This window comes from Equus caballus, chromosome 3, assembly GCF_041296265.1.
Source record: "Equus caballus isolate H_3958 breed thoroughbred chromosome 3, TB-T2T, whole genome shotgun sequence".
NCBI lineage: Eukaryota > Metazoa > Chordata > Mammalia > Perissodactyla > Equidae > Equus > Equus caballus.
The window spans coordinates 32,105,353-32,245,196 of record NC_091686.1 but is presented as its reverse complement, the minus strand read 5'-3'; the positions used below and the strand labels follow the sequence as shown (position 1 = coordinate 32,245,196).

Here is a 139,844-nt window from a genome sequence, read left to right as displayed (position 1 = left end):
TCTCCAGCCCTCTGCACAAGCTGTTTCCACTGCCCGGAACACTGCTTTCCTGCCACCCCAACCCCCTTCCTCCTGGCTCTTACTCATCTTTCCATTTTCAGCTGAAATGTCTCCTCCTCCAGGAAGGCCTCCTGATTGTTCCAAGAGTGGGCTGGGTGCCCTCATTAAGGACTCTCGCAGCCTCCAGAGCTGCTTGTATAGTTTGTATATTTTTTTTACTCTGTACCATAAATACTTGTTTCATTGCTCTCCTGTCTTCTCCAGGGTTGGCCTGTGGTCTCTACTCCAGGGCCACCACCTGTCTCTGCCACCATCACCTCTGCTTGAATGATTCCCATCGACGCCTCCCTACTCTCTCCACCTCCTCTCATGCTCTCCTATCACCTGCCGAGTGTCTTCCTAAAATGTGGGCCAGATCGTGATGCTCCTCAGCTTAAGCCCTTGAAATGACTTCCCCATTGCTCTTAGAACAAGTCCAAGTCCTGGCCGCAGTCCAGGGGACTCCTGTGATCAAGCCTCACCCCCCCACCTCCTCTCGTCCCTCTCTCCTTCTTGCTTCCTCCATTTAATCCCTGCCAGCTTCCTTTCAGATCCCAGAACCCACCAAGCTGTTCCTGCCCCAGGGCCTTTGCACATGCCATTCCTGTTGCCTTGAGAATTCTTCCCACTTCCCACTCCTCACAAGACTGCACCGTCTCCTCCTGCCCTGAACAGGTTGAAGGAGCCCCTCCTCTGACACAGGTCAATCTTGGACTCAAGGGCCCCGGTGCCTAGCTAGCTTCCTTTATAGATCCACCCCCACTGTAATGATGTGTAGTGACTTACTCGGTTTTGTTTTCTTCCTAACGTTCTGCTGGAATGAAGGAGGCAGGGACACGCTGTCTTGCACACTGTTATAATCCAGATACCTGGCACGCGCCTCAACCCCTAGAAGAACTCGGTCACTATTTGTGAAATGAATAAACCACTGAAGGGATGCAGGGAGCATCCCTGGCCAGGCCTCTGTGACGCCTCAGGGCTTCTCTGCTGCTCTGGGCTCCAAGGAGACCAGGGACCCACCCCACCCAGCCACCCGGCCTCCCCCTGTGAGGCTTTCATTTGAGAAGAGTTGACACTTTTAAACAAAGCAAACGTCATACAGTAGCCTGGTGTGGCTGGGGTTTGAGCAGGTGGCTGTTGGACGGAGCTACAGACAGGCGGATGGACGGACGGATGGATGGACAGAGGGCCAGGCAACGAGGGGCTGCTGGCTCCCAGCCTGCAGGGGCTGGGGGGGTCTGTGGCTGCGGCTGGAATCTCCTTCTGCAGAGGTCTGGGGAGCCCCTTTGCACCAGTGTCCACCCCGGAAGCGAGCGCCTGTGACCCGTGAGCATCAGGAAAGCTCTGGACCTGTGGCTGGAGGCTGCGGGCCATTTCTCTCTTTTTAATGGCCTCCAGGGAAGAGGATGCAACACATGGTGGGGGGCGGCAAGAGCAAAGCCAGCCCCCTACCCGTGATCCTTAAGCAGGAAGACCAGGTTTGTCTGAATGAAGCTTACTGGTCCAGGCTCTTCCTCCTGTCCAGCCTCAGAGGTGAATCTTAAGGATGCGCTCCTCAAGGGGGAAGACCGAGAAGCTGTGGGAAGGGGAGGAGAGAAAAGGAAGGAGGGAGGAAGGGAGGGGAGGGGGGAGAGGAATGAGGAGGAGAGCCAGGGGAGAGGAGACGAGAGAAGAGGGGAGGGGAGGGGAGGGGGGAGAAGAGAGGAGAGGAGGCGAGGGAAAGAAAGGAGAGGGGAGGGGAGGAGAGAGGAGGAGAAAGAAAGTGGGGAAGGAGAGAAGGAAGACGAAAGAGAAAGAAAGGAAGGAAGGACGGGGAGAATTAACACGCTCAGCCCCTAATGAGACAAGCCAGCGCCCCCCCCATCACGTGCCCCCCTCCCGTCCCAGAACGACCCTCAAAGCCCCTCTGGGACTTGGCAGGCGCGCGTACAGGGGGACCCCGCCCTGGGCGCAGCGTCCCCCGCCGGCCGGCTGGTGACACAGCCCCCGCGGCCGCGGGCCAGGAGCGCCGACACAGGGCCCGCGCGGGCGGAGAGGAGGAGGCGCCCCCGGCCCGGCTGTCGCCGCCCCCGCCCCCACCGGCCCGGCCGGGCGTCAGCCCCTCGGCCCGCGGCGCGGCCAGACTGGCCCAGAGTGTTCCCAGATGTGCGCTGCGGGTCATAAAGCGCGCGCTGGTTCCTGTCAGCAGCAGGAAGCTCCGGGAGGGCGACCCCCAGCAGCTGGCGGGCCGGCAGATGTTTGCAACGTGCGCTCCGGTGGCGGCGCGGGGGGGGGGCCGAGCACCAGGACCCCACCGGGGTCACGCCCCTCCTCCGCGGACGCATGGCCCCCTGCTTGCCCGCTCACCTGGCGCCCCCCACCGCGGACTCCCCTTGGGTGCGTGCGGCCCCCTGGCCCCGGGGTTGCCCTGCACCCCACCCCCTGCCCCAGGGAGACAGCATCCTTGATCTTGGGGAAGGCACTGCTCCCCTCCCCGCGAGGATCCGGGGGCAGGTGCCAATCACAGTATTTTGCCCTCGCCCCTTGGCAACAGGAGAGCATGAGACCCAGTCTTGGCCAATCACAGTTGCCCCTTCTCCGAGCCACTGTGATTGGTGCAGGGATGGGCATGTGACCTCACCAGGGCCAATCAGAGTCCTTCCTTGAGATTTTTTTTTTTTTTTCCTGGGTGGACGGAGGCGGAGGAAGGTACCACCCTGAGTGTCAGACCTGGTGAGAAGCGTTGCGGGAAGGATGTTGGTGCGGCCTGGACCACCCCACAGAGAGGGAGGCTGCGGCCCGGAGCCAGCACAGCAAGTGGCAGCAGTGCTTGCTGTCCAGGCAGAGGGGCTCCTGCCAGGTCTCACTGTGCTGCTCTGGTCAGGGGGCCTGGGTCCCACCTGTCCGCGGGCCCCTTAGCCAGGCGCGGGGAGGGGAGGGGAGGCCTGCACCCGGTGACCGGGTGACCTTGAGCACCGTGAAATCGGAGCAGCTGGAAGGGGGCACGGGCAGCTGCCGCGTGCGCAGGGGTGAGGGCAGGACTGTCTGCAGGGTCCCGCAGGGGGAGGCCTATTTTTGCTTTAAAATGCAGGTTGAGGCCATTAAACCAGCCCGGCCAGCTCAGGCCCCGGCAAAGCGGCCGAGGGGACCCGGGGCAGGGGAGGGGTTAAATGATGGCCGGCCTGGGACAGGAAGTGGGGCCAACCCGAGGCCAGGCCCTGGAGGAAACGAAGGATTCTTTCCCTCAACCCTCCAACTGACCCTTTGGGATGGCCTGAACCTTCCTCCTTTTTTTCTAGGATGTATGAGCACGAAGAAGCACTTTGATTTCATCGTGAGCGCTTGTCTACTGCTCACAACCGCCCCACGAGGTACGGACTGTTTTGCTCACTTTCCAGATGAGGAAACTGAGGGTCAGAGTGGTGATGCATTGGCCCAGGAACACGACCGCTCATACCAGGCGGGATGAGGCCGGGGTCCCGCTCTCCTGACCCCCAGGCTGGGGCTCTTTCCTCTGGCGCAGAGCAGCTCCACTCATAGAGCTTTGCTGGGGGGGTGGGGGGCAGGGGAGAGGCACACCCCTGGGCCCTGGGGACCCCCACCCCGAGGAGCCGCCCCTTCTCTCCCTTCGCCCATCACTCCTTAACTCCTAAGCCCGCGTCTGGCTTGACTGTGGTCCCCGCCTCCATCTCCTCCCTTCTCCTCCCGCCCTCTGCCTCCATCTCCTCTCTGACCCCCGTGCTGCGAGGAGACATCTGCCCACCAGGCGTGGGTGGTGACAATCACACACACGCATGCGCACACGCCCCCCCGGGGACCGTCCCGGAGGACCTGCAGAAGCAGGCAAGGCAACGCTTCTGGCCTCCCGGTCGGAACAGCTTTGGGCAAAGTCCGCTGGGCCGTCTGGCCGGTTCTCGGCTTTTCGTGGGATGTGACGGCAGCCAGGGGTGGGTGCGTGGGGCGGGGGTGGGGACCGTCCTCCCCGAGGCCCACGAGGCCGGCGAGAAGCTCACACGCAGCCTGAGCCAGCGGGCTGAGCGGCGCCTTCGCATGGCCGGGTGGGGCAGTGGTTAGACGCTCCCATTTGGAGGAGGGTGTGCCCGGGCTCAAACCTTGCCCGCCCCCCCCCCCCCCAGCTTCTCGGAGCCTCAGTTTCCTCCTCTGTGAAGGGAAGATCCACACGGCTGACCTAGGACAGCTGAGCAGGGCTTGGGTGAGGCACCCCCCGCAACCCCCACCCGCCCCCCCCCCCCTGGCAGCCCCACAGTCGCTGCCAGTCTCAAAACCTGCCCCCCACCCAGGGTGACAGCCAGGGCCAGAGCAGCGCCCACCCCGCTGTCGCCTCCTTGTTCCATCACCTCCTTGGGGCCGAGCCCTCCAGCCCCTGGAAGGCGGGGGCCGGGATGGGGGGCGGGGGGACAGGCAGAGAGCCGAGCAGCCGCCAGCATGGTGGGGGCGACAGGAAAGGTGTGGCCGGAACCCCGGAGTCGGCAGCTGGAAGGAAGGAGTCGCCAGGTGGGCCCGCCCTGGGCAGCAGCGCCGGCGGGCAGAGGGCCAGCGCACTTGGCCGGACCGTCCCAGCCACCGGAGCCCCTGGATGTCCTTTGGGACCGAGGGCCAAGCATTGTCCCTGATTGCAAGAGGGTCCGGCCGGTGGCTTTCACACGGTTCATTGTGTGCAGGGGGGCCTGTGGGAACTGGCTCCTGTTCCCTTGGGCCAGAGGGGTTTCCGATTGTGGCCCCCCATCTGCCACCAGCCCTGAGCTCAGCGGGATGCAGACAAGAAGGGTGAGGGGAGCAGGCGGTGGACATAGCTCTCATTCATACAATCGTTCATTCAGTCTGCATTAATGCGCTCCCACTGTGTGCCAGGCTCTCTGCTGGCTCTAGAGAGACGGCTACACACTGCGTACAATCACCGCATCCTCTGTTCCTCCTGTTCCTTCCTTTCTGACCCCTCAGTGCTCTTTGTCATTAGTGGTTAGAAGCTGAGGTGGGGCCAGTCACAAGCCAGTTAAGCCATGGGATGAGACTGGGTGGTTTCCAGGCTCTGGAAAGGCAGCCTTGAGTTCAAATCTGCTTACTCATCAGGCCTGCTGTGTTCAGTTGTTTAGGTTGCACACTGCACAAGTTGCCACGTCCGAGGGGATGCTGTTCATGCCATGGACATCTTTATTGTTTAGAAAACATTTCTGTATTTTTATGGTGATGGATGCCAAACATGGGCTAGTTGCACATCGATTATATCAATTTTGTGTCCGATGGCAACAAAGGGACTTGATCTAACAAAATCGGTGCAATGCAATTGCCTTAATTACTCCCGATGCTTGTTATTGACATTTTGAAATCCCCATTCTTTTGTGCTCAATAGTTTATCTAGGAGGCCTTTATGTTCGGTATACTGTTGTTGAGAAATTAATAATAGTATAACAAATATATGTATTGGAAAAAGAGTCAGCTCTCTCTAAGGAGCCTGGACCAGACCGTTTGTCTCTCTGAGCCTCAGTTTCCACATCTGTCTGTGGGCCTGATGGCCGGTCACTTGCAGGCTGTGCTGAGGATGCAGGATCGTATTGGAAGCTTGTTGTATACAGCCGGTGCTCAGAAGTGCTGCTTGTGCCTCTCCTCGGACATGCGGCTCTCCTGGAGACCTGCTGTGCCAAGTGGAGGCGCCTCAGTGCTTCAGTTTCCCCACGCGGGAGGCAGAGGCAGCTCTCTCGAAGGCCGCAGAGGGGAAAGGATGCTGCGTCTCTGCTGAGAGGCCCGCTCCGCCCGGGCTGAGATTCTTGCCCCTGAGTTTCTCCAAATTTGGTCCTGCCCAGACTCTTGACCCCGCTTCCTGGCCCCCGCCCCCGCCGCCGCCCTCCCGTGCTGGCCGCCAGCGGGCCGCCATGGCGGGCCCTCCCCGGAGCCCCGAGGAGCTGCCCACAGAGGAAATCCTCTTCCTCCGCTTGCAGGCTGGACGCTGGAGCACGCTTCTCGGGGAATTTTTTGGCTTCCACGTTGCAGAATGTTCTTGCCCCGTTGGCCACAGGCCGCCCTGCCCCCCCGGCCGGCGGCTGCCCAGCCAAGGACGTGCCCGGACCGCAGCCCCCGGGGCCCCCGCCGCGCCTCCTGGCTTTGCTGCGGGCGGAGCCGAACCTGCCAGGGCCCAGCAGGACCCGCGGATCTCGCCCAATGCGCCTCCAGCCGCTCGGGGCGGACCCGGGGCCGCGGCAGCAGGAACGTGCAGTGCGGCCCAACGTGACCGGGGCGGGCGACGGGGGGACTCCCGAGGGCCAGGTCGGGTCCCCCCTCGGCCTTCAGAAAGACAGGTCCAGCTCTCTGCTCCTGTACCTCCCGCCCCTCCGCTCGTGGCCGCGGGATGAGTAAATATTCCCGCATTTCCCTGCGCCCGGGCCGGGGCTCGAGCTGGCCGCGGCGGGAGGGAGGCCAGCGCTCAGCGCGACCCGGACGCCCCTCCACCTGCGTGTGCTGGACGCACGTGGTTAGGGCTGCGTGTGTGGACGGCGAGGCTGGGGGCTTTTCCTTCCGTTTGCGAGTGGTCACGACCCTGACGGGGCGCCTCCACAGGGGCCTGCAGCCCTGGACAAGCGGCCGATCCCTCTGACCTCAGGGTCCCATCTGGGAAATGGGGACAATGAGAGAAGCCCCAGCAGGGTTGTTGCGAGGACTCCCCGTGTCTGGGCAGCCAGAGGCCTGGGTTCAAATCCTGCCTCCGCCGCTCCCTGGGTGACCTCAGGCTGCAGCTTAGTGTCTCTGCGTCTCAGCTTCCCCACCTGGAAGGTAGGTTTGAGGGTGGCCGCCTCGGGGGCCTGGCCGAGGGTTAAAAGTGTTTGTAATTGGTTAAACAGCATGTACATGTTTACGCAGTTTTCTGTACTCGTGTTACACTTCATAACACAAAGATTGTGTGTGGGGGGGAAGAGGCGTGCACACAAAATCCCTTAGCACAGTTGGGGCTCACAGTGGATAGTCAGGAAATGCGAGTACCCTTATTATTATTATTTGTACCCTGTAGGTCAGTGGGAGCCATAGAGAGTCTCAGAGTGAGGGGTCACGCTTAGCAACGATCTGTTTTAAGCATGTTAGAAGTAAAGGAGCCAGGACCACGAGCCCATGCAGTGCCTTTCTGTGTGTGAGAACAGATGCCCCAGCTGGGCAATGGAGCCCCGTGCCAGGGCACCTGGCTTGTTGTATGGAACCAGGTAGTCTTGCAGAGTGAACAACCTGCCCAACAGCACCTGGCAGCCCTGGCCCAGAGGAAAGGCTGGAATGGTTAGGGTCTCCCCCTCTGAATGTCTCTGCCTCTCTGGCTCGGCCCCGACGCCCCTCCACCGAGCCGCAGCCCTGGGACTGGAGCCCCACAGCAGATGGAAAGTCTCCCCAGCTGGTGTGTGTGTGGGTGGGGGGGTCGCGGTTTCCCCAGTCCCAGCGCGCTCGCTCCTGCTCTCTGACCACGTTTTTCCACCTCGCTCTCTTCCTTCCAGTGCACTCGCACATCTGCCATGGGGACTGTTCTGTAAATGGAATGTAACTCGAGCGCTGGAGGGCAGGTCCCCCGGAGGCCGACGAGAACGTGCCCCTCTCGGTGTGAAAGGCGGCCGCGGCCTCGCGGGCTCCCCGGTGGCCGGGGCAGCCGGTGGGACGGACAGGGCCAGGTGGGGAAGGTCACGGCGCCAGGCGGGGCGGCAGAGGCCAGGACTCCCGCCCCGCGCCCCCCACCGCGGTGATGCGGCTGCACGGTGGGACCACCCAGGGAGAAGGGACCTCCGGGACGGGGCACCCGGGCTGCGGCCTCCTCTGCGACGGGTCTGGGGGCGTCCAGGGGCCCATCCTGCCGTCTCGGCCCAGCCCCAGCACTGAGTTGCGCTCATTCATTCATTCATTCATTCAAAACACATTAATTGCATGGTTACCGTGTGCCAGGAGCTGCCCTAGGCACGGGGCACTCTGGGAACGGGAGGCTGAGACCCTGCCGGATGGCAGGGTGGGGGTGGGGGTGGGGGGACCTGCACAGGCTGCTGGATGGCACAGGGACCCCGGGGCTCTGTCCACCGCCGAAGACACTGTTATACCGCTTAACCCTTCTGTGGCTCCCGAGGTTATTCTTACGGGCTGCTTTACAGACGAGGAAGTTGAGGCCCGGGGAGGCTCAACAGCTCGCACGAGAACAGGGCCGGCAGGGTTGGAGCCAGTCCTGCCAACCCCTGGCCCAAGTGTCTGACCACTGCGCTTCCCAAAGCTAAGGCCCAGCGGCAGGCAGGCCTCGGGCGCCTGGGCTCCCTGGGTGTGGGGAGCCCTGGGGCGGTGGAGAACCCCCGGCCCTTCCAGGGGTCAGGTCGGGCCTGTTTCTCAGAAAGGCCAGGTTCCTGTCAGAGGTGCATCCCTTCTCAATGCGTAAATTTAGGAGAGTCATGATGCTTCCCGAGGCTCCTGCCTTCATAAACTGAGGATAATAACTGTCACCAAAGGGTGAGGAGAGGATGATACAGAGTTCAGTGTAGGTGAAGCACTCGGTACGGTTTCCGGCACATAGTAAATGTTCAATAAAGGCTACTTGCACAGTGAATGACCTGCCCAACAGTACCTGGCAGTACCCTCTCTGTTCCCTTTCATTAAAAGGCTATACATTTAAGGTAAGGGGGTCTTGCAAGGGCTGGCTTTGAAGGGCAGAAAGATTTGATGGCATTTAGACCTCCGGAGGTGGCCGCGTCAGACTTCCCTGCTACGTCTAACATGCCCATCTTTCTTGAGCACTTACTGTGCTTGAAATGTACCAGCACCTTCCCTGGACAGCCCAGGCCACAGAAAGAACCCCCAGGGAGAAGATCTGGAAGGCGGGGCCGTGGTTACTCGCTTTGAAAGCCTGGAAAGTTTAAAAAGAGGACTGCTGTATACCCTTCCCAGGGCTCATGAGCGGGGAGCTCCTGGAGAGACTGGGGGCTCCTGTTTCCCTGCCCTCCTCTCAGGATTTTTTTTAAATATCAAAATATAATTCACACACTATAAAATTCACAATTTTTGTGGTTTTTCTTGTCAAGGAGCGTCAGCCCTGAGCTGACACCTGCACCCATCTTCCTCCACTTTATATGTGGGTCGCAGCCACAGCATGGCTGACAGGTGGTGTAGGTCCGCGCCCAGGATCTGAACCCCTAACCTAGGCCACCAGAGTGGAGTGCGCCAAGCTTAACCGCTACACCACACGGCCTGCCCCCAAATTCCCCATTTTAAAGTGTACAATTCAGCAGTTTTAATAGATTCACAAGGGTGTGTGACCGTCACTGCCATGTAACTCCAGAGCATCTTCCTCCCCAAATGGATGGGTGGACAGGGGTGACATCCCCGTGTCCTTCACTGTCTCCCCAATCTTTCCTCCCCCAGCTCCCGGCAACCACTCATCTACATTCTGCCTCTGTGGATTTGCCTGTTCTGGACACTTCATGTGAATGCCATCACAGGCTACGTGTCTTTTGTGTCCGGCTTCTTTTGCTGAGCATGGTGTGTGCGAGCTTCATCCACGTTGTGGCCTGTGTCAGAGCTTCATCCCTTGTGACAGCTGGATGACATCCCCTGTATGGATGGGCCACCTCCTGTGTGTCCCTTCATCTGTTGGTGTACGTTTGGGCGTTTTCCCCCCTTTTTTTTTTTTTTTTGAGGAAGATTAGCCCTGAGCTAACTGCTGCCAGTCCTCCTCTTTTTACTGAGGAAGACTGGCCCTGAGCTAACATCCGTGCCCATCTTCCTCTATTTTATATGTGGGACGCCTACCACAGCATGGCTTGCTAAGTGGTGCCACGTCCACACCCGGGATCCGAACTGGCGAACCCCGGGCCGCCGAAGCAGAACGTGTAAACTTAACCGCTGCACCACCGGGCGGGCCCCCTGGGCGTTTCCCCTTTTGAGGAGCTGCCAGGCTTTCTTCCACAGCAGCCGCCCCAGCTTCCACTCCTCCAGCCATGCGTGTGGCATCTGATGGCCCCACGTCCTCGCCAACACTTGTTATTGTCCGTCTTTTTGATTCCAGCCCCCCTGGTTGGGGGCAACGTGGCTTCTGTCTGCTCTGAACTCCCTCTTCCCCCAGATCTTCTGAACGTAGTCCCCCCACCCACTGCAATGGCGGTCTCCCGTTTAACTGGGGACGCCCCCCCAACAGAGACTCCAGGACGACAGGGCGCGCACCTGTCTCGTCCCCCGGTGTCCCCCAGGGCCCAGCCCAGAGCAGCTGCTCAGTAAAAATCCTGTTGAATGAGTGAGTGGCTTTACGATGACCCCAAAGCATCAACACGTTGACACCGATCCTGACTGCATACGGCTTTGAGTCCTGAAGACTTTTTATTCTCCGGAATCTAAGGCACCGTCCCAGCATTGGCCCGCCGTGGAACTTTCCAGGTTCCCATCTAGTCCTCCTCCCACAAGCTGTCGTCACTTCCGGCCCCGCTGGGGTGGCCGTCATCCTCAGAGTGACCGCCCTGGAGGAATTGATCCCCATCTGGAGGGGGCCGGGGGGACGGTGGGGGCCCCGGGCTGCCGTCTTCCTCCTGGACGGGCCCCCGCCTGGCTGCGGCCCCTCCCCTGCCTGGGTCCCCCGCTGGTCATCTCGGCCAGCTGTGGCGGCTGCCAGGTCACCCGGCGGACATGCCGGTGCCGCCCCAGGAGAGAGGAAACTCAGCACTCGGCGCTGATTGTCTGAAGGACAAGGCTCTGCCAGCCGCGCCGACGCGGAGCTGTCCCCGTGCAGGCAGGGGCCCTACGGGGGGCCACCCTTTGTTCCCTCGGACGGCAGCAGGGACGGTAGCCGGGGAACCAGGGTTTATCTTGGGTGCCTTCCTGCTTTCCCGGCTCCAACCCCCGTCCTCCCCTCTCTGCCAGAAAGCTCCTCTCCCCACCAGGCTGGTCTCCTGCCCCATGACATAAATGGCTTACGGGGCTCTGACTGTGCTCCAGGCCGTCACAGCGCTGCGTGCTGGGGCCCTCCCCACGCGAGGAAGGGGGCTCTTACAGTCCCCATTTTCCAGACGAGGCACCTGAGGCTGGAGCAGGTCTGAACCGGGCCAGTCGCCCGGCCGGGAGGTCGGGGCTGGGATTAGAACCCTTGGCCGTCCCGCAAGGTGGGCGGGGTCGGCGAGCCCCCAGGCCAGGTGTCCCAGGGGCTCCAGCAGAGGAGCAGGAGGCCCCGCAAGTTGGGAAAGTGTCACTGAGGGGCAGCTGCCCTCTCTCTCAGGTCTTTTTTTTTTTTGGTGTCACAGCGTTCGTTCTTGGAATAAATGCTGCAATAGGGAGACCTCAGTTTGGGGGGCTTTTAAAACATGTTTCTGATTGGGCCAAACAGAAGCTGTGGAGGCTGCGCTGGTCTCCCCCCGATGGTTATTTTTCAGTTTTCCTGATTCAGGACGCAGCTCGGAGGGAAGGCACTGGCTTTGCCGCCCAGCTCTGACCTCCTTGGACACAGAATGCAAACCGCTCCATGCCTCAGTTTCCTCATTTGGAGAGCCGGGATAAAGGTGCCCACGTCCCCCGTCCCAGGGGGCCACAGCCCTGAGCAGTGCTTTCCCTTCCCGTCGCTGACCTCGGCGGCCCCCCTGTCCTCAGACGATCCCGCCCTCCCCCTCAAGGCCTGGGGCTCTGGGACTCGGGGACAGGCCGGTCAGTAAGAAACTTGAGCTGCAAGTTAGAAAGCAGGGGGGTCGGGGCTGCAGCCCGTGGCTGTTTCCGTGCCCTGTCGTCGCGTGAGACCCACCAGATGGTGATTCCCAGCTTTTAGACATCATAGGTTAGTTTTTCCTTTTTTTCCCTCAGTTTTGGGGACCAACACGGGGTGGCCAACTTTTTCTTTTGCCAAGTAAGGCCATCTTTAAAACGACCACTCACAACCACTGCCATTTTGCCCCAAACTGGAGACACGTGAGCGCCAAAAGCACAGGGAGTCAGCAGTCGGGGAAACGTTCCAAAAAATGGGACCAGCCCCTCTTTGTGAGCATGTTTTTGCGTTTCTTATGTTCTTCCCCATCCAGGGACTGAGGAAGTGCCAACCAGGCCCGCTTCGGCGTGTGGCCGGCATTCAGGGGCCACCGTGGTGGCGTCTGCCCCTTGGTCCATGGCTGGAGACGCCTGGGACCACCTGCATGGGTTTCCCTCTGGCTGGGGGAAGCCCTGACGACTCCAGGCTTCTGAGAAAATGGGCCCCGATCTGATGGGCTGAGTCCTGGTAGAGATCTCGCCGCGTCCTCAGGGGGCCCTGCGCTCCCAGGAGGCTGGCTGCGTGGCTTCACACGGTCAGGAATTTACCTTCGCCCACTGGCTGTTGGTTCCTCGCGTCTCCGTGTGTGTCCCACCGGAATGTCTGCTTGGCAAACGCAGGGCGATTTGTTCCCAGACGTGGCCCAGGTGCCTGAGATGGCCGGGCACAGAGTAGGCGCTCGATAAATATCTGTTCAGTAATTGACACGCTCTCGTGGAATATTATACAGCCATTAAAATGAGGTTCATGACTGCGCCAAACACTGACGATATTTGAAAATAGGTGGTTCATGTGCAAAGTATATTGTCCTGTTTTTTCCTGTTGTTCTTCATTTTTTAAATGTTTTAAAATAAAAAGGTGGGAAAAAATAAAAATTATACCAATGCAAAGTTTATGAGATACAACACGGGGAGGCTTGGGATATTAGAAATTATGAAATCATATAAATTATTTACCAAAGCGATTGTAGAGAAATGGACCCAAGTGTTACTAACAGATATCTCTCAGTGTGGATTGTGGGCTTTTTCCTCCAGACTTTTTACCTGTGTTTCTGGATTTTCTATAATTAGGAAAAGAAATGCTTTGTGAAACACATGAATAAGTGCATCGTAGGGTTTTAGTTCCCAGCTCCTCCCCTTTCTCTCTCCTCCCGGGGGCTGCTGATCACTCCTGCATTGTCTTCCCTCTGCCTAATGGGCAGCAAGGCTCTCCTGTTCTGGAATTGTCTGTGCTGCCCGGAGTCCAGCAGACGAGAGAAGAGAGAGGACAGTGGCCCTTCCGTGGAACCGGGGCTGGCTCCCGGGGCCGGGGGGTCCGGCGTCAGTGGTGAGCTGGGAGCAGAGGCCTCTCTGCTCTCAGAAAGCCGCACGGCTCAGAGTGCAGGGGCGTCTGGGATGTGAGAGAGATGCCCAGGGCGGCAGGGACGGGACACCCTTGCTCCCACCCTCTCGTTATACAGATAAGAACAGGAGACTCAGAGAGGAGAAGTGATCTGCCCAAGGTCACACAGCATGGCAGTGGTCAAGGCAGGACTTGACCCCACGACCCCTGAGGCCTCCCCCCAGGGTCCCCCTCCCGGTTCTCCAGGGCCCGCACCCCACGGTGCTCCTGGAGTTTTCCCCCTGTCTGGTGGACCCAGATAGCAGCTGCTCCACCCCCTCCTCAACTCCGGGCACCACCAGGCTGTGAAATCACCCCAGGGTTTTCCAGGGAAAGCATGATTTGGGTTTTCTGTCTTTTCTTCTGCTCAGCTGAAGAAACCTGAGGGCCTTTCCTAAGTGTTGGGTCAAGACTGCAGGCAGACAGCGATGCAAACACCATCTCGAGCCTGGGGAGGCAAGGCCGCCACTGGCCTGGAGAAGGACGGAACACCAGGCCTGTCACTGCTGCCTGGCCAGCACACGAGCCCCAAATTCCAGGGAACACGGGGGGCCTGGCGAGGTCCTCAGATCCCTGACACTGGGCCCCATCAGGAGGGGCTGGGGGGGTCAACATCCAGTCCTCTGAGGCTGGGGCTTTCGTGGGTTTGAACCCCAACTGAGCCGATGGGGAGTTGGCAGACGTGGGGCCTGCAGCCTAGACTACATTTCCCAGCCTCCCTTGCAGCTAGGTGTGGCCATGTGACCAAGTTCTGACCAACGGGATGTAAGTGCAAAGTGATGTGGACAACTTACGTAAAGAAAGGGGATGCCCTTCCTTGCCCCTCCCTTCTTCTTGATGACTAGATGGTGGATGTGATGGCTGGAGTGCCAGTAGCCATTTTGGACCATGAAGTGACTCTGGGAACAGAAGCCAAGAGAAGAACAAAATAGGAGAAATCTAGACCCTGACCTCATGGATCCCCCCACAAGTGAGAAGCAAATTTCTATCTTCTTAAAGCCAGGATTATTTGGGGTTTCCTCTGACTTGTGACCAACGCTTTCCTAAGTAATGGGAAAGAATGGGAAGAACCGGAACAAAGAGCAGGAGGAAAGCACCAGGGGCCCCGTGCCCAGGAGTGGGGCCTTGAGAAAGGCCGACGAGGGTGGTGGGGCCTCCACGGTCAGTGTCCCCGGGACACCACCCCCAGGAGTCCTCTGGTCCCCGGGTTGCATGACTCCCGTGTCCTCCATGGCCAGCCCCAGAGAGGGGGTGAAAAGCCAGGCTTTGAGTTAAAAAGGAGTTTCCTGTGGCTGCTGCAGCCAACGACCACGAACTTAGTGGCTTCAAACAACACACATTTACTCGCTCATGTTCTGGAGGTCAGCAGGCAGAGCAGGAGGCAGAGTCTGGGGTAGGGGGACGGGCAGGACAAGACCCCTCGCCTTCCAGAGGCTGCCCATCGTGTGGAACCTGGAAGTCCTGCTTGGTTCTTTACTTGCTCTTTGCCACGTCAGGGCCGGGTGGTCGGGGAAGCGCTTCCCCATTGCCCCTCTCCGGCCGTACCCCTCCCCAGGCTCGCCTGATGCCCCCAGTGCTGGCCGATCTAGGATGGAGCCACATCCCTGGGCCGGGACCACCCAGCTGCTTTCTCCAACTGGGACCCAGCCGGGGACTCCACTCAACCCCATCCCCGCTGGGCCTCTCAGCACGTCCCCAGGGCCGGACTCAGAATCGGAAGAAATGCCGGCAGGGCTGCCAAGTGGCTGCCGATTGTGGGGTCCGCAGCAGCCGCGAACGGAGCCCCCTTCCCGAGTTCCCGTCCCAGCCCGCCGGCTCTGTGCGGTCTGTGACGGGTCAGCGCAGGGTGACGTGGCTGCTAAAAGAAGGCGAATTCAGTCTTTGCTGCACTAATAATGTCCAGAGCTTGGATGCCAGGAGGGAGGAGCCCCCCAGCCTGATGTGGGCAGACCCCACGTGAGGACTGAGGACCCTCTGGGCACTGGCAGGCACCCTCCATCCTGCCCTGAGGGACTGTGGCCGGACACCGAGGGTCCCTTCCCGGCACCATCTCATTTCCTCCTGGAGGTGGCCCTACAAGGGTGGGTGATTACTGTACCCACTTCACAGACGAGGAAACCGAGGCTCAGAGGGGCTCTGGCCTGCCCTGGGGCACTATGTGGGGAGCCTGGACTCAGCCAGGGCAGAGAGCTCCAGAGGCAGGGAGCTGTGCGCATCTGCGAAGGGGACGGGGCGGAGAGCTGGAGACGGGGAGGGAAGTGAGGCGGTTGTCCCCACAGGAAGGAATCTGGGCGGGCGTCTTAAAGGGGGGCGGGACCCAGGACCCCCTCTGAGGGCTCCTGCAGCAAAATGTCTACGAACTCAAAAGGAGCAACGTTCCCCGAAGCAACTGGCCACAAAAACACCAGAATCATGCCAGCTAAAGACAGCAGGTGACCTTGGATTGGATCCTGGAGTAGGAGAAAATTGTCTGTTTGCTTATGTACTAAAGAGACATTATTGGGACAAGTGGGAAATCTGAATACAGTCTGTAGATTAGATAATAGGACATAATAAGATGTCGCGGTGCTCGTTTTCGGCTTTGCCATTTGTCCTGTGGCTGCGGAAGGGCTGGTCCTGCTCTTGGGGACATACACCGCATATTTGGGAACCCGGGCATCCGATCTGCCACCTGCTCTCAGCGGTTCAGAAGATAAAATACACGTAGCGGGGACGGGAGAGACAGGACGACGAAGGCAGTAAAACGTTAACCATGGCAGAAATGGGGTGAAGGAGTTCTTGTCTTATTTCTGTACCGCTGAAATGATTTCAAAATAAAAAGTTACAAAATAGAAAGAAAAGGCCGGGCTGCAGTTCCCAATTCAAGGAGGCTGGACAGACTCGGGCAGGAACTGCCACGCGTCCCGACTCAGCGGAGAAACCAGGATGGGCGACATTGGCGGGACAACGTGGGACAACGGGGAACGTGAACACGGAGACAGGGCGTCGGGTGCGGCGCTCCATCGCGTTAGCCTCCCCGGTGGGGGTCACTTGAGTCCTACAGGTGACCGTCCCTGCTGGCCAGAGGCGCACGCTGGCCTCTGGGAGGGTCGGGGGTCTGCGGCCTTCCCACGTGGTCCGCACAAATACATTTACAGGAGAGCGCGCGCCCATGGGCCCCAGCCGGGCGCACAGGGGCTCCAGGACTCGGCCCGGCTCCCCCTGCAGCCCAGCGGGGCGAAGGGGTCTGGGGCGGGGAGGTGGCCCGGGGGCGCGTCCTCCTCCCCCACCCCCGCCTCTCAGCCTTTCTCTCTCTGGCCACAAGATGTCCCCGTGTGGCCCTACTGGGAGGTGGCTTTCATTCTTCAAAGCTCCTTAGAGTTTCTGAGATGTGGATTAAGCCGTTGCCCCTCCCCACGGCCCGGTGCCCTTTCCCCATCCCGGGCCAAGGCCGCTTTTCTGGGGTCGGCTTCCTCCGCGCGCTTCCCGGGGTGGCCCCGCCCACCGTGCCCCCTGCTCGGAATGCCCCATTAGGGGGTCTCTGCTGCCCTCTGGTGCTCACTGCCTGCAGCACAGCCCACTCCTGCCCTGAGCGGCCCAACCCGAACCGGCTTTGCAGCCTCTCCTTGTCCTGGAAGAGCTGGGGTCACCAGAGAAACAGAACAAGTCGGATACACGAGATTTATTTGAAGCCATTGGCTGACTTGACCCTGGGGTCTGGCGAGGCCGAAATCCGTAGAGCGGGCAGGAAATTCAGGCAGGAGCTGTCTTGAGGCAGAATTTCTCCTTCTCTGGAAACTTCACTTTGGTTGAGGCCTTCACCTGATTGGGTGAGGCCCACCCTCGTTATCCAGGGTCACCTCCTTTACTTAAAGCCAACTGATTGTAGATGCTGACCACATCTACCAAACACCTTCACAGCAACACCAAGCTTAGTGTTTGATAAAATGATTGGACACTATAGGGCGAGGGAGTTGACACAGAGGACCGACTGTAGGAGCTGGTTAACTGAAAAGATTACCTTTTTAAGCGAAATTTCATGTCTCCAACTATGTTGTCCTGCTGATTTCCAAATGCTGCTTTTAAAAGAAAACCCATCCTTTGGTAAGAAAAAGTGTGTCTAACGGCTTCCGCGTGTGTGAGGAGTGAATAAGAACGCAGATGTGCAGGGCTGTCACAGGGCTGTCACAGGGCTGGCCCCAGAGGGGTTGTTGTCATTATGGTGGGAATTACCTGCCCGAGTGTGGATGAAGTTGGAGCGAGGGCGAGGGAGCGACGTCACCGGCTAGGACGCAATCAGGCCTCAGGACCATGATGGAGCTTCCTCCAAACGGGCAGGGCGAGGCAGGCCCGGTGTCAAGCAGAGACGTAAACAGGGAGGTGAGCGGAGCAGCTTGGGGGGCCCTCGGAATTCCTGGGTTCCGTTTTGAGTTTCCAGAGCGCGAGCGCGGTCTGGGGGAGGCTGTGCAGTGGGCAGCGGACATTCGCAGAGCGGCCGCGGAGGTGTGACCTGCGAGTGGTCAGGCCCTCCCCCCCGCCGTGGTGGGCTCACCAGGGGGAGCCAGGAGGAGGGAAGCCAGGGAAGCCAGGAGGGGGCGGCATCAAGACCCCCGGGGGGCGGGGGATTCTGGAAGCTCCAATTGTCCTAGACGCTGGGGGCAGGACTGGTTGGAGGTGGCCGTGGGGTGGACGCCTGAGGCAGTGGCTGGAAGGGCGGTGGGAGTGGAGGGAACAGAGGGGGACAGGCCGCTAGTTTGCGAAGTTGTAAAAAGGGAGCAGAGAGGAGGAAATGGCCGTCACTGGGGGAGAATTCCTCCTGAGGGGAGGCTGGACGGGAGGGCAGGAGGGCCAAGGAGACGCAGTGGAGCTGCTTGCTCGGCCGAGGACCCCAGGAGGAGCCAGGACGGAGCTGGAACCCCTCAGCAAGAGGGCGCCTCCTCCATCCAGGCCACTTCTAGGCAGAGGAGACCCTCAGCAGGCCTGGGGGGAGGGAAATAATCAACTGACCGACGGACGGCCGGGGTGCACGGCCCATCCTCCTCCCCGGGAGCTGGTCCTCCGGTTGGGAGGTCCGCTGCCCCTGAGCGGAGCCGGAGAGCGGGCAGCGGGTATTTGTGGTCCAAGGGTGCAGGGAAGAGGCGGCGCGGGAGCTGTGGCGTTGCAGGAGGACTCGGGGGTGAAGTCAGGGGACCCCGGGTAGCCATGTGGCCCACCAGCCCCTGCCGGGAGGGGAACAGGCGGGAGGACGTGGCAGGGCTGCCGGCAGTTCTCTCTGGACCGGGATGAGGGTCCTGGGGCCGCCTGAGCGAAATGCCCACGGCCTGGGGGTTAAAACCGCAGAGGCTCCCTCTTGCCCCGTCCTGGAGGCCGGAGTCCCAGCTCCAGGCGCAGCGGCCGCTCCCTCTAGGGCGGGGGGAGCCTTCCCGCCTCCCCCAGCTCCCGTGTGCGTGGCCTCGGCGCCCCAGTCCTGCCCCTGCGGTCACACGGCCGTCCTCCCTGTGTCTCTGCTTCTCTTCTTCTGAGGACACCGGCCCCCCCGCTCCAGCCTGACTCGCTCAGCTGACTGTCTCCACACAGACCCTGCTTCCCAATAAGGTCGCTTTCTGGGGCGCTGCGTGGACGTGCATTCGGGGGGACACTATTCAACCCACTGCAGCCCCCACCCCCAGCAGGGGCACAGGAGCCGCCTAACCCACCCTGCCTGCCATCCTGCAGGGCAGAGCCTCGTAATGACCAGTGAGCCCCGGGGGACGGGTCCGAGCCACCAGGTGGGGTGTCAGGGAGGTGGTGTGCCCCGGGTAGGAAGAGCTGAGCTAGGTGTATGCATCGCTCAGGGCCTGCAGGGAACACAGGGCACAGAGAAGTGTGGGGAAGGGGCAGGCAACCAGCACAAGATGGCGGGGTCCCCGTGACAGCCACCTGGGAGCGGTCAGCACCCTGGGCCTATGTGCAAGGAGCTGCAGCAAGGGTCTGCCCCTGCCCTGTCCCTTTGCCTCACGCCACGGACTTAACTCTCCTAACAAGGAAGCAAGGAGATATTGTCATGATCCCATTTTACAGGGAAGGAGACTGATGCCCAGAGAGGTCAAGCGACTTGCCCAAGGTCACACAGCAGGGCTTGGGTCTGGGATTCGAACTCATGGTTAGCTGACTCTAAAGTCCTTACTTCAAAAAAAAAGGCTCTTCCTTATGAAAACCTCCGGACCTGCACAGAGGGAACAGAACCGTGTCCAGTCCCGTGGGGCTCCAGGGACCAGCGTTCTGCTGCTGTGCTCCAGCTGAGCCTCCTCCACTCTCAGCCTTGTTGCTGCCGTCGCTCTCTCACCTCTTTTCTGCTGGTGCAGCATATGTGATGCGATGCACCCATCCGACGCTCGGTAGCCGCGCTGGACTGAAGTCACAGCCAGACACGCGCTGCTGCGTCGTCTTCGTTTATTTTCTTACTTTTCTAACAACGGCCAGGTGCTGTTTTTATAATAAGGGAAAAAAACAATGAAAACGCTGATGACCACGTTCAAGATGTTCCTTTGGGCTGGCGCCCTGTGCCCTCCATCCAGCAACGAGGCGTCAGGACCCCCACGTTGACTCGGTGCCTTTTCGCACCCCCATCCTGAGCACCGGATCCCCTGGGACCCTCAGCCCCGACTCTGGGGACAGCCGGGCGGCCTCCTCGTGGGAAGAGGCACCTCAGAGCGCGATGGAGCCCAGGCCCTCTGCCCTAAATCCAACCACTGCCACCTCCTGGGGACCCCCAACACGCCCGGATCCTCGGAACCCCAACTGGAAAGGGGGAGCAGGCCTCTCTGGGAGCCCCTGGGCCAACGCAAGGCTGGGTGAGGCCTCCTAAGCCCCTGGGAGGCTGCCCGGGGCAGGGGTTGCCAGGCGACCAGCCGAGGCTCCTCCCAGGGTGGCTGTGGGTGGCCAAGTTGCCTGGCAACCAGGTGGCAGCGTCCCTTGAGCCCAGACCACACAGCTGTGCCCAGCCCTGCCCGGCTTCTCCTGGGCCTGTGGGACCCCTGGGGCCCCTCGTTGCTCCCCGAGACCCGGACAGCCGGCGCCTCTCGTCACAATGAACATTGTTCTCTCCAGGTGAGTGGCCTGCGCTGGCCCGGCTGGGAGAGAGCGGGCGGTGGGGTTTGGGGGCTGATGCGCCAAGAGAGGTGGGGGCAGCCAGGACTGGCAGGGGTGGTGGTGGTGAGGGGTGCTCCCCCTCCAACTCTGCCCCACCTCAAGGTCGAGGGAAGATGGGGACCGGGACTATAGAGCCTTCTGGAATCTGACCTCTGTCTGCTTCTCCAGCATTACTGCTCACAGCTCTGAGCTGGTCAAATTCACAGGGTTCACCCCTCCTTCCCTGGCTCACCTCCACTGAGAAAACTCCTCTTTGTGCCTCAAAGCCCCAGCAGGCATCACCCCCCTCCCCCGTGGACTCATCCCCAACCCCACTGCCCCCAGCCTGATCCTGTCACTGCTCCCTTGAAGCTCGCCTGCCCCTTGATCGGTGTTCCCACACCTGCTTCCTCTGAGGGTCACAAACTCCAGGGTGCCTGCGAATCACTTGATTCGATTCCTTAACAACGCAGCCCCCTAAGCCCCGCTCACAGGGGTTCTGGCTCCCAGTGTGGGGTGGGGGCCTGGGAATCTGCATGTTTAACTTGTGCCCCAGCTGATTGTGGTTGAGGAGGTCCGAGGACCCCACCCGGAGGAATAGAGGCTGTGGTGGCTGTGTGACCTTGAGCAAGATGCTTCGCCTCTCTGGGCCTCACTTTACTCAGTTTTAAGTCGGTGACAGGAATAGTGCTTTACTTCCAAGTGGAGCACTTTGCAAACTGCGAGTTCTGCGCGAGTTAGGGTTCGCTGGGCGGAGGACAGAGGGCTGCTCCTCAGGGACTTTCCGGCTTCAGGGACGTGATGAGAGGGTTGCACGGGGGACTGTGGTCAAATGGGCTGGAGGGGGACGACCTGGGGGCGAGGGGCGAGGAGAGGGTGCGGAGGGGCGGGCGGGAGGCTGTGCCGCCTTGTCAGCACCTACGATGGGCGGGTGCCTGGCCCGCAGCACGTTGAGGTCAGTCAGCAACTCGCACCCTGAGATGCGGAGGGCGAGAGGACCAGGCAACAGGTGACATGTCAGAGGGACAGCCTCGAGGCCCCGGGCTGTGGGGAGAACGGGGGGATGAGGAGGACATGGGCACCACCCTCGATGACACTGGCACGGGGGACACGGGGCATCGGGCGCTTGTCGGGAGCCACAGAAGGCGCAGCCCTTGAGTGGACCCACGTGGAAACCGCTGAGCTAGGTGATGACAGTGTATCCGCGTTGGCTCCTCGGTCATCACCAGTGTACCCCACCCCCGCGAGACGTTAATGATGGGAAAAGCTGTGTGCTCCAGGGGGACAGTCCACTTGGGGTTTCTGTCAACCTCAAACTGGTCCAAAAATAAAAGCTTCGGGGTTCGGAGCCAGGAGAGAATTTTGACAGCTGGGCAAAGGTGGAAGGGGCATTTCCAAGGGAAGAGGAGCTGCGGCCAGGGCTGCTGGGAACAAGCAATGACAGCCAGGAGGACCAGGGCCTCTCAAGGGTCGCAGAGAGGGAAGGGCCGGCTTGGGGCCAAACCCGCGTTTGCATCCGTGCCCGGCCACTGGACAGCCCGCGACCCACTGGTCTCCCGCACCTGCCTTGATGGGCTCACGCAGCACCCTAAGCATCATGCAGGGACCGGGCGCCTGGCAGGAGGGCGATGGAGGGGGACCCCGCGTCGCCGTCCCGGCCTGGCTGGGCGTCACTGCCAGAACCGCCCTCAGGCCCCCGCCTCCCCAGGGACAGCCAGGTGCGGGGCATGGAGAACACGGTGAGCAACGCCGAGAAGTACTTCGGCCAGTTCTGCTCGCTGCTGGCCGCCTACACCCGCAAGACGGCCCGGCTGCGGGACAAGGCCGACCAGCTGGTCAGACAGCTTGTCGACTTCGCCAACACTGAGACCCCCGAGCTGCGGGCCGCCGTGAGGAGCTTCGCTGAGGACCTGGCCAAAGTGCAGGATTACCGACAGGCCGAGGTGGGTGCGGCCACCCGGGGGCTCAGCCGAGGCGGACGAGGGGTGGACAAGGCAAGGAGACCCAGGGAGGGGCCCTGCGGGCAGCGCGGTGGGCCCACCTGTCCCCGGCACAAGGCACAGCCCCAGGGTCCCCGACCTGGAGCAATGCTGGGGAGGCTGCGGCATGGTGGGGAAATAATTAAGAATAAAAATCTCCTGCCGGCCCGGAGACATCCTCTCTCCAGTCGGAGAAAAGAACAAAACAGCTTTTCTGGTGAACACGCGTTAAACCAGACTGTGACGCACGTCACAGGCGACCTGGGAAGTGATGGCAGAGACAGAGAGAGACCTCACCCCGCTGCGTTCCCAGGCGGAAAGAACCCGTCACACGCACTCGCGTTCTCAAGACGGGTGCCGCTCGCCCCTCGGGAGGGGGACGGAGGGCACCATTTGTCACCAGGGACTTCCAAATCCCACCTGGCGTGTGGGCGGCCACCTGTGCGAGCTGATGTCTTTATCCAAAGGAGCAACGACACTGCTCACGTCTCTGTGACAGCTCGGAGTGCACGGGTGCAGCTCCCCAGAGACGCTGCCTCCTTGAAGTCTGCGTCTCAAGGAGATGACCATCCTGCCGCCTTGTCCAGCCTGCCGGGCGCTTATTTAGCGTTTTAAAGGCTTACATACATCTCAGAGGGACAGAGAAAGGGTTTACCATCCTGAGTTTTCTAAAAGAAATACTGTAAGAGAGGGGAGGTGTCCCTGTTCCTTTCGTCACCTGGGAAAACCAATTTTTCTCTAGATTTGTGCTTCCCCTTCCCAGGGTCGTGGGGAGCCCAGCTGCTCTGGCCCATCTGGCAAGCCAGGGGTTCAGGGGACCCCTGTCTGCAAGGCATCAGCCTCACCTGGGAGCTTGTCGGAAATGCAGGTCCTCAGGCCACACCCGGGACGGCAGAGTCAGAACCCCTGGGGTGGTGTCCGGCAATCAGGGTTCTAAGGAGCCCCGGGGTGGGGGTGGGGGGACTCGCAGGCCTGCTGTAGGGTGACACCCACAGATTTAGAACAATGGGGGCTGCGGGGTACGTAGCCAACATTGGCTTTCGTTGTGATCGTGTTACTATTACTGATATTGTTCATTCCAGGATCTAGCGTTAGGCCTGGCGCACAGGCACTGGCTCAGGGTGGGAGGGTCCCCTCGCCCCCCGTGCTGCATCCTTGGTGGCTGCACAGTGCAGTCAGCTCCGAATCCCGAGCTAGCCTGTGTTCCCTGAGGGTCTGTCGAGCCTCCCCGGCGAGATCCTAAGGCGCGCGGGAGACCGAAACAGCGTGGGTTCCACAGAACTGTCATGGAGCCCTGGGCGGGGACAGTCACTACACCCATTTTACAGGCCAGGGAGCGAGGCTCAGCAAGATGACATGTGGCGCCCAGCCCTGCGGATCCCTGAGCCCAGGCCCGCGCTCGCAACCCCTGGGGGCAAGGGAGGGTGTCAGGGGCTCCCCTGCTCCCCAGCCACGCAGCTCCAGGTGTGCAGACGGCGCTCCACGAATGCAGGCTGGGGGCCGCGCACCCTCCAGGCCTCTGCTGGCTCGTCCGCCCTGAGTCTCTGTGCATCCGTGTTCCCAGGTCGAGAGGCTGGAGACCAAGGTCGTCACCCCCCTGAAGCTCTATGGGGCACAGATAAAGCAGACCCGGGTGAGCGGGGCGCTCCAGGGTGGCGGCGGCTGGGCTTGTCGCCAGGATGCCCCGAAAACACCCTCTGTTCCCCTTAGGCCGAGATCAAGAAATTCAAACGCGTCCGGAATAACGAGATCAAACAACTGGAAAAGCTGGAGAAACTGAGGCAGAAGTCGCCCTCGGACAGGCAAATGATCGTATCCTTCCTTGGAAGGGGGCCTGGGGCTGGGGGCGGGGTGGCTGTTTGCCATGGGCCCCCTCTGAGTGGGGCGGCCAGGGGCCACCTGAGTTCACCGGCTCCTTAGCAGCCCTCCCGCAGTCCCAGGTGAGTGTCCGCAGCTGGCTGGCGGAGGCGGACTCGCACACAGGTAACCAGCGGGCTCCCGCACGCACGGCCGGGCGAGCTTCCACCTAGGCAGGTGCGGGAGTCCCAGGTGCGGGGGAAGCAGCGGGCTGGGGGCTCTGTCCCATTGGGGACACTATTCAACCAGTCACTCCCCTCCACGGCCCTGTGACCTCATCAGAGTCACCTACTGAATGCTCCCACGAGGTGGGCACCTCCAGAGAGGGAAACTGAGGCCGAGGAAGGTGACTTGCCCAAGGTCACAAAGGGAGTTAAAGGGCAAACCCAGAACTCGGCTCTGAGGGCGTCTGACTCTAAAATCCAGGTTCCTCACGTGCGGGGTCTGGCATGGGGTCGGGTCATGTAGATGTCGATCAAAGGAACCAATGAATTGATTACCTAAAAGCATTCCACGTGCTGGAATGAATTATCAGTGAACGTGGCGTCCCTGTTATAAGAATAGCTCCATGGTGCCCACTCCTTAATTCTCACAACAATCCTGCAAGCGGGTCTTATCACTGTTCCGTTTGCAGGCAAGGAGATTGAGGCTCAGAGAGGTTAAGTGACTTGCCCGAGGTCACACAGCTAGTAAGTGGGTCTGTCCAAGCAGCGCCAGCCCCTTTAGCCACGGTCCTACTCAGCCATTCCTTCAATGACCACGTTGGCAAGAGACACCCACGACGCAGGAGAGCTGGCCCCAAAGTAGGGGGGAGACTGAGGCTGATCCATGGGGGGTGCCCCCCATGGCACTTCCTCTCTCTGGGCCAGGCAGAGACCAGGGTGCAGAGGGCCTCGGTGGACGCCAGCCGCACCACCCAGCAGCTAGAGGAAACGATCGACACCTTCCAGAAGCAGAAGCTGAAGGACCTACAGGTAGGCGTGGCCGGTCCTGTGCTGGACGTACCGTGGCCTGCCCCGTGTGTGCCCGCGTGCCTGTGTGAGTGCGTGTGTGCGCCCCTGGGGTTGTGTGTGCGTGTGTGTGTGTGAGCTGGTGCCCACTCGCTCGAGCTCAGAGCCCGGCTCCCAGGACAGTTAATCCTGGCCTGATCCTGGCCGCGGGGGTGGTGGCCGGCAGCACAAGGGCAGCTGTCCGCACAGCTGGCCGCCCGGAAGGCAGCGTTGGAGGAGGCCCTGCCCCCCAACAGGCAGCCGGCCGCCACCCCAGAAGGACGTGGCAGAGTGTCTCCCTGGCCCCTGCCTCTCCACGCCACCCCCGGGACCGCCCTGCTGTCTCCTTTCCTTCCTGAAGCTCTAAACGCAGGTTCCTCCCTCCCTCCCACCTGGACCCCATCCATCCCCACGGCAATCCTGGGCCCGCAGCCCAGCTCCCGCAGGAGGGCCACAGGGGGTCAGGGTCTCTAAGGACAAACGGATCTGAGGCCCCTGCCCCCGGCTTGATCCTCTCTAGTCCATTTTCCAAATTGCAGCCCCAGGGATCTCACGACAGGCAGCTCCACTTTGTCACTCCTGCCTTTGTCCCTCCACTTTGTCCCTCCCATGGCTTCCCTTGTTCCAAGGATAAAGGCCAAAATCCTCCCCAAGGCTCTGGAAGCCCCAGCCTAGCCCTCCAGCCTCTCCAAGCTCAAGGGCACCAAGCCCTTTTGTACCTCAGGGCCTTTGCACAGGCTGTGCCCTCTGTCAGGAAGACTCTGCCCTTACTCTGTATGGAGTTAACACCTCCTCATCCTTCAGTAAACTCTCCTGGACCCCCACACCCATCTGGTCCCTCGTTAACACAGTCTGTTATGTCCCTCTGGGGGCAGTTATCCCAGGGGGATGATTAATTATATCTTTGGTTCACTTGTTAATCTAACAAATGTTGAATACACACCTACTATGTGCCAGGCGCTGTGCCTGAGGCGGGGGCACCACAGCCAGGAGGCGAGGCCCCCATCTTCCTTGAGTTGATACCCCTGGGGGAACCCTGTTACGTGTGCTGCTCCTCAGGGAGTGCAGGGCGTGGCGGCGACCTCACTGCTCCACGTCCACCTCCCACACCACACGTCGGTGCCTCAGGGCGGACCCCCGCCTGTCGTGTCCCCTGCTGGGTCCTGGGCACCAGGTCGTGGACCTGGCACTTAGCGAGCGCTCAGTAAAGATTTGGGAAATGAATGAGGGATAAATAAACAAAGGCAACGAACGCAAGAGCTAGGGAGGCAGTGGTAATTGGTGCCCAGGCAACTGTGAAGCAGGCAGGCCCTGAAACCCCCAGCTCACCGTTATTAGGCACCTGCTGTTTACGTGGCCCGAAGGCTGGGCCCAGTGGGCGCCAGCAGGAGCTGACAAGATTCTGGCCTCCATGGTCTGGGGCAGCACATGTTTAAAATGGGCGTCCTTACACTTCTGGGGTTAAGTGTGTAAGAGACACTTGTTCAAACCACCCCCTGTGAAGCTCTCCCAATTTTGAGAGAAAAACCAGAACTTAAAATTATGATTCCCACCATATAGGTTTTAGGTCGCGACTCTAATAAAACGATCATGTTTATAACGTAGCCCACCAGCTCCTATCAGAGAATGTGGGAACGCTTTCAGCAGAAGTCACCTGCAGACGGCGATGGCTGGGCCCAGCCGGGAGCCCATTCAGTGGGCTGGGGTGGCCAGAGAATTCGCATTTCCGACCCTCCCCGCCCCTGAGGTGGGGCTGGTGCTGATGTGGGCAGCGCAGATGGAGAACGGGCAGCGCAAACCGAGAACCACCGCATTGGCTGCGTCTCTCGTAGCCTCTGAGAACTGGGGCCACCCTTGTCCCCCTGTGCAGATGAATAAGCTGAGGCTCCCAGAGGATCGGTCATTTCCTGGAGGCCACAGGCCAGGAAATGGCAGGATACAGCCCTGCCTCCTGACGCGCAGCTGTCCCCACTGCGCTGCCTCCTGAGGGGAGGAGGTGGGGGGCGGGCATTTCTGTCCCCTCCCCTTCTTCTCCTCGGCTGGTCTGGGGGCTTCCCCGGGCTGCCTCCCCGGGGGCTTCCCATGTCAGGTGAGGTGGTGCGTTTCCAAACTGCGGCTCCTCCCTCAGCACCAAGCCTCTGTCTTGCTGGGCCCTAAAGCAAAGAGAGAGACTCTGCTAGGGCCCCGCACACAGTAGGAGCTTGTGCTGGGCCCCCCACGCAGGATGACCTTGTGCTGGGCCCCCACAGGGTAGGAGCTTGTGCTGGGCCCCCCACGCAGGATGACCTTGTGCTGGGCCCCCACAGGGTAGGAGCTTGTGCTGGGCCCCCGCACAGTAGGAGCTTGTGCTGCGCCCCCACATGGCAGGAGCCCCCACTGGGCCTGGACACAGCAGGAACTCTGTCAGAGCTTGCTGAACTGGGCTGAAACATCTGACCAGGAGAAGCCGACACCTCGTTACATTCTGGCGAGCCGGCTCAGGCTGTGGGGCCTCTCGGTGGGGCCCCGTCTACCAGCAGCACCCCTCCTGCTCCTGGAAGACCGCCCCCCCCACAGCCCCTGGTGACAGCGGCTGAGGTTTTGTAGCCATCAACCTGCAGACACCTGGCCTTGGAGTGAGAGAAGCAAAGGCTGTGTGGCGAGCCCAGGTGACAGAGCTGAGGAAGGGACACCCCTCAGCAGTCCTTGCTGAGAAACGAGCCCTCCACCTTCCGGAACCATCCCTGTGCGAGGCAGCTTTTGAAGGGGAGTGCATTAGCTGTGTGATCAGAAATAAATTAAAGTGTTGACCTAGGACCCGTCCCCACAGGACAGCTAAGCCCCGGCCGCCGGTTGGTCCCAGCCGCCGGTTGGTCCACGTGCGGGCGCCCCAGGCCCCTCCCGCTGACAGTGCTGCTTGCGTGATCCCGGCTTCTCTCCCCACAGAAAATTTTCTCAGACTTCATAACCATCGAGATGGTCTTCCACGCCAAAGCGGTGGAGGTGTATTCCAGCGCCTTCCAGGCCCTGGAGAACTACGACCTGGAGAGAGACCTGGAGGTGGGTAGGGCGCCAGGCCCCGCTTCCCCTTCGGTGGCGGGTGGGGGGCCGAGTTCTATTTTGGTCCTGTCTTGATAGGAGCAGGTGTTTTTTTCCTTTGAGGAAGATTAGCCCTGAGCTAACATCTGCCACCAATCCTCCTCTTTTTGCTGAGGAAGACTGGCCCTGAGCTAATATCCGTGCCCATCTTCCTCTCCTTTATATGTGGGACGCCTGCCATAGCATGGCTTGCCAAGCAGTGCCATGTCTGCACCCGGGATCTGAATCGGTGAAGCCTGGGCCGCCGAAGCAGAACGGGCACACTTAACCGCTGCGCCACCAGGCAGGCCCCTTGATAGGAGCAGCTCTTGTTGGCAGCGTTCTGCAATGTTGATATCTTGAGGACATGTTCTGATGAACTGTTTTAAATATCCGCCCCTGGGCGCCAAACCTAGGGGTGGGAATTTTCCCAACACGATCTATCTGGAACATCAACGAGGTCACTGAAACCAAACAAACGGGGGCTGGCCTCGTGGCTTAGCAGTTAGGTTCCCACGCTCCAATTCTGCAGCCCCAGGGTTCGCAGGTTCAGATCCCGGGTGCGGACATGGCACCGCTTGGCACACCATGTTGTGGTAGGCGTCCCACATATAAAGTAGAGGAAGATGGGCACGGATGTTAGCTCAGGGCCAATCTTCCTCACCAGAAAAAAAAAAAAGAAAAAAACCCCAGACAAATGAATCACCACAACAGAAAGCGTCTCTGTGCTGGTGTTCGCCGTAGTTTGGATGCAGACGCAGGGCTTATTGTCTGTCCCCATCTGATCTGATGAATCTAGCACGAGCTGTCTGAGTTGGCCACAACCCACAGTGCCAGGCCTAGTGATGGATCCCGCAGTCGTCTGCCGTGGGACTCTTTTGCGGTTCCGGGGTTGGCGGGCGCAGCCAGGCGGTCCTCCCTGGATCTCTCATCAGCCTTCAGTCCGTCGGTAGCTGGGGCTGGAGTCACGGGCTTCCCGCTCCTGTCCGGTGGATGACAGCCGTCATCTGGGCACAGGGCCAGCCACGCGTTTTGCAGAACTCGGTGCAAAACGGAAACGCGGGCCCTCCGTTCAACAGTTGTTAGGAACGTCAAGACAATGACAGGAGAGTCCTTCTGAGCTGGGGGCCCTGTGCGCCTGCACGAGCCGCGCATCCCCAAGCCCGCCCTGTCTGGGTCCCCAGCGGGGTCTGCAGCCAGAATATCCACCCGTGGCCTCTCCACGTGGCGTGGGCTTCTTCATGGCACAGCGGCTGGGTCCCAGGGCGAGCATCCCAAGACAGAACCACGTCACCTTTATGACCCAGCCCCGGCAGTAACAGCGCCGCTGGCGCTGCATTCCACACCTTAGAGTGCGAGTTGCCAAGGCCGCGTTGAAGGGACGAGAGGGATAGTCCAGATCCTGATGGGAGACGCGTCAAAGAACTTGAGGATAAGCTTTAAGCCAGCGTTTGAGGTTGAATGCAGAGTGCCTGGGCCCTCCTGCATTCGCGCATCTCTACCATATTCCCGGGGACAAGGGTGATCGCTAACTTTCCTGTGTGTCTATGGACGCGTTACCTAGCCTCTCTGGGCCTCAGTTTTCCCGTCTGTAAAATGGGATAATAGTGCTCACTTACCGGGCTGTGGTAGATCGTACGGGATAACGAACAGGAGGCCCTCAGATGGGACCTGGTGCGGGCGGGGGTCCCGGCAGCGTGGGCTGTGCTCGCGCTTGGGTCCCACCATCTGCTCCCCGCCCTGCCCCACACCCGGTGTGTGTTTCCCAATCGGATCCAAACCCCCTGGTCTCCCCTCGGCAGGATTTTAGAGCCAAGATGCGTGGAGTCTACGGGCTGTACGACCCTCGGCCGCTCACGGACACCGCGCCCTCCCTAGCCAGCCTGGGGTCTCTCGCCGGCCAGGTGAGCTCCATGGGGGGAGTGTTACTCCTGTGACACAGTGAAGTGACCCAGAGAGGCCATCTGGGAACAGAGACTCCGAGAAGGGGGCGCTGCCTGGGCAGTGTGGGGACACCCTGAGTCTGACCCGCACCTGCCTGGAGGTGGCATCGGTAACCCGCGGGGCCACGTGTCCAGAGTGCCCCCCAGAGACACCAGGAAGCGTCCACCTGGGAAGCTGAAGGCTCGGCACCAGCCCCTCCTGCCTCCAGCCCGTGGCCCGTGGGTTTCAGAGGTCAGAATGTCTCAGATTTTAGGAAAATAACCGGGTGCCTATGCTACTTACCTTACGAGCCCAGCAAGGCCTGTAATCAGGCACATTTATATTTCCGCACGGACACCTGGCACCTTTGAGTGTTCAACCAAGTAGGCTAAATAAAGACGCTAAGAGGCCTCATGCCAATCAGGGTCAAAGGCCGTGGAGGAAGGACAGCCCTCAGCCAGACTGCCTGGGTCAAACTCACTGCTCCCAGGCTGTGTGACCTTGGGTAAGTTCCTTAACCCCTCTGTGCCTTAGAGTCGTCACCTGCAAAGTGGGGCTGATAATAGTAACCCCCTCGTAGGGTTGTCGTGACTATTAGGTGAACAAATCTACACAAAACCCTTAGAAAACAGAACTTGTGGCCGTCATTATTATTACTGATGTTTTTGTGATGATGATTATTATTCAGAGTGCTGAGAGCCCCATACGGAACCAGAGAAAAGAAGAGGAGGCGAGTGAGGATGACTCTACTGACGAGGACCCCGTGGAGGACCTCAGGGGACAGAGGCAGGGACTCCACCAATAGGACGAGAACCCCCCAGTTGGAAAAATGGGGCTGGATGCTGGGGGCGGGGGGCGGCTCCGCTGTGTGCCCTTGGGAGAGGCACGTGCCCTGTGAGCCTCAGTCTCCTCATCCGGACGACCGGGACAACACCGCTGGCCGCCCAGGTGGCTCTGGGGGTCAGCGTGCCCAGCACGGTACCTGGGGCTCAATAAACACAGGCGTGTCTTAACGGCAGCCATGCTGGGTCTCGGCTCCTGTCCTGTGACCTGGGGACCCTGGGCGTTGAGACCTGTGCCCTGTCGAGAGCGCGGTCGTCAGTCTCCCACAGCCGCAGAACGAAGTCCCACCAGTGGGGGCTTGAAACCACAGCCGCCTGCTCTCCCCCGCGCCGGGCCCTGCGGGCCAGGGTCAGGGTGCCAGTGGGGGGCCGTCCGAGGGCTGGGGGGGGGGGTCTGTCCCGGCCACCCCCTCTCCTCCGCCCCGGCACGGGTGCTGCTGGCCGTCCCTGTGTCCCTCGGCCGGTAGACATCGCTCTGGTCCCCGCCTCCGCCGTCACGTGGCTTCTCCCCGTGCGTGGCTGGTCCACATGCCCTCTCTGTACCAGGACCCCAGTCACACTGGGCGAGGGGCCACCCACCCGGGGATGACCTCATCCTGACAGATCACCTCCCAAGGACCCTCTTTCCAGATAAGCTCGTGTTCTGGGACTGGGAGTTAGGACCTCAGCATGAGTTTGGGGGGGACACAATTCCCCCATCACACACGGACGTGTTGTGCAGGATGACCCTGGGACCGGGGACACATCACAGAAGTCCAGGGGGTGGGGGGTGCAGGTGAAGGGAGGGGTGGGCTCCGTGCACTCGCTGGCCACCCGCCTGGGCGCTCCGGGGGTGCACGCTTGGGGAGCGAGTTCCCGACAGTCTTGGGGACATCGTGCTCTGCGTCATGGTCCCCAGCACACTCACGCTGCCTTCGGAGGACCGCTTCTGAGAAGGGTTGGGCCGCGGCCTCTCGAGCCAGCCTGGTGGATGCAGGCTCCGCTCTGGGGCCAGCTGGCCCTTGATCTGATTCCCCACTTGGGGCACCTCGATTTCCTCATAGGCAAAGTGGGGACACAAAACCTTCTTCGTGCGTACTGCAGGACTAACATCCTCACCCTGTGATCTTTACTACCCAAATCCAGCTCCACGGCACCTCCTCAGGGAAGCCCACCTTGATTCCACCAGGGAGGACACTCTCTCCACAAACGACTAAAACGTGCTACATTTTCTATATAATAGTTCATAAAATAGTATATCATAGACTGTACTGTATACTATGTATAGTCACTTTTATACTACGCATTTTATCTCATATTTTTATATTGTAAGCACATATATGTGCACACACACACACAAATGCACACCTTTGTTAACCTCGGCTGTGTGCTGCCCCCACCCATGGTCTGAAGGAGAATGACCGAGCTCATTCACCGCATGGCCCTGGGGCCTGGGGGCACCTGGTACACAGTAGGTGCTTGTTAAATGTAAGCTGATGGTGTGAGAGGCCTCCCCCTTGCCCTCTGGCCCCAGGGCACCCAAGAGACCCATTGTTCCTCATTCTGGGTGGACAGCTGGCCAGGAGCCTTCCCGGTCACTGTCTCCGTGGGGAGGTCACTTAGGATGTGACAACAAAATTCGGAGTGTCTCTCTCTTGGGGCCGGGAGGTGGGAGGTGGGTGGGCAGGGAAGGAAGGAGCATGATTTTGGGGTCTCCTGCTCTTTCCCTCGCAGCCGCTGAGGACAAACCCACTCCACTGCTCCCAGGGCAGCCTGTGCAGACGTCTCCTGCGGGAGGCAGGCGGGCACCCGCTGACTCCGCGACATTGAACACGACTGCGTGAGTAGCAGCCTCGTCCCAGATGCAGGAAGACGGGAGACACTCCCTTTTGGGGACCCGCGGCGCCTCTGGCGCTGTGGCAGGAGGGAGCCTGGAGTCAGGCTGCAGATGGCAGCGCTCAGCACGAATTTATGGAGAAAAAACTGTCACGCAGGATGTGCCAGAAGCCTCGTGCGGTTTTAAGCTTCGATAGGTCAGAAGGAAAAGGTTACAACTCAGCAAGAAACACCATTTCAAATCTTAAAATTGCTTACATTTCTTTTATATTAGTTTTGTGAGTTTTGAATACATCTGAAGTTTATTCCTATAAAATGTAGACACCAGGGTTTGGTCCTTTTTCTTTCTTTTCTCTTTAGTGGGCAGGAAGCTTCCTCCGGGACGCCCCCGGGGGTTTCCTCCCCGATAGGGAGCTGAGGGATGGGCTGGAGTGAGCAGGACAGCCCTGCCCTCTGCAAACACGCTCGCAGGGCCGCCCTGGGCAGGCTGCGATGGCCTTCCCGGTTTACAGATGGAGAAACCAAGGCTCAGGCAATGATTTGGCAAAAGGCACACAGTGGTCGCTGGGAGGTGGAAGGGGGCCTGCCCCGCCCTGCCCTGGCTCCTCAGGGTCTCTGCTGCCCGTCAGAGGGGTCCTCCCCCTTCCTCGGAGTGGCCCCTGAATCGAGCCCTTGGCTGCTGCTGGAGGAATCCTCCCAGCACAGGAGGAAAAGTCAGATGTGACGTCCCAGGGCTGGGGACGTCTGCCGCCCAGGCTGTCCCTCCTCATTTGGCTGGGAGGGGACAGTGTTCCTCCAGACTGAGTGGAGAGCTGGGGGCACGGAGGTCGGGCCCCACCCCACCTGGTGACAGGGAGGGTACCCTGGTCCATCTCGGCTGGAACCATCCCGTCCCGGGGCCCTTGGGGCCAAGCCTGCCGCTTCAGGGACCCAGGACCCTCCTCCCAGGCCTTTGCTGCTCCTCAGCCACCCCCCAGACCTGCTGAGGCCAGAGGCTTGGAACGTGGCTACTGACCTCTTACACTTGGACAAAGAGAAAGCCCAAACAACTCACACAGTAGGTCTGCTGACCAGGCTGGGAAGGGCCAATAGAGGCATCCTGTTTGTCAGGGAGGAGGTGTCCTCGGGTCCCACGTCCAGCCCCCTACCCCGAATACAAGAGGCGAGGCAGCCTGGGCTCAGAGGGGAAGCGAGGTTGGGATTCCAGCGGGAAGGCCCGGGGCGTCCCGGAGGCCGGGCAGAGTCCAGGGGGGCCCCACTACACATGCCCCAGGGGCAGCTCGGACAGTGGGGGCTCTGTGCCATCCGAGGAGCGCCCCCTTTTCTCGAGCTTCCCATGAGACACACACACACCTGGAGGAGACCCACACGCTCCACCTGAATGGGGAGACCGTCTATTTGACCCCAGAAAAAATGTTTTCTTCTGAAAGGCCACCAATTGTCACTGAGGAGACTGCCAACTCCACAGAAAGTCCTCACGGATATGTGAAAACAAATTAAACAGACCGACTTTTTTTTTTAAAAGATAATTTATTTCAGTTTCCACCTTCTGACAATCCGAGGTGCAATATATAGACATTTTTTTTTCTTCACAGGAAACAGCTTTGATTTCAGCACGGTTCTGAGGTCTTCAACCTTGAAACTTTCTCAGCCTTAAAATACGGTTTGTGGAACATCACCTAGCGGGACCCAAGATCACAGGACCGTGACGCGGGGGACACCGGCACCCCGATGCACCCCTGGCCGCTAACGGCCACGTCTGGATGTGGCGATGGCACCTTCAGGTCCGAGATGAACAGGTGAAAGAGAAACCAGGACGAGTGTGGGGGGCCCCGCGGGATGTCCCAGCAGAGGCCGCAGCTTCCAACAAAGGCGGCACGTGGCCCGAGCGCCAACACTTATGTTATCTAAGGGACGCGCCTGGCGGTTGCAGTGCCAGCATCTCTAGCCGTCAAATGTTCGGCTCATCTTTCTCAAGGCGCCCACCGGAAGCGAGGTTTGCTTGTGACCTCGCTGGGCTCCGGGACAGAAGAGAGGTCGGGACCCCTCCCGGATCGAGCCTCACTCCCGACGGCGAGCCCTCCTTGCCGTGGACCCCTGGGGGAGACGCACCCACTGCACATTTCTCCCTGCTCTTCTCACGACACATCGTCCGGGGCCAGGAGGGGACAGGCACGGTCTCCCAATTCCAGGACGCGCCAGCGGGTCGAAGAGGGTTTGCCAATGGAGGCCTGTTTCTCGTTAAAGTGCAGACACTTTCGGGGTGCCCGGGCGAGCTCCAGCTGGCCACTCACTCTGGGCCGACTATGCCCTGCGGAAGCCCGGGGTCGGCAGGTCGAGCGAGGATCTGGGTTCAACCCCCACTGCACGGATGGCCTGCCGGAGTGCGTGCGCGGAAGTGATGGGAAGATGGGCAAACCCAGACCAGCCTCACTCTCTCCTGGAGATGACAAGCGTCTCCCTTTGCAACAGTCCTGGGAGTACTGCCCCACGGAAGTCTCGGGGACACCTGAGTCCCCTGGACACGGTCAGGGTGGGGTTACACCCTTGAGCTCTTCACTCATCTCATTGCTCGGAGCTTAGACAGACAGGCTGACTCGAGGCACGGGCCAGCACCAGGCTCCCAGGGAACGAGGCAGCGGCCCCCTGGAGACACCCGTCCCATCCATTCCCGAGAAGTACAGGGCACGAGGCCCAGGGACAGCAGGGGAGGCCGAGGTGCAGGATAGGGCCCCGCGTGAGCCCACCCCAGAGGATGGTCCTCACGTTGAGGGTAGTCGCTGGGTGTGAACAATCTGGAAATGACTCAGCCATTTGCTTTCTGGCAAAACAACACATTCCTATTCCTGGCCACACGGTGACAAGGACATACCGGGATGTGTGGCCTGTGTGGCTCAAGCAGGCCCTGGCTCTGTCTGAGGTCTGCACACTGTACGGCAGTCAGTTGGGGGCACTTCCCGCCAATGCACTTCCCTTTGCCCTGAGACTCAGCGGAAAGCTTCCCCAGTGAGACTCAGCCTCAAGAACCAGAAAAAGGAATCAAGGATTTACAGGTGAACTGGGTGGGACTGAGCCCTCTGAGCAAACGCTTCAAGAGAACGAGGAGGCTGGTGGGGGCCCGAGGGAGCGAGACCCCACCCACAGCCTTGCCTCTGGCTGAGGAAGGGGAGAGGAGACACTGGTCGAGACCACCGGCCGGGCGGGCCCAGGGGGCTGCTCCGCCGCTCCCCAAGGTTGGGGCTGGGCCTCGCTGCCCTCCTGCCTTCTCCCCTGCACGAGGGACCCTCCTTCCCAAGCTCCCCACTGTTCTGGACTCGGCCCTCCGCCCACCACCCCCGTTGTCTCAAGTTTTAGGTAATTTGGTCATAAAGCTCATCCAACCACATGGGTCTACATGGACCCTCCCTAATCGAAAAGCCCACTGGTCAGGATGCTGTGTCGCCCAGGGAGGCCGGGCGGGCAGCTTGCAGCCCTGATTTCTGGTTACGGTCCCCAGTCCCCCGGGTGGGACGAAGCCTCTTACAAACCCCCTGGTGGTGTGAACCGTGCTTCTCACATCGGGAGTCTGGATGCCAGGTGCTCCCTCCTGGTGATAAATTAACCCACAGAAAAGCAAGCCTCAAGGCTGCTGCCTTGTCTCCATGGCAACGAGCCCCACCTCTCCCTGGATGTAGGGAGGCTAGCGACAGGGTCCCCTGGCTTCAGCTCCTGGACATGAGGCTCTCGCCTGGGCCTCCGTGTAACCCAAGGTGGGCTCACGGCGTGAACGTGAAAACCTGAACGGGTTTTCATTTGAGTGCAGAAGTCAGGAACTGGACTCTTTCTAGACCTCCTTTTGGTCAGGTAAGAGCTTCCTAGCCCACTTTTTTTCTTTCGGCAATAGGAAAATCCTAGTCTACTCCACGCCACTGCACAATAACTGGCAGTATCAGGATCTTGTCTTCCTGCCTTTGCTTAGATGCGCACAGTCACACACAGCAGACGCAAGCTGAGTGTGAACGTGGCCCGGCTGAAACATCCACCAACAACGCTAACATTGTAGCAGAGGCTAAAAGCACACAAAGCCACATTACCGCGGGTTTCTGTGAGCGGGAACTCTTTATTTGGGAGAATCAGCTGCATTTGGCTCACTAGGATCCACAGAGCCCTGGAGGACAGATGGCAGGAGATCTGAAAAGCCGCTGCTAGCGAGAGCCCTGCGAGGCTCCCGGCCTTGGTCCCTCTACCTGCTGGGCCTGGAACTCTCTCCTCGGATGCCATCTGACGCTCCCGGCCCGAGTCTAAGGTCCCTGGTTAACAGCAAGGAGGACCAGAGCTCTCTTTCACCAACGCGTCCCTGGGAGCATCAGGGTGAGTCACTCTCAGGGCCTCTGAGAGCGCGAGCTGGGTCTGCTCGCCACCAGAGCCCCCTCACGTCCGCTCCAGACGGGCCCGGAGGGAAGGGATGACGTCCCAGGGGACAGAGGAAATCTCAGTGAGGTGAGCTGCCAGCCTTTTTTGAGGGATGGGACACTGTGCTCCTCCAGGTGACACTGGCCAGAGGTGCTCCAAGGAGAAACGCTCAAAGGTAGCTGCCAACAGGGGACCGCAGAGCAGCCCCGGAGCCACCTCGGCACCTGTCACCCTGAGGCCTCTGGAGCACTCCCTGGTCGGGCTGGTCAGGCAGCAGCGCTGGGGCCGGATTTCCTCCACTCTTAGGAGCTGGATCTCTAAGGACAAGGAGTGAGGCGGGGGAAACCAAAGTAATCCTCGCTTCCACCTTCAACTGCTATTTCAGGATTATATGGGAAAAAACGTCTCGAGATCATCTTGGAAGTGAAAGTGCTGGGCAAAGCCCACACAAGTCCAGGCTGCACGTCCTTCAGAAGCCATGTGGCCCCGCCCGCGCCGTGCTGGCCACCACCCCGGACAGAGTGTCAGGATCCACTGCTCTTCCTCGAGAAGGCAGGCCGAACTCAAACCTCGATACAAGAGTCTCACGAGTACAAGGAGAAGTCTTCTGGGCACCTTTGAGCCTTAATGCATTTCAACTAACTACTAAGGAATGATAAGGTGAGGATGACACAGCCAACGGGACAGCCCTGCAAGGGTGCCGACGAGCTGCTGGGCGGGGCCCTGACTTTAGCGGAGAGGGGAGCACGGTGCACCCAGGGCCATGGCCGGACGCGTGGGTGGCATCACCTGAAGGAGGCGTTGCAGGAGGAGGGCCCACAGCCCCATTCACTTGACGTTATTTCCCCGAAACGCCTTCGACAGAGACACGCACATGGCTGGGGGACCCTGCAGCCCGCACGCCTGCCTGGGACGCCTCAAGCAGACCGGAAACGCTGCGGCGCTCTGGCCGGTGACCTCACCAGACGGGCGACTCCACACACCCACCGTGCCAGCATAACGTTGAGTCCACTCCCCGTGAGGGTCTCCCAGCTGGTGCCCGTTCCCACTGCACCCTCAGACCCCACTCACAACCATGTGCATGTGCGTTCTATGGCTCAGCTGACCCCTGCTCTCTCTGGAACATTCCAGGGAGGCCTTCCAACAGCAAAACCTTTCCAGCACTGGCCGGATAACTGACTATCGGGCACGTGGGTGTCGTGCTGTGACCATGGGTCGGAGGAGGCAGCGAGGGAGAATAGGCCAAGAGGGGAAGGGGGAGAGGAGTCGGCGCCCAGGATGGTAGGCGGGAGGCGGGGGGAGCTGGTGGGCCTGGCACAAACCTGGGAGAAAGGCTGCGCTTTCCCGGCCCGGGGCACCGCAAGGTCTGCAGGAGGAGGCTAGCCGCCTGGGCTGTGGCGGGAAGGTGCTGTCTGGGGCTCCGGGGCCGACGGCCACGCTCCGCATGTGAGCCTCGCACGGTCGCCCCAGAAGCCTCCTCTGCCTGCTGTCCCTAACACGGACACAGGGCCTTCTGTCTTTTTATACATAAAGAGCGGGACTGTCTGCTTTTAGAAGGGGCGGCTGTCTTGCAGCTACTGAAGACACGTCTCTTTTCCGTGCTCCATCATGAGACAGCCAGACGCTGCTCCAGGACACGAGCTCTGGAACTTTCTCTGCTTCAGAGGGAAGCCGTCGGCTGCCCGGGAAGGTTTCATAGGGTCTGACGCAGACACCTTGGTGCTGGCGTGACTGACAAAGCCACCCAGGTCCCACGGTCTGCAGGGTGTGCACATGCCCCTGGGGTGGCCGGGCCTCTGCAGCCAGGAAAGAACGTCCTCTTTGCTGGTGTCTCTCCCCCTCAAGGTGCCTGTGACTCCGTTCCTGTCACACAGGGCAGGGAGCTGGGGACAAACCAGCACCAGCCCCGGCCCAGCAGTGAGAGGCCCTCGGCCCCTCCACACGCCTGCTGCTCAGCAGGGAGCCCGTCTGAGGGAGCACCCTCTGTTCCACACCTGAAGGGAGGGCCCCAGATTGTCACCCATGGCTGCCCACATCCCTGGCGTGTGCTGGCTCACGGCTGCCTTATCTACATTCCCACGTGCGCCCCATCCCCCCTCTCGTCCCAGAGGCTGCGGCAGTCACTGCCCTGTGCCCATCCTGGTCCTGGCTCCTTCCTCCTCCTCCCTCTAGGTCCCATGTCACAGGCCTGACAATCAGGGGTATGACGGTCACCTCGGTAATCTGAGGGACACTCTGGCACGTGGATGGGGGCAGGCACAGGCGGAGGGGGCAGGGGGACGGCGGCAGATTCTTCTAACCACTAGTTGGAGGCGGCGGGAGTGGCTCTGGGTGCTGCCGAGGTCATGCAAGGTCGTCGGGTGGGTGACAGCCAGTCGCTGGCCTGGGGGAGCAGCGTGCACCCTCAGTCCTCCTGGGGGGCCTCGGGCCGCCTCCCGCGGCCTACTCAGCGGCCATCTGCTCGATGTGGTCGCTCAGCAGCTTGTATTGCTCTGGAAGAAAAAACAGCGTCATCGCTTGGAAGACAGATGGTGGCACGGACAGGCACCTCCTGCTCTTCTTTTTCGGGACAAGGACAAATCAGGACTTCACCAGGAATGGTGAGCGCAGCTTCTGGAGGCGCACGGTGGCACCCAGCACGCTGCATGTCGGGCACAAGCATGCGCCTGGCAGTGGGCTCCTTGCAACTGGGACACACCTTCCCATGGAAAGGAAGCCACAGAGGGCAGCCCCACAGCTCGCCGGGCAGCCCGGGCAGGCGCCATGCGGGCCGATGAACCGTGTCACGGGAGCCAGGCCTGGGGCCTCCCGACCACACAGGGGCCGCAGGGCGGATGAGGGGACAGTGTTCTTGTGGGGCTGGTGATGACAGTGAGGTCGTCCGGGGCACCTCTGACCCCCTCCCACCTCCTGAGGCCACTCCCCACAGCCCCCTCATTCAGTGCAAGATGAAGGGTTTTTTTAGCACGTTGGTCAATCCACACAGACGTCTAAGCGGAAGGCATTCAGGCCGTGAGGCAGGATGACCTTGGAGCAGGCGGGACCATGCTGAAGGCGGGCCCAGCGGTAGACGGGGCGGGGGGGAGGTGGGGGGGTTGACCGTGGCAACGTGTCCCTTTGGTTATAGAAGCCAGAGACTCTAGAAAACCTCCAGACCCCCTCTCCTCTCCCCTGTCTCCCTGCCCCCGTACCCCTAGGCAGTGGGGTTCGAGACACAAAGGAGACCATACGGTGGCCATGTAGAGGGAGGGGCAGCTCGCGGCCGAGCTTGGCCATCTTCACGTTCAGAGCCTGGGCACCAAGCTCCCTCCCTCCCTTTGGCCCTGAGCTCCCAAGCCCCTCGCCCAGCCCACCACCGGCAAGCCCTACCAGCCGAAACGCTCCCCATGGCGTGATAAGTGTCCCACGCACTAGGCAGACAGCAAGAGAGGAGGGGGAGCCACCCCACAGTCAAAGGTCCCATTTCTCGTTACACTCGGACAGTGCTTCCCTTGGCGGGAAGTCCTGGGGTGCAGAGTGTGCGCTCCTGGGGTCCCAGGCCTGCCTGCCGGGCCTCACTCACCCTCGTCCAGGTTGCCGATCACGGCCTGCTTCTTCAGGAAGTCGTGGCACAGCTTCTTGCTCAGTCCGAAGGCCAGCATGTTGTGCGTGAAGGTGCTGGGGGGACAAACACCTGTGAGCCAGCACCGCCTGCCCCCCGGGGAAGGGAACCCGACCCCTGTCTCCTGGCCCCCAACGTGCAGCCCGGAACTGCCAGAAAAAAGTAGTAGTAACTGGCTGCCTCCTCCGCCAGCCCACGGCTCACTGTGACACGCCCGCCTCCCGTGGGGCGTTGGGGCGGATTAACTAAGCTGGAGTCTAGGCCGAGCGTCAGTAACTGCGTGCTGCTGACCCTTTGAGAGCGCACAGCTGGGCTGACATGGGGCGCGACGTGTGAGGGAGGCGGCCCCTCCTCGCGGGGTCGGCGTCCGTGTCGGGGCCTCCCGCTGCCCGCTGTCTCACCCTGCGGGGATCCCGCCGCCTCTCTCCGCTCAGAGCCCCGCGCTCTCACCCCAGCTGCCCGAAGGTGATGTTCTCGTTGAAGCGTAGGCTGTCGTCGCGCTCCTCCTGGGTCATGTGGCACCACTTCTCCCTGCAAGCACAGCAGTGCCAGGAGAGGGTTTTCAGAGCGCCCTCGCGGCCCAGCCACTCGCCCGCCTGCTCTGACCTGCGGGGCCGACCCAGGCGGGGCCTCCCTGCCACGGGGGAGCACCTCGGCTGAGGAGCTGCTCGCTTCGCTTCTACAGAGGCTGCCAGAGCTCCGACCCTCTGCCTGCGCGGCCCTTGTTGATGTCGCCCGCCCAGAGAGGGAGAGCTCCACAAGACTGTCCGCTATCTACTGGCCCAGGGACAAAAACAGCACCCTCACAGCCTCCTCCACGGTGCAAGGATGGAGAGCGCAGCCCCATTTCTGTGAGGGAGACCTGCAGGGGGAAGGGCCCTCCGGGCGTCCTGTGGGGAGTGGGTATCCAGAGCCCAGCGAGGAGGTTCTCAGAGTCGGTCATGTCTCTAGGCCTCACCAGCTTGGGGGGGGTGGTTTGCCCAGCTGGTGGGGACACAGCAAGACGCTCTGCCCAGGGGCCAGCTGCAGGTGGCGGGGACAACAAGCTCTGGTGGCCAGAGGCCCAGGGCGTGGGGGGCTGCAAGTGCGCCGACCACCATGCCATCCCACCAGCAGTCCTGGTTCAGCCACAGGTCTGTCCTTCCCCTCGGCTTCCTCACGGTGCTCACCCTCCACGCCCTGCCCCAGCGCCTGGATGAGCCCCATTTCCTCCCTGAGGCCCCTGGGGACTGTCACCCTGTGACCACCGTGAAGACGGCGCAAAGCCTCTGACCCAAAGTGTGGAAACCCCACGGGAGAGCCACGCGCTCTGTGTGGCTGCAGGGGCGGGACTCTGAAGAACGTGTCTGTCTGTCTGTTCTCCACGGAGAAGCACCAGGGCCGCGGGATCTGGGGTCGGGAGGGTGTTCTTTTGAGCGAGATGCATCGTGTCCCTGAGTGAGAGCCGCCCCCACGGGCTCAGGGCAGTGGGTCGTCTCCCCTCCCCGTACGGCACCTCATCTGGTCCCGAGTGGATTGGGGACCGTCCCCCCACACTCCTCCCATCCCCACGCACCACGGGATAAAGAGACACCACCCTGGGATAAAGAGACGCCCCTCTGAAAAGTCTGCCACTTGCAGGAGCAGACAGATGCTGAGGAGTCCACGTCAGCCTATTTCCCCTTAGAATCTAAACTCTGGGTGGACGAGTCTGACTAAACAAGGGTGAGAGGAGGAAAAAGACAAGAGGGAGAGGAGGAAGGATGAGGGGCGAGGGGTCGGGATCACGGAGAGGCCGAAGGAAGAGAAACACAGCCAGTACACCAGCTCCTAACCCTTTTCCACCTGCCTGGCCCGGAGGCGGTCAGTGGTGCTCCTGCAGCTTCGCGGGAGGCCACAGGACATCAGGGGCACGACAGAGCGAGGGCAAGTCACTGTCACTCCCAGTCCTTGTGCCGACGACGGGACACCCACGAAGAAACCCAGAATAGGCTTCCAGGTACTCTGCTAATCCCATCCCATTTTCCTTCCCATCCTCTTTCCCCCACGATGGTCGCCCTTAGGATTGTCCAGGCACATAAATCCCCACATCACCACCAGGCCCGCTGTGTACAGTTGCGTAGGCTGGGCACTGCACAACCCCAGACCACATGGGAATGGCTACCTTGGAGTCATCAGCAGCCCTGACCCCACTCCTCCCGACCCGGCTGAGGAGATGATTCATTTTGCTGGGCCAGGACTAGAATTGGGATGTCTGACCTCTAAAGAAAGAGGTGGAAGGTTATTAGCAATCTGCAGACCAGGTGATGCCTCCAATGGAATCAATTCCCTCAAATCGAGGTCAATACCCAATACTAGTCGAGGTCTAACACGGCACTAAGGGCGGAACGTGTGTCTGAACGGCCACAGTGGGAATGTGGACGTGATCAAGAGCTCGCAGAACGGGAGGCTTCTGAAATGGAGACATTTCCGCCTCTGAGAACAGAGAGGACGCCAACGGCACTGCTGGCACAGGTTACCGAAAAGGAGAAATAACGTTGGAGGCACAAGGTGGCCCAGGGACGGGGAGCTGAGCTTCCCCCCCCCAGTCTCAGAGCCACACTCGCTGCTCCTCCGGGCGGGCGAGGGCTAGGCCACGTGTGGTGCCTCAGGGGGCAGGTCAGAGACGTGTGTGCAGACCACATCCGCCTGGGGGAGAGGCCGCGAGGCTGGCTCCCGCTGGTGGGGCTCAGAGCCGATGGGCTTGGAGGAGGCTCCGGGATAGCTGCTTCCTGGCCCTCTTGCCCCGAGGCCATGGGACCGGGGCTTGTTATTAAAGGAGGCCCAATCACGCCTAAATGCTCCTTTTAAAGCCATAATAGGGCTGCATCAGAAACAAGACTTCTCACAAAACAATAAGCACTAAAAATAGACCGCAATTAGGAAAATTTCCACCAAAAAAAAAATCACTGCATCAGAAACTGTATAGTCTAACAGACAGGCCTTTAACTCCAAAAATACATTACAAAAGGTATCTAACAAATAGACGGTTCAAACAATGAGTCAGACCCCCACTGCGGCTGGCAGGAAACAGCCTGTTAGGCCCTTCTCTTCAGGACCCACCCCCCTCAAGGCTCCACATCACAGCCGCCAGCAAAGAGAGCATCTGTCCTTTTCTGTCACTCCCCAAACCTGTCTCGGTGGGCAAGGGTCTGCCAGACCCCTGCACAGCCCGGAGCGTGTGACGTTGCAGAGACAGACGCTCTGCACCCACCCACAGCGGGTCGGCGGTGTGGCCTGGAGGTCTGCTTAGAAGGGCCTGAGTGGCTGGGGCAGCAGGCGGACAGTTCCATTTGCTCAAAATCGGAGCCGCCTTTCTGCACGTCACTGCTGTCTCGTCTCTGAACTCACACGGGGCCTTTCGGGAGGTCTCGAGATGCCGCGTTTGTTTCCTGACTATTTTGGGGTGCTCCGTCCTTGGCGAGCTCCCACCTGTCGCCGGCCTGTCCCAGCGCCGCGGCCTTGCCTCCCGGGATGTGGAGTGGCACCTGTGTCCGGGCTCTGAGCCCGGCAGCAGTTAGAGTTGTGGCCCCCGCCCCGAGGGGACCCTGGCAGGAGCCCCCGCACTGTAACATGGACAGAGTCACGTGGACACACACCTCGTCTTCTCCTCCTCTCCAGCGTCCCCTCTGGAGTGGCAGCAGAAACAGGTAAACAGAGGAACATGTCAAAGTCATGCAAGATATGTAGATGGAAAAAAGAGAACAAGTGAAAGAGGAGGGTTATTACAGGCAGGAATGGAGCGGACAGAGAGACAGGGTGTGCGAGAGAAATTCATCTCCTCGGAGGCTGGGAGCCAAACAACAAGAGGACACCCACTTGCCTACAAGCATCTGAGCGTTGCCCTCGTCCCGGCTTCCCGGCAGAGCGGAGACTCCTCGCTCTAGCATCCTCAGTAACAGGTTCAGCTTCTCTCCCCCTCCCGAGCTCCCTCCGCCTCCCCAGGAAACGCAGCCACAGCAGACTGCTCCGGGGTACGAGGCAGGCCATTTCGGCCCCATTAGGGCTTTCGCTGCCCCCCACAAAGGATTCCACTTAAGACTCCCCCCAGTGCTGGTGGATTACAGTCTTTACTCAAACAGCAGGATCTGCTCTCTCTCCCGCTAGGGAGAAGGGCTGGGGGTGTCCCCCGTGTAGGAGAAGACGGAATTCGTTTTGTTAATGAGGAGACTGAGGCACTGAGAGGTTCAGAGACTTCCAAGTCCTATGACCGGTGGGGCCAATCAGGGACCCAGGATGGGGAGGGCTGCTCCCCTTTCCTGCCCAGCCACTGGACGCAGCGGGCGGCCACCTGTGCTCGCCGTGGCCAGAGAACTGAGCACCAGCCCCACGGCGTGGGTGTCCACCCCTCACCGCTGCCCCGTGCTCTTGACGTGGTTTACAAAAGGGGTCTCCTGAAGCAAGAAGCCCACCCTCGGGGAAGCTGGAGGGGCCGCTCAGGCTGCAGACCAGAGGGGGAGGTGAGAGAAGCGACCGCATGGCCCTGGACGGGAGCGCTCCAGAGCAGAGTCTGGCAGTGGCGGCCAGCCCTGTAGCCCGGGGTCCCGCTGCCGCGGGTCGTGCTCAGGATTCTGACTTGATACAGCGATAGGCAGTGGGTCGGAAGGCGTCCTGAGGGTTTTCGTCAGTGGGAGTTGCATTTTTAGGAGGGTCAGGCCAAGTCATGCCAGAGCCCAGGGCAGAAAGCGCTCATGCAAGCGGGGGCCCCCACGAAGCTGTGCGCCAGGACCCTTCAGGCAGCCTGCGGGGCGCGGGGCCAGACGGGGGTCGAGGAAGGAACACAGACGCGTCAGCTCGGCCGTTCTTCGGCTCTCCTCTTCAGAAACGAAACGAAAGCCAGTCCCTGGTCCTCTTCCCCAGGCAAACCGGCCCGGCCCTGGCTCCTACCTGGTCGTGGGAGACCGCTTCCTCCTCTCACAGTGGACGGCGTCAAAAAAGGCCGCGTTCCAGAACCTCAGCGCGTGCCTGTGAGACAGAGACCCCCATCAGGGCCCCGTGAGGGGAGGCGGGAAGGCAGCCTCGGCCCGTCTCGGGGATGAGGGAGTGGAGCTGCCCGCCACACCTGTATGAGCTACTGAGAGTCTCAGACAGGTGGAGCGGAGGAGAAAAAACAAGCACGTGGCTTTATCCTAAATGGAGGTGGTTCCCTGGGTCCTGACAGCATCTGTAGTCTCTCCCAGGAGCTGGGACAACCCTGAATTCTTCGGTCACAGCGGAAGCCGCTGCCGGCAGGACGCAGTCGAGGCCCTTTTCTGCTTCTCTGCTGCCCACTGAGGCTCCCAAGAGGAAGGGGGGCTCGGGGAGACCCGCTTTTCTAGAACAGGGTCCGTGACATAAATGGGGACCCGGCAGGGACAGGCCACAGGCAGAGAGGAAACATGTTTATGGGGACATGCAAGAAACATTCTTCTTAAAGACTGGGGGTCAGCAGACGACAGTGTGTGGGCTGGATCCATCACCACCTGTTCGTGTAAATCAGGTTTCATGGGGACAGAGCCACGCCCGCCCACTCGCCTGCCGTCTCTGGTGGGTTTTGCGCTGCAACAGCAGGGACCAGTGCTTGCCTGCCGAGCCTACCGCATCCTCCACCCGGCCCTCTGGGTGCTGAGGCCTGTTGCGGATGCCACGATAGCCACCAGGTCAAGCCCGGAGCAGCCGAGTGAGCCACTGGACGGGGCTCATGTGGCTGGTCAGCGTCCCCTCCTCCCTGCTTCTGCCTGAACCTAGCCTGGCTCAGGGCCTCCTTGTGAGGACATAAGATACGGCGATGGAGAGGCTTCGGGGGGACTCAAGCATCAGCGGTCATCCGCAGAGCAAGACAAGGGCACGATTTCCCGACCATTGGTCTCTCGTTTCAACCATACCTTCTTTTATATATATGTAATAGCTTTATTGGGATATAACTGACAGACCGTAAAACTCACTCTTTTAGGTGCACAATGCAGTGGCTTTTAGTACAATGACACAGCCGTGCAACCATCACCACTATCTAGCCCCAGGACATTTGCATCACCCCATAAGGAAACCCCCACACCCGTGAGGAGTCCCCCCCATCCCCACTTCCCTCAGCCCCCAGCAGCCACTTGTCTCCTTTGTCTCCAGGGGTCGCCTGTCCCAGACACTTGGTATCAGTGGCATCACACGCCGTGTGGGTCTTTTGCGTCTGGCTCCCTTCACCCAGCACGCTGTGGGTTCACCACGTGTGGCCTGTGTCTGATTCCCTTATATGGCTGAAAAATACTCCGTGGCACAAATAGACCACATTTTGGTTATCCATACATCAAATGTCCATGTAGAAGGACACTCGGGTTGACGCCCCCTTTGGCTATTACGAATGATCCTATTATGAACACACGTGCACGCGTTTTTGCTTGAGAGCCTGTGTTCGGTTCTTCCGAGTACAAACCTAGGAGTGGAACTGCGGGGTCACGGGGTAACTACGCCTAACCCAGCAAGGAGCTGCCAGACGGTTTTCCACAGCGGCTGCCCCATTTGACAACCCCCCCCAGCAACGCAGGAGGGTTCCGATTTCTCCACCTCCTGGCCAACACTTCTACGGTTCGTGCTGTTTATTTTGGCCAACCCCGCGGGCACGCGTGCCCGTCATTTCTGAGGGAGACGACGGTGCCAGCGGCTGCCGCCCCGCGGCTCAAGGGTGCCCTTACCAGATGGGCTGCTGCTTCAGGTGCGTGTACAGGTAGATTTTCTCGCCCTTCCTCTCCTCCTCCGGGCTGCCCACGGTCACTGCAGGAGGGTGGGGAGGTTGAGCGCGGCTCCAGTCGCACCCACACGTGGGCAAACCCCACAGCAACGCTCCCGGGACCACCGGCTCTCCCCACGGTCACAGAAGCGCGGCTGAAACTCCACGACAGCTTCTGTGTCGCCCGTGGCCAGCAGTGACACCCCTCCCACCGGTGATGAGGGATCCCTCCAGGGGCGGGGTCCCTGGAAGCACCTCCCTGCCCCGACCGCGACACTTCCCTTGCCTTCCCTGGATGAGGACCCACTTCCTGCACCCTCTCCCTGGAGAGGCGATTTCTCCACGGAAATTCACTAGGAAATTATAGACGGGAGCTGAGGGCAACTCGGGGATCATGTCCGGCAGCCCCTCGTGCTGGAGGCGGGTGGAGGCCTGGGACATTTGGGGACCTGCTTGCTGGTGTTGCTGGTTGGCGGGGCCGGGGTGACAGGGACCAGGTTGACAGGGACCGGCAGGCGCCCGCCGCCCGAGGGTGCTGGGGGCACTCACCCGTCTTCTGCGGCTTCTCCTTGGGCTTGCTGTCCTCTTCCCTTGGGGAGAGAAACCACAGCGGTGACAAAATGACCCGCCACCCTTTTTCAAATCAAAGAAACCGTTCCACACCGCTGAAAGGAGACTAAGTTCCAGAAGCGAGGAGACGAGGCGTTCAGGCTTCTTTGTGCCATTTCCTCTGAATCCAAGACTGCCTGGGCCAGAAGACGAATACAGCCAAGTCCCCCGGTTGTAACCAAGCCACCGGAGGCGACGGTGGGGACCACGGTGGCTGGCACAGGCACCGGGCCCAGGGCCCCTTTCTTTGTGGAAGTCGTAGTTTGAACGCTCCTGTTCTCAACGCCCGGAAGGCTCCCGCGTTCCTGTCCGCGGACTGCTTCTGGGGGACGGTCGTTTCTCGAGTCTCTACCTCGTTCCATTGACACAAGCTCTCACCAGTCAGAAGAGGACGGAGCGAGGGTCTGTAATTTCCCCCCGCCGACCGACAACTCCCACATGCTCCTCGTCAGCCCCAGGACACCCGGACCCACGGGGGACAGCCCTGCACGCCAGCACGTGGAAAGGCACGCGGAAACCATCGACGACACGGGGGCAGGGAGTCAAGCTGGGCTGGCGGCTGCGCTTCTCGGGAGCAGCTCTCGGGCCCCAAAGACCACCAAGGGCCAACGGATTCTCCCAGCACCAGGCCAGGGCCTCCCTGTCACCACAGCACGCGGGCTCACTGCGGCCTCTGCCGTTTGTCACATCGGCATGCCTGCCCCAGCCCGGGAGGGATGCACACCAGGCGGCACTTACTCATTTTTCCTGACCAGGGGTCCCTTCAGCTTGGTCTCCAGCCCCCCGAAGAAGCCTTTGACGTTCTCCGTCTTGGCTGACGTGTTCTTCAGCAGCCGCTCGGCGATGTCCTTCTTCTCCGCCAGCCAGCTGTTGGCGGACTTCAGGTAGGAGTCGATGCTCCCTGCGGGCTTCTCCTTGGCTTCTGACGGGAGCAGGTGCGGTTTACCTGGGAAGGGGAAGAGGTGGCAATCAGAGCCGTCTAGTGCAGGAGAAGCAACAGGGCAGAAAGAAACTCCCGTGGGCGTGCTCGGGCTGCCCGGGGGCGGCGGGGAGACCCCCTCCACCATTGCCAGACACGGGAAGCAAAAGGCTCCAAGATGCCCAGGAGAAGACCGGGGCCTGGCTCCTTCTGTCTAAGAGCAGTCATTAAGCACCTACTGTGTACAAGAAGTCAGCCCGGTGCGACAAGGGACTAAAGAAGAAACAGGCAAGGGTGGAGCCCCAGAGAAACATGAGGTCCATAAGGGAGGTGAGCACCGTACACACGGAGCGAGTGTGTAAAACAGAAAGTAACCGTGGTACGGAGGCCAAGGGTCAGGGGAGGACAGCAGACACCTCCCTGCGGTGGGAGGAGGCCTCCAGGAAGGAGGAGAGAGTGGAGGCAATACAGGGAGTGCCTCTCCAAGGGCTGAGTGTGGACCTAAGGCCAAGGCACCCCTCCACAGGTCAAAGGACCCCTACAGGCCAAGGTGCTGAGTGTCCCCTACTCGTCTAAGCTGCTCTGGGCACAGATCTGACCCAGACAAGCAGCGTCTAGTGGTTCTTTGAGAAGGAGGAGCCATAGGTTGGAGGAGGGGTCCCCCTCTGACCCACAGGCAACCGATGAGTGGCCCAGCCCGAAGGGCCTGCCCGGCAGCGGCCTGGCCTCGAGCTGAGGCAGCCAGACCAGCAACTGCCCACAGAACCGAGGGTGTGGAGAGGACGGGGCGCTGGGAGCGAGGAGAGGACGCTGCCAAGCTGCAGAGGATGGGGCCGCACCCCCAGAGCCACCGCAGGCATGAGGGAGGATGGAGGGGAGGCCGGGGCCGAGCTCCTGACCCAGGCCTGGTCCACGCGCAGGGCCCCAGCAACCTCGTCCTTACGGCGGCCTGAAGGAGTCTCTGTTGCGGCCCAAGGAGCCTAGCACAGGGAACCCTCAAGCTCCATGTACCAGAAAGTTCCAGTGGAACGAGCCAGAAGAGGGGTCGGAGCGTCAGGATAAACCTGCACTCTTCACAAAGGCACCTCCAGCCCACCCCTGGGGACATCATCCAGACTCAGATCCTGGTCTGCTAGGCCCCGCCTCTCCTCAACAGCCAACCTGTGTAAGATTTCGCTAAAACACAGAACTGATGTCCTCACAGCCTGCAATTCCTGTGTCTGCCAGGAGACGTCTGCCTCGTGTATTTGTTTTCTCATTTCCTAACAGCCGGGCGCTTTCCTTCGTACCGTGGGATACGGACCATGCCTTCTCCTCCTGTCTCAGGAATCCCACTCCTTGCTCATTCCCTCCCTAACATCAGCTTCTGCAGTTTTCTGGAAGCCTCAGCACTCTGCCTTTAGTGGGGCAGAAACCCGCCCTGGCTGCCGTGTTCTAAGCCGACAAGCCCTGAGTTCGCAGCCCGCGTGCCGTGCGGGCCCCGTCTTACCGACGTGGTAAAACGTGAAGCACATGGTCATGAGGTTCCTGGCGGGCCCGAAGTCATCCATCTGGTGGCACCTGGAAGCAGAAGCAGGCTGAGTGGCCACAGAATCGTCCCACCCATGTGCCCACCACAAGTTCACGAAACGAGACGAGAACACTGGATAAACGCGTCTACACGAATACGTCACTCCCCGGACGCCATGCAGGAGAAGCAACAAAGATAACCGCCCTCGGTGCAGTCAGGCCACAGCCGGGGCCCGGGGCTCACTCTGGGCGGGAGGAGCTCACGGTCCACCAGCCCGGCCTCCTTCACCTTCAAGGTGGAACAGCCAAGGCCCTGGAAGCTCAGCCCTACACGCGGGAGCCACGCCAAGACTGGAAGACGGGCCTCAGGACTCAGGCCAAAACAGTGGCCCCGGGCCACGCGGCCTCCCGCCCCTACTTTGTGGGAATTAGCAGTGAGTTAGAGGATATTCTCCCGTCAGCGGGTCTTAGACCTGGGCTACATCAGAACCACGTGGAGGGCGTATTAAGCTGTGGGTTGCGGGGCCCACCCCCAGAGTCTCTTGTTGAGCAGGTCAGGGGCAGGGGCTGAGAACATGCATTTTTTTTAAGGTATGCTTTTTTCTTTTTCATTTTTGGTGAGGAAGATTGGCCCTGAGTGAAAATCTGTTGCCAATCTTCCTCTTTTTTTTCTCCTGAAAGCCCCAGCACATGGTTGTATATCCTTGCTGTAGGTTCTTCTAGTTCCCCTATGTGAGATGCCACCTCAGCAAGGCTCGATGAGCAGTGCGTAGGTCCATGCCCAGGATCGGAACCAGCAAACCCTGGGCCACTGAAGTGGAGCGCATGAACTTAACCACTCAGCCACGGGGCGGCCCCGAGAACACGCATTTTTAACAAACTACCTTGTGAGGCTGATGTTCGGATGCTCCCGGCCCGGGGACAGCACTTTGAGAATCACTGGGAATGTGAATACCGACCTACCCTACGTCCTTCACTGACGCTCACACTAAATGCTTATATACCAGAGCCTTTTATGTACTAACAAAGGCCCTGTAAGTGTGAAGGATTATACTCTTATAGTAAGATCATGAGACACACATAGATCTAGCAGACAAAAGGGGGGGCTTCAAAGAGGGCCTGTCTGCCACCAGGAATCTGCACAGTTATGGCTGCAAAAGCAACGATGATGTCCACTGCAGCACTGGGGATCAGAGAAGGTGAAGAGGAGGCATCGAAATGCCCGTCCGTAGGGCACAAGCTGAAGAAACGACGGTGCATTTGTATGTTAGAATACCACAGAGCCGTTACAAATCAGAGCTGTACAAAAACATAATGCCTTTTCTGGAAAAATATATGCGTGCTGGTACGGGCATCATTAGAGTGGTTAGCAATGGGAGAGGGACCAACAGTGAGAGACCAGAGAGTGAAGGACGCTCTCCTTTTCACGCGAGGCTGCTGTGCCCTGCGATCCTGTTCTCTTTTCTGTTTAGTTTTTAGCCTTGGACCAGTACTACATAAAAAGACATCAACAGAAATTATTTAGACAGTGGGATTAGGGCCATTTTTGTTTATCTTACTATAAAAATAATATAATAAATTTAAAGAACTAAAGCACGAATAAAACCATAAAAGACTAAATAAAAAGTAAAAACTAAAGACACTAATAAACTAAAAATCGTAAAACTCATAAATTTTAATAAATATTTCAACAATATTGTGTGTTTTTTTGCAGCCATACAAAAATATATACGCTCACGGACAAAATGATGGGAAGATTTTGTGTTTTGGAACTTGAATTTAATTTTTCCCCCAAACTTGTTTATTTAGGGAAAAATTCAAAGGAAATGGAGAATTAGATAAACATGTTACCAAGGGGGGCAGGTGCAATCTACGTAAGACAGGGATTCACGAAAATTCCTATAGACACGAATGTCTGGAAGCTGAAGCGTCCTCTCAGGGCAGAGAGCGCGCTGACACACGACAACCCGGGGGCCTGCTTTAAACCACCTCCGACTGGATCCCGGCTTAGTGCGTGGCACCTGTGGCCTTCCTCAGCGACGGTTTCTCCTCCCTCCACCCTCGCCTGCTCCCAGACCCAGAAGCCCCCCGTGGGAGCATATCCTGAACTTGGGATATTCTGAGCAAGTGCAGGAGAAATAGGAACCCTCCTCTTTTTTGGTAGTTTTCCTCCAGCATGTGTCCCATGTTCGTGGTGGAGTAGAGAAAGGTGAGAGACACCAAGACACGGAAGAATTAGGGTTCAAGAGAGCAGCTACATTTCTGTTGGAGAAGGAGGGGCGGGACAAGTAAAGGAGGGTTTTCAGGCCTGGAAGGACAAAACGGACACAGCGATGTGGGGACGTGGGGTTGTGGCCGTGGTATAAGCCACGGGCCCGATCTGCTTCAAGGCCACACTGAGGAGCTGGGGGCCCGGGCCGAGAACGAAGGCTGCTCGGCTTCCCCAGGCAGAGCTGCGCCCCTCCCTTTCACACTGCGGAGGGCACGAGGCCCGCTCCGATGCGAGCCCCAGACGTGTGAAGCGGGTCTGGCAGCCCTACAGCCACGGGGCCTCAGGAGGAGAGAGCCCTTGAGTCCGGCGGCCCGCCGCCCGCAGCTGCAGGGAGGCAGCGAGGCGCCCTTGCCACCAGCCACACTGTCTCAGGCCTTCTGTGACGCGCGGCTCCAGCAGCGCCTCCTCGGCACTCGGGGCCCGCTCTGCCCTCCGGTCGCGTCATTAAGGGGGCGGTCCCCTAGTCGGAAGCTCTTCCCACAGGAACTCAGGAAAGCTCCACGTCTCAGCTGGAGGAGGGCAGGGCCGAACTGTGTACTCACAGCCCGTCCCCAGGACCCGCCTGGAGGAATCCACTCACACCGGCTGGGGTCCTCTCATCCCCATGGCCATGCAAGGACCGCCACCTCCCCGGGGGAGATGCTGGTCACAACTTCTCCATTTAGCCCACGCTGGGCCTACCAGAGCGATTTCGAGCTGATGACTCGTGTGGCGGTGGCTCCCTACTGGGTTATTCCGGGCGGGAAAGATAAGGAAGACAAGCCCGTCAGGACGAAGGCTTTGAGTGACAGCGTTACTTACTCGAACAGGACCACGGCGAAAGACTGCACCAGGCGGTAGAAGGTCGGCTCGGAGACACACTTGGAGTTGCAGCGCTGTCACGAGAGGGCAGACGTGTCATCAGGCAACCAGAGCTCAGCGAGGCTGGGGGCTTCCCACGCGGAGCGTCCCTACACACAGGCAGCTGGGAGGCAAGCCCAGGACAGCCGCAGCCCCCCTGCTCCATGGGAACCAGGCCCCAGCGGGTGCCGGCACCGGCACACGGCCATCACTTGGGGAGCAAAGGCGGATGGTTTCCCGCGTCTCCTTAGGAGATGTAACCACGAGGAGCTGCTCCCACTCACCCACACACGGAACAGGGTGGAGGGACGAAACCCCCAGACGACAGCACGGGCCATTTCTGGATTGTAGATTTACGAATAGTTTCTCTATTTTTGCTTATCTGCATTTTCTAATTTTTCTTTGAAGAATAAATTACTTGCGACAAAAATACTTTAAAAACTAAGAACTTAAGCCGCTTTACAGAAAAAAAAAAAAAGAACCTACTGGATATTTATAAAGCTTAATTCTTTTCTGAACTTACACGGCCGTCACTGTCTTGAATATGTTACTGAATACGTGGGTTATTTAATGAAAACGTGCATGGACATGGCCCACATGCTTGCTTTTAAAAAACTAACTTTTCTGGAACTTTTCTGTGGTCAGCAGACCAGGTTGCTCACTCACTCCTTTCTAGTGGGGCATCCAGAGGAGCTCCTCCCACTGCCCACTATCCCGATAGGCTTTTCTGGAATATCTTCAGACAAGCTTCACTTTGTTTTCTGTAGGGTCACCTCCCGTGACTCTTTGCTCCAGACTAGACGAGTCAGGAGACAGTGAGTCTGTGACCCGCCGCCAGCCCCTGCCGTCACCGGCTCACCTGGGCGCTCACGTAGCGCGCAAACCACTCCCGGCCTTTCCCATTGTCGCTGCTGCAGTACTCGCCAAACTTGGCCTTCTCCTCCTGGTCCAACTCCTCCCTGAGCGAAAGAGCGGAGGGAAAAAACAGAGAAAGCTGTCAATCCTCTGGAGCAAAAAGGATGCAGTAGTGGGAAGAGGAAAGGGACTAAGTCCTGCACCCCAGCCGAGGGCCGACGCCTGACTTAGAGCAGCTCAGCCCAGCCTCCAGGCAACCCTGCAAGGAAGTGGTACTATTTCTAGTTCAAGGACAAGGAGACTGGCTCGGAGGATCCGATACAGCTGGGGAGACGCGAACGGGAGCTCCGTGCAGACCGCCTGGCTCCCGGAGCATGCTGTTCCTTCCACGGCTCTCCCGCCTGCACTAACACGGGACGTGACCCTCCGAGGGCTCGGTCCTCCAGCTCCTCTTCTCACCAATCTTCGGTGCTGAAGTGAGCGTGGAACCACCCCCTGAATTCACGCAATTCAGCCCAATCTGCTCAGTCCCAGCAGGACACACTGAGGCCAAGGAACCCCGAGGGGCCTGATGCCACCTGTGGCCTGTGGGAAGGAGGGCGCGGTTGCTGGTTCCACCGTGCATCCAAAGAGCCACTGCTTACGTCTCCGAAGGTCCCCAGCTGTGTGTGAGGGTGGGGACCGGGGGACCCCAGACACGGGGGTCGCCCCCACCAGGGTGGACAACATGCTCACCTGGTCTCAAACCACCTCTGATCACCCTTCTTGGGGGGCCAGCACTTGACCCCAAATTCAACAACTGAAAAAACGAAGCAGAAGGCTCAAGATCGATGGACTTGTGCATTTCATTTATTTAAGGTTTTGTAGAAAACATCTTGGTCTCATTTATCCCAAAATACCAACACCAGATGAAATATGGGAATTTGCCAGCCACTGGCAGTGATTTTTGGAACGCTTCTGAGAAGGCATGCAACTCCGTCGTGCACGTTCCATGTTGCCAACAGGCTGCCGCAAACGTAGGCTGGACTTCCTGGCAAATTAGCAAGCTTCTGGGCTTTCTCGCCTTCCATTAACCGGGCGTGCTGAGAGGAGGCTGACTGCATTCAGCGTTAGTCAAACCGAACAAGCAGGAAGCCACATCCACTGCTCTCCCAGAACGCATTCAAAAACATAAATGCGTTTTTGGGCAGTCAAATATTTTGGATTATCATAGTCATCTTTCCTTTTTTAACCACGTGGAAATCTGAGGCACACCTGAAAAACCAGTTTGCAAACAAGGGACCTAAGTCACAGCAGAAAATACAGTCGTGTGTCGCTTAACAACGGGGACACGTTCCGAGAAACGCGTCGTGAGGTGATTTCGTCCTTGTGCGAACATCAGAGAGTGTACTCACACAAACGTAGATGGCACAGCCTTCTACACACCCAGGCTATGTGGTACTCATCTCATGGGACCACCATCGAACATGCGGTCCGTCCTGGACCAAAATGTCATTCTGCAGCACGTGACAGTAAGGGACTCTTTGCACAGCGTCAACAGGCAGAAATTCTTAGCGCTTCAATGAAACTTGAAAAGCATCGCTTCAGCCAGCGCTCCTCAGACTGTCTCGAGGCCTTGTTACAATGCAAGCGGGTCTGGGGGCCCAGACTCTGCATCTCTCACAGGCTCTGGTGATGCTGATGCTGCGGGTCCGCACATGACAATCTGAGTAGCAAGACCTCCAGCATTTAAGGTGCTGCTGTGAATGATGCGAGACCAGCAGTCGACCCCTGGAACCCGTGAATCGGGGTTTGTACGCGTCCCGGTCCCCAGCTGAGATACTGACGCATGAAGGCGGGAGAGCCAGAGGGCTTTCCACAGACTCTCTCTCCTCAGTCTGCGTTCTCACTCCATCCGCTTCCTGCTGCTCCACCCGTCAACCCGCCTGATCCACCTCTTCAAGGACCACAAAAGAAAGGCCAGAAAGAGGCGCCAGGAAGGGTCCCCATCCCAGCAGTGGCTTAAGGCTCAGCTGCCCATGAGCATCCCAGGGAGCACAGGTAACTAAAACCTTCTTGTCTTATGTTGTCCCTAAATTTTTTTTTTTTTGAGGAAGATTAGCCCTGAGCTAACATCTGCTGCCAATCCTCCTCTTTTTGCTGAGGAAGACTGGCCCTGAGCTAACATCCGTGCCCATCTTCCTCTACTTTATATGTGGGACGCCTACCACAGCATGGCGTGCCAAGCGGTGCCACGTCCACACCCAGGATCCGAACCAGTGAACCCCAGGCCTCCGAAGTGGAACGTGCGCACTTAACCACTGCGCCACCGGGCCAGCCCCTATTGTCCCTAAATTTAATGCCAGCTGATAACTGCAGCCCCCTAGCCCAGTACGACCCCAACACCAGATGCCAATGAGTAGCTAATCTGAAAGCGCTCAGATGCTGCGGAGGCAAAACTAGCGTCTTGGGTTCAGCAACGACGAGGTGGCAGTGTCAGTGGGGTGGTCGGAGCAGCAGGTGGGAGGGAGGAGGTGACGAAAATTCCCCACATAACTATGTGCCGCCCGGGTGGGGATGAGAACCTCCGAGGTGGCCCATCACTGGCTGGTGAGGGACCGGAAGCCCTGGCCCCAGGTGATGTCCTCTAAGGACGGAGACGAAAGCACAGAGCCGGGCCGGGAGCTTACCCTCCAGAGAAAATCTTCTCCACGTAGCTGCGCATGAACTCCCTGAGCTCCAGGGTCTCCTCGTCCTGGGCCGACTCGGTGCTTTGGGTGGACGAGAAGGACTCGTTGGAGGAGGAGCGGCGGTACTGGTCCCAGGGTGGGTGTGAGGGCGACTCGCCCATGTCGTTCTCGCTGTCCGCCGACTCCGTGGTCTCACTCTCGGACGCGCCGTCGCCCTGGGAGCCGTCCCCATCCTGCAGCTTTGGAGGCAGGGCCTCCAGGGGCGAGGAGGCGGGTGGCTCAGTCCCGAAGTCAATCAGTGAGCCCACGGGGACCTCAGGGGCCTCCATGGCTCAGGTGGGCTGCCGAGGAGGATGCCAGGTGGGGAGGCCGCGGCACTGGCTTCTCTGATGTGTCAGCGGGAGCCCGAGGCCAGGGGGGAGCCCGGCAAGGGCATCTGAGTTGCTGGGGAGCCGCTGGCCACCAAGAAGGAGCTCACGTGGCCCTAAGGCATCTGCAATGGAAGCACAGACACACACGTGTTGTCACCATGAGAGCTACTCCTCGCGCAAGGGGAACTCAGCACCGAGAATCCAGACTTAATGAATCAACCAGGTCACAGATTCCTTGTAGAGAATAGGTTCCAAGCTTCCAGAATCTGGGACATCTCTACACTGATGTCATTTTCCTACTGTCCACTTTCTGTTGAACACCTGGTATGCGGTAGGCACTCAGCAAATATTGGTTGAACAAACGAACAAATCAACACCAACGATCAGGATTTCTCCAAACTAAACAAACAGGCGTCAAGGGTACTGCACGTGCTGGCCCTCTCCCCGCCTCAGCCTGCCAGACGGAGGCCAACGAACGAAAGGGCTGACTCCGTCCAGGCTGGAAATGGAAAATCACCAGGCACGCACCTGCTGGCTGGCTGTCATTGGGATCAGCGGCTACGGAAGACGGGAAAATCTGTCTACGCTAAGCACGTGGGCCCCTCACCTCCGGGACTCGTATCTCTTCCTTCCCGGGCTCCTTTCTTAGCGTTCTTCCACACCAGACCCAGAGCCTCCCCAGGCCGGCAGACATATGTCCCTTCCCGTCATCCCTCTCTAACCGTCCGATGGTTTCCAAGCGGCATTTGCCGTCTGGAGCCAACCTCCCCTTCCTGCCCCTTTCCCTGCATTCCGGCCACCCTGGATGATGGCATTCACCTTCTGGTGTATGTTCCTTATGCTCGTTAGCCGGGCGGTCCTCTCCCTTCTCCCTGCATGCCTTCTTCCTTCCCCATCCCCCAGGGTTCCCTCCATCCCTCACCACCTGGCTTAGTACCACCTCTGCCGAGACGCTTCACTCCACCCTATTCAAGACTGTTGCCCGCTTCCTCGGGGGGCCGCTGGCATTTTATTTACACTCATTTATAATTCTGCTTGTTTGACAGGCACACATCAGTATTTTTAATCCCCTGGAGGGTGGACCATGCTTTAGCCGACTTTGCAGCAATCCTCGTGCCCAGTGCAGAGTCCTGACTAAGCGTTCACTGCATGTCTGCTGAATGGACGGACAGACCTGACCGTGAACGTGCCCGATGAGCTGGGCTCAGTGATGTGGGCGACACAGCAGCAGAGGTGGGGTCAGAATCTTCGCTTCTAGACCAGATCTCCTGACGGCCAGTTCAGGGGTCACCTGCCAGTCCTGGGGTGACCCTCCCCCGACAGAGACGAGCGGCAGACAGCTGAGCAGGCGGTCAAAGCCCTCTTGATGCGCCAGCTCCTCCAGGCCAGAGCATGTCTTGAGCTGGGGCCACGTCCCTCTCTCACCCTCTGCAGACCCCCAAGATCTAGGACAACACCTGGTGGACAGGTGGCTGCTGACGTCGTGAATCTAATGTGCCTTCTGAGAGTAATTCAATATCAAAACTGCACTGGCTCCCTGCGAAGAGCTTAATGTTCACGAATCGATTATGGGTTCCTCCAAATTCCCCAGCCCAGCATATTTTTAAATGCCCTGAGTCAGGAAGATGGAACAGCTGGCTCTGAGTCATCGGAGTGGCAGTGGCTCCCCCTTCAGCAGCGTCAGTCCTACAAAGCTGGCCTTGGTTCAGAAAAGAGAAGGGGGAACCTCAGCTCTAAAGATCTTTCTGGGCCCGGAGAGCACCAGGGGCTCTGGGAGCTCAGGCGGCAGCACACCACGGCTCAGAGAGCTCGAGGTACGGAGCGCTGGCCGGGCACAAGCCATGTCCCGAGCCGTGGCCTCTGCTCTCTGGGCTGTGTCCCCATCTGAGACATCCAGGTCGGGTTAGATCTCTAAGGTCCTTCTGACAACCACGTTCTCAGACTCTCCAGAGAAGAGAAAGTCACACCTATGATAACACGCCTGATCTTAAAAATGGAAAATCACACACCAGGAAAAGGTTTGCAGTCACTGAGATAGGAAAATTGAGCCAATCCTATCTCTATTATAAATTCACCCAAATCCAACAGAAAAATCTATATTCTAATAGACATACAGACTACTCGAATAGGCAAGGTGCACAGGAGGAAATACCACTATTAAATGCTTAGACAACTCTTCAACACATACTATAACCACACACATGGAAAGGCAAATTAAAAGTTAGGTACCATCTTATACTACTAAATCAGCAAAAACGTAAAAATTATAATCCAAATGCTGATAAGTTACAATAAACCTAACATTCTCCAACAATCCTGGCAGTGGCGATAAGTAAGTAGCGATAAGACTCTAGAAAGCAATTTCTATAATTCCCATTTTTCTCTCCTCTCATCCAGGAATTCACATGCCTGCAATTTACCCTAAGAAAAACAATTCAAAACACTCAAACACAGTTATGTGGAGAAAAATGCTGACTGCAACAGTATTTCTAAATGTGATAAACTGGGGGGAAAAAATCTAAATATTGTAAAATGGCAAAAAATTCTAACAATTTGATGCCATAGTAATCAGTGTATATGATGAACTGGAAACCAATTAGAACATCAGTGAATGACGTTCACTTTATAGTTAAATAAACAAAATACTCTACAGTCAACGAATATTTACTGAATCCTACTGCATGCCATCCTCTGTTCTGGGCACTGGGGATACTGAAGTGAGTGAATTTTAATTTTACTATAATTATAATGATGTACACACATGAAAAAGGACTGGAAAGGAAGAGAGAAGCGTATCACAGTGATGGCAATTTCTCCTTCTTATTTTTTCTTTATCCTAACACTGCAGTTTGCGATAAATAAGAGTTCAGAGGGAAAAGGAGACAAGTCACATGTCATGAAACATCGCCAGCGGTCTCTTCACCGGAGCAGAACGGCTGCAGCATGAGGTGCAGATCAGGCCGAATCATTGTGGCTATTTTGGGTCCAGCCTGAGGGCCCTTGGAGGCTGTGAGAAGCTCTCCCAGCGCCTCCCTAGCTCGGAAATTCTGGGAGTCATGAGTCATCCTATCCCAGAAGCCTCCTCCATGGGCTCAGGAAGGGGGGGCCGAGCGACAGGGACAGGCACAAAGTGAGAGGCCTAGTGCAGTAGGGGAGGAAGCAGAAGGGGCAGGAGGGCCCGGTCTGGGGCCCGGGCCTGTGCAGAGCAGCATGCTGTGACCCATGCCAGCGCCCCCTCAGCCCAGGGATCCCATCCCTCTGGAGAGAAGACAGGGGCGCTAAGCCCGGTCATGAAGCTAAGACGCCAGGGTGGAGCGGTGTCTGTGGTAAGGGCCTCGGAAGCAATCCCACCCTCTTCCTCCAGGAAGCAAGCAATCCCGGCCTCGGTGTAGGCCAAGGTGCCGGTTGGCCAGAACAAGCAGGATCGCCTCACGTGACTGCCCGGGTTCTACCAGCCGGGGGACACAGGGAAGTGGGCCCGGCAGGGACCGACCACACTGTCCCCACTCAGGGCCAGCCAGGTGCTGCCACTCAGGATGGCGGGCCCAGGGGGACCAGATCTAAAGAACTTCCCAAAGAACGCTGACGTCTTCTGCGTGAAACCTTCCAATTCCTCAACACTGGCAACTAATTGAAATCGACCGCAAAACCCTCGTGGGCCACAGAAAACACACCTACGGATTGCACCTCAATGCCCTGCTCTGTTCTACACACAAGGAGGCTCCCCGCAGACTCCGAGACTCGGGGCTTTAAATCGAGAGCGCAGATACTAAAAGGGCTTTTCCGCAGACTTGGAGCAGAACGAGCCTTGCCACAACTGCACTTTCACAATTCACCTCCTAGGCCCTACGGCAGAAGCTTCCACCGGCCAACTCAGGCTGAAATTCTAGGTCACCCTATCACTTCTGATGGCCTTGACCACCCATTCATTTCCACAAATGTTTACTGAGCAGCTACTATGCATAAAACCATACGGAGCATCTGGGGAGGTGTGTGTGTGGGGGGGTGTGTGCTGGAGGGTGAGGCGAGGGTATGAGACAGTTAATAAAATCAAAACCCAAACACCTTCAGCGGCACTGAGTGCTGCAGGGTGACATCCCTGAGTGCTGGGAGGGGGCTTCTGCGGACTGGGGTCAGGGAGGCGGACGTCTGAGCTGAGATGGAAGGAGGGTCTTCTGAGCAGAGGACAGTGGTCTGGGCAGAGGGAACAGCCCGCACAGAGGCCCGAGGCAGCGATGGCTTTGGAACGTTCAGGAACCGGGAAGGCTGGTGAGGTGGAGACGGCTGCTCATGGGGAAGAGGTGGGCCAGGCGGGCCGGGCCACACCTCCCAGGAGGGTTTGTCGTCACAGCGGGAGCCTGGATTGTGTTCTAAAGCCGAGGGGGCGGATGGAGCCTGAGCACAGGCAGCGTATGGAGAATAGGACACAGGCAAGGGGGCCAGTGGAGGCGGGCTGTGGTGCTCACATTCTGGGGGGGGGGGTTTCCTGACTTCCTGCCGCCAGCTGCTCCCCCACCCCACTTCTCCCCACCCCACTTCCCCCCAGCCTTTTCCCGCCACGGCGCCCGGCTGCAGAAGGAACTCGGAAGGAGATTGCCTCCCTTCCGCGGCTGCTCAGCCGCATCCCCACCCGGCTTTGCTCAAACTCTGATTTCCCCAACGCTCAGGGCCACCAGAGTTAGGATTCTCTAGCAGGTCGGCCTTGAGCAACCGGATGAGGTTCCCTGGGGGAGAATCCGGAACTTTCTGTAACTCTGCCCCTTGCCATCGACCTCAGGTGGCTCCCGTTTGGGGTCCCCAAGAACCATTGAACATGCTGTTCCTCCCACAAAAAGAAGAGACCTCGAAACCTCGCTGGAGCAGCGCACACAGCACATGCTGGCTCCCAGTGACATCCGTTGAGCTTGGCTTACACTCGCCACATTGCTGAACCGAGGCTGGGAGAGGCCAGGCGGGGCACCGCTCACAGCCAAGAAGTGACGGAGCACAGAACCCAACACAGGCCGCCTGCAAAGCCCGTGCCCTTGCTCACTATGTTGCCCCACAGTGACCTGTCTGATGCTCTCCCGGGACACACGTCCAGAAGGGCTGCTCATTAAGGCTGAGAGGGTACTGCCAGTGTACCCTCTCCAAAGTCTGCACTGGGGCCCTGCACATGGGTGGGTTTCACACCTGCACCTTCCTTCCAACTCTAAGGCCAAAACACCGCCCACCCCAAATCCCTAAGTCAGATCCCCTCACTCTCGGTTTCAGGAAGAGCAGGTCCACGCTGCAGACGAGGACACGGGGACCCAGCCGTGCCTCTGGGGGGCCAGGACTCCCCTCCCCGCAGCTTCTGACTAAGGCATCTGGTTTGAGGACTCTGCCTGATGACTCTCCAAAGAAAACCCAGCCCCCTTCCTTGAGTTCCAGCTCCACCCAGACTCAGACTGGGAAAACCATCTAAATGTGCTACTTTCCTATTTTTGAAAGCATGAGTTTGAATCTTTGATTTCCCTAATCGTCTGGGTCAAAGGTCCCTCGCAGACCTCTCTATTTTGAGCCTTCTCCAACCACCACTTGAACGTCAGCTGCTGGGGCCTCATGTGAAGCAGTGAGCAAAGCTCCCGTACGTCCACCTTGCCCGGCCTACAGGTGGCGGAGGCCAGCGAGGACGATGGGGCTGAACTGCACACACACAGCGATGCACTGCGGGAGACCACCCTTAAGGCTCCAGTTCATGACGCTGTGAGCACCAGCTGACCCCGAGCGAAGGTGCTGCCCAAGCGGAGAGGTCTTAGGTGGGAAGCAGAGCGTTAGTAACTCTCCCCCACCGTCATCGGACTCATGTTAACACAGACTTAACCCCCAGAGGGCAGTTCACTGCCTGCACAGGGCGCCCTGCTTCATTCGCGCAGCCTTCTTTGACCAGCACAGCCGCGGCTCAACTGAACGCCCTCTGTGGCTTTGCAGTAAAGGTCATTCAGAAAACACGCCCAAAGAAGCCAAGACAAGTCTTTCTGTCTCTGCGGTTGTGGCCACAGGTGTCCTGAAGTGCCTGACTCTGCAGGACCAGTGACAGAGGGAAGGGTCAGAGTGACCGCTAAGGAGGCCAACGACCCTTAGCCTGTCCAGGAATGGGCCCAGGGCTCAGGCAGGCACAGACTTCGGGTCTGATGGCATCGTCTCAGCTGGACCATCCTAAAGACCCCCAGAACCTACGAATATGTCACCTTACTGGCAAAGGGACTTTGCAGACGTGATCAAGTGCAGGGCCTTGAGACGGGGAGATGATCGTGGGTGACCCGGGTGGGCCCAACATGATCACAAGAGTCCTTGTAAGAGGGAGGCGGGATGATGCTACGATGCTGGCTTTGAAGGTGGAGGATGAGGCCACGAGCCAAGGAATGTGCGTGGTCTCCAGAAGCTGGAAGACGCAAGGGAGTAAAATTCTCCTCTGGGGGCTCCAGAAGGAACCAGCCCTGCTGACACCCTGGCATCAGCCCCGTGAGGCTGATTTTGGACTTCTGCTCCTGAGACTGTAAGACAGTAAATGTGTGTTGTTTTAAGCCACTGAGTTTGTGGCGACTTGTTGAAGCAGCCACGGGAACCGAATACTGACAGCTAGGATGTTGTTAGGACATAAATCCTCAAGTTGTTTGGATAATCGGGGATTGTTCTGGCTAGGGGTGCCAGAAAAAATGACAGACACTACGATGCCATGAAAGCTTGGGATCCTCTGGCCTAGAAAGGAGGCCCCGGTGGAGGGGGGCGGGGGGGTCCCATGCCCAATACATCCCTTCTCTGACACAGGAGCTTGGAGCCCGACGCAGGACTTCCCGTCCATTCCTGTTACATGGACTCTCCCCAGCACTCGGTCGAGCTCGTGGAGGTCATTTAGTTGTCATTTCCCTTTACTATAAACGTGTCGTTGGAGCAAGGTCTGGAAACAGAAGGGCGAAACCCCTTGATCCCACCACGCCGACAACATCTCCTCTCCATTTGTGTGTCTGCCCTTCTAGTCTGTGTCAATAGGCAAAAGCTTTTTTACCATTTCAACACGGAGAGAAACCTGAATGCCTCTTTTGCACCCAGCTAGCGTCCACCCTCTTGTGACATCCGCAGACATGCAGGTGACCCTGCTGAATAGACCCCCCCGTACCCCCCCAGTCCCCTGAAGAGCGTTTTGTTCCAAACTGACTGACAGAGGTCGACAGGTGCCTGGAGCGGCTGCAGGAATGGAGGAGACAGGCCTGGCTCAGCTCTCTGCCCCGGGGCTGTGCTGACCCACGTGCTCCATCAGCTATTAGGTTACTGCTATCTGTCCGTGCCCAGCTCCTCAGAGACACAGTAACTCATGGTCTCACTGACACAGCTGGCGGGGAGGAGAGAGAGAAGCGGCGACCTTTGACACGTGGCTAACTGCAGCCGCCCTGTAAGGACAGAGACTGCCGTGGATGCAACGGACGGAGTGTACACCGGCTGGGTTCCGTGACCCTCCTCACCTCCCCTGCACAGCCTCCCTGGCAGTCTCAGAATAACAGGGTGGGGGACCTACTCCCCACCACGCCCCCAGCTGGGCACAAATAATCAGCCTCACAGCCCAGCAGCTCTTCCTGTGGCAACATCTGCACTTGTTCAGCACACTCAGTGCTCCCCAGGAGCCCCTCCCCCTCCGCAGTCACAAAGCGGAGAAGGACAAGGACCCAGTGAGCTGGCCTGTGCGGGCTGTGGTGAGGAAGCCCCAGGAGCCCAGCTGCACAGCCCAGCCCAGCCCCCCAGCGCCCCAGCCAGACCACAGGCACGAGCTGAAGCGCCTGACAACACGCTTCCTGCCGCTCAGAACCTCTCCCACCACGAGACCACAGCAAGGACCTTCATCTGCCCTTGCCACGGGCTGCACAGCTCGACCCTAAAGCTCCTGACGAATAAATCCGTTCATCACTTTTTGGCTGGGTGATAAGTGACTTTGCCTCGGAACCAGGAAGAGGTTTTAGCTGTTTGGGGCTAAGAAGGCACACATGGAGCCAACTCGGTGCAGGCATTTGTCTGGGCGGAGCCCGCTACTACATGAAGATCAGATCCCCTTGGTGATACAGGGACGGAGTGTCACAAACCTGGGGACGTCAGAGTGAACACGCCCACGAGGGTGCCTCTCCCTCTCCCTAAACACCAGACGTCCCAAAGGGCTTCTGGCCAGCGCCAGATCACAGCCCACTCACTCCTGAACTCTCTGAGGAGTGCCTGCAGTGCCGACACTCTGATTCGGTCATCAGAACAGGATCTGCGTGCCACAGGTACCGGGGAGGGAGGACTGAGCTTCCGCTGTGGACGCTGCGGGGGCTGCTGCATCCCCTGGATACGGACAGCAGGAGCATCTCAGGAGGCTGCTGGGGCTACTCCTGTGGGGACGAGAAGGACGGGGCAGCTCCACCCCACCCCTCTGCAGCCGTGCGCAGGCACACCTGGGTCCCACACAGGACGGCCTGCCTACTGGCCGTGGCTTGAAAGAGCCGACCTTGCATGAGGGAGCACGTCTGAGCCGGGCCGACGGGAGTCCTCTGAGTCCTGAGTGTCGGGGCTTCTCTCCAGCGGGCTGCATCTCCTCGTGGTCCAGGATCTGATCCCAGACCTGCGAGGAGCAGCCTCGTCTGTTTTCTTCCCTGCGGGTCCCCAGAGCTAGGTCAGCACAGGCACACAGAGAATTGCTCTGTGAATGCGTGCTGCTGTTGAAAATTTGCAGGTCAGGGGTCGAAGGTGCTCCACCAGCCACAGGCTGCTTCCTCCACCCCTGCACCAGTCTGCAAAGCCAGCTGGCCCGCCCGCCCACCAGCCCATCCTGGTCACAGCCACACTCTTCCTCCCACTGCCCGAGGCGCTCCGCGAAGGGAGAAAGCAGCTGAGGGGCCGTCCGAAAAACGCCCCACTGCCCACGTATTTCTAACTGAAAGGGGAGAAAGCACTCAGGCCACCAGTTGACCTTTCGGTCAATAAAGTTCATAAGCTCTGCCCCTAAGCCACTCTGCTGGGCTGCATGAGAGGAGACCACACAATTCCTGACCTCAGTGGGCCTCCAACAGAAGCCAGGAGGCAAAGAAAACTCATTTAACAACTCAACGGAAACACCAACAAATCTGTTTTCTGTGTAAAGTGCTGTGCAGAAAGCACTATCCCAAGAAGAGATTTCTAGGCCCAGTCTTTGCAAGTGCATTCCCAGTAGAGAGAAAAAGACAAGTACGTAAGTGATCATGCGATGGGTGGAGGGTGGCAGGGGACAGGGGCCTGGGGAGACGTCGGCTCGGAGGAGGTGAGGACTCAACCCACAGCAAGGAGGCTCCCAGGAAGACTGCCTGAGGGAGGCCTCAGAAGCTGGGCAGCGCCTGCCAGGGAGAGGGGAAGGGAGGCACCCTCGGAGAGCGACATTTCCACTGGGTGGGCTGTGAAACGGCGTGCGTCTCCCTTTGGTCTGTGGGACGTAATGAGCTACCACTGCAGTGTGGCCTTGGGAATATCTTCATCACCATCTTGTCCTCACCTGAACCAGGGACTTCCCAGGCATCCAAAAGATCTCTGATGGGCAAGGATCGAGAAGCAGCCTCCCAGGGCTGGGCTTTTCCAACAGGGCACTGATCAGGAGGGGCACGGGGGGAGATCTGGGGACGGGAAGAGCATCTCTGGCATTCAGGACCCACGTGCAGGATCCTGGATCCCAACCACGGGCCCTCATGCCATCCATTGCAACACAACCCCCAGCTCCCCCGAGCAGGGACACACCTGGCACGCGGACAGGTGAAGCCGGATGGCTGTAGCTCCTACGAGAGTCCGGGCTAGAAACGGATTTGGGGACCGTTAACCAGAAGCTCATGTGAAGAGCAGAACCACTCAAAGGGCAGAGAAGGGCTAAGCCACAGGGCTGGTGTGAGACTAGACAGGTGCGGGAAGGGGGCAGCAGCAGGTGTGGGGAGAAGAGGAGACACTGATGTCAGAAGAGCGGGCGCAGGGTGGCCCCAAAGCCCCATGCAAGGCATCGGCTTAGGGGTTGATGGGGTGAGAGCCCACGCTGGTTAAGAAGCCTGGAAGCGAGCATGTGGCTGGGGCAGTGATGCATTTCGACTCAGGGCCTTCACAGGGGAGGTCTCTGAAATCAGATCCCTCGCCTTGGAGGAAGCACATAGAGGTGTGGGAGGTGAGAGAAGGGCGAACGCAGACCTCATTTCAAAGGGGAAGATGCGGCCTCTGTGAAACAGACTGCGCGAGACACCTATGTCGGGGAATGTCTGGAGGCTCCGTGAGCTCTGAGCACAGGCAGCGGTGAGGACCGGCAGCCGTGAGGACGGAGGTCAGAATCTGATGCAGACCAAGCTCTGGGGCGTGTGTTCATTTCTTACAGACTCAGAGATCAAGGGACTACCGTGGAAGCAGTGTGCTGGGTTTTAGCAAGTACTTGACAAATCATTACAGCTTTGAGGAAAAGATAGGAAAATGGCCTGAACCTTATATTAGGTAGATTTATAAATACTTTATTTCATTATCCTAAAATGTACTTTTTTGGGTTTTTTTTGCATTTTAGGATCTGATCTGAAATCAAATGTGTCTTATCATTGCTCCCAGCCAGGCCCATCATTGATACAGCTGTCACTGTCTGGAGACAAGACAGATTCTCTTTTTTTTCTTTAAGCAATTAAAAAATAAATTCAGGGGTTGGCCCCGTGGCTGAGCAGTTAAGTTCGTGCACTCCGCTTTGGCGGCCCAGGGATTCTCTGGTTCGAATCCTGGGTGCGGACATGGCACCGCACATCAGGCCATGCTGAGGCGGTGTCCCACATGCCACAACTAGAAGGACCCACAACTAAAATACAACTATGTACTGAGGGGCCTCGGGGAGAAAAAGGAAAAATGAAACCTTTAAAAATAAATACATAAATAAATTCAAAAAGTGCATAAACCATCAGGATATCACGCAGTCAATTCCCACAAAGTGAACGCTCCCTTGTAACCACCGCCCACCTCAGGGAGGAGAACATGACCAGAACCCTACACCCCTCCCCGGCCTCCCCTTCTTCCCTAAAGGGAAACGGCCTGAGCCTCTGTAACGAGCATGTTGACGGCAGATAGGAGGATGTTTCACAGAAACCCACGGTCTTGGAGGCTCTGAGACAAGTGCAGAAGAACAGGCCTCTGAATGTGAAGAAGTTCTAGAAGGACTTAGCCAGTTTATCGTGCTTATACTTTCCTCTGTATTACGGACAAAAGTGATGCTCGGCAATCATCTACGTCTAAGTAATTTCAAAGGAGCTCTTTCAATAAGGACAGAATAAAAATTCAAAGTCATAAGAAAGCATGGTGTGACAGCTTAAATGGCAGTGTTTAATCTTTCTTCACAGTGAATAAAATAATGATGAATCTCACAACTGATGAGGTCTTAAATTCGATGAAATATGGTGGTTGAGCCGCCTTGCCCAGAGCCAACTGGGAAAGATGTCTATGGCTAATGGGCAGAGGACTCCAGGCCAGGCTCCATCCTACACCTGCATTAACTACTCAGCTGTGAAAGCAAATGACACATTGATGGAGAATGTGGGGGACATAAAGCCAGAGGGATAGTTAACTCAGAGAATGACACCATCAGGACCCAGAAAGATTTTGGCAGACTTCGCTCATGGGTTGACTCTAAAAGACACCTCTTTAAACCCACAATCAGCTATCAGCTCACACCTGTTGGGATGGCTATTAAGAAAAAGACAAGCACTAACAAGTGTTGGCGAGGATGTGGAGAAAAGGGGACCCTCGTGCACTGTTGGTGTGAATGCAAATTAGTGCAGCCACTATGGGAAACAGTACGGAGGTTTCTCAAAACATTAAAAATAGAACTAACATACGATCCAGCAATTCCACTTCTGGGTATTTATCCAAAGGAAATGAAATTACCATCTTGAAGAGAGATATGCACCCCCATATTCATTGCAGCATTATTTACAACACCCGAGACACGGAAACAACCTAAGTGTCTAATGACAAATGAATAGATAAAGAAAATGTGGTTTGTCTCTCTCTCTCTATAGACACACACACGATGGAATATTATTTGGCCATAAAAAAGAAGGAAATTCTGCCATTTGTGACATGAACGAAACTTTGAGGGCATTATGCTGAGTGACAGAAGTCAAAAGAAAGACAAATATTGTATGACCTCACTTATATGTGGAATCTAAAAAAACTGAACTCATAGAAACAGAGATTAAATTTGTGGTTGCCAGAGGCAAAGGGTAGTGGGTGGGGGAAATGGGTGAAGGTGGCGATAAGGTACAAACTTCCAGTCACAAGACGAATGAGTCCTAGGAGTGTAACGTGCAGGATGGTGACGATAGTTAACCATACTGTATTGTGTATTTCAAAGTTGTTAAGAGAGTAGATCTTAAAAGTTCTTGTCACAAGAAAAAAAAAGTTTGTCACTATGTGAGGTGATGGGTGCTAACTACACTTAGTGTGGCCATGATTTCACAATACACACATTTATCAACTCATTATGTGGCACACCTGGAATGTATACAACGTTATATGTCAAAATCTCATACAGCTGGAAAAAGCAAGAAGTAGAAGACACCTCTTGACAGGAAATTCATTCATTCACTGGGCGTTTGCTGAGGGCCTTCCACCTGTCAGGAATGATGTGGGAGCAAAGAGGAGACGACAACACGGTTTCTGCCCTGGAGTAACTCATAAATTACTAATGGGGGAGTCTGACCTTTTGACCCAAAGTCACACAAGTCCAACACTGAGAGGCAGTCCCTCAGTTGACGGCAGGCATGTTATGAGTCATTGTGTCCGACAGGAACAACAACAGAAAACTCTAAACCGACCTTCAGCTGCATTGACAAAACTACACGATCCAAAACAGAGGTGACGGCTTCACTCAACTCTGCTCACCGGTCAGGCCGCTCCTAGAACATTACGTCCACTCCCACACCTTGAAAGGAACGGTCAGCTCTCTTACCGCAGCCATACCGAGTAAACACGGCCACCAGCCCACACGCATTGTTCTCAGTGAGGCCCAAAGCAACCCATTAGGGATCCATCGTTTTGGAAAAATAATCAACTTGCAAAGGCGTTTTAATTGAATAAATACTTGTAAGACATTTTTAAAAAGGAAAGGAAAAAGGGAGACAGCTATTGAGAATCTGGAAAGCATCCAAAAAAATAAAAATGGAAACAGAAGCCCACCTGATAATTGTGTCACATGAACAACGGCGAGCGAGTCGAGGACATTTACCGTGGGGGTTAGTGAGTTGGGAGACGGGACAGCGGTCTTCAAGGCTGTGAGGAGCGGCCACGTGACCGAGGGGTCAGCGTGTTCTGTGCTGCTGCACAGGGAAGAGCCGAGCGCAGGTGGAGTCCCAGCAAGTCAGCGGCCCCCCACACACGGTCCCTCCAGAGTCTCCTCTGCAGGGAAGCCAGAAGCGGAAGGTGGACGTGAGCCTGTGGGCGGGTCACCAGCAGGAGAGGCCGTTGGACCTGTAGGGTTTCACGCCATTCCCATTCTGAGATAACATCCTGTGACACTCCGTGCAGGTTTTTCTCCACTGCGGCTGTGAGAATGGCAATATCTGAGGATAACTCCTATTTTATGACCTCCAGGAAGAAGGAAACGCTAGGCTACAACGTTCACAGTTCACAGGGAAGAGAGATAAGGGACCAGGTGCTGGCTCCTTAATGCAGCGCGAGACTAACTCAGGGGAAGTTCTCCAAGAAGCCTTCCTAAGGAACTGCGACTTCGCTGGGTCAGCTTCAGAACCACGCTGCCAGCTGGCTGCTCAGCGCTGGGCATGGAGCCACGGAGGAGACAGGGTCCTCACCTCATGGAGCACGCAGTCTCGAGATTCCACCTCCCTTGATTCAGCAACCGTGCAGAAGGCTCCAGAACAAACCCCAATTCACCATGTTGCCAGAAAACAGACGGGTCCAGGAGGTCAATAAGCCCCACGTGGACGAGGGAGGAAGGAAAAGGAATGCTACAATTACAGATCAATGCTCCCCAGAGTCTAAGTCTGAAATTTCTTCCTTTTTCAAATTTGTCCTAAATCCCAATGCAAAAGTCACCTCACATAAGCATTTGGGTATGCATTTTGCACTTCCTCATGTTTAATTCACTGCAGATTAATTCCTCAGTGAACTGGTGAGTCCTCTTGTTTAAGGCGACAAGGAGGAATTTGGTGACAGGTGTTTTCCATTAATTTTCACCAGTAACTGAGTTGGTTCCACTCTAACCAAATGTTAGAATTTACTGTAGGGCACGTCTCCCCCTGCGAGAGCAGCTGCACCTCTGCAATAAAAGAAGGACACAGCTGACAATTCAGGGACAGCTGGATTCAATTTGGATATAGACTGACTTGGCCTTCCATCCTTTTGGGTAATTTGGCAAAATAAATGCATATTGCCCCAACCCATGGGATGCAGACAGCCACACTTTAATTACTGGATTGGGAGAGGCTCCTTAAAAAATTTGGGGCTTGGGTCTTTTCCAAAGAACCCCAAGGAGGTTAGGGACGGAAAGGAACAAACGTCCATTCTCTTTGGGCTTGGTGCTTTGCTGCCGTTGGCCCAATGAAGGGCTGAAGCAAAGATCTGTACACGCTGGACATCTGGGTCTCTGCAGGAGAGGAGGCTCTGGGCAAATCTTCCTGGACACAGGGACCACCTGGCAGGCTGCGGTAAGCGCTCTGCTTAAAAACCACTAGTGTCCTTCACCACTTAGCCATGACATCATCATCCTGGCTGGTGGTCAAGGCATTCTGCAATCTGGAGCTGGTCAGTGCTGCCCACACGGCTCTCCAGTGGCCACAGCTCTCCAATGGGGACACTGCCACTATTCAAATGCAGCCTCACATAAGCATTTGGTGGCTGGTTTCTTCAAGATGGAAGTTCTGCTTTAATCAGGCTAGCCTCATCTCTCTCTCTCTCTCTCTCTCTCCTGCACACACATACACACACACACACTCTATGTCTTTGCTAATGCTTTCTTCATTTCCTTATATACGCTACCCACCTCCTTCTGGTTAAATCTCTTGGCACATCCAAAACCTGCTCTTCAACATGAAGAAATCTGAAAATTGTTATTGTGTTATGCTTGTGTTTTCTCTAAGGCACCTGAGGTCTTCTGAAATGCTCCCTAATGTTGAAACACGTTTAACAATATTTTGAGAATCTATTTATTTAACTTATCCCAAGGAAACAACCTAAAACATGCCAAAAAACCTATACGTAGCATTATTTGTAACAGCAAAAAAGTCAAGATAACCTAAACGCTCAACCACAAGAAAATTATGTAAATTCTGTAACATTAATTCTGACACTTCATTGAACTATTACAGAGAGCAATAATTACAACACAGCACCACGAAAATGCTCGTGTGAAATGAAAATGAAATGAAAAATGAAAAACCAAGATGTCAAATTATACTCTCGCAGTTTACAACAATGTAAAAACAATATAGAACAATACCACAGCTATCCTGTCTGCCCTACAGTGTTGCTATAAGGATCAAATGAGATAACAAAGAAAAAAAAAATCAAATGGCTAAAGCGTCACACAAATTTTAAATGATATTAATATTAGGCATGCGAAAAATGTTCAGTGTATGAATCAAGAGGCCAACGGAAACCTGAAAGCCCATATCAGAGGTTCTGGAAAAACGGACCACCTCCAAGTCCTCTTTACAGCGTTCAGACGGTCTTCGTTTTCATCAGTGACAACATGTGTAGGTGCACATTCAGTGATAACCCGTATTAACAGCCCACTCATTCAGAAAGTGCTTTAGCAAGGCAAGAGTTATTCCTGCAATAAAGGCTTTGCTCTATTTGAGGGAGTGAGTGAAAAAGAGAGAGTGAGCAAGATCTACTTTGAGAGTTGAACTTCTTCATCAAGCTCGGATCAGATTCTGCAGCATGAGGCTATACACATGGGTGACGGCCTGGACACAAACACTCGATATCCCAGATTGCAGACTCTTCAGTCTCAGAGAAATCTTTCTCCACTTCTCCAGGTGTATTTTCCTAATATTCCCAGGGGAGAGGAATAAAGGTCACTGGCTTACAGACAAACCATTCACTCCAACTGGCAGCCCGAGCCGGTGCTGAGGGACTCCCTTCTCACTCCGCAAGGGCAGATACGTAAAGATGGGAATAAGGAAATTCCAAGGGAGAGGGTTCCATGAGTTCTTTATGTGACCCCACACATCAGGTATTTCTGTTAATATCTATCTAATCCTTCAACCTTGACTTTCCTCTTTCCCCATACAAACCACAATTTTCCTGCACATCCTGACTTCCTCATTTCTTCGCTTAATCCAGATTTCTTTGTTGAATGCCTCTAAAACACATCTTCTGGTTTCCTTACAGTTCTGAGCAAGATGGAGTGCACACACCCTGCCCTGTCTCCCCCACTGAATGTGGCTATAAACCCTGGACGGAGCAAACAGAGCAGCTGTTTGAGGTCTCTGAAACGTAAACAGCAGCAGGTAGATGAGGGAAGATGACCAGAATTTGACGCACCAGCAAACTGGTGGTGAGTTTGCCATCTCCCCATTCCAGGAGCCACAGCCTGGACTGGATACAACCCGGTACCCAGAAGCGAGCATCCGTGTAGACAGCAGAGCTCCAGGAGAAGCCAGTGAGTCCTGGCTTGTGGAGCAGGAAAGGAGTCACCTAGTTCTTAGAGATAGTGGGCCAAAGCCCAAGTTTTTTCCTTTTTTGATGCCTTTGTTGTCTCAGCTCTCTCAGGCCCCAACCCCCCCGCAATCCCACAGCAGCCCTCACAGCAGCAGCAGAGGGGTCCACAGATGCCTAAAACTGAGGGAGGGAAACTTCTCTTCCAATTGGAGGAGCTGTGGTCCGAAAAGGGTGAAAAACCCACTGGATTTCTCTCTCTCAGTCCTCCTCTTGCTTAGTCAGGGATGTGAGCTAAGTCACAGGAAGAGTGTAACAGAGCAGGAGAAACAAAGCCCCCCGTCGTCCAGCTGAAGGATCAAAGAGATGCGGCCTTAGGAACCAGAAAGGATCAGGAACATTGCAGAGAGGGAGGAGCTCAGGAAAACAACCCCATAAAGCTGGCTATGAGTTCCTGGGCTCAGCCCTGAGCTGAGTATGTGTAGATCTAACTCTAAACAGCATACCATAGGCTTTGAAGTTCAGGACAGACCACCGGTCACGTCCCACACTGGCTGCGGAATGGCACACTTGGGCAGCTCTGAAGAGCAATGCAAAGGTTCTGATGCTGAAACCCACAGAAGGCTGGCAGGGACTTAGAATCTGAACTCAGATTGGTTGAGTCTCATAACATAATATTCAAGATCAATCCAACAAAATCCAGCAAAATATTCAAGATCAACCCAAAATTACCCAACGCACAAAGAACCAGGAAAATCCTAATCAATAAAAGATAATCAATAGATGGCAGTGCCAAGATGACACAGCTTTTGGAATTAGCTAAGACTTCAAAGCAGTTATAAAAAATACTCCAAGAAGTAACGGAGAACATTCTTGAAATGAAGGGAAAGATGGAAAGTCATGACAAAGAAACAGAAGATAGAAAGAAGAGTCAAATGGATATTTTAGAACTGAAAAACAAAATAACTGAAATTTTAAAAACCACTGCATAGGCTCAATAGTAGAATGAATACGACAGAGGAAAGGGTCAGTGAACATGAAGACAGATCAATAAAAAGGATCTAATCTGAACAAAAGAGAGAAAAAAGGTTTTTAAAAAATGAACAGAGCCTTAGGGATCTGTGGGACAATACTAAAGGATCTAACATCTGTGTCATTAGAGTCCCAGAAGGAGAGAAAGAAGGCAGTGCAAAAAATTGGAAGAAATAATGACTGAAACTCCCCAAAGTGGTGAAGGACATAAACCTATAGATTTGAGAAGCTTAGTGAATACAAAAAAGGATGAATCCAAAGAAATCCACACACACCACAGTGAAACTGCTGAAAACTAAACACAAAGAACAAATCTTGAAAATAACCAGAGAAAAATGAGGCATCACTCACAGGGGAAGAAGGAGTCAAGTGACTGTAGATTTCTCAACAAACACTGTGGCAGCCAGGAGGAAGTGAAATAACACTTTTAAGTGTGAAAGAAAAGACCTGCTAGTCTAGAATTCCATATCCAGCAAAAAAATCCTTCAGAAATGAAGGTGAAGGGAAAATAGCCTCAAGAGAATTTGCTACCAAAAGACCACCCGATAAGAAGTTATAAAGAAACTTCTTTAGACAGAAGGGAAATAATTCCAGGAGGAAAACATGGAATGTCAGGAGGGAAGGAAATACAAAAGAAAAGGAAAAAAATCTGGGTAAACATAATAGATTATTCTCCTCCTCTTGAGTCCTTTAAAATATGTTTGACAGTTGAAGCAAAAACTACAACATTGGCTGATGAGATTTTCAACGTAAATAGATATAATACCCATGAACTACAACTTAAAGGAGAGAGAATAAAGGGACTTCTACAATGATAAGGTTTCCACTTTCCACTTGAAGTGGTAAATTACTGATTCTAAGCAGACTGTGAAAAGTTTAAGTGTGCACATTGTAGTCGCTAGAGCAAATACTAAAAAATACAACAAAAACAAGCACAAACTACATAAAGTAAAAAACTTAATAAATGAAAATGGAATGCTGAAACATTCAAATAATCCTGAAGAATACAGGAAAAGGGACACAGAGGAAAGAAAAATAGAGGGAACAAACAGAAAACAAAAAAAATAGAATGACAGACCTAAATCCAAATATATTAATAATTATATTAGATGTAAATTATGTAAACACACCAATAAAATGACAGAGATCATATGAATGGATAAAAAGACATGACCTAACTATAAGTTGTCCACAAAAAACTCACTTGAAATATAGTCATATAGTTAGATTAACAATAAAGGATAGAGAAAGGACGTACCATGCGACACAAATCAAAAGAAAGCTGGAGAGGCTATATTAATATCAGATAAGGCATACATCAGAGCTAAGAAGATTACAAGGGATAAAAAGGAACATTACATAATGATAAAAGTGCCAACTCTTCAAGAAAATATAAGAATCCTAAATATGCAGGTACTTAACAAGAGAGTTTCAAAGTACATGAAGCAAAAACCGAAAGGAGAAAGAGAGAAATCCACAGTTATAGCTGGAGACTTTAAGACTCCTGTCTTGTAATCCAGAGAGCTAACAGACAAAGTCAGCAAGGATGGAGAAGAGAATCAGCACCGTCTACCAACTGGATCTCACTGACATTTACGGAACATTCGCCCCAACAACAGCAGAGTAAACATTCTTCTCAAGTTCACCAAGACAGTCCACAGCATCGGTCGTAAAACAAACCTTAGAAACTCTAAAACAATTGAAGTCACATAAAGAATGTTCTCTGACCATAATGGCGTTAGACTAGAAATCAATAACAGGAGCATAACAGGAAAATCTCCAAACATTCGGAAATCAAACAACACACTTCCACGTCATCCGTTGGTCAAAAAGGAAGTCTCAAGGAAGATCAGAAAACATAGTGACCTGAAGGAAAATGAAAATACAACATATTAAAACCAGTGAGATGCAGCTACACCAGTGCTTGGAGAGAGTTACAGCATGAAATGCTTACACCAGAAAAGAAGAAAGGTCTCAAACCAATAATTTAAGCTTCCACCTTAAAAACTAGAAGAAGGAATCAATGAAAAAAGGGAGAAGACACAAATAAGCGATGTCAGGAATGTAAGACGGGTTATCAGTAGACATCCTGCAGACATTAAAAGGACGATCAGAGCAAACTAGAGACAGCTCTACGCACACAAAGCCAACCACTGAGATGAAACGGAACAATTCCTTGAAAATCACAAATTACCTAAAGTCACCCGAGGTGAAATGGACGACCTAAATAGTCCTATAACTATTAAAGAAATTAAATTGATAGTATAAAACCTTCCAAAAAGGAAATCTCCAGACCCAGATGGTATCACTGGCAAATTCTACCAAACATTTAAAATAGAAACAATACCAATTCTACACAATCTCTTCCTGAAAATTCAACAGGAGGTGACATTTTCCAATTCATCTTATGAAGCAAGTATTACTCTGTCCCAAATCAGAAAAAGACAGTAGGAGAAAACGACACACCCATATCTTCCACGAATATGGATGCAAAGATTTTAATATTCGAAAATCAAAGACAGCAGTATAGAAAAAGAATAATACACCATGGGTGGAGTTGATCTTGGGAATGTGATGCAAAAATGAAACAATGTAATCCATTGTACTGACAGTCTAAAGAAAAACCATATGATCACATCAACTGACAACGACAACAAAAAGCATTTGACAAATTCAATCCCCATTCACGATAAAAGCTCTCAGACACTAGGAACAGGGGGAACTTCCTCAACCTGATAAAGAGCATCTATATACACTCCGCGTCTAACGTCAGATTTAATGGTGAAAGACGGAAGGCTTTCCCTATGAGACCAGGAACAAGGCAAGGACATCCACCCTCATCTCTCCTGTTCAGCTCAGTGGTGGAAGTCCTACTTAGAGCAATGAGGCAAGAGGAAGATATTAAAAGGCATCAGAAAAAATATTGGAGAGGAGAAAATAAACCTGTCTCTATTCACAGATGACGTATTGTCTGAGTGTACAATCCTAAGGAATCTTTAAAAAAAAATCTCTAGAACTAACAGGTGACTTTAGCAAGGCTGCAAGATACAAAGTTAACACAAAATCATGTTTCTATGAACTAGCAAGGAACATCTGGAAAACGAAGTAAAAAACTGAACAGCATTTACAATAACTTGAAGAAGTGAATACTCGGGCATCAATCTCACAGAACATGTACAGTATTTGTATGCTGAAGACTCCAAAACAGCGATGAAAGAAACCAAAGGAGACTTAGTAAGGAGAGACATTCCGCGTCCGAGGAGCGGAAGACCCAACACAGTAAGACGCCGATTCTCCCCGGATTCATCTACAGACATCATGCAAGTCCTATCCCCGTGGGACTTTCTCATAGATATAAACAAGCGTACTCTAAAACTTATACAGGACGACAAAGAAACTACAACAGCTAAACTGATTTTGAAAGAGAAGAATAGAGTTGGAGGAATCGTACTTTCTGATTTTAAGACTTACGATAATAGCTGTGGGAATCAAGACAGGGTGACACAGGAGGGTGGGAGACACACAGATCAATGAAACAGAACAGAGTCCAGAAATAGCCCCGCACAAGTACGGCCAATGGATTTTTGACAAAGATCCAAAAGCAGTTCAATGGGGCAATGACAGTCATTTCAACAACAAATGGTGCTGAAACAACTGGACATCCATGGGCAGATAGTGAAAAGGAACCCTGACCTAAACCCCACGCCTTATACAAAAATTAACTCAAATGGATCACATACCAACGATACAATATAAAACTATAAAACTTTTAGAACAAAGCAAGGCAAAAAGTTCTTAGACGTGACAATGAAAACACTACTCCTAAAAGAAAAAGTTGATATCCTGAGGGTCCCGCCCCACATCCTTCAGGGCAGAGATCTACAGACATTTGGAGTTTTTCTGCCTGGGAGATTGGGGCAGTTTTTTATAAAGTTAAATATACATACTTACCACGCAACCCAGCAATCCCACTTCTAGGTCTGTATTCACGAGAAATGAAAACTTGAGTCCACACAAAAATCCACACGCAAATGTGTCCAGCAACTATATTCGTAATCATGAAAAACTGAAAACCACCCAAATGTCCCTCAACAAGTGAAGGGATAAAGGAACTGGCCCATACCCACACGACAGCCTACTGCCCACAAGAAAATCCTACTGCACCCGACACCTCGCCTGAACCTCAAATGCACTGTGCCGAGAAAGAACCTTTCTCAAAAGTTCCATTTGTAAGACGTTCTCCAAGAGAGGAAGCTGAGTGGTTGCTGGGAGTGAGGGAAGGGGGAGGGTGGCCACAAGGGAGAGCCCAGGGGACATTTAGGGGGTGATGGAGAAAATGTTTTGTTTCCTAATTGAACGTGGCAGTGGTTACATGAATTTATACATATTTTAAAATTCACAGAAATGTGCTCCCAAAAAAGGTCCATTTTACTGTATGTTAATTAAAAAAAAAAAAGAGGTGGAAGCAGCCAGCCAAGTGCCCAGAACACGGAGGGCTAAGTAAGAGGTAGTTCCCTTTTCTTACAAAAAGCGGGGCCCTGGAGACCCCAGACTCCTCGCCGTGGCTGCCGTTCACCCACCATCCAGCCTAGGATGCGTCCTGGACTTCCTGGAGCGGCCGCTACCTGTGACCACACTCCTCCCAGGTGTTCATCAGGAGCCACACACCCTTCCTGACAAGCAGGTTCTCACCTGGATCCCTGGAGGACGTGAGGCCACTACACCAGTCATCTCAACCTGTCACCAGCTGACCTTAAAGGATGGCCTCCGCCTACAGATGGGCCATCCCTCTCCGGCAGTTTACTCGCCAATAGCTACCTTCTTGCACAAGAATTCTTTCTCTTGTGTATAAGGAAAATAAAAAACAATCAAGGATCCAGGAGACGGAGAGCAGCTAGAAACGATGAAGGGCCTCTCCAACTCTTGTCAGACAGGGTGGAGCACCAGAAATGCGGGGAGGAGGTGGAGTTGAGGGGGGCCGCGATACCAGAGTCCCCACTTTTTCTGTGGTTTTTCATCCCTTGTCTAAACGGAGGAAGGGGTCGTGTCTGTGGAAGGTACTCCGGATCGAGTCAGTTCTGTTGTTTAACTGAACAGGGAGGATGCTGCTAGGAAAATAGCCTCATGTAATAGGTGTAACTCCATGGGGAAGAAAGACACATGGCAGGAAAGACTGAATGAGAGAAAAACTCACAGAAATGACTCCTACCAGGTTCTCCCCATAAAGTGCAAACAGCCAGAGACCAAAGCAAGTCAAAGTTAAAAGCGACTCCCTGCGTCTGAGAAGCTGGGACACGGGAATGTCGAGGACATGGGCCTGGCTCGCTTCCCAAGGCCATGAGGGGACTGCCCACCACCTGCCAGCTTGGCCTTCCAACCCCTCCTTAGGGGATGCCCATCAGGAGACAGCCAGGGCTGAGACGAGGACAGAAGCCCAAGCGAGGTGTCAGGAGCAAGGTCGGCCCCTCAGAGGAGCTCCACAAAGGCCTGCGAGCTGACCGCTGGTCTGAGAGGGTGGCAATGGTCAAGGCAGCCTGCACAGGCCAGAGTGCAGGCCCACACACAGGGCAGAACTCGGTCACCTTATCTGAGGAGACGACGACTTCGGACCCTTGACTCCTGGAAGTGGAACCCGATTTCAGGCACTCCCTCTGTTACGGCCACAAAACAAGCTCCTGGGGCCTCTGCTTCAGTATCAAATACAAGGACTCGCTCTCCCCAAAGATCAGCACTCCCTTGCCTCAAGCCAGCCTGGCCAGCTCTGAGACAGCCGCATGGCAGCCCGTCCTCCCCTCCAGCCACTCCTTCACACCACAGAAACGCCCCTGACTGTCACAGACCATGTCGACGGCTAGGGCTGGAAACTTCCTTTTTGTAAGAGAAGCATCACCTTTCGGGGGAGGAAGGGAGAGACTGTTCCCAGAGCTGCTGGGAAAGTCGGGGTCCCCTCCTCTGCACCACAAGAAAGTAAATGCCCTCCAAGCTCCCACTTCAGGGTCACAGGGGGGCCTGGTGTCTGCGTCACCGCCCTGAAAGCTTGTGACCTGCCCTGGATGACACAGGACACCATCTCCCCTTCCTGGGGGCCCACAGCCCTGCTGTGCGCTCTGGGCAGGGGGTCCCCTCCTTCCTGCAAACCCACACTGGATCCAGCTTCTTCACTATTGACCGGATGAAGGCACCGAGCTGCCGAGAACTCACTGAATGACTACGAGGGAAAACACAAGCCTTCCATAATGAGGGTCTCCTTTCTGAGCCATTGTGGCTTTTAGGAAACAGAGATGGGGAAACTCACACACATTTCTAAAGGCATGAAGGTTTGTGCAAGGCACTTCAGGCAATTAGGTGTCGCCTCAGTTGGCTCAGGGCGGAACAACCCAAGCAAAGGAGTGAATGGAGAATGGCTAGGAGTCCCACAGAGCAGCGCTCCGGCCTGGAGGCCACGCGGCTGTGGAGGGGTGGTCACGCTCTCCTTGCTCGCACAGCCTGACCCAAACCTCTGCCAGCCGTGGGCTCCCTGCCAGGACCGCGAAGGAGGCAGGGCACCCCGCTTCCAGGCCGCCACCGCCTCCACGGTGCTGTGCTTGCCTTTTCCTGGAGCGATGGGCCCTAGTTTCCCCACGGCTGACCCTTTGTTGAGCGAATGTGACGGTCTTCCTGAAATCTCGTTCCAGACTCTCGGCTTTAACCTCAGAGATCAAATCGGCTTTTTGGACTCAGATTCCCTCAAAACATGACACGGAGGAAAGCGTCATCTCACCGAGCGCCTCTGACCAGAGCGTACCTGCCAGATTGTTCCAACGATCAGAGAGAGGGGGAGAGAGACAGTGGAGACAGAGAGGGAGACAGGGAGACACACAGACACACACAGACACAGCCTCACTGCTGGAATTAATGGCAGGGTGTTATCGATTCTACAAACCGTCCTAAGATGTGAAATGAGAGGTCTTTTTAAAACATTTTAAAGATTTTTATATGACCCATTATAGAAACTACATCCAATCACATTTTTCTAAAATTTTTCTCTCCTTACCAATTCCTATTTGAACAAAAAGATGCCATTTTCAGACATCTCAAAACACTCCTGCTCCTGGCCCTCAGTACTCACGTGGGATGTTCTGCCCCCCAGCCACACCCCCTGCTGTGGTTCCTGGCACTCTCCGCTCTCGAGGTCAAGGCCACTGCCTCCTCCTGTCGCTTTGCTGGATGACAATAGGGTCAGAAAGCCAAGCCAGTGCGGGCTGTCCTTTTCCATAATGCTCACTACTACTGTTATTTAATACTTTCTAATAATTAAATGGTAATTACAACGAACATTCACTGTAGGCTCACAACACACCGGGCACCGAGCTGTGTTCTACACTGATAGCCTGATTTAATTACCCCTGACACACGAGCTGCATCTATTATCTCCATCTTACGGGTGAAGACACTTTAAGGCTTAGAAAGCGTAAATGGCTGTCTAAGGCCGCAGAGCTCAAACGGAAGAGTCTAGATAAACCCAAGTGGAGTCTGACTCCACAGCCTTGTTGTAATGCAGACAGGTAACTGTTTGCTAATTTGGGGTGTGGATAAGGACTCTGAACAGCTGTGGAAGTCTGGTGTGGGCTAACACCCCTCCCCAAGGTCTAGGGGAGAAGACAATCCATAGGTCTCCCGGTTGGAAGCGGTGCAGGCAATGTCTGACCCAGCAAGATGACAGTTAACCCAGAGCTCTTAACAGGATTCTCTAATTCCCATTTCAGGAGAGACTGGTAAACAAGGAGGGCTGAGCATCTTCCACCCACAGATGCTGGGTTACTCAGTGCCTCCAGGAAACAACGCAATGATTTAAAAATAATCACACAGGACATGTCCGCAAAGGAGTGGGAACAAAATGGCAACACACTAAATGATGCTACTTTGTTTGACTGAAATAAAATCCCAAGATGTTAGGGTTAGATGAGACTGGAGATTTCTGGAAGACGGTGGGGAGGTGGCAGACACACAAGGAAGGGACCAGGGAGGATGGTTCATGGGAAAGGCACAGACTCGCAGAAGTGGTTTTAAGATGGGAAATTGAGAGCCAGAGCAGTGAAGGGGCAGGGTGGCGTCACGGCAGCAAAGCAGCAGTGGCTCACACGAGCTGCGTCTAGAACCCACGCTCTCTGCCCACAATGTCACCAACCGGGAAAACCGGAACCAGGGAAAACACAGGGCCACTCTTGGCCCAGAGGGTTTATCGTCGCTCTGCTCAGAGGCAAGTCCCCGACCTTCACCACCCGCAGGACAAGGAGCAGAGCTGCCGCTTCTCTGACGGAGGCGGTCCCAGTGTGGACGGGTAGAAGGCACTATTTTGTAGAGTTCATGTCATTTGTTTGACAAACACTATTAAGCCCCCACGGTGTACCAGAACAGTGACAAGTCCTGAGGACAGAGATGAATAGGCCTGCCTTTCCCAGACGTGATCCAGGGAGAGACAGACATAAGCAAAGGAGGACAGCAACGTGCCAAGTGCTATCATGCCAGGATGCAGCAGCTAATGGGAGCCCAGAAGGAGGACACCTTGAAGACCACATTCTCTGGGTAGAACCTGGTAGGAGCCTGCGGTCAGACGAGCAAAGACACTCCAGAGCAAAGAGCACAGAGCGGCGGCGTGAGGTTGCAGAGACCCCACACAGCTGACTCAGACTTGCTCAGACCCAGCCGGAGAGCTGGGAAGGAGAAAAACATCGTGAAGCCTGGCACAACCTCGGTTTCTATTGGCAAGTACTCCCTCAAACCTTAACATTGAAACCTAGATAATCAATCACTTTTCTACCCATAATAACATGGGAGCTGGGTTCTGTTGTTTTGGGGGGCCTTAAGAGACATAATTCTGCACTCCAATCCTGCTTTGGAGCATAAATACGTGTGTTTTGAAAGTGTCGCTGGCAGATGTTTACTCGCATGTAAGTGAAAAGAAACAGGCTTCTGCCGTCGCTTTGCTTTGCCGGTACCTAAATAGCTTTCAAGGGCTGCTTAAAGTGTATTGATCCGCGGTTCTCAAGGCCCAGGCTGCTCCAGATGTCTTCCCTGCAGAATTCTAATTCATGCTTTAAAAGCGGAGTCGATTTTCTTTCATCTCAGATGCTCTAGCTGGAGGCAGCTCGAGCTCAGTCTATCCTTTTAGGAAGAGAAACGATATGTAGGGGAGGGTTTAACCCGAGAGAGAGAGAGAGAGAAGGGAATGAAAAGACGGGGCCTGCATGGAGCCTGTCAAGTTTCGGGAGAGTAATAACCCTCCTGATGTTGCCAGAGGCGATTCAGAAATGAGACAACGTGGAGCCACGCGGATCCATGGCCGGGCTTCCCCACGGCGGCGCCACCGACGTTCGGGCCCAAAGGTTCTTTCTGGTGAAGGCTGTCCTGTGTGCACTGTATGTTTAGCAGCAGTCCTGGCCTCCAGCCACCGGAGGCCAGAAGCACCCACAGCCGTGACAACCACAAATGTCCCTAGACGTTGCCGCCAGTTGAAAGTCCCTGATCTGTATGAACTCCAAGCAGCAACAACACCGAAGAATCTCATCTGGTTAACTGCTTCTGATAGAAAACCCTCCTCTCTCTGGCATCACTCTACCCCAAAAGTGAGTCCCATAGAGAGTGATCACAACAGACCTCTGACAATACATACGTTCCTCCATGAGACGGTTTACATCGTTGGGCACAGGGAACCTTGTGCGTCAAGATGCTCTGATGAAAACAGGCTCCGAACGGCACTGACCACCGAGTCCCTCTAGAACCTAAGAGGGCAGTTGTGGGTGGGAATGAACCTGGCCCGCTGGAGCAACAGCCAGGCAGGGGGGCTCAGCGGGGGAGGCAGAGGGAGGGAGGGAAGGAGCTGAGGCTGGCGGGAGGCAGGGGCTTGGAGGCCGAGTTAGGGAGCTGGAATTTCCCCCCAGGGGCCATGGGAGAGCACTGGAGGGCCTGCAGGACCTGACTGACACTTCGCAAAGATGCTGCACCCTCGCGGCTGCGTGGCAAGAGGACCGGCACGCGGGAAAGGACAGAAGCAGGACCACCAAGCAGGAGGCATCCGCCTCATGGGACCCCGTGGCTTTTGGCCACTCCTGTCACCTGGCGGGGTTATTTAGAAGAGGTCAGGAGATGAAGTCAGAGACGCTACTTCCTTCCCACAGGACAGATGAGTCTCATTAATTCTACTCGCATTGAAATTTCAATTACGTGGAATCTTCCTTTCCTCCACAACAGCAGATAAATGAAGCCCTATTTCATTATCCAAATCGAGCCTCGGGATCCTAAGAGTGACGGGGCGCAGACCCGCTCTCCTGTCTCCTTTGCCGCATCACACAAATTAAGTTCAAAAACCGGGAGAGGGGGTGGCTCAGGTTTGTCACGGGTTTGATCTCATTTGATTCTTTCACTTCATTCTTGATATTTACTACTAACTCACAATTTGGTTTTCTCCTCTCACGAGGCTTTCTCCCCTTTTAGGGGGCCCTATTTTTGTATCTTAGCTTCCTGGCTTCACCCCCAAACCCCTAATTCAAGGATGTCAGCTGAACAGCAGCCCTCCAAGCTCATTTACTCTGGCATTTTCCCTTTGTTCCGCTGTTTCTAATTCTCATTTTCCCCCCAGCTCGTCGGTCACTTTGCCACGGGTGAGTCATCTGCTCTGAGTCATGCCTGGCTGAGACGGAAAGGCCAGGAGGATGCCTCCAAACACACCTGGCTTACGAAAGGACATCACGAGGGACACGGTCGGCACCCAGGCACACGCTTTCCTAAGTAGACTAAAAATTAAAAGAAAAAAATCCCCTTTACTCTCTCTCTCTCTTTTTCCTCGAAATTTCCCATTTCTCTCAGAATTTGTTGGAGATGATTCCTATGGGGGAATGGGTCTTGGTCACCCACTTTGGACTTTCAGAGGCAGGAGAACATTTCTGGAAGGAGCCCAGAAAAACCCTGAGGACAAAATCAGGTTTTTCTTACATAAGGTTCTTCCTCGAATGTACGTACTACATGGACTGTCACACACGGGCCACCATCGGACGGCTCCTCCTCTGAGAGCTATGAAGATACTGTTTACACAGGGACCACCAAACTGTACCTAAAACAAGGAAAGATGAGAACCGTCCCAGACCAGAGGAGACTGGGGAGCTGTGACAACTAAACGCACCGTGGTCCCGGAACTGGGTCCTGGGACAGAAGGAGGAGCTGCCTGGATCCGCGTGCCAGCTCTGCCCCTACGACGGGAGGCAAACCACTCTGCCTCTCCAGGCCTCAGCCTTCTCATCTGTGAAACAGGTACGGCAGTGGTGGCTAGCCGTGGTGTTCTCGTGAGGGTTAAAGTGACAACCCACAGAGCACCTGGCACATTGCTGGGCATGGCAGAGGAAACCCGATAAACAGGAGCTACAACAACTTTGCCCCCTCAGGGAGAAGGCATAAACTGCACCCCGCTTCTTCCTCAAGTGTGCCGTCCTTGCCTCCTTGTCAGGGCCAACCCTGAAGTTTAAGGAGCTTGACTCTGAAAACCACCCCATACATAAAAGCTCTTTCCCCACCCTCTTGCCTCAAAGCCCCTAAGTTTACCATTATAGATTCATTTCTTCTAAGCACTTCCCTTCCAAATGTAAAACTGCTGGCAGAGGTGTGTCATCAGCTCTTGACACACGGGAACAGACCAGCCTATGGGGTCCCCATAGAAAGGGGTCCTGAAAAGGCAGGAGGAAGAAGGGAAAGTGGGGACGCAAGCTCAGCCCTCAGGGTGTGTGGGGGTGACGCTCGGGGACCTTCAAGGACATTGGGTGTCTGGAAGGAGATGCTGGTGGTGACGGTGCCACTGGAGGGGAGAGTGGGAAGCCGGAGGGGGACAGAGAAGGGAGCAACAGAAACTACTTTTCACTAGACGTCGTTCCGTGCCCTTTGAGTTTGGTAGCGTCTGCATCATGACCTAGGCAAAATGAATTAAATTAAATAAAGGAGGGGGGATACTGGTCTCTGAGGGTGAAGGTGCAAGTTACTTCAGACACTCTGCTGGCAGCCTGCCCTGCTCTCACCCTCTCCACCCCGCCCCCTCCCCCCAACGAGAAAAGCTGCCCCATGAGCTCCTGGACGGCTCATTCTGGGAACAGCAGCAATACTTTTTCAGGGTCAAAATTTGAGACACCAAAACCTTACACAAAAGCACTTCAGAACCGCTGGAGAAGCTCACCAAGGGAAAACGCAGCTTCCCCTAGTGTCGTGACCTCCCGTGAAAGCCGCTGTGTGAGGACTAACGCCGAGCGTCACGTGCAGCTGCACCATTTGTTTCACCGTTGGACGTCAATGAGCCACTCCTCCTCCACAAGGACCGGGTGAAGCAAAATGCTGAGGAAGGAAATAATCCCTCCACGGCCCCTGCAGAGGCATCGGAGAAACCCCGCATCCTGCCCTGGGCTTGAGCCACTAGTAAGACCCGTCCACCAGCAGGCGGTAGGAGCGGGGGGAGGCCGTGGACTTGGCATTCAGAGCCAGGAAAATCATCCGGTCCGTACAACCTTGGGCCAATCACTCGATTGCTGGGACCCTCACCATTCTCACCTGTGACACATATAGATCACCACTTACCTTGCCAGTTGTGGAAGCTTTATACACAAATATCCAAATCCATGTCATTACCCCTAAAAATAACCCAGCACCTCCTGCTAGATTTTCTCTGTAAAATGTCACCGGATCTTGAAGTTGGAAGGTGTAATGCATGGACTTGTGTTCCCCTAAAAAGACACCTTGAAGTCCTAACCCCAGGAACCGTGAATGTGACCTCATTTGGAAATAGGGTCTTTGCAGATGTAATTAGTGAAATTCACATAAAGCCATAATGGCACAGGGTGGGCCTTAAATCCAATCTGACTGGTGTCCTTATAAGAAGACAAGGAACAGAGAGAGAGCACACAGAGGGAAGATAATGTGAAGACACGCACACAGGGAGAAGGAGGCCATGTGACCACACGGGCAGAGATGGCAGTGAGGCGTCTATGAGCCAAGGAACACCAAGGACGGCTGCAACACCAGAGGCTGGGAGAGGGGCACAGATTCTCCGTCTGAGCCCTCAGGAAGGAACCAACGGTGCCGACCCCTTGATTTTGGACTTCTGGCCTCCAGGACTGTAAGAGGATAAATACCTGTTGTTTTAAGCCCCCGTTTGTGGTCCTTTGTGATGGCAGCCCCAGGACACCCATTCAGAGAGTTACCTGGTTTTACTACCTGTTTAATGCTTGAGTTCTCTTGCCCAGTGGTGAGCTAGCCAGCCTATGTTTGACTGTCTCTAGTAAAAGAAAACTAACTTCGCACCTACCAAGGCAGCAATCTCCACCTGTGAAATGCCATGACTATCGTAATAATCATTCAGTCAACAAATACTTATTGAGCACCAACTATATGCTAGGAACTGTTTGGGGCATGTTGATACAGTGTAAGTAGGGAGCAGACAATAAAACCACTCTCGAATAAGGTCATTTCTGATATTGTCATGAAGAAATAAATGCTGTAATATGATAGAGTGAGTGGGTTGGGGACCAGGAGGAAATTATTTTGATTGTTAGGGAAGGTCTCACTCAGGATGTGATACTGGAGGGTGACTTGAATGACAGGGAGCCAGCCTTGGGAAAATCTGGCACGAGGAACAGCCAGTGCAAAGGCCCTGAGGCAGAATGAGCCAGATGTGCTCAAGGCACAGAAAGCAAGCAGGACTTTTATTAGTGAGAGAAACAAGCAAGGTCAGTCAGTCCTGACAGCAGACCAAGGCAAGAAGTTTGAATCTGATCCTAAGAGAACTGGGAAGCCACTGGCGAGAGACAGGATTTGACTCACAGTTTTTAAAAGATCACTCTGGCCTGATAAAGTTCCTAAAATTGAAGTCTGTCTCAGGATAGCTTTTCTCCTTTGGTTCTCGGGATCTTGGGCTACTGCAGAGCAAGTTTCATAAATGACAGCCCCAGAACCTTCTGGAATCCTGGCTCCCAAGAATCTCCAAGACTCTCAGGCTTACCAGCCCTACTTCATTCACCACTATAGCAATTTCCAATGATTTTTTCTATGTCCTGCATGAAATGTGATGCCCGGGAAAGAACACAATATTCTAAGCATGGAGTAGCCCGGAAGCACCCCTTTCTCATTCCAGATCTATGCACCTACTGATCTGCTCCAAGACTGCCCTGGCTTTTCATTCTGTTTTGTACCGCTGACCTGCCGAGACATATCCCAGATATCTTCCTGCTGAGCTCCTTCTTGTGATGTCCCAACCTAGAAAGTGCAACCCAAGCTTGTTATTCCCTGATGAGAACAGCTGTGCCCCGTTTAAAAAAAAAAAAAGTGCCACCATAACCCCAACAATACCATGTATAAAAAACTGGATAAAATAAATAAAACCACTGGGTGAGCTCCTCAGGTTTCCCAACCACTGCATTTCTCTTCTGGGTGGAGGACAAGGAAAACTCTTAGGGCAAGTGTCCCCAGCATTGCCTCGTTCTCTTGCATCACACGGCTGAAGACACCGAGATGATTTGGAAACACCAAGCACTTGAGCAAAAGACACTCCTTGCAATCATACTTCCTACTAGATTTCTCAAAGACGTATAAACAAATCTGAATATGACGCAGACTTTCTCAAGCCTCGGGCAGGGGAACTGGTGCAGGTGCGGCCACACAGGCGAGCTGGGCTGCCTGAGTCAGCGGGCAGGCAGTGGGAAAGAAGGGTGCTCTGCCAGCAGATGCTGGGGAAGCCCTGGCCTCTCGGATGTGCTGGGTGTATAATCTGCCTGGACCCTTCCCACATCCCATTCCGCATCTGGTGTCAGAAGGCTAGGTTAACACTCGGCTCTGCCCCCGGGTAGCTAAGTGAACATGGTAGCCTCAGTTTACTCATCTGTGACATGAGAATAACGGCACCTATACTCCAAGTTTATTGTGAAGACCAATGAAGATTTTGCACGTGAAAGCCCTTTGTAAAGGACTCTGTCATGTAAAAGTGACGGGGTAGTAGTGACTGTCGGTTGACTTTTCATGACTTTTAAAAAATCTTCACAGGGGCCGGCCCGGTGGCGCAGCGGTTAAGTGCACATGTTCTGCTTCTCGGCAGCCCAGGGTTCAACGGTTCGGATCCCAGGTGCGGACATGGCACCACTTGGGAAAAGCCATGCTGTGGAAGGCATCCCACATATAAAGTAGAGGAAGATGGGCACGGATGTTATTAGCTCAGGGCCAGTCTTCCTCAGCAAAAAGAGGAGGATTGGCAGCAGTTAGTTCAGGGCTAATCTTACTCAAAAAAAAAAAAGTCACAGACTGCTTTTGATGTTTCTTTCAACCTGATTATTTTCTTTTTTGGAAGGAAGAGGCAGAGTGAGAGAGAGAGAAACATCTAGCATGACTCATCCACTCTAAACCTGTCCTAGATGATTATCCTGACAGCAGCCCCCTCAGAGCCCACGTGGGGTTAACATCAAGCAATTTGCCTCTAAAGAACCAAAGTCATTGTCATGAAAAGAGAACCGCACCTAACATCTGTGGATATCCTCTACTTTCTGGAATTCGGTAGCAAATTTATAAGGTTTGTGATTTACTCACCTCAGTGAGTTGCTTTTCATTGTCTTTAGTTGTTACTTTCTGAAATGATCCCAACCACCTTCACACTGACAGACACACGCCATACAAAAGACAAACACTGCCAAAAACATGCATTCTATTCTAGAACCAAATGAGAGGCTACAGACAATTTGCTGATCACTGAGAGTGCCTATGTGTGAGTCCTCAGCCGTCTTCATTTCTTTAATGGAAAAAGAAAATCTCATGAGTCAACTTTTTCACTGTGAGCTCATCTCAAGAGCCTATCTCCCCGTGCTTCAAATACGTAAGCAGTCCTATTTCTGAACAAAGTGGAAATAAATAAGAGTGACAGCCCAAGGGAGAGACTCTGAACAATGGGAGAACATACACTTCCAAACAGAAACCTGAAAAGACAGGAAGGATCGCGCAAGCGTAACACAATCAAAATCTTTTTTTCTTTGCTGAATTTGTTGTTAAGCATCTTGGCTGCCCTGGTTTAGGTTTGGGGAGCCGGGTGCCTCTAATCAACTGAATCTGAAACATTAGCATTAGGTGACAATGGCCTGGATGGCAGCCTGGCTAAGGCAGCCTGGTCCCTGACAGCTGTCGGCTTGCCTCTAACACTGACTCACCACTGGGACAACCTTCACGTCAGGGCGCCTCACCTGTGCCAGCTCAGAGGCGAGTTCCTGCTCATTCTGCAGGTTGGCACCCTTGCCCAGCACTTAACCGGAGTCCGAGGAGCCGGCCAGTGCCCACTGCAAAGTCTTTTCCCTCTTTCCCGGTTTCTTCTCCCAAATTCAATCAACCTGCAACCCAGGGAAGCTCCAACCCGTACAAGAGGAGAATGCGCCCAGCTCCAGGAAGACCATATCCTGCCCTTTCAAAGACTCTGGAAACTGGGCCAGCGCCCCCCGAACCAGCTGTCCTACCTGCGCTCCTGACACCGCGTTTGCACCGCTGTGCCCCCTGCAAACCTCTCAGCCGGCTCGCGGTCGGGGGGAGGGGAGCCCCTGGAACGCGCAGGCAGGGTGGAGGGGCGGACACCCCCTCCAGGGAGCCCTTCTTCCCTGCCCCTACACCTCGTCCGTCTGCCACCCAAACTTAAAAGCCAACACACAGGCACGGCTTGGCAGATGTCGTTCCCACCCCGGGCCCAGGCACCCCGTCCCCAGCATGCCCCTCCAGGAGTCCGAGGGTGCCCCCAAGCCTGAGGAACCGGCTCCATCCCAAAGCCACCGGGGGCTGGGGACACCCTGTCCACCCCCGAGCAGGCACTGCACCGGCCCCATTCCGCCGCCGCCCCGCACGCGCGCACCCTGCGGGAGCCCCGCGGCCCGACCCCCACGAGTCCTCCCACGGCCCCGGAGATGCCCGTCCTGTCGCCCCCCGCAGGCGCCCCCCGGACAGCCCCGCGCCGCCCCGCCCGCAGCAGCGAGGCGCGCCCTCCCTCCGCGGGCCGCGGGGCCCCTCTCACCGCGGCGGGCGCCGGCCGGCCGGCCGGGCGGACCGGGAGCGAGCGGGCGCCGGCGGGCTCCGCGCTGCGGCCACTGCGCCGGCTCGAGAGCCGGGCCTCCAGACGCGCCGGCCGCGCGAGCTGTCAGTCAGCCGGCCGGGCCCGCCCCCACGGCCGCGTCTGCGCAGGCGCGAGGCCGGCCCCGGCGGTGTCACGTGACGGGGCGGTGCCGCTGCTTGCATCCCGCGCTCCTGAGGGGCTCGGCTCCAGTCCGGGTAGCGACCCTCACCGGGCGGCCTGGTTTTTTCCCCGGTCACCGGATCCTGGTCCCGGAGACCTCTCGCGGATCGGTGTTACGGAAGGTCTGCGAACCCCGTTTCCAAGGATCAGCTCAAAACTAGGGTGGTCTCCCGGGCCGGGAGAGTTGGGTGGGGCAGGCCATTCTGCCAGCACGTGGCGGGGGGCGACTTGGGGATTTTAGTGGTGGGGGGTCAGGGGGAGCCGGGACCTGCGGCCTGGGTCTGGTTGCTTACCCGCCCTGAGTGTCCCTACTCTAAGACAGGATGCCATTTGTCATTTCCCGCCCGCCTACTCCAGAGTTACGGTGAAGTCAGGACAGTGATGAACAGGCTTTTATAATAAGCCAGGTGAGGAGGCATGGTACAGAAGGGCAAGGTGAGGCCGATTTACCTTCTGAAAGGGGGCATCTTAAAGGCTGATGGGTTCCACTTCGACGACTCCAGAAGTTCTAGCCCAGTCTACATCTTTACAGCAAATACAATAAACACAACTTTTCGGGCCATTGTGTTCCTTTCACATCTCTTCAATTTAAAAAAATGGTAAAACATAGATTTGTCCCCTATAGAAGCTATTTAGTTGTAGAGGAAGGAAGTATAGAAACAGAAAATGACCTCCCGCCCCTATAATTTGGGGTTATGTCAGTCTTCCTTCCAGCGTCTAGTAGAACAGGGAATCTGATTCTGGCGTGTGGGCTGATACCTCACAGGAGCCAAAGACGTTTCCACAGCTACACGGCAGAGCTGTAGGGCTCCTTCTAGTGGTTGCTTCTATGAAATAATGAAGCCCTGTCTTTAAATAAATGCGGTGGTATCTGAAATATTCAGGAAAACCGAAAAGTGTGAGTGTATTCAGCGTCAGATTCCATTTGGGGGAAATACCATTTCTCCTCAAGAGATTCATATGGACTCTCTCTCTCTCTCTCATACAAGGTCTTCTGACCTTGCCAGAAGGTAGGAGAGAGGCAGATGACATGGCCATTTTTAAAAAAGGGAAGAAAGTAAGTTCTGCAAACCACAGACCAGTGAACTTGACGTTGGGCCTGGGAAATATTCAGACAGGTTATTCACAAAGAATATTTGTGCTCCTGAGAAGAGGAAGCACAAGTGACAAAGACCAAGTCACGCTAGGTTAGCCTGACTTCTGCTGTGATACATATAGTCTGGCAAACCAAGGAAATAGGGTAGAGACCGTGTGTCTAGACCTGGAAGGCGTATTTGCCAGGACTCTCTCAGTTATAAGTGAAGGAACTCAACGCAAACGGGGCTTTTAGAATATATCGCTCACACAACTGAGAAGTCCTGGGGTTGGCTCGGTAGGATCCAGGGTGCAAATGAGGTCATGAGAATTTGGTCTCTCTCCCATTAGACTGCCTCCCTGAGCTAGCTGCCTTCTCAGATGAGTGCTTTTTATAGGGTGGTCTCCAGCAGCAGCAGCCTTATATTCTCTCAATTTAGCAGCTCCGGTGGAAAAAAGGATTCTTCCTTTCAGTATTTCCAGCAGAAGTCGCAGGATTTGGTCTGAATGGCCAACATCGCTCATGTGTTCATCCCCTTGAACCAAGCTCTGAGGCCAAGTTCTTGGGAAAACTGGATTGGCCACATCTGGACAGGAGTGAGGATCAGCCCCGCCCAGCTACCTGTGTGGAGAGCAAGGGAAGGGTGGGTCCCTACAGGAAACTGAGGTGCTCTTGCCAGAAGGGGGATAGATTTCTGGGCTGCCTGGGAAAGCAACAGATATCCAGGACAAAGCATTTGCTGAGCTATCTCATGATACTATATGAATGGCATGAAGAAAAGGTGGGGAAAATAGTAAATTTATTGGATGGCTGGATCAATATTCAAAAGCACTTTGATTAGAGGATGAATCCCAAAAACAATTATACAAGCTAAAGCCGGTGATGCGACAGCCTCAGTTCTGTGTTCTCGTCCACAATGCCTATTTCCCCTGCAGCTTTGTAACATATTGCCACAAACATAGCAGCTTAAAACAACACAAATTTATTGTCTTACAGTTCTGGGGTCAAATCCTAAAATCGAGGTGTCCGCAGGGCTGCCTCCCTTCTGGAGGCTCTGGGGGAGGAATAATTTGCCTTTTGCAGCTTCTGGAGGCCGCCTGCATTCCTTGGCCCGAGGCCCCTTCCTCCATCTTCAAAGGCAAACTCTATCTGGAATGGTTCTCAGCTCTTCTTTGTCCTTCAAGACACTGACATGTGCTAAGAGTACAGGCCAGCAGTTTTGCAGAAGTCTCTGTCTGGACTTTTCTGATTGCGCCCTTAAAGAGCCAGGGGACGCATCTCTGGCAGCAGTGTCGCCGAACTGGTGTGCGTCCTGCTCAACGCGTCGCCTTAGAAGGCACAGACATCCGTTTGTCTCGTTATTGGTGATGCTGTGTTTGACCACTGGTTGAGCTGGTGATATATTTCTCCAATATAAAGGTGCTGTTTTCCCTTTGTAAGTAATCTGTGGGGAAGATACTTGGAGACTATCTAAATATCCTATTTTCCAGTGAACTTTGGCCCAGTGGTTTAGCATCCATTAATGATGTTATGGTGGTTGCAAAATGCTGAGTGTTCTAATTCGATTGCTCCATTAAGATTTATTAATTTCCCTGCGTCTATCCTTGCCCTTCCCCAGTCTGTTCTCCTCAAAGCAGCTGGAGTGACCTTTGAAAACCACAAATGTGATAAAATCCTCTAGTGGCTTCCCACTGACCCTCAGATGTGGCCAGAATCCCTCATCTGTTTGTTAGGAGCCTGCACAACCCGGTCCCCTCTGAGCTCTCCAGGCTGGTCTCAAGCCACTCCCCGCTTGCCTTCCACACACTGGCCCCCATGCTGCTTTCCACCGTAGGGCCTCCCCATTTGCCCCCTTTTGCTTATCAAATACCCACATGTCTTTCACATATCACATCCTCAAGGAAGCCTTCCACACGACCCCCGGACCAGGCCGGATGCCTGGGCATACTCGCTCACCACACAACGTCCTTTTCCTCTATAGGAACACGCCAGTTTTAACTGTGCACTTATTTATTTGTTCAGTTAGTCTCTGAGCTCCATAGCAGGCAGGAACTTGGTCTGGTTTGGCTCGCTCGTGGGTCTGCGGCACCTAGCACGGTGCCAGGCACAGAGTGGATGATTAACTACTTGTGGAATGAACCAGTGTGAGCTTAAGACAAGATCTGGGGACGGGGGCGAGGAGGACAGGAAGAGGACTGAGTTATTGGAGTGAGAGCACCAATGGGCACGACTTGCTTCCAGGTGACTTGGTGGGTGGGGTCCTGGCAGCAGGAGCAGGGGAGCGAGGTGACAGCGGGCCCTCGGGGCTTGGTGTAGAGCTGCGCTGGGCTGGAGCTTGGCCTCTGCTCCTTGGAGGGGCAGAGTGGTGCAGGATGAAGAGCAGGGCCTTCAGAGCCACACAGACGAGGTCTGCAGGCCAGCTGTGCTCCACTTCCTCTCGGCCATCACTGAACTCTGAGCCTCAGTTTCCTCACTGTACAAAGGGATCGGGGATGTGAGGTTGAAGTGAGTGTACAAGGCAGTATGACAGCAGCAAAGACGAAGAAAGATCTGGGTCTGAATGCTGGCTTTCCCTTCCTGGCTCTGTGACCTTGAGCACACTGCTTAACCTCACTGGGCCCATTTCTTCATCTATGAAAGGACCAAGCATAGCACGTTCGTTCATTCATTCATTCTGTGCATATTTATTGAGTGCGACAGGCACTGGGGAGACAATAGTGGAGAAAACCAACAACCTCCTGTCTTTCGCGAGGCTTGCATCCTGGTGAGGGATAGACCAGGGGTATCAAAGTGAAAGATGTAGGGCGTCAGCTGAGTGGTGACAAGGGGTGAAGCTGGGAAGGGGAAGCGAAACGTCACAGGAATGGGAGGGAGGGGGAAATTTTAGAAAGAGCTCTGGGGAGGAAGATGCCTTTTGAGTCAAGTGCTGAAGGGCATGAGAGAGGGAGCTTGGGACATCCAGGGAACAGAGAGTGCCAAGCCCCAAGGCTGACACTCAGGAAGTGCTCCATACATGTCCACCAGCCACAAGCCCTCCCCCCGGGCACAGGCCTGGGCCCCAGCAGGCTCTACCCACAGCCAGAGGTGTGGTGGCCCAATGAAAAGGGGTTCAGAGACACATCACACCACTCTGCGTTCTTTCAACATCCTGGGCCTTGTCCAAACCCATAGGTTGTGGACTTTTGGCCTTCTGGCTTCCCTACTCTGGCTGTTGCATTCAACACCAAACTCAGTGGAAAAAGTAAGAAACAACCCCAATACCCTTCCGGAACAAACCTCTGCTTTTCCACTGTACGACCTTTGGAAGTCTCCCTCTCTTTCTCTCCCACTGTTTACTCTAAGAGAGCACACAGATCATACCTGTTCACAGCTGGGTGAATTTTTACCGAGCGGGCACCCACACAAGCAGCACCCAGATCAAAACATAGAGTCTTACTAGCACCCTAGCACCCTTCAGTGGGTACCAAGGCCCCGCCCTGTCTTCACGCACCAAAGACCGATTTTGCTTGTTTTTGAACCTTTTATTAATAGAATCATATAGTACATACTGTTCTTTTGTGTCTTGCTTCTTTTACTCAACGTCATATTTGTGAGACTGACTTCTATTGTGTGTGTGGTCTGTGCTTGCATTCTGTACAGTGTTTCATTGTGTGAATATAGCGCAATTTATTTATTCATTGTGTTGTTCATGGATATTTAGCTTGTTTGCAGTTTGGGGTTACTGTGGACAGTGCCGTGCGGACATCCCAGGACAAGTCTTTCAGCGAACACGGGTACCTGCACGCTCAGCTCCAGCGGGTGCTCCTGACGGCTGTCTGAGGCGGCTGAACAATGACGTTCCCAGCCGCAGTGGCTGGCAGTCAGTCCACTCACTCCGTATGCTTGCGGACACTTGGTGTGTTTTCCTGTGAGCCATTCTGCTGGGTGCGTAAATAGTATTTCACTGTGGTTTAAGTTTGCATTTCCCGATGACTAATGAAAATGAGCAATTTCTCGTGTTTTGGATGGTCTCTTTTGTGAAGTCCCCGTGCAAGTGTTTTGCCAATTGTTCTATTGGGTTGTCCCATTTAATTACATTTTTATGTATTTAAAAATGAACACATGGTTAAAAAATTAACAAGTTACAGACCTACTTCTTGTATATTTCTCCAGGGATATTCTATGTACATATAAACATATATACCCCCTACTCTTCTTTTTTACACAAATACACACAGTTTTACACAACGGACTTACTATACCTCAAAGACCATCCATATGCATTCATAAACATCTGCCTCATTCTTTTTACAACTGCACAGCACAGTATTCTGTCTCTGTATTCAACATACTTGATTTAATATACTGACGGGCATCTAGGGTGACGCCAGGTTTTTGCTTCTACGAACATGTGACTTTAAATACTCAGGTGCACATGCTTTGGTGCACATGGGTGGGTCTGTCTGCAGGACAAATACCTAAGAGTGGAAGTGCTGGGCCAAAGGGTATGTACACTCCAACTGTGTGATTCATATCGCTAGCTTGCTCTGCAAAGAGATGAACAAATTGACAATTGCACCAACTTGGTCTGCCTGGCCGGCAGAGGATTACTAAGCTTTTATCTTCACCCATCCACCAGATGAAAAATGGTATCTGCTTCTACTTTAAATTTGGTTCATTCCTTTTACTTTGAAAGAGGCTGAGCACCTTTTCACATATTTGAATAGAAGCTCCACCTTAAAAGGGCTGGTTCCTGGGACGAGAGGTTAGCTGGAAACCGACTCCTGAGAGGTAGACAGAATTGACCCTGGAGATGTGATGTTCCCATCCCTGAAAGGGCCGCCAGTGTTAGGTTTTCTGCTCCCATGGCCTCAGTGAAATCAGGGAGAGGCAAAAAGCTCTGTGTTCAACCACAGTCTTAAAACAGGAAGAAACCTTAGAAATCAAATCTAACCTCATATTTTAGAGATAAAAAAAAAAAAGCTGAGGCTTGCAGAAGACCACATTTCAGTTGTGTTGAGAAAGAGATGAAAATCCTTGATAAGAGTTGAACTATTTTTGTCAACTGCTGCCATCCCTGTTAAATATTTCAACAAATGATTTTATGGTGCTATTTCCTTCAGCAAAGGTACAATTTGATAGTTACAACAAACAAGCTATCCTGGTAACCCAGGACACAGGCAACACGACAAGTGTGGAGATGGAAGAGAATTATGGGGTGAGGATGCCTCCACTCTTCTTTTTTGGTGAAAGACTTTGAAATGGGTCAAAAAGATTTTTGGGTGTCTTCAGTGAACAACTAGGTGTTTCTTGCACACCCTTCTGGGTTTTCTAGTTGTAGAGGATCTTTTCTTTAAGCTATTTATAACTCCACAGGGTGTAAAGAATTGATAGCAATGCAAGTGATTCTTGCCCATGGATACCAGACATACAACTGAACCTTGTCTGGGGGAGTTCAGTTGACTTCCCTCCCCTACTGTGGAAGAAGCCAGTTTAGCATCTATTAAGCAAGTTCATCCCAGCATTCCTGGCTGCCTACACATGTGTCTGCCTTTTGCATTCATCTCTGAACCATTTGTATCACCTTACATACATCCTGATTAATTAGTGAGTTAAATTAAATCTTTGACATGTTTACAGTTGTATGAGTCATGATTTAACCTTTTTAAAAAAAAAAAAAAAAAGATAGTCGTTTATCATTGCTCATAGCAAATATATCTCAAGCAGAGCAGTGACTTGTAGTCTTGGTGTTATCCAAAGATAACCATCCTTTCTTTCAGCCTCTGCAAAAAGAGCTGACCGCTGACTGAGGGCCTCCCTTGCTCTTCTCCCTTGTGGAAACAAACACACCAGGAGATAGGGAGCTCAGTGAGGGCTGGCTGCATGCATAGCACCACTGTGCATACAGAGGTACAAGACATAACATTTTTAACTTTTAAAGCTGGAAGTTGATGATTAATGCACCCCTACTTCCAAAAGTTTAGCTGGATAAGAATTTCCGGGAGCAAGAACTGTAAATAGTGAGAAGGTGGCTTGGAGACGGTTAGGCTCTGAAAGATCCCTTAGCTGCAATTACTGTTTCGTTGCTGACAACAATCTAGTGAGAACTTACCAGTTTAACTGAGCACCTACTTCCCAGCCCTGCGGATACTGTCCCAAATTTTAGAGGAAATCCAAGGAAATAAAAAACATGTGTCTACCTTCGAAAAACTTAGGGCTTAGCATCTGGAAGGAGCCTCTGGGCTGCTCTGGCGTCCAGGTCCCTCAGAGGGGACCAGAGGCTCAGCGGACCCCAGGAATCGGGCCTCCGATCCCCGTCCAGCGCGCCTCCCCTTTTCCCCACGTGCTTTCTGGCTCAGTCGTTTCCACTCCCGCTCCTCCACCTCCCCATTTTCGGAGGCGTCCTTGCGGCACACCGTACAGGCCATACCTAGAGCTGGCTCTGAGACGCCGCTCTGGGCACTGGGCATCTCGGCGGGGACCCGGGGCAGAGCATGTTAGCCGAACGGCGCGGATTGGACCTTGCGGCAGCCCGTAGCCCCCCATCCTTTCTCTTCCGGATCTCCGTTTGGATGGCTCCCTTTATTTTAGCGAGGCGAGCTTGCGACTAAGAGCTGCCTTTCTTAAGCAGCTCTCAGTCTTTACTAGTCTCTGTCCCAGAGCGATCCTGGGTACCCAGTCCCAGCAAATCGCCTCAAACCCCGCTCTCTGCGACCAGGAAAGGCGCAGCCGGAACTGCGCAAGCGCGGCGCCGCTGACCTCGCGGGGTTCAGTTCCGGGGGTCGCACCGCCCAGCTCTCCAGGCAGGGTGCTGGGCTTCGGTGTCTTCTGGGCAGCCGCCTCCCTCTGACCTGCCCGGCGGGAACCACCCGAGCCGAGCCGCGGGGCCCGCTCCGGCCCGGCCATGAGCGCGGCCGCATGATGCATCCCTGCCCCGGCCGCTGCAGTCGCCGCCGCCGCCGCTGCAGGCCGGGAGGAGCCGCAGCGCCGGGCGACCCCGCCCGGGCCTCGGGTGAGTGCGGCGGGCCGGGCCGGGCCGGCTGCTCACGCCCGAGGCTCCGGGCCACTCCCGGCCCCCGTCCGCCCTTCCCTCGGCCCTGCTCCCTCTTCTCCACCCCGCCGCGCATCTGCGACCTTCCGGAGTTCCTGGGGGGCACCTCTGTGCCTGCGCTCGACTTCCTTTCCAGGGGTCTCCTTGTCTCTCCTTAGTTGATCTCTCCGGACAGGGCCCGGATTGCAGCCCCAGCTTTTTGTCTGACCTTGGGCGTGACAGTCAGCTCTCCGGGCCACGGTTTTCTCCCCTAATAACTAATAACGGGGTTGTTGTTAGGGCCAGAAGAGAGAGTGGCTATAAACCCGTCTGTTTATAGGCAGCTATTAGAATGGACTGTCTCGAACGTCGCACGTGGCTTCTCGAATGCTCCTGTTCTTCCCTCCCTTTTAAGTTTTTAACTTTTCTCTTTTATTCTTTGCCCGTGATCCTCGTTGTCTTCCCTTCCCCCTGTCAGTGATCTTTGAGGGGTTGCCCGATAGGGCATATGGAACAACCAGGTCAGCCTTCAGGGCAAAGTCTGCATCTTTTCTTGCTGCAGCCAGGGCTCATCTCTCCTGAGGAGTGGTTGCTGCTGGAACTAAGACTCTTTGCCCTGTCAGATGGGCACACTTTGTCACCTTGTGGGTGACCAGTTTATTATGGTAGTTGCATGGAATGTAAGAAGAACTGTTGACCCAGCCGCCTTGCAGCTACTTTTGCTGTCCAGCTTGTGTACAGTGCTGTGCAAATCGATGCTACAGTGTCACGTTTGCAGTCTGCTTACTGTGCATCGTTAATGCACATATATTTGTCTATTTTACTGTTCCTATCTCAGATAGTCTAGAAATCTAGGTCAGTATATATTCTTTTCTAAACTCTTCACCTCACATCTGATGAATTTAATCTTTTTGAGGTTGTTGTACAACGTGTACTCACCTAAAGTCACCTTTTAAAAGGTCACGTTGTTAAATTTGCTTGTTAGGAAGTCTTAACTTGGTTAAAGTGAAAGATTCTTGGGATACCTGAAAGCTGCAATGAAACACAAGTGTTAGATTGCACTTCTTGAACATTCTGGAAAATTGAAGGGTAGTGTCATTGGCGTTATTTGGATTGTGTGCTTTCGGGAGTTAGACTGGTAGGTTCACATGAGTTTTGAGTTGAGAGATGGAAGGGAAGAAGAAGATCTCAACAGGTAACCTAAAGAATTCACAAAACGACAACTGGAACTCTATGCAGGTGTCTCACATCAAGGCAAAGTGGGTAAAAATGTAACAGGAGGATTCTGTTACCAGTGACTCAGGTCCTGCCTCGGATGACAGTGAGTGAATTGGAACTTTGCAGCCATGCTGACGGATGCACTGTAAAGGCAGAAATCCTCTTCTAGAAAGGACAAGTATTCGCATGAATGGAGTGGCCTTCTCAGTGTGAGGGAAAGTGCTAAAAGGAACTTTATATAAGAACAATCAAAAGTGTGAACCTACGTTTACATTCTTACTGAAACTATTACCTGCACGCTTGGACTCTTTGATGCTATAAATAATATAATCTTTGTTAATTTGAAGAAATGGGACTAGAAATAAGTTTGCCTACGAAGTTAATGTTTGGGATGAATTGAGAAGTAGTTTCCTGATGATTCCAGAACTTCCCTACTCCAGTCCACGCTGAACAGCTCTGCAAGATCATTTCCTTGAAGCAGCTGTTTGGGGATATGTTTCTTAAAAGCAGTGTTTTAATTATAAAACTACTGCCTGCTTGTTTTGTAAAAAAAAAAGTCGAACACTTTTTGAGAGCGGAGTGTAATGTATGAAGTCTAAACGCTCATTCTCGCTCCCTCTTGTCCCCAAAGCCAGTTGTCCAGGGTCCGTGTTAACAACCTGGTGTCTGAGCCGTCAATTGTAGCCGCTGAGAAGAGTTCAGGCCACCTGCCAGGTTAGTCACCTGCAAAGTTTAGAGGGAACAGTCCACACAAGATCACCCTCGCTTCTGACACCAGCTGCAAGTTTGGGGGTTCCCAAAGCCACCGTCAGCTTCCATTATGATTTAGAAGGACTCACAGAACTCACTGGAAGCTCTTGTACTCACAATCATGGTTTCTTACAGGGAAAGGATACGAATTAAGCTCAGCCAGGCGAAGAGGCTCATAGGACAGTCCATGGAACCGCCAAACATGGAGCTTCTGTTGTGCTCACCCCAAGGAGCCAGCGTGCGTTTCTTTCCTGGCATTGATATGAAACAGTATGCACAGGGTATTGCCACCCAGGGGCGCTCACCCGAGCCTTGTGTTCAGTCTTTATTGGGGTTCCATTACATAGCTGTGATTGATTGATTGATTGACTGATTGCCCACATGGTTAATCCCGGTGTCCAGGTCAGCTGATGCTGTGTGATCCAAAGCCCCGCCCTCAGTTGCATTGTTGGTCTTTCTGATGTGGCCAGCCCCCACCCTAAATCAGATTGTCCTCTAGGACAAAGGCCAGACCTCCTTTTGGGCAAGGTTAAATTCTTTACTACACAGCATTCTTCCTTCTTTCCTGGTCCCTTCCTTCAAAATAGACTTTTTTTGCTTTACCGTTGACAAATGACTCTGCCTTCTGGATCATGGAGCAGACAAAGGCCACTCAGAGTCTTCTCCCCTGTGATTCTTTTCTGACTACACTGTCTCTGAATAGCCTCAGCCTTTTTCTTCCTCTGCCGCTCAGGAAGAGCTCGTCCTCCTTCCCAGTGTTCACTCATGTCTGCACCCGGTCTGCCTGCTATGGGGCAGTCACTCAGTCCTTTACTCTCACTGGCTTCCTCGCCCCATCTACAAACATGCTCTTGTCTTGCTTCCTACTTCATTCTAGTCTTGAAAAACCTTCAGTGGAATCCTATTAATTGTCTAATAAAATCCAGACTCCTTAGGGGGCCGAGATAAGGCCTTAGATTGGTCTAGCACCTTACACTTTTGAAAACACCCGTGTTATCCCACAGCGCCTCGAGTGCAGGGCGCTTGGCCGGTGTTTGCTCAGTGAGTGATTTGGCTGGGCGGACAGAGAAAGCCTGCTCCTGGGAGGAAACAGCAGGAGCAAATGCGCAGCGGTGTGGAGGGCATGGTCGGGGACCAGAGCGAGCCTTGTGTGGAGGAGAGTGGTGAGGACGGAGCCTGCAAAGGCGGGGAGAGCCAGCTTCAGTGGGGCCTTGAACGCCATGGTCCCGAGGTTTGGGACCTGATGGATTCTGTGACCTGTGCTGTGATTTTGGCTGTAACTGCTGGAGCCTGGCACCCCTTGAGGTTCAGATCCTGCAGAGGTGCAGGCCAGGGGCGAGGGTGCCCACACTCGGGTTGTGGGGAAGGTGAAAGCTGTGAGCAGGCAGGTCATGGGCAGGTGGGAGTGGGGAGGAGGAGCTGTGTCTCTGGAGGTGAGAAGGTGCTGATAAATCCTGGTCGCAGGAGGAGTGTGGTCAGTAAATGGAAGAGAGGCTGGCTCTGCGTTCCGCTGGTGGTTTGGTCCGTTCTGGGAAAGGGCGCAGTTCTTTTCAGCACCCAGTAAGCAGGGGGCAATCTGGGTCAAGAAACTTCCAGTTTCTCTTGAGACAGACAGGCTTTTACAGTATCATTTCTCTGTTGAAATGTTTTGAATTCTTAGAGTTCCTTATTTCCCAAATTCAGTTTATTCGTTACAGAATGCGTTTTCTAAAACCACATGCTCTAGAAGGCTTTGTGTTTTAATGGATGAACATGGGCTTTGGAGTCAAAACAGTCAAGGCCTCACCCTTTCTTTCCTGGCTGTGAACTTGGGCAGGTTCCTTCAGCTCCAAGGCCCCATTTCCTTGCCTCTAAAATGAGCCACTGATAGCGCCTAGCTTTTAAGGGGTGGCTGGAGCGAGTGTACTAATGCGTATAAAGCTCTTGACACACAGGAGATTGTCGGGAATCGGCCTTTCCTTTCTCCTTCTCATAGTTACATTGTCGTTAGCTTGCAGCTGAGAGCTAAGTGTGTTATTGGCATGTCACCTGTTCGTAGTGTTTCCGATGTGGGTGAGTCTTGATGTTAAAAAGTTCATTTCGTATTAAAGAAGGAAACCGTATTTAGGAAGATGTAGAAAGAGGTTGAGATTCACCAGGCTGATTCCGGTTCAGCTGGGACAGGCCACTCAAAGAGGTTTGGAACTCTGGGTTCTTTTTATTTCTGGATTCAGAGTTCTTGAAGGTTTAGTTGCCACATTGGGATTTTTTAAAACAGCTGCTCCACATGACTTTCAGAGTCAGCCTGTGGCTCCAGTGCCAGGATAGACGTGCAGCCTGTGGGGTGGGTGTAAACATCCCCCTGAGACCGCCTCATCCAGCCCACGCGCTCCAGGTGACACACCTAACGCTGAGGCTGCCCCAGGCAAGCCCTGACTGAGTGTCCTCCCTGCCCTCTCACTCCCCTTGCCCCTTCCCTTCCTTCCACTCCTTTTCTCCCAGGCTCCCGCACCTCTGACCGCATCCCTGTGCCCAGCCTCCCACTTTGACCCTCTTTCCTGCTTCCTTTCATGTTCCTGTGGGCTTCATGTCCACTTTCTCTTGTCTCCCTCAGGCACACTCCCTGATTCTCTCACTCATTCAACAGATATTTGCGGAGTGTGAACTGTGCTGGGGATCTTACGAGCAACGCTGTGTTGAGGGGTTGACAAACGAACAAGACAGGTGGCGAGGGAGGGGATGCAAGGAAGTGAGGTCAGCAGGCTCCCCATCTGGTTGGGCTGTTTAGACCCCAGGGCCTTTCGATTTTGTGCTAACTGAGGCACTCAGTGGATGGTTTTAAGTAAGGGAGTGACTCCCCCTGCTTTACGTCTGTAAGAGCTTCCGCTGGGTGCAGAATGGGCATGGATTGCGGCGTGAATAGAGGCGATCCGAGTACTGCCAGGTGAGGGCTCCTGGGCCTTGATCTGGCTGGGTGGGGAGGAGGAAGAGAGGGTCAGATTTGGGTTGGTTTTGGAGGTGGAGCCCATAGGACGTGCTGATGGGTTAGATGTGGGCAGATGGGGGAGAGGTAAATGAGGGTGAGTCCCACTTTTTGACCTGGGCAATGAGATGGTGGTGCTGTATATCGATGGACAAGAGTGGGGTCAAAACAGTTTGGTGGGTGGAGGGGGTGTCTCTGCTTTGACCCCTCTCCAGAGGAGTTGTTGAGTGCCAGTTGGATATACTCAATGATACATTGTTACTTTGGGAGTTTCCCAGATAGATACTGTTTTAACTACCTGGGCCTCAGATACTATCAGAGCATTTAGGGAGAGCTGTAGAGGAAGGGGAAAACCCGGGACTGAGCCTGGGCCCGCCCAACATTTGGATATTTATGGAGGAAAAGGACCTCGTGAGAGACCGAGGTGTCACTGGTGGGAAGGAGAAAACCTCAGTGTTGTTTCCCCCGACACACACACGCACACCCATGAGATGGACGTGCCCCTCCTAGTGCCATGGCTCCATGTTAGTGTGTTTCTCAGTTTGCCGTCTTTTTGATCTGCAGTGTCCAAGTGCTATTTTAGAGTGATTAAGTATTTTAGTGTTAAAAACCCTTCCAGAAAGCTTAAATAGGTTTTCACAGTACAGATAGTGTGCCCGCATGTTATTGAGACTTGGCCTTAGGGAGCTTAATATTCTGTTGGTTTTTTTTCCTTAAAGGTCAATAGTCTGTTCTTCAGATTGAGTAATTTGAGAAGAAAATGGTGGTTTCATATGGCATACATTACTGGTAGAGTTTGAAAGCACAAACTAAATCTTTCATGATTGCAAATTGATGGAAGGAACATTTAGAAACTTAATTGCAGTAAATATACTGTAGTAGATTATCTGAAGGCTCCATTCTTTTGCCAAATGCAGTGAGAGTTCTGGCTCTCTCTTCAGTGTTCTACCCTAACTGGGCCCCATCCGGGATCACACTTATCAGCTAGGTTGGCGACACACCTTGACCTTCTCCTTCCCTCCCCTTCCGTGTAGCAACCTGTTTGCTCAGCCATGTGCAAGCTCTTATCCTTATCCCCAAGGGCACCTCCTCTGGATTCTTAAAATTCCCCCAGCTGACCCAGTGACCCAGCCTCAATGCGCCCTGGCTGCTTTGTCTCTCCCTGCTGCGCAGTCTCACCGGGACCCCAGTCCTCGGAGTTCTCTGTGCCGTGGCTTAGCAGGCCTCTCCCCTTCACCCTGCACTCCGAGGTCAGTCACTTCAGCCCAAGGCTTGCCTCTGACACCTGGTTTTCTGTCGTCATCTTTGTTAATCTCCAGCCCTGTGTAAGCCTTTGGGGTGCCGGGCAGGACTTTGGATAAAAGGGGTTGCCATTCCCACGCTTGGTTAGAAACGGGGTTTTCAGCGCTGTCTGGGCCCTTCTTGGCACCCCACCCCAAGCTTCCTCTTTCCACTCTCAGTAGCTCTTCTCCAGCCTTCCTGCACTTGTCACACCCCGCCCGCCCCTTACTCTTTGTTATGGCATGTGGACTGCTTTAGCCTCTGCGGCTCCACCCCGCTGTTTCCTCCTCCGGGCTCAGGAAGAAGGGTCAGCCCCTGGGTCTGCAAACGTGGACCCTCATTCCCTGGAAGCAGAAAACTGCTGTGAGCCTATCTTGCTTTTTTAGTTTCAGGAAAAGTTCAAACAAGTACAAAATTAGAAGAAAGAAATGACAGCCAGTGTGGCAGGACATCCCAGCTTCCATTCTTAGTTTGATGGCTTAATTGGATTAACCAGGCGTGTGTTCTTCATTCCCTTTCCATTAAATCGCTTTGGGGCTGTTCTAGCCTTTTTACAAGAGTGGCATGGTCAAACCAAGGTGCACCGTGGCGGGACTCACCTGGGGTCTCAGGGGCTCACCATGACTTTGGGTGGGTACTTAAACCCGGGGGGTCCCAGGCAGCTCATCTGTAAAGTGGGGAGACCCAGTAATTCTTTAGGATCGCTGTAGCAATAAATGAGATGATACATGAGAGGGGAAACTCAAAAACAAAACGTCCTCCACTTTTCCTTCTAGCTAGACGTCTCCTTCACTTAACTGCATTTTTAGAAATTTGCTTCCTTAATTTTCTCACCACCCAGTCTCCAAGCTCTTGGCACTTTGTTACTGAAACTGCCAGGAAAAGGTCCCTGATGATCCACCTGGCCTCTCCTGGCGTCCCCTTTGGTGTGTTGACTGCTCCAGCCTTCCTTCCTTCTCTTCACTCCCTGCCTGGCTTCCTTCCTGGCTCTTTTTACCTCTGTCTCCCCTCTAAAGCTTGTGCTCCGCAGGGTTCCAGGTTCACACTTCCGTGGTCTCTTGGGTGATCGCATCCGTTCCCACTGCACCTGCCCGCTGTGTGCTGGGGCCTCTCATTCTGTATGTCTGGTTGGGGGCTGCGGGAGGTTGGATAATTAACTGTCTGCTGGTCAGCTGTGCTGGTTTCTGCTGCAGACACCTTGAATTCAGTGAGCCCCATCTTGGCGCTCCCCTGAGTCCGCAGCTCCCATGTTCTGCGAGAGTGTACCTTCCTGTACTGTGCCCCAGCCATCCCATCCTGTTGGTCACTGCTGCGCTTTTCCTTCCTGTGACTGTCTCAGACAGGCCCCTGCCCCCGTCTTCGAGCCCAGGCCTCCGTCGTCTCCGTCTGGGTCGTGGCAATAGCCTGCTGGTTGCTGGTCGTCCTCCTTCTATCCTGGTCTCACTTTGTCACCATTATCTTTTTAAAACATCTGTTTGCCAGAGTTCCGGTGCACCCCATTCCAACAGAACGAAGCGCAGACTCCAGACTCCTTACCTTGCATTCAGAGTACTTGATAGTGGCCCCCAGTCTGTCCTTTCGCTCCCATTTCCTTCTCTCTCCCCACCCTTCTTTGCCCTGAACTTGAGTCCCTCAGTGTGCCGCCGCCGAAGTCCCTTTGCCGCCTCCACACCTTCTCCCCCTGTTCTCTCCTTCTGTCCATATCTTGCTTTTCCATCTGGGCCCACCGTGCTGTCTTCTTTATTGACACTTTCTCTGGTTCCTCAGGACAGAATTAGCTGTTGTCATCTTTCTCCCTCCTCACACCCGGCTCCTAATTTGGGGATAACACTTAGCACGTTGTTTACAAGGCTGATTGCCACCTCTGCTTGTTTGCGAGCGAGCGCCTGTGGGCTGAAGCTCCTGTCTCTGGTTGTGCATCCTCAGGGCCTTGCATGTGGATGGAGCCTGGAGCCCCCCATGTTTGAATTAAATAGATCTCTCGTTTGCTGCATGGTTTCTTCTGTGCCTGAAGCAGAGATTTGCTCCTTCCTGTGCTGTATAGGCCTTCAGTGAGTGTGCAAACAGTAAAGCCACGATGTAACATAAACACAAGTCCCAGACTCGCGGGGGGACCTTCTTTCTCTTGCAGTGGTGAGTGGAATTGTATCTTGACTCTTTTTGTCGTAACTGATCACCGAAGGATGCCGATGTCTTTGATTTACTTATCTTCAGTTTGTTTTTGAGAAGTACATTTTCTGTTTATAGCCAAGGAAAAAAGTAAGGGGAAGAGGTTAGGAAACTTGCCTGAAGGTACGGATGAAAGTGAGTCTCAGACAGGCCTTGACTCCTGAGTGTTGGTGGCATGCAGCTGAGGGCTAGAACTGGCCTGCTCTGCACCTTGCACGCCTGCCACGTGTACCTGTGCCCCTTGTTTGTTCTCCTATCCATTTTGTTATTGAGGCGTGATTGATATACAATGCAATGTGCAATTTTAAGTGTATAGTTCATTGTTTTGGGGTTTTTTTAACAGCGCACTGAATTTTGTTTTGACAAATGCGGTGCCTGAGCAGCCTGCTTCCCTACAGGACACGGAGCGTCCCCTCAGCTCCGAAGGTGCTGGGCTCTTCTCCGTTGTTCCCCTTGTGCTCAAAGCCCTGCTCTGATTTCTTTCAAAACGAATTCGTTTGGCCTGCTCTAGCATGCCGTAGAGATGGAATCATACTGTACATATTCCTCTGTGTTTGGTTTCTTTCATGTAGCATAATAGTTTTGAGATTTGTCCATGTTGTTGCGTGTATCAGTAATTTCTTACCCCTTTTTTGCTGTGAAGTGTGTGGTTGGATGACTATCCCGTCGTGTTGATTCATCTCCTGGGGATGGATATTGCGTTGTTTTTGGTTTGGGGAACATTATGAGTAAAGCCGCTCTGAACAGTTTCGGACATGTTTTGTGTTCATATTTGTTTTTCTTGGTAAATACCTAGAAATGGAATTGCTGAGTCACCGGCTAGGTGTGCCTTTTGAGAGGCACTAACTTTGAGAAAGTGCCAGACCGCTTTCTGAAGTGGTTGCCTTGTTGGTTACTTTGTAAAGTTTGTGAAAGTAATTGGGGACTTGCTCCCATTGTAGAGATTCTGCTGTAGACCTGATGCCTGTGATGGGCAGCCCGTGTTGTGCAAAGCCAGTTTATCTTAAAGCATAGCTAACATAAGCTCGTTTGAAAATACTCAGAATATTCAAAATGAATGTGAATGAAAATCGAAAATATTATTAGGCGTAATTAGGCCTTATTAGTTCAAAATATTATTTGGCATTTAAACTTGTTGGCTATTGCATAGATATTTGAATAAAGTTGCTATATGTAAATACCATATTTAAAACGTCACCTCCATTAGTTTAAGCAGCTTGGGATTCACTGCTGCATTTGTTGTTGAAAAGTTCAGAAGGGACTCAGAGCCGAAATACGTTGGGGAGCCATCGGCGTGCAGGGTGGTGTTGATGGCGGGGCGGGAGGTTGTCCAGGGGCGTGCAGGGGGAGAGGAGCGTCCTGAGGAGATGCAGTACAGTGGACTGGACACGCTGGGCGGGGAGACGGACAGCAAACTGGAGAGAGGAAACAGTGGGCAGCCGCCGGTCCTGGGAGGAAGAGCAGAAACTTACCCTGCCCACCTCCTGGCCCCCACACCCGTGTCCTCCCACCCTCATCCCCGCCAGCCTCCTAGTGTCCTCATCAGGGTCTTGGTTTCAGAAAACAGACACCAACGGAGGGTTTGCTCAAGCAGAAGAATAATACCTCGGAAGGATGTCTGGATGAAAACAGAATGGACAGGCAGCTGAAATGGAAAGGAGAGCGGCCGCCTTTGCCAGACCCCCCCGCTGTTTGGACAGTGGACCTCCTCGATTGATCCTCTAATCTTCATTTCTTTCCTAAGGCCTTTCTCTTTGTTATTTAGTTCTCCTTTCTGGGAGATTTCCCCACTTTCTGGTCCAATTCTATTTTTAAGATTTTAAAACTACCATCATGATTTTATTTTTCAATAACTAGGAAGTTCCCAGAATGTTCCTCTTTTGTTTCACAGATACAACCTCTTATTTCTTCTTAAATTTTCTTCTCGGTGCACTTTGGCTGCTCTGAATTCCTTTTCCCCCGTTTCTTTTTGGGGCTGTCTTTCATGAGACCTGTTTTGGGCTTTCTTCAAACGTCTGGCTGTTGGCTGCTCATCGTATTTAAGAATGAGATGTGCCAAGCACTTGGAGCCTCTGTCCCTCGTAGGATGTCCCTCTGGCAGCCGTCCTCTTAGAGAGATCTGGTGGGAATCTGACCTCTTTGTTGGGATTGCCCTGCGTCTTGGTACCTTAGGCCTTATCTCTTGGGCCAGATGCGTGCTTCCAGAAATGCTCTGTCTGCTTGCCCACCTGCCGCTGAGCCTGTGGGAGACGTGAACGGGGAGTTTCTGCATTCAGCCGCTGCCTCACGAGTCCCGTGTCCTTCCAGCATCTCTCCCCTCTGGGTCGCACGCTCCCGGCTTTTCTGTACAGCCTCTGCTGTAAAAGCCTTGTTCATTCCTGAAGTGCAGGCTGGCCAGATGTGGTTTGGCTTATCCCTGCGGATCTTTTTCCAGGGATTTTGGCTTATAGATTTGTATTTAACATGGTAGCTAAAATAGCGGGAGGGTAGAATGGACAGATTTAAAATAGATCACCTAATTTTCGGGGTTGTCAGTCAGTTTACTAGTAATGAAAACTCAGAGGCATAGATAGTTCTCAAGCAGAACTTTATGTGTGAAATGTTATGTTGGTTATATATGCCCCAAAGAGGAATCGGACCCCAAGAAGTATTACACACCTATCTGTCGTAAAATAAGTAACTTTTCTAATCACATTTTACTGTCTTTCAGATCCTATCACATAGACAGTATGCACCTGAGGGTCCTGAAGAAAAGGCGCAAAACATTCAAGTAATGTCTGGAAACCGTTTGTGAGGTGAGACGTGGTTCTTCGTTTGGGTGCGTGATCACGGTTTCCTCTGGCGGCTGACGCTGACTGGTGCACTGAAGAGGCCGCGGGGCCGTGTAAAAGGTCGGCGGCGCCGAGGGGTCCTCTTCACTCTTGTCCTGGGTTGCTTACACCACTGTCCTCAGAGGAGAGAGTGTCCCCGGAGGAGGATTCCATGAAGTGAATTGGTGGCTCCTAGCGATTGTAGAGATGAGGTGGATGCGTGAGTGTGAATTCGTGGGCAGCTCTCCTTGTGTGGCTCCATTTACTGCTGGAGGTCTGCGGTGTTGTCCGTGGTGTTCTGGGACACGGGGCTTTATTTAACCTGAGGATAAACAGCTTGGGTTCAGGAGTGTAGACAGAATGCCAGTAAATTGGCCGTTAAGTAGAAGAACGATGGTGGGCCGTCTGCTTGCCCCCCGGTGAACGCGGAGTGCGTCGGGTCTCTCAGAGCTGCTCTTCGAGTGCGTCAAGCCCACAGCGGTGCGGGAACCGGTGTGGGAGAGGGCTGCAGCCTCGCCTGGCGAGTGTGTGCGTTGTCCTATCGCATGGCGCTTGCCCTGCTCTTCGCTCTCGAGTTCCAGTATTTTAGATTAGCTCAATATAAAGGAATTGTTTCTTCATTTCCTCCCCTCCCTTCCTGTTGCTTTAGTGTAAATACAGTGAGTGACTCAGCGGAACGCTTGTGCGGTTGATTGCAGATAACCGTGTGTGTCCAGCCTAACCTTGCTATGCTCTTTGATTGCTTTCTTGAAAATAAAGTGACTTCTGGACATCAGCCTGTTTTCCCTTTGCCTTCCAGTGGGTTTTACAGACTTGGGTCTAAAGCGCACAGGGGTTATGCGGCAGCATCCAAACACACGCTTCTAGGAAGGTCCTGCCGTGTCCAGGGTCCCCTGTCTTTGTGGTTACTGTTCCTGCATGAATGGACCTGCCACCTGTACCCCAGGTGGAGTCCCACCAGGGCTGCACCCTGCTCTGTGCCAGTTCTCACCAGTTCCTCAGCCGGGAAGGATAAGTGGCATGGGCTCATGTGTCCAGCATGGGGGCCTCCAGAAGACTCAGGGGGTCCTGCTGTCTAGATGGAACTCAGACTGCACAAGCATTGTGCTCTGACAAAAGGCTCATCTGTCTTTGGACATGTGGCTCTGCAGCTTATTGTCCGACCACCCAGCAAGCAAGCACCCTTTTCTCCTAGAAGGTGTCCTATTTGAGGAGTGACCGTAAAGCAGAGGGGTTCTGGTCGGAGGAAGTGTTCAGCTTCAGGCCGTGCTGTACACTTGTGATCCCCTAGGGAGCTGTTTGAGTCTGAGAGAGGTGCCACCTTCTTGTTGTGTGCCTGTAAACAAGTGTGCGCCTGCTGTGGGCCCAGCCGTGTGCAGGCCCCAAGAGGGAGCACAGCGAGGGAAGGCCAGGCCCTTCCTCTGCGGGCCGACAGTCACTCAGGGAGGGAAGATACAGGAGCTCTCCCGAGGTCGACAGTGGTAAGTACTCTGCAAATGGAACTGATGGGCATGCCCCGATAGTTCCCGGGAGGCAGAGAAGCTTCCAGACACTGTCTCGGCCCCTCAGAGACCCAGGCTTCCCAGTGCTGTAGGCAGAACCCGTCTCTGCCGCCCTCTCCAGATTGTCGTGTCTGCTGTTGAGAGACCCCTTTCAAAGTGCTCTCCAGAGGAAGGAGAAGGACCCGTTCAGGATGGCCTGCTCCGAGGAGAGAAGCGTTAGGCCTGACGGGTGAGCCGGGTTCTGTGGAGGGTGGCCGCAGCAGAGCCGTCCGCGGGAAGGCGGGCAGACAGACCTGGGTGGCGCGGGGTCAGTCAGTGCTGGCTGAAGGACGGCTGGGTAAGGTCTGCCGGAATTCTTCTCATCTTTAGTTCCTTCAAACATTTTACAGCTGTTTTTGACCGATCTAAGAGCAGGGTTATTTTACTGACTACGGGGAACAATTTCATTTCTCTTTTATACCAGTCAATGTTTATATATCGAGAGAGAATTTTGCGAAATATTTGCAGAATGAACTGTCATCAGCCAGTTCACTCATTCATTCAGCATTTTCATAACTACTATGATCCAGTTGCATTTAAGAGAAAAAAAAACCACGACCAGATTCGAAAGACCGTGCTCTCCCTCTGCTGTATGAGACTGACCCCACGAGAGACCCATCACGCCTGCTCCCTCACACGAGGGAGGCCTGTCCCCTGCTCTGTGCTTGTTTGAGACCGTCAGGGCGCCTGCGCCAAGAGAGCGCATGGATGGGTTGAGGAAACGCCGTTGGTGTTGCCATCCCTTGTACGAGCGCTGAGGCCAGAGGGTGCTGACTCTTCCTCGCACATGTCCCCTCTCCCGTCCATGTCCCCTCTCCCGTCCCGCGCTGAGAAGAGGTGCTCATGCGTTCACAGCAGCAGCAGAGCAGCTTCTCTTTGGTTTCTTTGGACCCTGTGTGTTCTCAGGTGTCAGGCACTTCAGGAAATGTGGGCAAGGTATCAAAACGGCTTGATAAGTGAAGGGAACTTTTAAAAGAACTCAACAGAGAGGAAGGGCATTCTGGCAACAGTGCAGAGTTGAAGGAGAGAGAGAGAGAACAGTGGGAGCATGCCTCAACAACCTGATGGTGTTAGTTAAAACGAGAGAGAAACGAGTAAACCAAGACTCAACTTGAGACAAGCCGGGCAAGAACCGCGAGCTCGGTGTTTCGTGAGCCGGAATAAAAGTGAGGGGAAAAGGCGGCGTTTATGTCACTCTTTCTCACACCGCTTGGCACGTCTGAGTGGAGCCTTTGCCCACTGGGGGTGGGCTGCGGGCGTAGAGAGCTGCCCCGGGACCATGGGCTCCGTCTCCCTGCGGCGCACGAGCTCTGCGCCGTGAGTGTGCCTCCAGCTGGGCTCTTCATCACTGCTCGTACGAGGCTGTGCCTGGCCGTGGCGACCATGTGTCTCCGTGAGCCTCATCCCCTCTGTCCGCTGCCCCTCCAGGGTGTGTCGGGGAAACCATGCCGTCATCAGGACACCGGCTCCGGGATGTCGAACACCACCCTCTCCTGACTGAAAATGACAATTACGACTCCTCATCCTCCTCTTCCTCCGAGGCTGACGTGGCAGACAGGGTCTGGTTCATCCGCGACGGCTGCGGGATGATCTGTGCCATCATGACGTGGCTCCTGGTCGTCTATGCGGACTTTGTGGTGACGTTTGTCATGCTGCTGCCTTCCAAAGACTTCTGGTACTCTGTGGTCAACGGAGTCGTGTTCAACTGCTTAGCGGTGCTCGCCCTGTCATCTCACCTGAGGACCATGCTCACCGACCCTGTGAGTACTCACCGTCCTTCTGGATCTTTCCATTGTGTCTGATCCGGTGTGGCACCATAGACCGTGTGGTGAAGGGCTCCTTGCTACCATAACCTCAGGTTTCTATTGATTCCTGAATACACGCCTGTGGCATTTTTTGTGCGTTAACTGGAGAATAAACATCACTCAAATCAAAGTGATATCACAGTAGCAATGGGAAATATTCCCATTGGGGGGCCGACCCCGTGGCTGAGTGGTTAAGTTCATGGGCTCTGCTGTGGCAGCCCAGGGTTTCACTGGTTCGGATCCTGGGCGCTGACATGGCACCGCTCATCAGGCCAGGCTGAGGCGGTGTCCCACGTGCCACAACTAGAAGGACCCACAACTAAAATATACAACTATGTACTGGGGGACTTTGGGGAGAAAAAGAAGGAAAAAAAATTCCCATTGGGCTCTTTATTCAAATGAAGAGAGTGTTCTAAATAATTCTAAAGCCTCTCCTAATTTAAACATTTTGTTTCTCTAAAGAATGCACTGAAAGCTGAGAGATCTGGGGTCAACATTTCACCGCTTCACTCATCTTTTCAGTTATCTTTCAACCATAAGCACCTAATTTAACTTCTTTGGGCTAAAGGTTGGCTATCTCTTAAGTTCTTTCTAGCTTTGTAATTCTCTTAATTTTTACGTGTCAGCTAAAGTCTGAGCATACGTCATTCTAGCTGGTAAAAGGTCAGGGTTCACCCTGTCTGAAGCGGAGAGGAAGACCTCCCTGATGGCTGGTTCTGTGGGGTGCGGGTTGTGACTGGGGGAGGCAGGTGCGAGGAGAAGTCAGGTGCAGTGCAGAGCCAGAGAACTGACAGGGGAGCTCATCTTGGGAGCAGGTCCCCTGAGAATGAAGATGGGCTGGGTCTCCCAGTGAACCGCCCCGAGTCCCTGGTGTCTTAAAGGCGCCTGCATTCGGAACCTCCACGTTGGGCTTAAGGCTGCTTCTCAGGTTTTGAGACATCCTTGCCGCTCAGCCAGAAGTCACCTCCAGATCGTCGATTCCGGCTCGCCGCAGAGCCCAGAGGGGAGGGGGCCTGTAGGCCCGGGGGGAGAGGGTCCCGCCCTCCACAAGCTGCATGGCAGGTGTTCACGGCCGGGTGCTCGCAGTCCACAGGGGGCTTCTTCTGAAAAGGGTTCTTCCCACAGAGCTAAAGCAGTGGTTTGAAATCGCTGGTGCAGTTGTCCTGAGTTGTAAATTAAAGTGTACTGGGCTTATGTCTATTGGTAAGTTTTCTCTAAAAAAAGTACCAAGAAGTTACTGTTTTGTTGTACAACTTTTTTGTTTTTTGAGGAAGATTAGCCCTGAGCTAACATCTGCTGCCAATACTGCTCTTTTTGCTGAGGAAGAGTGGCCCTGAGCTAACATCATGCCCATCTTCCTCTACTTTGTATGTGGGACACCTACCACAGCATGGCTTGACGAGCAGTGCCATGTCCACACCCGGGATCCGAACCGGCGAACCCCGGGCCGCCAAAGCCGCACATATATGCTTAACCACTGAGCCACCAGGCCGGCCCCTGTTGTACAACTTCTTTATAAATAGGATCAGGCCTCTGAGAATAAATTACACTGACGAGTCCACAGAGTGTGGCTGACACGTTGACTTCTCCGACTCTGCTGCGAGTCCCTGTCATGGGGCTCTGCCCTCCGTTACTCTCTGTGTCACCTTGTTTGCCTGGGAGAGGTCTTCAGCCGAGGACAGCATCTCAGACCCAGCCAGGTGGGCAGCTGGGAGCAGCACGTAGGGGACAGACCCAGAAGCTGAGGCTGCCCGTGGCTTTGTACCTCATGTGATTGTGGGATCTCTGACCGTAACCCAGTCTGAGTCCCTCAGAGACTTTTATAGGGCCCTCTTCTCGTTTCCTTTTAAGCAGCAAAGCCTCCCTCTCGGAACCAAACCCTGCCCCCCGGCATCTCCATGCCCTCTCCTCTTTGCTGCAGCAGAAACACCACACAGGCAGGTGCCAGGCCACAGAGAACCGCAGTTACAGGGACCGGCCCAGAGCAACAAGTTCTACTCGAATGTTCGCTATAGGACAAGCCTTGTTAGCGGTGGCCATCTCCCTGGGTGTTGAAAACTGGGCTGAGTCCATCCCTCTAGGCACTTTGGTGATGGGACCACGTGCACACAAAGGCCCCTTGTGACTGCAGTGGGGCCGCGGGGGAAGGAGGACTGGCCAGGCTGAGGCTCCTGTCCTCAGAGTGTCTGTTTCCTCTGACAGTCCTCAGCAGTCCAGCTCCTGGCCCCATCCCCTCTCCTCTGGGAGAGGGCCTCAGTCCTCTTACAGGAAGCCCCAGGGGCTGGGGGAGGCGCAGTGGGGGGGAGAAGGTGTGTGCAGGCTGCCGTTCTTCCTGGTGGCTGCATTCATTGTGCTTGCTGGGCCGCTATGGAGAATGGCGAACGGGAGCACCGAGAGGGAGGTGCCAGGCTCAGCGAGTTTGAGGTCTTGGATGTCAGCATTTTTCTGTTGAAATTTAATTCATATACCACAAAATTCATCCTTGTAAAGTGTATAGTTCAGTGCTTTTTAGTGTATTCACTAAAGTTGTGCAACCATCACCACAATCAATTTAGACATTTTCGTCATCTGAAAAAAAAAACCTGCACCCCTTAGCCATCACTGCCCACCCCCGCACCATGCCCCCCCTGCTCCTGGCAGCCTCTCATCTACTTTGTCTCTGGACTTCCCTGGTTTGGTCTCTTCGTGTAAACAGCGTCATACACTGTGTGGCCTTTCATTTCCAGCTTCCTTCACTCTGCAGGAGGGAGTCAGGGTTCATCCATGCTGTAGCACTGTCTGCGCTCCATTCCTTTTCATGGCTGGATAATACTCCGTTGTGTGGGCAGACCACATTTTGTTTATACCATCATCAGTTGGTGGACATTTGGGTTGTTTCCGTTTTTTAGCTATTTGTGGATAACACTGCTGTGAACATTTGTGTACAAGTGTTTGTGTGGACCTGTGTTTCATTTCTCTTGGGTGGATACCTAGGAGTGGAATTGCTGGGTCGTATAGTAACCCTATATTTAACTTATTGAGGAACTTCCTGTTTCCCACTGTGGCTGCAGCATTTTACGTTCCCACCAGCAGCCCATGAGGGTCCCAGTTTCTCCATCCTTGCCATTTGTATGTCTTTGGAGATATGTCCATCAAGTCCTTTGTCCGTTTGGATGCCACTGTTTCAGCCATGCCACATGGTAGGACCCTGGGGCAAGTTACAGAAACTTCTGGGAGTCAGTGTAAATAAGACTCACGGCAGCCGAGGGTCCCAAGGGCGAGATGGCGTCTGGCCCTGGCAGGCTGTGGAATTGGGGTGTGCAAGCTGTCGAGGAGGCAGATGGAGGGGAGAGGCCAGACCGCCCGGCTTTCTCTGGCCCTCGGGCATTCTGTCTTTCTCTCCGCCCTGGCTCTCCCTGCCTGCTGGTGAGGAGGGGTCGCCCCACAGACGACACCGAATTGCAGTTGTTCAGTTCCAGACCCGCGTTCCTGAAGGAGGGACCGCATGGCCCGGTAGGGTCGGGCGTCCACTCTGTCCTCTCCCCGGCCAGTTTGCTTTCTTCTGTCCACAGATCGGGACTTTCCCATCGCAGGGTCCGGTCTGGGCTGAACTAGAGCCATTGCACCACCCCAGGGCGGGCAGGTACCCCCTGCAACCTCATGTCATTTTACTAAACCAGCAGGACCAGTCAGGCTTTGCCAGGACTGGCTTTGGTTTCTGTTGTTACTTGAGGAAAGTTACTAGTACTTTGAGTGAGGAGCAGGAAGGCGGGTCCGTGACACTTGACAGATCCGAGATCTGATGCTAAAGCCCAACCCCCACTCCTGGGAGGTGAGACCCTCAGCGTCTCACGTTTGGAAACGCACTGAGAACTGAAAGTCGTGAAGGGCCACCGAGTGACCGGGCAGCGGCCCTCACCGCCCCAGCGCCCGCAGAGCCTGCCCTGCAGCTGCCCTAACCACAGCCCTGCCTCTGAGCAGCAGCCTGCTCCACAGACGCCTGCCTGTGCCCGTGAGGGCACCCCGTTCCAGGCGCCCTGCCAAAGGCGTCCAGCACCCTAAAGGGGGTGGTCAGTCCACAGCAGAAAGTGAGACCCCACAGCTCCTAAGAGACAAAGCTGGGACTTGAACAAGATCCCTCTGTCTCCAGAGCCCCTGCTTTTTTGTTAACTTCTTGTAGACCTTTCAAACATACACAGAAGTAGGGAGAAAACACCATCCTGAACCCACTTATCACCTCACGGTCGGTCCTGTGTCAGCGATACCCTCACCCGCTCCCCCCCAACCCCAAGTATTGGGAAGTAAACCTCAGACATTAACGACTTTATCTGTAGGTGTTTGTGCGCGTCTCTCAGGAGCGAGGGCTCTGCTCTGAAAGTGCAGCCGCTGGGCCAGCAGCTCACGTGGAGCAGTTGAGCTCTTCCCGACTGCCATTCTGGGCAGAGTCCAGATTTCCTCACTTGTCTCGGTTCCTCTGCATTCTTCTTTGTTTGAATCAGGATCCAAATAAAGTCAGTACTTTGCGATTGGTTGTTGTGCCTCTTATATATATATTTTTTTTGCAGGGGAAGATTTGCCCTAAGTTAACATCTGCCAGTCTTCCTCCTTTTTCCTTCATTTCCCCCTGCAAAGCCCCAGTACACAGTTGTACATAGTTGTAAATCCTTCTGGTTCTTCTGTGTGAGCTGCCGCCACAGCATGGCTCCTGACGGATGAGTGGTGTGGTTCCGCACCCAGGAACTGAACCCGGGCTGCTGACGTGGAGCATGCTGAACTGTAACCACCAGGCTGTCAGGGCCGGCTCGTCCTTTATGTTTTTAGTCTCTGTGCTCCCCTCTCTCTCTCGGCCTTGGGATTTTTTAAATTGAAGGGACACAGTCCCTTGTCTTGTAGCTTTCATCACACTCTGGAGTTTCAGCTCACACCTCTATGCATGTTTTCACAGGCTCCTTATTCCCTCGGTTTTCCATCGATTAGTAGGTAGATCTGTGGGAAAGGCCCCTGCCTAACTGCCCCTTGCTTAGGTCCAGGGATCCAGACTGCATGACGGGGAGTTGGGGGGTCAGGATGGAAAGATATGGGGAAAAAAAGAAAGAAAATGTACTTTGCAAAGCGTCACTTCCCTGGACGTATGACCTGGGTGAGAGCACTTGTCCTAAGCGTGGGTCTCTGGTTTCCTTCTTCGGGGCAGATCAGAGGTGGCCGAGGACAGGGGGTGAGAGATGGGTGCTAGAAGAGGCAGCAGTAAATCAGAAAGCCGTGAGGAGGCCTTCATGCCAAAGGGGAGCTGGACCATTTGGGGTACGAAGCAGCCCGGAGGCATGGCTGTGGCCTGGGGCCGGGAGGGGATCAGTCTTGGGGAGATGGGGTACGAAACATGCAAGACACGTTTTAGCAAAAGCATCCCCTGAAAGTGGTTAAAATCTGAAGGTGAGCTTGAGGGATGTGGCCCAGCCGTGTGCAAGGTTTCTTCTGATAGAATGCAGAGCGGCCCCCGGTGCCCAGGAAGCAGGCGCTCCTCCCGCAGTCTGCCCCAGGTGTGACCTGGCAGGACCTCGGTGCTGAGCAGGGAGGTGACAGTGCGCAGTGGGCTGCTGGAGGGCCAGCCGAGCACAGGCCAGCCCTGCTGCCTGGCACCTGGCCTGTAGTGGTGGCCTCGGAAGGCTCAGAACCCAGCGTAGGTCGTGGCTGCGGGGCCTGGGGAAGACAGTCTTGCAGCCCTGAGGAGACGGTGGCCTGGAGGAGCTTCGTGCCTGCCCAGGGCTCCGAGCAGCGGAAAGGAACGTCTGGAACCAGAAAATGCCCTCAACGCCGCCTAGTGATCGGCCGCCCCCTCGAGACACATCCTTCCTCGTAACCAGTCCTACGAGAGCTCTAAAATGGTCGTGCAGGCTGTTCTGCTTCCCAGAAGTGTACTGTGTCACATTCGTTTTCACTATGGAAAGTACATGTGTGTCTCATAAAATGAAGGAGTGTAGAGTTTTAAATCTGGCCCACGTCCTCTCACCGTGGAAATGTGTAACGGTGAACTGTCACCAGGAGCGCACGTACAATGTCAGGGTATTGTATAAAATCTTAACAGCATTAACAGTGTTAAAACTGCTGGATTGGTGGAGGAAATGTGAAAGGCTCCAATTTGTGGTACGTAAATTAAGAAAATGTTGTACCTAACATTCTGGTTTAAATTTCCAAAAACAAAAGAGTCTAAACCCTTTAACTTTTCAGTTCTTTTTTCTCTGATTGGCCCTGAGCTAACATCTTTTTCCAGTCTTCCTCCTTTTCCCTTCTCCCCAAAGCCCCCGCGTACATAGTTGTATATAGTTCTAGGTCCTTCTACTTCTTCTATGTGGGACACCACCTCAGCATGGCCTGATGAGCCGTGTGAGGTGTGTTCCTGGGACCCAAACTGGCAAACCCGGGCTGCTGAAGTGGAGGACACAAATTTAACCACTCGGCCACGGGGCTGGTGCCCTAAATCTTTTAATGTTTTTAGCTTCTGTAAGGAGATAGTTTGACTGTTAGGAAACGCAAGCTTCTTGACCAGAACAGCTCCCCTGTGTTGGGACGTCATCCCCGTGGGTGATGACCAGTTGATACTGGCTTGGAGGGAAGTCCACTGTAGTGCAGGGTTAGGGGTGAGGGTTCCTGTTTTGCCCACAGCCCCTCCCATCCCCGCTTCCCCAGGGTACCTCCTGGAGCCCTCACTTCCTGCTGATGACAGGACTCCCCATCTGGCTCCCTGGGCGCCTGGGAGCCGGTGATCCTCCGTCTCAGACGGCACAGGCGCTCGCCGAGCGTCCTCAGGTTTGGGTGTCGGCCCGCACCGTGCAGAGGTGTGCATCTGGCTCTGCCGTCCACCCGGCGTCCGGGCTCTGGGAGCTCCAGCGCTGCCCCTGCTGCTCCGCGGAGCACCTGACCGCCCCCTTACCTTCCACCTGCATGGTCTCCTGGGACCATTAGCTCCTGCCCTTCCATCCCTGTGCTTTCGTCATGCCCGCACCCCTGCCCTGCTGTCCCCAGTGGCTCAGGGGGACTGCTTCTCGAGGATGTCCATCTCTGCGTGAAGTGCAGGCCCCCTGGGGCTGAGGAACGGCATCTAAGACCTTCCGTACCCTGAGACATTTGGAACATGCCCGTCCACTCCAGTCAGGCACTTGTCCTGGTCCACCCTGCCATAGCACCACAAGAGTCTTCCAGATGTGTTTGTTGTTGCGCATCTGCACTGCCCCAAGAACAAGGCTGTCCCTGTTGGGGCCCATCAGGCCTCACCGCCCCGCTCAGGCCTCCAGCATCCATGTTCCCCAAGGCCACCGTCAGCGCCCTGCTCTTGCCATCAGCTCACGTTTCGCTAACTTGTCCGCGGCTCATGTTTCTCCAGCTCTTCCGGCCCTGGGGCACGTGCACAAATGCACTGTTCCAGCCCCGGGAGGAGCAGCCCCATGCCTGATGCGCAGGCGGCCAGGTGCTCGGAGCCACACTGTCCAGGTGTGTGTGCGATGCTCCTGGTTGGGTTGGCAGAGGCAGATGCGTCACACACAGACCCCCGAGGTAAAGTCCTCTTGAGATGGTTTTGTTTGGTGTCCCCTGCCGCAGCTGGTAGGAACACCACATGGGGCGCGCCTGTCAGGTAAAGCCTGCCCTTAGAGAGAGGGAAACAGGCTGGATGGAGCACACTGGCCCCTTTGGGGACAGTCAGCTGCCCTGCAATTGGAACGGCTTAAAGCAACCTCACCTCTCGTGTGTCCTGCATTAAGTTAGAAAAAACTCGGGTGACTTAAGGAATTTATGAAGGATAATGAGGTATTTATTTAGAGTTCATTTTAATGCATATTTTTCATAGAAAATAAAACTTCTGGTCCTGCCTAAGACAGTTATTTTCATATTAATAGACTTTGAGTGACACCCACAGCATTACAAATTATGATGCATAAAATCTAAGACTAATTCCTACATTTATTGATTTTTCAAAAAATATTTCCTTCTCCCCAACTGAAATACATTCTTCTTATGAGCTGCAGGGGGCAGTACCCAAAGGGAATGCAACGAAAGAGTACATGGAGAGCCTGCAGCTGAAGCCCGGGGAGGTGATCTACAAGTGCCCCAAGTGCTGCTGCATCAAGCCGGAGCGCGCCCACCACTGCAGGTGCCGCCCTCCGCCCTCCGCCCTCCGCCCTCCGCCGCGGGAGGCTGCCCTCGTCGGCCCTCCCAGTGTTGCATTCTGTGTATTGGACGTGTGGCCTGGGGTGGTTTCCTCAGAGCACGCAGTACTGAAAATCAAACTTCTCCTTTTCAGTATTTGCAAACGATGTATTCGGAAAATGGATCATCACTGCCCGTGGGTGAACAATTGTGTAGGAGAAAAGAATCAGAGATTTTTTGTGCTCTTCACTGTGAGTAAAAACATTTGTGCAGTGACTAATGTTGAGTTTTAAATTCTTTAACTAGAGTCTTGCCTGGAGCCGGTAAATTTACTCTAACATCAGGCCAGTTTCTCTCCAGCCTTTTCTCTGGAGTTCAAATTGTCGTGCATACTGTGCTGTTACTGCTGGGAAGTAGTCCAACAGATAGAGACGCATTGCTTGTGTTGTTTTAGGTGTTTCACTGTGGTTTAACTCTCTCTCAGATACCTTGAATCACAGCCGTTCGTAGGATCTGCTGAAGTGTATCAGAACTCATTTCCCAACTGTGTATTTTTCTATAAAAGTATTTCGCTTGGTCCAGTGTGATCTTGGGTAGACAGGTATCACCTGCGACCGGTTCCTCCCCTCGTGAATTCTCACTGACAGATGAAACGGAGGAGTAAACGCAACACGAAGTGGCCTTTGCTCCTCGAAACACATGATCGCTTAGAGTTGCTAACCAGCCTCTCCCCCGTTCCAGATGTACATCGCCCTGTCTTCAGTCCACGCTCTGATCCTCTGTGGCCTCCAGTTCATCTCCTGTGTCCGAGGGCAGTGGACTGGTGAGCGTGGTTGGGTCTGTCATTCCTAGAAGTGCGTGCCTTTGGGGGAAAAGGGAAAAGCTTTCAAGGAAGAATTGACTTTCCAGTTTTGAAGGAAAGCCTCCCAGTTATTTTAGAAATTAACTGAATGTTTATTTGGAGAATAATATGCGTAAGTTCTAACACTGCTGTTTTGCTGGTATAATGAAGCCACTCAGGTAATTGTTTTTCCTTAGTCAGTAGTTTTTTCTAAGTAGTCTGAGACTGGGTGGAAATTAGTGTTGTTCCAGACAAACCTTGTGTTTGTGTTCTGGTTAGCTAGCTAGGCATTGTTCAAAGTAATCCTTGCGTTACTGGACGGGCGTGAACCCCAGCAAGTGTCGTGAAGGTGGGCGTTGACTGTCCAGCCTGGATGTGAGACCGGTCAGACAGGCTCGGGCCACCCCAGGGGCGGGTGGGGAGCGGTCCGTGGTACCTCCCACCTGAGGATTGCTCGCAAGCATAGGTACACAGGAGTCTTCTTTTTCTGGGTTTAGTTGCATTTTAATAAGCAGTTTAATCCACAGAAGTCTTCTAGAAACCTCAGGTAATACAGAACCTTTTGAAACTGCTGACCAGGAAATGGTGGTGTGAGTTTTGAAGGGCCAGCCTCCCGCGCCCCCGCCACACAGGGCATGTGCCTCTTTTCCACGTGTACCTTCTCCCATGGAGGCTGGCCCAGGGCGGCCCTGGGGGCACTCTTCTGGGAGCCGGACGCCGACATCCTGCACTGCGAGATGTGTGTTCCGCGCTGATGTCCGCTAACAGCCAACTCTGTCTCGTTCGCAGAATGCAGTGACTTCTCACCTCCAATCACTGTCATCCTGTTGGTCTTCCTGTGCCTTGAGGGTCTTCTGTTTTTCACTTTCACGGCAGTGATGTTTGGCACCCAGATCCACTCCATATGCAACGATGAGACGGTATGCTTCCTCCTTTGCTGGGCCTGCTCAGTATTAGGTGAAAGCTTGTGAGAATGGGAAACCCTAACGTCCACGCCAGGGGTGCGAGTGTCAACTCGGCAGGTTAATTGGCGGTCTTGATAAGCTCCGACAGGCTCGCTGTGTTTGCTCATCCTGTCCTTATGTGCAGTGCATATTCAAGGCGCAGTTTGATTCTAGAGTCAGCAGAGCCAGGCCAAGGCCCAGTGCTGGGACACCCAGCCCCCAGAGCAGCCGAGCGCGCTGCAGGGAACCACTGCCTTCCTGCCTTTGAACTGTGGGTCTGCAGCAGGCTCTGGAGGAATATTTGTAAGAGATGAAACAAAGGTGGTGCCCTGGCCCGGAGGACCAGCCCCTCCTGCCACTACTGTGGCTGCCTGGGCTGTGCGCATCTCTGATGTTGGTCTGCCGGGCGGCTGCAGCCTGGCTGTGCTCAGGGAGGCCATGGGGGCTGGTGCCACCCTTCACCTGACCTCCTGGTTCTCAAATGCAACAGGGTTCTAAAGTCTGGCGGTGTTTTCTGTTGGAACCACTCGGCTAACCTTTATATGTCGGGCTTTTCCAGACACTGCCACCCACTTGCTTTTCTTTCTGCTTCCAGGAGATTGAGAGACTGAAAAGTGAGAAGCCGACATGGGAGCGGAGGCTGCGATGGGAAGGGATGAAGTCTGTCTTTGGGGGGCCCCCGTCTCTGCTCTGGATGAATCCCTTTGTTGGCTTCCGATTTCGGCGCCTGCAAATGAGACCCAGAAAAGGAGGCCCCGAGTTCTCTGTGTGAGGCCTCTCGCCATGCTGGAACTTGTCAACCAACTTTAAATTATTTATTGGGGTCTGAGAGGGTATCAACAGCTCGTCTGTGACCAATAGGGCAAATGGAACCACACACACCAGTTGCTTGCAGCAAGCAGAGTTTTATATATTTATAGTCACGGATGGCAGATTTCCAAACTCGTAACCAGATGATGCTCTAATCACTTCTCACCTCTACAACTAACGAAGGGCGTGCGGCCGCTCGCAGGGCCCAGTGTCGTCATCTTCCTGCACAGTCAGGACTTTTGTTAAGAATATTTGCATTTTCTAAGAAGTTGTGTGGGCTATTCCATGGGTTACTAAAATCCTCTGTGCTGAGCTGCTTTTCTCAATCGTGAAGAGAAAACGTCAATCCAGTGAGCGAGAACTCCAGTGGTCTCAGGGGCCCCCGCTGGCTCCGTGGTCCAGTAGCGCAGCCCCGATCAAGGGCGTTGGCAGACAAGGACACGTTGGTCTCAGTTAGCTCTGACCCTTTGCACTGAATGTGACCTGTGCACTGAGCAGCGATGGCGGCTTCAGGTACACTCCCCACTGCCCCGCAGAGGTGTTCTTGACCCTTTCGGCACGTCTGTGTGTGTGCGTGTCTGTGTGTGTGTGCGTGTGCATGTGTGTTTTCAAATTGGCAGTGTTGTTGAGGCAACGCGACATTTGGTGGCTGTGTGCAGCAAGCAGACTGTTTCAGAAACCGACGTTTCAGGGAAGAGGGGAGAGCTGCCTCGGGTCCCCCGGGCTTCCCGTGAATGTATCGCACGGCGGAAAGTGTCTTGATCCAAAGAACGGTCATTCCTGTGTGCTCCTTTCTTGCCCTCCTGTTTTGATTTTATTTTCAAAATCTGGAGTGCGTGAGGGCCTTGGAACTGGCTTTTTTTGTTCCAGCCAAATTCGCAGCGTGCAGACGGCAGCTCAGGGGAGAAGAGCGGAGCCTCGGGGCACCCGGGTCCTTGTGCAGCTTGAAGCTGCACAGCTTGGCGGGCGTGTCCCTGGGGAAATCCCGAGAGATGGCGGTGGCCTTTGTGCCTCGCTGGGAGAGTGAGGGGACTGCAGGGCCCGAGCCCCCGCCTCTGTGTGCCTCAGTTGCAGAGAATATTCAGGATGGCAGCAGCCTGTTTGAGGGAGTTTTTCTTTTGTATCGTTTATGTTGTGTCTCCACCTGTGTCACAGGTGATACGGTAGGCCCCTGGGTGCGGAGCTCACCGTTCCGCCAGAGAGCCAACAGCTCCCCTCCCTGGGGACTTGCCTTAACTTGCCTGGTTGGCACGCGTCTGCGGGTGCACGAGGAGGCGGTCTGTGGCGGAGCGGGGTTTCCTGTGAGGCTGCCTCCCGCTCTGGAAGGGCGTGCATCCCTCCTGTTCCGGACGCCTTTCTGTCCGTCTGTGGAACTTTGTTTTTGTGTTTAATCCGGACCCCGTCCCAGTCAGGGCTCCCACCACTGCTGATGCAAAACCGCAAAGGGACCTACTCGTGATGCGGTCGTGGCCCAGTCCACAGGCCGCAGGGCATTTGTGAGATGGACTGTCACTGCAGAGATGTGCGAGCCATGCGGGGACGGACCATGTCACAGCCAGAGGGACAGAGCACCGAGGGAACCGGCGGGTGGTCCCAGGGCAGGCGCGTTTCCGGGGGCTGTTCGGCCTATGCATTTGCACATCTCTCGTCTGGGGTGGACAGTGGACTGGGCTTCACCGTGAGGCTTTCAATATGTGTATCCTGTTGATCAATAAAACTCATGAAGTGGTTGAACCCTGTGACTCGGCAGTATGTGCAAATCCAGTATACTTGACTCTTCAGCCTCTCCTTTCAATGTAACTTTTATATGAAATAAAGTCACCACTTGACAGTTCTCCAACAATTTGTGTAGTGGCACGGCTCTTAATGGCTTCTTGGTGTGTTCTCGAGGGACGGCTTTTCCTCGGCTTACAGACCCCCGCGTCCCGGGCTGTCACCGTCCCTCCTATACCGTGTCCACAGCCTCTGGACACTGGAGAGCCAGTGACAGGAGACCTGGGCATGCAAGTATTGCTCGCACGGCTTTGCCCTATCCACGTTGAATGCTTCTGATGCCCGTCTTCGTACGTAGCTTTATCCTAAACATTCCTTTAATTTTGTTAGTGCATTTTGAAATAAAAACTATTTAAAAAATCTCTCTCTTCGATCCAGAATCTCAAGTACCTCCAGCTTCATTCAACAGGTTTGTCTAATGTTTGTGCCTCAGGGACCCAAAGATGCGGGAAGAGGGTCCCGTGCCCTCTTGGCGCTGTGCAGGGAAGACAGGCAGCTACATGGATGACCGACGGTGCGTGTGCACGGGGATGTCTCACACACCTGTCCTGTGAGGTGCTCGCTGGCGTTTCAGACACGCAGAAACACGTCCCCAAGCCGGACACCAGGGCCGCAGCAACTCTGGGGCTCGTGTTTGTGGCTCTGCAGAATTTTGCTGCCATGTTATTGGTATTCCTATCAGGATGTTATGTAGCCTTATCATGTAGAACTATGATATTTGCATTAAAATGGAAAATGAAAATATTGTCCAAATAGGAAGGTGGCCAAATCCTGTCTTCTATTATATGTGGATTCGGTTCAGTCCTGAGGGGTAGCCTGTAAAAAACCCGGGAACAGCCACATGCCCGTAAAATCCACACTGATCCCGAAGCAGCTGCCGCCGGCGCCCTCAGGGAAGGGGTGAGCCACCTACAGGATCGACTGAGGATCAGATTCAAAACCGTGTTGCTCCTTATCCAGCTGATAATTTAAGCACAGGCAGCCTGAAGACACAGGGAAAGGTCAGGTGGTTGGGTAGATCTGTGCCCGGTTCCGTCAGCCGAAAGCTGAGCCAGCTTTTGATCTGCAAGGAACGACCACGCATGCGTGGGTTTGTTTCCGGGCTCCCTACTCTCTTCCATTCGTCTGTATGTTTGTCTTTATGCCGGTACTCTTTTGATTACTGTAGCTTTATAATATATTTTGATATCAGGAAGTGTGATGCCTCCAGCTTTGTTCTTCTTTCTCAAAACTGATTTGGTGGTGTTCATGGTCTTCGTACTTCCATATGAATTTTAGAATTGTGTTTTTCTATTTCTGTAAAAAATGTCATTGGGATTTTGATAGGATTGCATTGAATCTGTAGATAGGTTTGGGTAATATGGATATTTTAACAATATTAAGTTTCAATCCACAAACATGGGATCTTTCCATTTGTTGGTGTCTTACTTTCTTTAATCAGTGTTTTGTAGTTTTTGGTGTCCAAGTCTTTTACCTCCTTAGTTAAGTTTCTTCCTAAGTGTTTTATTCTTTTTGGTGCTCTTGTAAATGGGCTTGTTTAATTTCCTTTTCACATGGTTTGTTGTTAGAGTATAGAAATGCTGCTGATTTTTGCATGTTGATTTTGTATTCTGCAACTTTACTGAGTTTGTTTTTTAGTTATTTAGACAGTTTTTTTGGTGGAGTCTTTAGAGTTTTCAGTATATAAGATCATGTTATCGGTACACAGCAACGGTTTTATTTCTTCCTTTCCGCTTTGGGTGTGTTTTCTTTCTTTTTTATTGTATTTTATTTTCTGCCTGCTTGCTCTGGCTGGGACGTCCAGTGCTGTGGTAAACAGAAGCGGTGAGAGTGGGCACCCTCGCCTTGTTCCTGATCTTAAAGGAAAGGCTTTCAGTTTTTCACTGTTTAGTATGATGTTAACTGTGGGCTTTTCATATATGGCCTTTGTTATGTTGAGGCACTTTCCTTCTGTTCCTAGTTTGTTGAGAGGTTTTTTCATAAAGAGTGTTGAATTTTGTCAGTTGCCTTTTTTTGCATCTGTTGAGATGACCATGTGATTTTTATCCTTTGTTCAGTTAATGTGGTGTATCACGTTAGTTGACTTTCGTTTGTGGAACCATCCTTGCGTTCCATGGGTAAATCCCACGTGGTCCTGGCGTGTGGGCCTTCTAATGTGCTGTTGGATTTAGTTTGCTAGTGTGTCGTTGAGGATTTCTGCATCTGTGTTCATAGGGATGTTGGCCTGTAGTTTTCTTTTCTTGTGGTGTCTTTGTCTGGCTTTGGTATCACGATAATGTCGGCCTCATAAAATGAGTTTGGAAGTGTTCCCACTTCTTCAGCTTTTTGGAAGAGTCTGAGAAGGAGTGGCATTAATTCTTCCTTAAATGTTTGGTAGAATTCACCCGTGAAGCCATCTGGTCCTGGACTTTTCTTTGTTGGGAGGTTTTTGACTATTAATTCTGTCTCCCTGTTAGTTATAGGTCTGTGCAGACTTTAATAAAATGAGAAATGAAAGAGGAGACACTACCACTGATGGCTCAGAAAGAAAAATGATCCTAAGAGACCAACATGGAAGTTACATGCCAGCAAACTAGATAGCCCAGAGGAAAAGGATACATTCCACAAACAAACCTACCAAAACTAAATGCTGAAGAGACAGCATACCGCTCACAAAGACGCATCACCAACGGCAGTGCTGTGGGGGCCGGGAGAGCTAACAGTCCACTTTAATGTTCTAGGAAATGCAACCGTAAGACTTAGTGGCACATACCTTGTTCTGAGGAACAAGGTTCTTGTTCTGAGGTTTTTTGGGGGGAGGGACTTGAGACCTCAAATTGGTAAAGAAGCAACATTTGAATAAAACGAAGTGTTTTGGTTTGATTATGCTTCCTCCTTCGTTGCGTCTCCTCATTTGGATTGTCATCATTGAGCACTTCGAGTGGAATGTGCGAGAAGGAAGAAATGAAGGCTTCTACCTGCCCAGGATCAGGGGAAGCGTTTGGTGATAAGTTCTCCCAAACAGGCATGTTCACACGCCTGCTACGGGCAAATGAACCTTCAGGAGCTTTAAAGACAGACACAGAAGCATGTGCACGGTTCCAGGCCCGGAGTGAACTCGGTCGCTGCGCATTTCCCAATAACGCAAACACAGCGATGCCAGGTAAGACTGGAAAACTGCGCGGACCAGCAGTGACATCGCTTCATTCCAACTACTGAAACTTGGGACTGCCACCGGGATGTGCCATCTCCCCTCTCGTGTCCGTCAACCCACGGTTCCTAAAACTAGCTGGGCCATGTGGTGGCGCTCTCTCTCTCGACCACGTTGGGTAGTGGATGCTTAGCTGTATGGATGTGATTTTTTTTTTCGGTTCTGGAACATCCCCTAAAAAACCATGACTTGGAAAGCTGACTGTAGCTGAGATGGGAACGAGCACTTAAGTTTACCTGAGACCCTCAAGCCCCTCACAGTCTTCTTAATAGTAATCCCACACGTGAAAACCCACCCAACTGAACGCCCTGGCAGGCCTTGTTCCAGTAAGGGTATCGGCGTGTTGTCCAAAGGCTTCCTATTCACACACCTCCGACAGTTTACACCCTCTGAACCAGAGCTCCTCACAGCGTAATGTACACACAGATTCCTGGGCATCTTGGTAAAACTCAGACGCCGATTCAGCAGGTCGGGGGGTGGCCTGAGACTCTGCATTTCTAAGCAACTCCTGATGGTGCTGACGGGCTGGTCCGCGGGCCACACTTCGAGTAGCAAAGTCTAAGTGTCAGCCAGCGCAGGAAGCGTTCGTTAACCCCTGGCAGCTCTCAGTGAAAGTATTAAACATCCGTCTGGCAACGTTGAAATCTACTTGTGTAAGTGAAGACGACGATCCTCACTGACACACCTGTGCTGAGACTATGCGCGTGCACGCACGCACAGGAAGGAGAAATAGGCAGATGCGTTTGGACTTGGGGTGACAAGGCTTTCAGAGAATTTCAACTTTAAAGTCATCAGATGTTCGTGCAATAAACGATTTTTTAAAAAAAGTACTTGATCCAGACAGCAGACTACTGGAGGGGACTGTTGGCGGTCTGCTGTAAAAGGGCGCTTTAGAACTTCCTCCTTTTGAGAACCGTTCACGGTTCCATGAGAAAAGCCTGGAAGTTGGTACGATTCGGGTAGTAATGGGGCTGAGAGAAAACCAGCTCTTACCAGTTATTTGACAGAAAGCGATCCCGTCAGCGGAGGGCGGTCCCCTTCCTGGTGCCACGTGGGAGGGGAGCATTGTGTTCCTGTGGGGCCGGCCACCCAGCTGCTCGCAGAGTTTGGTGGCGTCGCCACAGCGCCGTGCGGCTCTCGCTGGCGTTCTGTCCTGGACTGGCGCGTGCCTGTTTCCCCAACCCCAGCCATCCCGAAGAGGGAAGTGGTCCCGCTCTGAAGGCCATGCCCTTAAGTGGCAGGACTGTGTTCAGCCACGGAGGTGCCATCGAGTCAGCAGGGAGGTTCCCGGGGACCACTCCGAAGGGGGTGTGGTCCTTTGGGTGCAGAAGCTCCGGCTTATTCAAGACAGCATTATGTTGACTTCGGTCAGGCTTTACTGTGCCAGGGGCGAGACCCCCAAGCTGGCTCAGCAGCTCTGACAGCCTCTCTCCTCATAGGTGCCCACCGTGTGCGGGAGGGTTGAACTCAGTGTGCTGGCTGGCAGGGCTCGACGTGCGCGTGTGTACAAGTCAGCTGAGGCTCGTGGTGGCACCCTGCCCTCTGACAAACCAGCGGGTTCCTCTTCTGGCCGAGAGAATTCGCTTGAGTTCCAAGAAAAGCTCCAAGTGCAAGGTACGCTGATCGCCAGGGTACCGTTGTGATATTTCCTTTCCGAAGTGCCCTCCTGTACGTGACCTGATTGCACCCTCACTGCAGCCCTTCGAGGCAGATGCCGATCTGCCCATTTTACAGACCACGAGACTGAGGCCTGTGGAGGTTCCGTGAGGCGCCCGGGGCCTCTCAGGGAAGACCAGGGATTCCACACGGCCGTTCTGGCTGGAGTAAAACCACTTTTTCTAATCCGGAGACTCCTGTTTTTATTTTTTAATTACTGAGTTTAAAAACAGTAAAAGTAATAATAAAAACTCTCCTTGAACAAATAAAGAAGTCAAAACCGTAAAATAAACTGACACCTTCACCGAGGTTGTTTCCATAATGTTCTCAGTTCTGGGGTTCGAGCCGCAAAGTCTATTCCAGCTTCCCTTCGTTGTTGTCGTTTCCAGGCTGCCCCGCGCCTCCGACGGAGCCTGGGCTGCGCCCGTGGGTCCCTGCACAGCCCAGGACCCCGGCGTTGCATCTAGCACGTGTGTGGCTGCTGGGCCCAGCCGGGAGCCTCTGGGCTCCGCTCTGAGAGTCAAACGGACTTCTGAGTGTCTGGGACGGTGTGCCCACAGCTTAGCATTCCTGGGCCCGGAATACAAACCCGCTTGACCCTCCCTCCGAGAGCCCTAACACGAGCCCGGGTGGCAGAGCTGAGTCAATGGCAGGGACGCGCCCCGCTGTCCCCGTCAGAGCCTGGGAGAGTCCACGGCTGAGGGCACCCACGGGAGAGGGCAGGGTCTTGGGCGGTGACTGGAGAGGTTGCTCAGGGACCCAGAGGTGGCACACACAACATTAGCTTTTTAGTAGTAATAATGATGGTAGTAGTAATAATAATATGAGATGCTAGCTGACTTCAACTCACCTGGTTGTCCTGAGGCAGCTTGCACAACTACAGGAGGACCAGTTTCTGCTGCCTCACAAACCCACACACGTCCCCGATGGTGGCCGGGTCCCAGGGGTCATGGGGCTGGGGGACGAAGGCTGAAAGGGGAGGAGAAAGGGGTTGGTCCTCAACCTGGCGTCTGCATAATGTCCACCAGAGGGCGCCACGAGACAGCAAGTGCCCACACACACTCGGGTCACAGAAACATTCCTGCACGGTTGGCCCATCCAGCCAGTCGGTCCACAAATATTTATTGAACACCTACTGTGTGCTGGCGAGGCCTCTGCCCTCAATAGACATGAATATAAGAAACTAAATGTATAATTATGTACTGTGATTTGTGCTATACAAGAACAGAGCAGCCGGGAGAGGGAACATCAGGGTGGACATCCCACGGAGAATGAGGAATCTGGGAAGGGGAGGGGGAGGGAAGAGCTGTGCAAAGGCCCTGGGGCAGGGAAGGGCTGGGCGAGTTGCCGTACACCCACCATAAGCAGTGACTTTTAGTCTCTTTAATGTCAACTTGGAGTTGGAGCTGGTTAAAACCAGAGAATGCTGGGGTTAGAAGAGCCGGCCAGGCTCACACGCTCAGCCTCCAGGGCTCAGAGAAGGTGCTGAGAGGTTGACACGCCCATATACACTAAGGGTCACCGGCCGGGTGGGGCGGAGACTTATCTGAAGTCAATTTCTTAGAATGGGCCAGCCATCTTCCCCAAAGCCCAGGAGCAAAGCAGACAGACTTCTGAAGACCAGCGGCTTCAAGGACATTCCCCTCCTGGTGGGTCCTTAGGGGCCCTCAGGTGGGAACGCTGAGCACGGTGGGAGCAGGGTGGCGTCTGATGTGGGAAGGGGGCGGTGGGGGTGGGGGTTCCGGTGACCAGGAGGTGCCTGCGCATGGCTTTCTCTGGCCCTGGCCTGGGTGAGACCCAGCCATCTGGGCACAGGGGGTCACAGCTGCTGGTTGGGTGGCCTTGAAGGCTGCTGGTGAGGGCTTCTGCTCAGCGCCCCAGAAAGCTTGGGGACCAGGCAGCCTCCATGAGGGTTACTCAGTGGACAGTGTGGCTCTCGGACTGAGTGGCCATGAGACACGGTGGCAAGAGCCAGACAGACATGGCTACAAGTCCCATCCCTGCCACCTCCCAGCTGTGTGACCTGGGGCAAGCACCTTCACCTCTCTGTGCCTCAGTTTCCTCCTCTGTAAAATGGCACAAGAACAATTCCTGCCTCGTGCAGCCATTGGGAAGATTAGAAGGGACGGACCATAAAGGGCTGACCGGGGTGCTCGGCACACAGTAGGCACTCAAGAAACTGTAGTGAGGACGGTGGGCTGTGCTGGCGGAGGGCTTTGCAGCCGGGGCAAGAGCTCAAGCCAGACCCAACATGCAGAGGGCGGTCGGCTTCCTCATCCGTCTTGTTTGCCCTTCTCTTGTTTTCTCTGGCCTGACACGGTGTCCTCAGTTAAGATGGTCTTGCAGGGTTTTTTTCTTTTTTTAAACCAACTAAAAACTTAACCAACTAAACAAAACCAAGTCCATTTATAACAAAGTCCCACCAGGGCAAACATTCGCGATCGCCCCAGAAAGCGTCCGTCCACGGCGCGGAGCCTGCGGCATTTTACAAGGCTGCAGCTCGTGTCTTTGAAAACCGCCAGCGGCCTCGTGTTTGTCTGGGCCCGTCCCTCGGCCGGCAGGTACTTTTCCATCTGCCTCCTCCCTCCCGGCGGGGCCCGAGGAGGTGCGGGCGGCTGTCCCGGCACCTGGACGAGGATGGGCGCTCCGCCCCCGCTCATCCTGGGCAGAGGCTGCAAGCCGGCGGCTGTGACCTGGCCCTGGCCCCCACGGCGCTAGCTGGATAGCTATAGTCGGTCGAGTACATCTCCAGATGAAGGGGTCTCACCTGGAAACGCAGATTCCCGGCTTCCTGGGGCCCCACCTCCCACCGGGCCAGACTGTCTGGAGTGGGCACGGCCGCTCGCCCCGGACGGCGTTCGCGCTACTGAGGCTGAGTTCACATCACGTAAAACTAACCGCGTTGAAGAGGTCAGCGGTGTGCGGCACCTTCGCAGGGTTGAGCAACCACACCTCCATCTGCATCTCCATCCTCCCCAGCTAACCCCAGAGCCACCAGCGCCCGCTCTGCACGCCTCCCTCCCCGGCCCCCCGTCCGCTCACCTGCTGGGTCCGCCGCATCCGGACATCGTGAGCCCGCAACTGGGCCCTGCCGTACGGGGCTGGCGTCTCACTCAGTGGCTCTTCGAGGCTCATCCGTGCTGAGCGAGGGTCAGAACTCCATTCCTGTTCGTGGCTGAAGAACATGCCAACACGTGTTTGAATACATGTTGCACGCAGCTGCCACAGGTCACACAGCACCCCCAGGGCAGGACGGCCTTGAACCCAGCCCCATGTGCCCCCTCTGGGCCTTGTTCCCGCCCCTGCAGGCCCTGCTGGCTCTGCAAACCTGTGGGCCACTCGGATGAGCAGCAGACATCCTCCTAAGAGCACGGTCTCAGAGGGGCAGCCACTGAGCCACTTATTGGCCCGCCCCTGCCCTGGGCATCACACACACACGTGTATTCATGCACACATATGTCGGTGCACGCATGTGTCTGTTGCATAATGGCAGCATAATGCTGTTTGGCACTTTGCTGTGTTTCACTGAACAGTATGTCTTGGAGATCACCCCATGTCAGCGGGTAGAGAACGCCATCCTCTCTTGTTCCCTGCTGCATACTATTCCACTGCATGGCTGTGCCGTGCTAATGGGCTGAGGCCCCCAGGCCCCCTTGGCTCTGTGACCAAGGAGAGGGTCAGCAGTGGGCCAGCACTGCCAGCACTCCTGCCCCCAGCCTGGCCAAACTCTGGGCCTCACGCCCACCTGGGAAGGGAGGTCAGATATGTCCCCTCTGTTTTCTTGACCTCAAATCTTCCAGGGCCAGCACCTTATGTGCCTTCATTTTTCCAACACCTGACACAGCATTTGTACCTTGTAGATGTGGAGTAGATGCTTGTTAATTGAATGAATGAAAACATGAATGGCTACTTTGCACTCATTGTTTAAGACCTGGCTCAGACACCACCTCCTCCAGGAAGCCTTCCCTGGTTGCCCCAGGTGGGTTAGGCCCCTCTTCTTAGCCCATAGGTCCCGTACCCTCAGCACAGCTCTTAAGCCCGCTGGGTGTGATTGATGGGTGCTGTTTCAGCGGCCCCCACATCGGCCTCTGTTCCTCCTGGTGTCACCAGGAGTTGGCAGGACACCTGGCACAAGGCAGTGAATGGATAGCCGATGAAGGCTGCCACACAGTGAGGGAGAGCACGACGGCCAACGTCCTCACTGCCGTCATCCCCACGGCATCTAAAGCACGTCTGACAGTTTCCGGTTCCACCGAGCCCTGTGTGGTGGGCAGGCAGAGGTAATCGCCCCATTTTCCAGATGAGGCAGCTGAGGCCACACGGTTGCTGTGTGGGTGAGCCGGCTGACCCCACGTCTCCAGCTCCTCCCCACCCTGAGCCTTGCTCCCACCTCCCGTCAGGGCTGGAGGGGGACACAGAGCAGACCATGCTGGGATCTCAGGGGGTCGGATGAGGTTCAGGGGCGAGGGAGGTGGGCAGCATCTCGCAGTGCCCCAGCCATCCCAGGGACACCAGCACGGAGGGCAAGGACTGGTGGGCCAGAAGGAGGCGAGCTTCCGTGCAGTTCTGCTTGAACACGCACTGTGCAAGCACCAAGGATGGGGGCCAGTGAGGCCCGGTGACAATGGGAGGAAAGAGGCTGGAGAAAGAACATCCGCAGGAGAAGCCTCCCCACCAGACACTCCCACAGCAGGGCCCCCCACCCCGTGCCCACCTCCCAAGGCTGAGGACCACCGTGTTGGTCCCGTGGCCAAGCTCCGGTTATCATTGCGTTCTCTCACTTCTCTTTCAGGGGGAGTGGGAGGGAGAGACGCACGTGGTCACTATGGGCAAAGCTCTAAAGATATTCAAAGGGCCGAGGGGCGCTGGTGGCTGGTTAGACAGGAACGCGTGCCTCTGAGTACGTTTCTGCAAAGGGTCTCCCACCAGTCGAACACTGGTCTGTCTTTGCCCCCTCAGCTCTCCTCCTGCTGCTTTCCAGCGAGCGTTCTGTTTCTCCCAGGCTGGTTCCACGTTTCAGGCAGAACTGGGGACCAGGTAGAGGGCAACAGGGCCCACCGAGGCAGGAGGATACGGGACTGTCCCCTTCATTGTGGAGAATCCAGATTCTAGATGTGGCGATGAGAGAGCCAGCAAAGCTGGAGCGAGGACGCTCACTCTCACAGTAAAAGAAAGAGGAGGCGGCAGGAGGGCGCGAGAGGCAAAAAGGAATGCTGGGCTTTGGGGCGAGGTCCGGGGGGAATGGAGGAGGGTTCTGGAGTCTTTGCAGGACATAAGAGAAGAGGAATGGAGAAGGGAGGGTTTTGAGAAACAGAATCGTGGGTTAAGGGGTGGATTCCTTTCAATGTTTTAGAGAAATGCAAGTGAAAATCCAGACTCCTTCTAATCCTTCTGGGTGGCTGGGTTACCTTCTGTGCATGACACTCTAGGCTGGGCCGGCTGGGACTCTTGCTTATATCAGGGTTCCATCGGCAAAGCCCCTCTCACCACGAGGACACTCAAACCTCCTCACAGCTCGGAGGGGCTGGGGCTGCTGTTACCCGACATCGAAGACGAGGAAACAGAGAGGCCATGTGAGTGACCCAAGGTCACACAGCTAGAAAGGGGCCAAGCCAGGACAGCCCGGTTTTCCTGACTCTAAAGCTCCACGTCTCTTCTCCACCCAGCTCGGCCCCGGCGAAGGATCCTATGACCCTGAATCGTCTCTTTTTTAGAGTTTAATATTGCAGGCCAAATCTGAGTGAGGTTTGCTGTTTCCTCTGAAAAGTTTGGCCTGACCTCAGGGCACCACCGCCCGGTCATTGGCGAGAGTCCTCCGTTGGTGGCGATGGGCCAGCCGGCAGGCTGCCTGGGCACCGTCCAATGGAAACGCAGATAATTCGATAAAAGCTCTTATTTACCTTTGTGGCCAAAACACACAGGGCAATTTAGAGATGTCAAATATGATAACGCCCAGCGTGGGCACAGACCGGGGACGGGCACCACATGTCTGCCTTAGTGGAAGTTTAAATTTGTGCTTTTGGAGAGCCATTTGGCACTAGGAATCAAATGTCTGAAAGATGCCAAGCCTTTGACTCAGAAACTCCACTTCTAGGAACACAGCCCAAGGAAATAATCCTGCCCAGTACGATCGCTGCCCCTCGCCCCTTGATGGAGTTGAGACCAGGGCCCAGCCAGTGGGATTCGCTGGAGCAGCTGTTCTTGCCCACACGGATTTTGCTTTCCATTTTCCAAATGGAAGAGCATTTTGGCTGTTCTAATAGATGCTTTTTTTTTTTTTTTTTGAGGAAGATTAGCCCTGAGCTAACATCTGCCACCAATCCTCCTCTTTTTGCTGAGGAAGACTGGCCCTGGGCTAACTAACATCCATGCCCACCTTCCTCTACTTTATATGTGGGACGTCTGCCACAGCATGGCTTGATGAGCAGTGTGTAGGTCCGCGTCCAGGATCCGAACCAGGAACCCCAGGGCTGCCAAAGCAGAGAGTGTGAACTTAACCGCTGCGCCACCTGGCAGGCCCCTGCTTTCTTGATTGAATAAGCTCAGGAAAATGGAACATGCTCTTCCCTGCAGGACTTCTCAGAGCCTTTCCTGATCGACATTGCAAGTCTCCACCTGGCAGATAGAGGACGCAGCGTTTCTGCACCACGTGCGGCCGCCGTATTCGTTTCTGCGGCTGCTGTAACAGATTACCAACAATCAGGTGGCACAAAGGAACAGCCATTTATCCTCTCACAGTCTGGAGGCCCAAAGTCTGAAATCAGGGTGTCGCAGGCCCAGGCTCCCTCTGAAGGCTCCAGGGGGTGACCCTTCCTTGCTTGTCCAGCGCCTGGGCCGCCAGGCGCTCCAGCACTGTGGCCTCTGCTCGTCCTCACGTGTGTGTCCCCTCTGTGTCTGTGCCCAAATTCCCCTCTCCTGATTGGGACTCCCGTCACTGGATTAGGGCCTACCCCAGTAGGACCTCATTTAACTTGACCACACTGACAAAGACCCTGTTTCTAAATAAGGCTACAGGCTCCGGATGGGCACGAATTTTGAGGGGAATTCACCCCAGTCCAGGTAGAGAGACCTCGGAGGCCTCTGAGTGTGGGGCCCAGGAACCGATGGACGTCCTTTCCCAGCGTCCATCAGTCTGTCCCGTCGGGACAGACCATGGGGCAAGGGTGGGCTGGCAGGGAGAGCAGTGGGGAGGCCACCGCACAATCCAGGAGAGGCGACCACACGGAGGCCGCGGAGGCGGGAGAAGAGGCTGCAGTTTGCCGGTGGAGTAACAGGCGAGCCAGGAACTGAACGTGAGACGCAAGAAAACGAGGCATCGAGGGTGACCTCGGGGCGTTCAGCCTGAGGAGCCCGAACACCGGAGGGGCCGTCCATGGAGCGACGTGGTCGGGAAGCGTGCTGTGGACCAGAAGGAAGGGACTGAGGCTCTGGGCTTGCGTGGACCTAGACTCTGAGCCGACCCCGTCACGCCCCAGCTCCAGTCCTCTCAGTTTCCAGAAAAAAGTCCTGACTCCC

The 139,844-nt window shown here is 54.7% G+C and overlaps 3 protein-coding genes and 1 long non-coding RNA gene across 14 annotated transcripts; 2 read left to right on the top strand and 2 right to left on the bottom strand.

Moving 5' to 3' along the window:
- Window positions 1-20,065: 20,065 nt before the first annotated feature.
- CIBAR2 (CBY1 interacting BAR domain containing 2) lies at window positions 20,066-31,050 on the top strand. Of its 2 annotated transcripts, none has more exons than XR_011436940.1 (9): window positions 20,066-20,206; window positions 21,936-22,170; window positions 23,771-23,839; window positions 23,917-24,018; window positions 24,141-24,189; window positions 24,933-25,037; window positions 27,978-28,091; window positions 29,912-30,013; window positions 30,721-31,050. XR_011436940.1 is itself a non-coding variant. In XM_023637433.2 (9 exons), the coding sequence occupies exons 1-9, from the start codon at window positions 20,187-20,189 to the stop codon at window positions 30,835-30,837; spliced, it is 870 nt and encodes a 289-aa protein (XP_023493201.1). In that variant the 5' UTR covers window positions 20,066-20,186; the 3' UTR covers window positions 30,838-31,050. The 2 variants fall into 2 exon arrangements, 1 of the variants encoding a protein (XP_023493201.1); XM_023637433.2 differs by having other exon boundaries at window positions 24,141-24,146.
- A 5,718-nt stretch (window positions 31,051-36,768) lies between these two features.
- Window positions 36,769-92,321, bottom strand: KIAA0513. 4 transcript variants are annotated; one of them, XM_023637431.2, is made up of 13 exons: window positions 92,159-92,321; window positions 57,074-57,566; window positions 54,409-54,508; window positions 53,511-53,584; window positions 50,418-50,488; window positions 48,748-48,955; window positions 47,950-47,990; window positions 47,366-47,444; window positions 45,588-45,665; window positions 44,300-44,329; window positions 41,133-41,213; window positions 40,644-40,738; window positions 36,769-39,573 (listed from the first exon to the last, which is right to left on the bottom strand). In XM_023637431.2, the coding sequence occupies exons 2-13, from the start codon at window positions 57,400-57,402 to the stop codon at window positions 39,524-39,526; spliced, it is 1,236 nt and encodes a 411-aa protein (XP_023493199.1). In that variant the 5' UTR covers window positions 57,403-57,566; window positions 92,159-92,321; the 3' UTR covers window positions 36,769-39,523. The 4 variants fall into 4 exon arrangements, with proteins under 4 accessions (XP_023493199.1, XP_070118228.1, XP_023493200.1 ...); XM_070262127.1 differs by lacking the exon at window positions 92,159-92,321 and adding an exon at window positions 70,645-71,743; XM_023637432.2 differs by lacking the exon at window positions 44,300-44,329.
- A 4,637-nt stretch (window positions 92,322-96,958) lies between these two features.
- LOC111772809 (uncharacterized) lies at window positions 96,959-99,997 on the bottom strand. The gene is made up of 2 exons (XR_002806872.2): window positions 99,862-99,997; window positions 96,959-99,262 (listed from the first exon to the last, which is right to left on the bottom strand). It is a non-coding gene; the product is annotated as an uncharacterized lncRNA (long non-coding RNA).
- On the top strand, window positions 99,793-127,553 carry ZDHHC7 (zinc finger DHHC-type palmitoyltransferase 7). Of its 7 annotated transcripts, none has more exons than XM_023637429.2 (9): window positions 99,821-100,443; window positions 111,552-111,636; window positions 113,275-113,382; window positions 114,621-114,952; window positions 122,995-123,119; window positions 123,270-123,366; window positions 123,857-123,938; window positions 124,746-124,876; window positions 125,496-127,553. In XM_023637429.2, the coding sequence occupies exons 4-9, from the start codon at window positions 114,638-114,640 to the stop codon at window positions 125,670-125,672; spliced, it is 927 nt and encodes a 308-aa protein (XP_023493197.1). In that variant the 5' UTR covers window positions 99,821-100,443; window positions 111,552-111,636; window positions 113,275-113,382; window positions 114,621-114,637; the 3' UTR covers window positions 125,673-127,553. The 7 variants fall into 7 exon arrangements, with proteins under 7 accessions (XP_005608525.1, XP_023493197.1, XP_070118225.1 ...); XM_070262124.1 differs by lacking the exon at window positions 99,821-100,443 and adding an exon at window positions 102,564-102,667; XM_070262125.1 differs by lacking the exon at window positions 99,821-100,443 and adding an exon at window positions 106,551-106,641.
- The last annotated feature ends 12,291 nt before the right edge of the window (window positions 127,554-139,844 follow it).

Excerpts from the sequence above, each read along its gene's own strand:
- CIBAR2 (XM_023637433.2), top strand. The coding sequence starts at position 20,187 with ATGAACATTGTTCTCTCCAG. Across the intron at positions 23,840-23,916 it reads CACAGATAAAGCAGACCCGG|GCCGAGATCAAGAAATTCAA; the intron begins GTGAGCGGGGCG and ends TGTTCCCCTTAG. Across the intron at positions 25,038-27,977 it reads AGAAGCTGAAGGACCTACAG|AAAATTTTCTCAGACTTCAT; the intron begins GTAGGCGTGGCC and ends CTCTCCCCACAG.
- KIAA0513 (XM_023637431.2), bottom strand. The coding sequence starts at position 57,402 with ATGGAGGCCCCTGAGGTCCCCGTGGGCTCACTGATTGACTTCGGGACT. Across the intron at positions 47,991-48,747 it reads CCCCTGGTCAGGAAAAATGA|GGAAGAGGACAGCAAGCCCA; the intron begins GTAAGTGCCGCC and ends TCTCTCCCCAAG. Across the intron at positions 47,445-47,949 it reads GGAGAAGCCGCAGAAGACGG|TGACCGTGGGCAGCCCGGAG; the intron begins GTGAGTGCCCCC and ends ACCCTCCTGCAG.
- ZDHHC7 (XM_005608468.4), top strand. The coding sequence starts at position 114,638 with ATGCCGTCATCAGGACACCGGCTCCGGGATGTCGAACACCACCCTCTC. Across the intron at positions 123,120-123,269 it reads GAGCGCGCCCACCACTGCAG|TATTTGCAAACGATGTATTC; the intron begins GTGCCGCCCTCC and ends TCTCCTTTTCAG. Across the intron at positions 123,939-124,745 it reads TGTCCGAGGGCAGTGGACTG|AATGCAGTGACTTCTCACCT; the intron begins GTGAGCGTGGTT and ends TCTCGTTCGCAG.